The sequence below is a fragment of the Gastrolobium bilobum genome, unplaced genomic scaffold (assembly GCF_033153095.1).
Source record: "Gastrolobium bilobum isolate Gb01-03AN ecotype WA unplaced genomic scaffold, APGP_CSIRO_Gbil_v1 utg889, whole genome shotgun sequence".
Taxonomy (NCBI): Eukaryota; Viridiplantae; Streptophyta; class Magnoliopsida; order Fabales; family Fabaceae; genus Gastrolobium; species Gastrolobium bilobum.
In genome coordinates, this window is record NW_026898706.1 from 48,399 (window position 1) to 192,577 (window position 144,179).

Genomic DNA, 144,179 nt, shown 5'->3' on the forward strand with positions numbered 1-144,179 from the left:
AAAATTTAAATAAAATTTCGTGAAAAATCATTCAATAAAAAGCTAAGTTAAAAGTCAATATTTCGAGTCCCTTGAGACACCTACACATAAGCCAAATTGGTCATCCCTCTTCTCCCTCTCCCACGACCTGTTCTGCTCCCTCAAGGAGACCGTGACTCCATTGTTGCATTGTGAAGCTTTTTTGCATGAATTTCTAGCCACTTTTAGGTTAGACACTTAACACAAAAGAGAAAGCTTAGTGTCTTTTGATCATAACCTAGGTCTTGGGTCATCTTGAGAGGCTGCATTTTGTGAGATCTTCCCTCCCATAGGCAGCGAACTACATACCAGAAATGAGGCAAAAGTGGACTTCTTCATTAGTTCAAAGGTTGGAGAATCATCTTGAGCCTGTGGAGAAGTTTTTGGAGGTAAGAAGACTCACTTTAGATGGATGCATTCCGAGTTTTAAAATTGGGTTTTCTTGCTATATTTGGACTGAATGTTGATGGTTTTTATCATGATGTTTTGATGTGTTTGTTGATGGATATTGGTTGTTGGATGCTTGGGAGCTGAATGTAATTAAAAGAATTGAAAGAAATGCATGAAGGATTGTTGAAAATTCAAGGAACCTATTCTGCCATATAGAGAAGAATTATGTAGACCAAATGTTTGATTATTTGGGTATGTGAAATCATGATTTTTAGATGAATTAATGATGAAAGATTTGATAGATAATTAGTTGAATTTGCAAAGTTCATGGTTTTTCCTAATACCTTATGAATTCGGCCATGAAGGAACAAAAACATGAGGAAGTGTTTTCAATGAAATTAGATGATGTTTTATACTCCTAATATGTGAGATGTTTAATGTAATATGAATTAGTTACGTGTAAGTTTTAAAGAAAATTTATGAACCTTGGTTATGTGCATTTCGGCCATCACATTATTTTGGCCTTGGAAATGTGTTTTGGTTGATTTGTTTTGTATTTGATATGTCTTGTATACGATGGAGTTGGATATATCATGAAATAATTATTTGACAGCATGAAATATGTCATTGATGCATTAAATGGCCATTTAGGCCAAGTGTAGCGAAAATTTTGTGGAAAGTTAACTTGTGTAATCTTGATAACGGAAAATGATCATGATGTTAAGTAACGCAAGATGGATTCATTAGTTGCCAACAAAAAGCTTGAAAGGTTGATGAATCAAATGTGTTATGTTTATGCCATGATGGGATAAATGGCTTGGAAGCTTTGTTAAATTGTAATGAATGATTGGAAATTGTCTTGAGTATGTTTAAGTAAGTTTGAGGTGGACCAACCTTATTTTGAATAAAGTTTCTTTGATGAATCCCTTTGGTCATGTAATCGGCCATTATGGGGTTTAATTGGTTGGAATCATGTTAGATGTTGGGGTATATTTTGTAGGCCATTTTGGTGACATAATAAGCCATGGCAAAGGGTTAAATACCTACCTTGACTTAGTGATTTAGACTGACTAGGTTTTTGCTTTGGGTCCATTCTTTAATGTGTGGTTTAATTAGTATGACTTGTGTCTTTGGCATGAATTAACTTATCTAATTTGATAAGAAAGTATTTGGTATGAAAGCTTTGTTAGAACCAACTTAACCATAATTTGTACAAGCTTGTGAGTAGGTCAAGTGTTAGGCCTTGATGCTTACCACTTGTAAAAGAACCTTAATTTGTATTGATTATTGTTGGATGGTGAACTAGGTTGGAGGAAAGCGACCTAGTGCCTGAGGATCAGTTTCTTGTAATTTTGGAGTAATTGCTTGGAAGTCAAGTAAGTCTTGGATTTGAGCTACGAGAGGTAAGCTCCCGGTTTAGGAGGATTCTCCTCTTTGTTTGTTCCACCAAGGTCCAATGGGATCATGGTTTGATATTTGTATGTCAGTATATCTGTTTCTGTTAGATACGTAATATAGTTGCATTCATATAGGTTATGATATGATCTGATATAATATGTTCTGCTCTGATATGATCTGGTATGTTATGAGTAAGTATAATATGATATATTTGTTTTAGTTCTTAGCCAATGAACATATCTGTTATATACCATGAGTGCATCCGGTCCTCGATTGGCTCTGGTTTACTCCATAAGAACTTACGTTCTAGGAGATATCTGTTATTTACCATGAGTGCATCCGGTCCTCGGTTGGCTCTGGTTGCTCCGTAAGAACTTATATTCTAGGAGTTTCAGTTTGGACTATTCGAGTAGAGATTTTAACTACTGGATGTCGTATTTTAGTTATGCTTATATGATATTTGTTATGCTATGTATCTGACCTTTCATGCAGGAAGTAAACTCATGGGTAGAGACTAATCCATAAACCCTGAGTTTACTGAGATAATTTTATCTCACCCCATTTGGGGATATGTTTCAGGTACTTCGGTAGTAGCTAGAGAGCCCACACTGAACTAGGGGGCTGTATAGGGTGGCTAGTGGACTGGTTGGAGTAAGGGGCCTGTATAGGGTGGCTAGTGGACTGGTGGGAGTAATTAGTTATATATATATATATATATATATATATATATATATATATGGGTTCGTCTTTTCTACATTCAATGTAGATAACTTATCTATATTGAGCCCAAAACGACGTCGTTTTAGGACGGAAATCAAGGTATTTTTGTAATTATAATTTATTTCAGGGTTATAATAGTCTTTCTCATTATAATTTTTTAATCCTTCAACCCAAAACGACGTCGTTTTGGGAGTGAATGTAGATAACTTATCTACGTTCACTGTAGAAACACTAAAGCTTATATATATACAGGGTTCGTTTTTTTTGCAGTTACTGCAGATAAGTTATCTGCAATAAGCTCAATACGACGTCGTTTCGGGCGGAAATCATGGTGTTTTTGTAATTTTAATTTATTTCAGGGTTATTATAGTTTTTATAATTATAATTTTCTAATCTTTCAATCCCAAAACAACGTCGTTTTGGAAGTAAATTCAGATAACTTATCTGCATTAACTGCAGAAATATTTTTCTGATATATATATATATATATATATTGGATGACTGTACATGTACATTCTTTTGTAGCATGACGAGTGACATGCCTATGTATAGTCTAGTTTCTGTATCTGAAGTATGTCTATATATGTTTTGAGATATATTTGTTTATGAGGTATTTCAGTTATCTATTCTGATTCTGTATGTATAAGTATGATAGAATTGGCACAGAGTCAAATTCTGTCTGAATCCATGGATGGATCCTAGGTCTGTTAGTATGAATTATTATTTGTTTGGACTTTTCTGATTTTCAGGAATTGAATTAAGATGTGGAATTTTTCCCTGGATTGTCCTGATTTGAGCTGTTATGTTGTACGTGAGATTCTATCTGGAATAGTATGAGTTATCATATTCGGATAGTCATTGATTGTTAATTATGGTCTCTGGTTTAATAAAAAAAAGTTATGTACAGGTATGAGACTGTATATTTTAAGTTAATGTGAGAAATTATTATGCATGACAATACGTAAAGAAAAGTAAAAGAAAAAAGTTAAGTCACATGTTTATAGAGTGTAACGGTGATACTTTTATGTAAGTCTTTCGCTTAATCATTTAGTTATGCTACGTTTCTGTACTATATGCATGTTAACTAATTGGTCCGGAATGCGGTGTTACGGAATGAAAAAACAAAAAAAATTATTTCTCATTTTGTATAATTTTTGTTTATTGGCGTGGAATAGGAAAATAAATCAATTTTATCAAATATCATTCCTAGCAAAAGATTTCCTTTTTTGTGGATCTGATTTCTAACGATGGCCGACTACAGCCATCTCTCTCTCTCTCTCTCTCTCTCATTATTGTAAATTCGTGTTTTTACCCCCAAATTGTTGCGATGATGGAATCGGATTTTACGCCTTTACTCAATCCTAGTTGAATTGAGAGGAGAGTGATCTCATTTGCGATTCAAATCGCTTGAAGAGAAAAAAATCGTCGCAATTTTAATAACAATGGTACCTGATGAACATAAATTAGGGTTAAAACATACGCCCATTAGACCATGATAGTATAATTAATCAAGTGCTTATGGGATGTTACATCATTCATGATGTTTCTCTTTAATTTTATTCGAAATTAAATCAAAAATTAATTTTAATCAATTAAAATTGATCTTAATAAATTTTTTTAAAAATTTACTTAAATGTATATTTTTTTTATTAAATGGATATCTTTAAATTGAATGCTTGCTAATATGTTATATTAATATTTTTTAAGCAACTAATGGCTAGTCCTCTTAAAATGTTAACTACGTGTTTGTTGTCATAAACTGCGAAAATCATGTTCCCTGATGATTAAACATTTAAGTGCCTAGGAAGGTGTGTATTTCACATCTTCATTCAGGTACATGATTAACACTTACCAGACGTTTGGTAGAGGAGAAATTTTTTTTTGTTCGGGAATCTCAATTTTCAGAAATATGATTTTTACATTCAGTTTACGATAATATTTAAAAATTAAAAATTTAAAAAAAATCAGTTTCTCGGGAATCTCCAAGAAATCCACGTACCAAACGGGCCCTTAATACCTCCGTCACAAGGGAGTTTCGTATAGTAAAGTGGTCACTAGGTTATATTAAGGACATTTTTGAATTCTCATTCTAATACATAAAGAGTATCTCACTTAACAATTGAAGAATTTTTCTCACTTAGTAGTTCACTAATTTGACTTCATTCATAAAATCAATTGCTATAATATTTTTAAGGCCTTCAATATTGCAGAACAGGACAACTGCTATATTGGTAAGGCAGTCACAAAACAGTTCAATATTGTAGTGAGTAGTAATATGATACAGACCAACCACTAATTAACAGAGCTAAAAGGGAATTAACACAGGAACTGAGATCTGAATATTCAACCTTCGTATATTTAATAGCAATTGATTACAAATAGAGACTTAATAACAGAAATACTTGCAGGAAATCAGAAATTACAATGACTCTAAATGAAATCACAATGCAAAAAATGTAAGATATTGTTGAACACATATGAGAGGTTCCACTCTCTCCCAATCCCAAAAAAGGCCCAAGCAATTTCCAAAGATTCCATATACCCTCACTCTTCTCATTCATTGCTATTTAACCATAGGGGTGGCAATTCGTGTTCATGGGTCTGGTTCGGGTCGACCTGTGTCTGACACGAACACGAATAGACTCAACCCGAACACGACACGATTAACAAATCGTGTTATAAAATTCAACCCGTACACGACCCATGTATAAACGGATTGACACGATACAACCCGAATTTGAGGGCAATCTGTATTTTACACGGCACGACACGACCCGACCCGACACGAGTAAACAGAAAGTGATATTAATTCAAATCATATTAAAACTGTTCAATCTAATTCAAATCAAAATAACTTACTACATTTAACTCGATCAATCCAACATCAAAACATAATTAAATGCAACCTACAACAAATGTCTCATTCTTACAGCAACTTCTTCCACCAAAATACAAATTAAGATCACAAATTCAAGATCATTTAACTGATTAAAAATTTGAAATATAAAAGTCATTAAGCAACTGAGTAATTTTTAGCGCCATGATCAGCTATTGAATGTAGATTCATGTCCATGATATCTTCTGTCAATTCTTCCAAAGCTATTGCTAATTGCTCTATAAAAATAAAAATCAAATGAGTTAATTAAAATCCTTAAAATAAACAGTTAATGAATAAGTGATTGATAATGTATATTACCTTGCTCTCCATATAACCAATCTCAAGTGCAAATCAATGCTTCAACTATGTCAGGTTTGAGTGAACTTCGGTATTGATCAAGTACTCTTCCTCCAACACTAAAAGCACTTTCCGAAGCAACACTAGAAATAGGTATCCCAAAAATATCTCTTGTCATTGCAGCAACTTCTGGATACCTAAATTGATTAGCCTTCCAATATGATAACACATCCAAGCTAATATTTCTTCTGTCAATCCTTGGATACTCTAAATATAATTCAAGCTGAGTCTTTTGTGGCACAACCACTTCATGAAAAGTATCAAATTCCTAACAATATTATAAAATAAATGATATCAATAAATATACAAAAGAATATAAACAATTACAAGACAAATAATTATGTTAACTTACACTCAAAACATCTCTAGATGTAGTAGAAATTGAGGTTTCATCAATTGTCTCACTCCCACCATCTCCAGCCCTCCTTGTTGAAGAAATAGATGAATAGTTTCTGATTCCATCATTTGCATACTCATTAAACAAGGAAACCAATTTGTCTTTCACCTTTGTTGATTCGTTCACCCCATCATCACCATACAACTTATTGTAGCACCATTCAACAAAACTCATCTTATATCTAGGATCCAAAATGACAGCTATGGCTAAAATCATACAAAATTCAGACCAATATTTGTCAAATTTAGTGAACATCTTTTCAGCCATATTCACAATATAAGCATCATCACTTTTCAATCCTTTTTGTAATGTCAGATGTGCAGTAAAAACATAAGGAAAGTAAAGATTTGCAGTTGGATGCTTGGTTTTAGAGAAGACGCAAGTAATATCATAAAATACATGCAAGAACTCATTGATCTTTTCTAACTTGTCTCATTCATCTCTAGATGGACAATATTTGTAGTTGGAATCACTTAACTCAAGGTGCATGAAGGCACATTTATAGAAGAGTGCACTATCAAGCATGAGAAAAGTAGAATTCCATCTTGTTGGAACATCTTGCCTGCAACCTCTTCTATATGCAAGAGAACTTTGAGCAACACAATGCAAAAAATTTTGTTTCCTTGCTTGTGACCCATTCACATACTTAACACTTTCCCTAACTTTCACAATAGATGCATCAACCTCTTTCAATCCTTCTTGAACTATCAAATTTAACATGTGAGCACAACATCTCACATGAAAAACTCACCATTGCATAAAAGTCCACCTCCAATCAACAGTTGATCTCTCAAAAATTGAACACAAACATCATTTGCAGAAGCATTATTCAATGTAATTGAAAAAAAATTCCCATCTAACCCCCAATCCTTCAAAAAGGTGTGAATTTTTTCAGCCAATGAGATTCCAGTATGTGGAGGTGGCATAAACCCAAAATTTAGAACTCTTTTATGCAGATGCCAACTCTTGTCAACAAAATGTGCAGTCAAACATATAAATCCATCAGTGTTTAAAGAAGTCCATAAATCAGATGTTCAACTAACTCTACTAGTATTCTCCTTTAACATATTCAAGCATCTATCTTTCTCCTTTTTATGCAACTTAACACAATCAGCCTTCACTGTGTTTCTAGTTATAATATTCAAATCCGCACGCAAATATAGAAGAAGAGCTCTAATGCCTTGCCATTCAGTAAATTGAAATGGCAAATCATGCATAATAATGGCAGCTATCAATAACTCCCTAAATTTCTCATGGTCAAATTTAGGCTCTAAACTGAAGGAGCTATTTTGAGTTGAAAGCATCATCCGCCCAACATCCCTAGTATCTCTTCTCACACATCCATCCAAATGTCGCTTTAAATTACCAGTGCCATATTTACTATCAGCCATATATAATTGATCACAATACTTACATTTGGCTTGAATTTTACATCCATCCTTATTTATTGGAATGCGCTCGAAGTGTTGCCAAACCTTGGATACTAACTTTCTCGGTTTCTTTGTTGGCACCTTTGTGCCTGCTGACCCAGCTGTATTATCACCCTCAACATTTGCATCTTGAACATCAACCTCGTGATCCATCATATTCTCTCCACTGCTGTTGTGTGATTCAAAGTCCATCTACATGTAAAAAGGAGAAGTTAGAATATCTATTATATAAATGAGAAAGCAAAATTCAGAATTTACATATATTATATATGGATCACAAACTTAAAAAGTTTCATGCACAAACTATTCCAATGCAGTTCCAAAGACTAGTGTAAGCAATAGCAACTTTAAAAATACATGGCAATGCAATAGGAAATGTCCAAGTGCTAATGCAGATTGCCAAGTCTCTAAAAAAAAGACATGTTTGTAAGAACACATGAAAAACAAAGACCAAAAAAAGACATGTTTGTAAGAACTACTGCCAACTATAGCAAGTAATTTATGGAACCAGGATTATGGAAACTTGCAGCGAAGACCAAAAAATTAAGAAATAGCTCAAAAAAAAATTCACAGCAGTGAAGCATGTATGTATGCCTCCATGTGTGATGTATATTTAAGAGTAATATAAAAGGAAAATTAAATTTCACCAAAATTAAAAAAATTAAAAAAAGGGAAAAAAAAAAAAAAACTATCAAACTTGAAAAACCATTTCAGATCAGCAAGAATAAGTAGCAGATCCATGATCAAAATTACCATTTCAATTTGGATATAAACAAGGGCATTTCCATGATCAACCAAACAACAACAACAACAACCACGAAATTCATAGAGAAAAAAATTAACCAGTTTTTCACACCAACCTTAACAAACATCATTCATGTGATAAGTTATAAGTAGTAGATCAATTCCAAATAACCAAAAAGTCAGAATAATCACTTAACACAGAATCAAATACCCAAAAAAAAATGGAAGGGGAAGAAACAGAGACAACAAGAACAACATATCTAATCTGATAATCATATACCAGAATAATTCCTTGTCAAAAACTTTCATGCCCATAAAAACATGAACTTTGATAAATTAAAAATAAAAACAAAAATAAAAAACAAATAAAACATGTTTTTTTAACACAGATAGAAAAAAAACAAAGAGGACAAGATCGACGAGCTTTTTCAGAAAAATTATAATATTTTAATGCAAAACTTGAAAGCAAAGAACCCCAGAAGCAGCTAAACTTTATAGGTACCTTTTTCCAGTCGCGGGTTTCTAAGGAACAGGCGAACAACCCTGTTGAGCTTCTGCTGGTTTGTGTCGAAACCCCTGGAGGCGAGAGCAAAGAGACAACACGAGACGGGGCAAAGAGGCGAGAGAGAGCTGCGCTGTTAAATGGAAACCCTAAAGGGCTAAGGCGTATTTGATACCACGGAATAATTAGTATAATAAGTAATAACTTTAAATTGAACCAAATTTTTTACGGGTCAAAGTGGGTTCACAGGTTGACCCGTGACCCGACACGATTTTTTTCGTGTCACTATTTTCCAACCCTAACACGACCCGTTTACTAAACGGGTTGACCCATACACGAAATTTTCGTGTCGGGTCCGGGTCGGGTTCGCGGGTCGTGTCACAAATTGCCACCCCTATTTAACCATCTCAACTCGAGCCGGCAAAACGGGCTCGGCTCGACAGGCCAACCCGCCCAACCCACCAAACGGGGCGGGGCAGGCTGAGTTTTTCAACCCATCTCAAAAGTGGGGCGGGGCGGGGTGGGCTCATTTTTTGGCGGGTTGATGGCGGGGCGGGCCACCCACTTTGCCACCTCTAATCTCAACCTCCCTTTCCATGCCATTCTGTTGAAACTGATTGCTGAGTCAGCAAAGGCTGGGCCCACATTATTTTAATACTTCCTATACATACCTGATCTTGGGCCAGATCGTATCAATACTTCCCCTTTTTAAGCACCTTGTCCTCAAGGTGCAGAGCAGCTCTTGAGAACTTTATTCCGGGGTCCCATTGCTTGAATTGTAACGATTCACCCACATAATAATTTCCACCTGGATCCCAACGTGTAGAAGCCCCTACATCCAGGAGTTTTGTTTGAGCATACAACTTAGCAGCAATTAATACCTTTGTACGGTTCTCTTCGATAGTTGCGTAGTTGTTTCTTGCGTTATTGCAAACATAGCTAGCTTGAAGAGAATTGTTAATCTTTTTGACAATTTGCCCAATTATATCAGTATTGACTTGTTGAAGAGTATAAGAGCTACATAATCTTTGTACAGTATGACAAATTCCATCATAATCTATCCCATGGCTGAGAAATGTCACATCGATAAGTTCCTTATGAAGTTTTTTCTCAAAATTAATCATAACTCCTTTTTTAATATCAAAAGGTATATTTGTCTGAAATGTTACCTGAACAGAGGCATATGAACTTAAGAAAAATTTCTTCAATTGAAAGTCTGGAACTGTAATTGCCTTCTTAAGGACATCTCCTCTCCAATATGCGTCAACAAAACCTATTGCGTCGACAGGTACAACCCATAAAAATCCTTCTCCTGGATCCCACTGTTTGAATTGTAGGACCCAAATATGCAAAAAATATGGTAATTTGCACCGGGATCCCACTGCTCTTGAGCTTCCCACCAAGTGGATCCCCTCAATTCTGTTTGCTCTTTTTCAGCCTTGGAAATCTTTTCTTCCTTCCTCTTTTGCTCCTTTTCTTCGTTCTCCTTGTTCCATGACTCAACGAAGATCTTCACATTCCTCAATTTCTGATTTAATTCAGAAATTTTGTCTTTCGAGCCAAACCTTGATTTATGCGTTTGATTGGAGATGGCAGCAACATCGCATCTGGCTTGGACATTCTGTTGTGCTCCGTTCTGTTTTTGGGGGCAGTCCTCAGCGCTAATCAAGGTGATTAGGGTGTGTGGTTGGGTGAAATAATGTATCAACGGATCCCAAATTAACCTAGTGGGCTCACTTAATTCAAAATGATTTATGGGCTCACAAGCCCATTCCTTTAACAAAACAAAAAATGGTACAACATCATTGAGCTGATCTGTAAATTTCAGCACCATCATTTGGGCCGGATCTAAAAGCTGATCCAACTCCAACTTTAACCTAGCCTCATTTTTTTTCTATGTCACGTTCCACCCGTTAGCTTCGTCTTCTTCTTCTAGCTTTGTTTCTCTTCGCCACGCACCTCTTCTCAGATCCGATTCTTGTAGCTCTGGCGGCGGGGGTGGGTCGACCATCAATGCAGGTGGAAGAGGCAACACTTTCTCTTGCAATATTCTCTCACATGGTTGATGCTGCTTTGAAATTTTATTAAACTCATGCGTCAATGGCTCCATCGCTGCAAGTGGATTTTCTAGCAGTGGTGTTGTGATCCTTCTCCCTCAAATATTATGTTGATTTTCTCCTCTCTTTCCTTGGGATTTTGCTGCGATTTTTTCTCATCTGTGGGCAGATTTACAACCACAGTTTGTTTCTCCTTTGGATTTTTTATTATCTCATTCTCCTCTACTTCTTCCATGATCTCCTCCTTATTCCCTTTTACTGTGTTTATGCCATCAACCTTATTATGTTCTATGCTCGTTCCTTTGTGCATGGTCTCCATCTCCTCCCACACAAATTTTTGCTTTGATTGGGATTTTGATTTTTGACATTCTGAATCTGCATCATCTACCAAAATAATTTCTGGTAGATATTTTTCTATTAATTCCTTCTCAAAGTCACTCCAGCTTGGATTAGGATTGTATCATTTCCAACCTTGATACTAGCTGAAAGCACTCCCTCTAAGCCCTCTCACAGCTTCCTTCAACTTCTCATCTTCATTGATTCTTTCTATCTGGAAAAATTGTTGCAAATAGATCAACCACCCCCAAGCTTCATCATCTTCTCTATCTCCATAGAACTTGGGAACTTCCCTTCTCATGAGATTTCTTCTTCTCCCAGCCATCTCATCCAACCTTCTGATGATCTCAGCCACCTTCACCCCATTAGCTTCTAGCCTTCGACACACCTCGTCGTGACGAGCATTTTTCCTGCGCAGCCTTTCTTCCACAACCTTCATTTTGGTTTCCATGCTTCTTGTCGCTACCATGCCCACAGAGCTCCTAGATCGGAGCTCTGATACCAATTGATATAGACCAACCACTAATTAACAGAGCTAAAAGGGAATTAACACAGGAACTGAGATCTGAATATTCAACCTTCGTATATTTAATAGCAATTGATTACAAACAGAGACTTAATAACAGAAATACTTGCAGGAAATCAGAAATTACAATTACTCTAAATGAAATCACAATGCAGAAAATGTAAGATAGTGTGGAACACATATGAGAGGTTCTACTCTCTCCCAATCCCAAAAAAGGCCCAAGCAATTCCCAAAGATTCCAAATGCCCTCACTCCTCTCCTTCCTTGCTATTTAACCATCTCAACCTCCCTTCCCACGCCATTCTGTTGAAACTGATTGCTGAGTCAGTAAAGGCTAGGCCCACATTATTTTAATACTTCCTATACATACTTGATCTTGGGCCAGATCGTATCATAATACCTTAGATCTGCTTATATTGGGGTGGAAAAAGGACAACCGCTATTCTATTTAGATCAGTATATGGTTTTCTTATTTACATCAGCTATATCTGTGGATTTTGGTAGGTTGTGCTTCTCTGTGAACTCTTAATCTCATGCTACCATCTTGATGTTTATCATCAAATGTGTAAAGCTCTCGTATTATAATCAAGCAGACTTTCCACCTCCCTTGTGCTAAAGCCTTTGACATTTTGCTGAATAGTAATATCTTGTATTTGAACCTTTAGAAATATGATGGGATCCAATTTAGGTTTCAATTGAAAGACCTGCTGCTTATGAATGTAAAATGCTGCTACCAATATGCGAAAAAGTCAGGAAGGTGGAATTGTGAATAGTACTGATGCTATGTTCCCTAGAGATGGTGTTGGCGCTGGAGGTAGCCCATTTACAGTACCATTGAAGATAGGAGGTGCAACACATGATGTTAGACAAGATTGAAGAGAGAGGCCTCCAACTAGACAATATTAATAATATTCAATTAGAAACACCAATAATGTCCTAGTCTTTACTCCAGAGATCAAAATGATCTAGATTTTTAATACCAATAAAGTATTTATGCAATCAAATTTGGGATTAAACAGAATTTACTCACATTCACAATAAATTGCAGAAGGGGCAGAGACTTTGCAAGCATTAGGAAGAGTGGTATCCTTGGTGACATTCAAGACCACACCGAACTGAGCACTGCTCTTGAAGGCTTCATAGAGGCAAGATTGAACAGTCTTGAGTACAGACTTCAAGCCAGAACAACAGTTACCCTCAGGTTTGGTTGTGGTGCTACCATTGGTAACATAGGACAAGCAATCAGCCATGCTCAAGACCAGGGCATGATGGGACGAAACATAGTAAGCTACATCAACGGTCCAGATGGCTAGAACACAGAGAATGAGTGAGAATTTTAATGCCATTTATGCGTAAAGAGAAAAGAGAATGAGAAAAGTGAGGGTTGCAAGATTGAAGAGGAATATGTCAGAATTGGAGTGTGAAAGATCCTGGAGCTTGATTAGCTTTATATATTTACTAGACGTGTAAATGAATGTGAAAATCTAAGCACTAGAAAATGAGTAGCAACAAAAAGCATTAGCACATTGCATGGTATGAGCTGGATTTCTTGCTTGTCACTCGGATTTATCCCCAAGAGAACAATAAATGAATCTTGTGTTAATCACTTATAAATGACTTTTTAACCAAATATATAACTTCTTGAAATGAAATAACTTAATGGAGAAACAAATGTGCTTAAATTAGGGAATCCACACAAGAATGGAAGGATGGTCACCTACCACATCACAGAAAGAAAAAAATATCTATGTGGATGAGAACACGACCAATGATTCATTGGCCATCTCAAACTACCAAAAAACCAGATGCAAGGTTGGTTTTTGTCATAAATGAATAGAAATGGAAAACATACAACCAGATATAGTACATCCAAATAAGGGGAAATCCAAGAAAAAGTATAAAGTAAAAGGAAAAAAATAAAAACCATTTAATGCATGGAAGTTAACTTGAAGCAGATAGCAATGTTTTTTCAAATAACAAACAGAAGAATTTGGTTTACATAGCCTAACACTTAGGAGCAAGAACCAAGAAATAATAGCATATAAGCACAGGTTTGTTGTCCAGCTAAAATTTAAAAGGTACATTAGAAAAAAGAAGACTAAGGAACCCAGAATATAGAGAGATACATCGTGCATAAATGTTCCAACACTTCAACAGCAAATGAAGGAAAAAAATTAAAAATATGATATACATTTTTCTGTTGATTTACAGGTCACGACATATGAGAGTAGTTACCTTAGGTATCATATCAACATTGAATTCTCTGCTCGAGCCCAAGTGCTCTGGCTGCTTGTAATCTCCCCTAAGTCGCCTCCATAGCTGTATAGCAGAAAATGAGTTTTTAACGTGAAAAGAAAACTAATATGTAATAAAAAGAAGATATTTCCCAAGCTTATATTATAAATCTGCATCAGAAGAGAGTGACCCGTGTAAGATTAAGAGATGTAGAAGCCCCTCCATAGTAGTCATTTCTATCCATTTGCTGTTGGAAATCGACAATCACACAAATCGAAAACGAAAAAGAAAAAAAAAAGAGAGAATAGACACAACGATTTACCCTAGTTCACCCAATATAAGCTACGTCCAGCTTGTCTATACTATATTCACATCACTGCCACTCGTTATAAGTCACTCAGTTTACAAGGAAAAAGAGCGGGACCCCAGTTGCCTTTCTGCTGACCCCGATATCTAGGGTCTTCATCAGCATGCGAAGTATGAGCTATACCCAACATTCTCCCACTTGGTGAATGCTTCGCATGTTTCTTCAATCCCAATGCAGCTGTACACCATTCAAACTTCTCTTAAGTCACTGCCTTGGTCAGAAAATCAGCATTGTTGACCTTTGTGTCAACCTTCTCCAGCAATACAACCTTGTCTTCAATCTTCTCTCTGATGAAGTGGTACTGTATGCTGATATGCTTGGTCCTCGCATGGAAACTTGGGTTCTTAGCCAAGAAAATGGCGCTCTGACGGTCACACCCAACGATCATCTTTCCTTGTGCAAAGCCAAGTTCTTTGCACAACCTTCGTAACCAAATAGCTTCCTTAACAGCCTGTGTCAAGGCCATGTACTCAGCCTCTGTAGTAGATAAAGCAACAGTGCTTTGCCTCTTACTCATCCAACTGATAGCTCCGCCGAATGATGAAACAACATATCCACTTGTAGACCTTCTACTATCAATGTCACCTCCCCAATCTCGCGGAACTTATCGAACACTTCATCCTTACTGCGTAAGAAATATAACCACACATGTCTTGAAAAATCATCAGTAATAGAAACATAATACCTTGATTTTCCATGTGATGCTACAGGTGTGGGGCTAACAACGTCGCTGTGTATCAGGTCCTGAATCCCCTCAGCTCTTCCTCCTATGGAATCAAAAAATACCCGATTTTGCTTCCCTTGCAGGCAATGCTCGCAAAATCCAAACCCCATAGAGCAGCTCGGAATTCCATCCACCAGCTTCTTTGATGTCAGAGTCTCCAGACCTTTTCCTCCAATATGCCCCAGCCTCCTATGCCACAACATAGTAGTGTCCTCCTCCGCCTGTTCTGAAATATAGCTTTCACCACTGAATACTATGCTACCCAACAATTTCCACAATTTACCATGACGCTCTCCTCTTGCAATAACCAAAGTTCCTCAACTCAGCTTGCAAGAATACTTGTCACTGCTAAAATTAATACCAACATCTTCCATACTACCAACGGAGATCAGATTTCTGGTAAGCCCTGGAATATGCATCACACCCGGCAAATTCTTGACTGTCCTGTCACTCATCTTCAGCTTTACCTTCCCACGCCCCACAATTGCATGAGTCGTGTCATCTCCCATTCTAACTGTACCGCCAGAATATGATTCATAGGTGCAGAACCATTCCCTATATGGTGTCATATCAAACGATGCTCCAGTGTCAATAATCCAGTCATTAAAGTCACTATGACTGTCAAACGCCATGTACAAGTCCCCTGTACTATCATCATCATCCTTCTTTGTACCCGAAGCAGAAGGTTGTGAATCATCCCGCTTCTCAGGACCTACGCTTTTACTTCTGCAATTCCTTCTCAGATGTCCAAACTGTTTGCACCTCCAGCACCTCATTTCAGATTTATCAGATTTATCACGGGACTTTGACCGTCCCCTCGATCTTCCTCTATGACCAGACTTTGATTTGTCACCACTCCTCCCTCTAGCAACCAAAGCCTCATTGCTGGTACCTTCAGAACCTACCCTTCTCATCTCCTCAGACAATAAGGCAGCAACAACCGTCTCAAACTACAGTTTATTAACACCAGTACCAATTGACACAATGATGTGCTCCCAAGAGTTGGGCAGTGAACACCAACAAGGTGCAAGCTTTGTCTTCCTCGTCCAGGTTAATGTCTATAGACGAAAGTTGTGCACAAATAGTATTAAATTCATTTAAATGAGCAGAGAAAGAATCATCTTCGCTCATCCGCAGATTATACAGCCTCCTTCGCAGGAACAACTTGTTCACGAGTGACTTGCTCTGATAGAGACCTCCCAGCTTCGTCCAGAGATCCTTCGCGGTCTTCTCAGAAGTTACGTTCACCAGAACGTTATCTGCCAGTCATAACCAGATCAGGCTTCGCGCCTTTCGATCGTCTCTGGTCCACGCCTTCAACTCCTTCGACTCGCCTTCACCTGATGTTTCATCACCGACAGGTTTTGTAATGTCCCACATCGGTTGGAAAGGGGAACGAAGCATGCCTTATAAGGGTGTGGATACCTCTTCTAGGGTGAGGCCTTTTGTGGGGTGTCCCAAGAAACAAAACCGTGAGCTCGACGGTGCTTGTGCGCGGGGCAAAGCGGACAATATCATGCTACAGGGTTTGGGGCTGTTACAGGTTTCGTTGGTACCGATGGCTTATCATCTTAGATCACGTACCACACGTCCCTGTCAACGAGCAGAGCCTCCATCTTCAGCTTCCATAACTCGAGCCCTTTTCCTCCGAACTTTTCAACCTCGATCCGTGATTGGCCAGTCGACATCCTCTACAAATCAATTTCGCAGTTTTCTCTATGCCAAGAAAAAATCCCAAATCGCAAAACCCCAATCTGTCACAGGAACCCCGGTCGCAGAACCAAAGCTCTTGATACCAAATGTTGGAAATCGACAATCACAAATCGAAAACGAAAAAGAAAAAAGAGAGAGAGAGAGAATAGACACAACAATTTACCCTGGTTTACCCAATATAGGCTACATCCAGCTTGTCTGTACTATATTCACCTCACCGCCACTCGTTACAAGTCACTCGGTTTACAAGGAAAATATAAATAGGATTAGAAAAATCTAACAGCAGCTATTCATGGGCCCAAGCCCAAACAACGGGACCCCAGTTGCCTTTCTGCTGACCCCGATAACTAAGGCCCTTATCAGCATGCGAAGTATGAGCCATACCCAACATTTGCAACACGTGATTCAAGTGGATAGGGATAAAAGGAATAAGACCACATGGTCATGGACAAGAAGCACGAAAACTATGAAATTAATTGACGTATGCAAACAACATTCTATGTCACTATACATCTTGAAATACACAAACAAATGTCCTTTTAGTAATAGTTTTAGCAATATGGTTGTCAGAACTAATAATGAGTAAAATGCATTTTCATCAAAATATAAAGAGAAAACTACTTAGCGGTCAAAGTTAGGGAGAGTGACCATTTTGTCACGTTTGGACAAAAAAATTATCAGACTGCCACGCCAACAGTAAATTTTGCCAAAATGCCACGCGGCATAATTCGCTACACAGTGTAGCGAAATATGCCACGTCAGAGCCAAAAATGCCACATGTCAAATTCAAAAATTTGACATGGCATATTTGGCTCTGACGTGGCATATTTCGCTACACTGTGTAGCGAATTACTTGCATACATAATTCGCTACACTGTGTAGCGAATTATGCCGCGTGGCATTTTGGCAAAATTTACTGTTGACGTGACAGTCTGGTAATTTTTTGTCAAAACGTGGCACTTTGATCACTGTTCCTCAAAGTTAACTATTTGTCCATATAGACATTGTGACAGAGCAATATCAATTAAGGAAGAAAGGCAGGAAAAGGGGGGAGAAGAGAATTTGGTTCTTTTTTTACTAACTTCAAATAGAAAAAATGATGAAATTACAGTTGAAAATTTTCTGATCAGTGATTGCCTAAGAACAGAGATTTGAGATATTCTCTAAGGGTGTGTTTGGTACAGGAGAAATTTTTTGGTGACCGGGAATCATGATTAATGGGAATTCAGTAGAAATTGAGTTTACTTGGAATCTTACGAAAGATGTGTTTGGTTCGCCAAAATATTACCGGGAATACTGGGTAAAAATTACTGATTCCATATTTGGTTTAGAACGAAATATGACTTGGAATATGAGGTTATTTTACAAAAATAACCCCAAACTATTTTTACTTTTGTAATTGATAGATTGAGTCTAGATTTTTATGTGTATTGGGGTATTTTTGTCTCAAAATTTATTGTTGTGCTTTCCCTTTACTTGGTATTCTGATTGGTATTCCGAATTACCATATTATTTTTGGTAATCTGAATAGTGACTTTTCTTTATAAATCAAATTACCGGTAATCCTTGGATATCCGGGAATCGTAATTTATTCCTTCTACCAAACGTGGTAATTACATTTACCAAAGAAGGATTACCGGTAATCTTCTCCAAAAACTTGAACCAAACACCCCCTAAAAACATTTTTGGTTTAAACTGCATTCACAAATAGTTTTGCGGACGGCCATGTGCTGTATTAAACGAGGAAAAAACTATTTAACATTTGGACAAAACAGGCGGTGCAAATATATCTTGTTTGAGTTTGTTTTTCAATTATTTGAGTAGTGTTAACTTTCAAGGTTGAGAAATTGAACATGACCTATTAATCAGATAAATTAATGCTCACATGGGTTCAAGTTCATGATTAAGATGTTTTAATATGCAAAACAACTGTCCTAAGTAAGCATTGTTATGTGAGAGTGTAAGTCATTACAGGAATAAATATGTTATATTCGAAATTTGTAATTACTGATAAGCATCCTATTAAATATGTTGTAGACTTGCTGTTTACAACTGCACTTTTTATCATGTTCCCTAAATTTATGTCAGGTGTGCTACTGGAAAATCAAATATCCACCAAAAAGATACAGCTGACCCTCAGTTAAGGGATATACAGATAAATTAATGCTCTTTGCAACTTCACTTTTTATCATGTTCCCTAAATTTATTTTTGAGAAATGTGTAATTTATTTTTATATATATATACAGATCAATTTTAAATTATAATTATTAAGGGATATAGCTACATTGTTCACAAAATTGATAAATTTGTTTTCACTTATGAATGATACAATTTATCAGTCTAAAAGCAACTTAATTATATCCCAAAACAAATATGCTTATAAAATGATTGAGAAAAGTGATAATTGAAAATTCATTAGCCTTTAGACCCTTAGCTACCTGGGTAAGATATAAGCTAGATATATAGCTTACCAAAAAAAAAAAAAAAAAAGATATAAGCTAGATATATAGAAAACTGGATTTACGTGTAGTACCAAACAACAATACTCAAAAAACAATGATAACTGGGTAGTTAGCCTAGATCACATTCTGTATCGGATGGTTTTGGTGTGAATGGGGTATATCATCCAAGAGATTCAGAAAAAAGATAACTTAGAGAGGGAGATGCATGAGCCATAAAATAAATCAGTATTTTTTCTTTATGGACTAGTCAATCAGACAAGCATAATAATTACTTCGGTGCAAAAATGGTGTATCTCTCGGCAGAAACTGATAGGTTTCCGTACCAAAAAATATATATTTTGTTTTAATCGTATTACATGACAGTGGTATGATCTTAAGAAAAAAAAATAAAAGATTTCTGATTTAGATCATCACTTTATTTAGAAAATGATAATGTCATTTTATAAAAGAAAAAACAAATAATTTCTGTACAGGACTGGACTAGTGAATCCATGCATAAATTATAATAAAAAAGTATGTTTGCGCAGTGTTTTTTAAATAATATTTTCCTTTCATAACATGGCGCTATCATATTATGAAGAAAATGATTGCATTATAAATTCAAATGAATAACTCTTTAATAAGAAAAATAATAATAAAATTGAGTATTTTTTTTTTTTTGTTGGAGGAGGGAGGTCAGATTTATTTTAGTGAAAAATGGTTTTTTTATTCTTCTTTTTTTGGTATAACTTGTTCTCAGTGAATAGTAAGGGCCCACTCTTATTCTAATTAGCTTACCAGTTCGGTTGTAGAGTGCATAGTTGCAAGTTGCCATATGTTCTTGCTTATTCATTTCCCAGTCATCACTCATGGCATTCGCGTGGTCTTGAGATTCGTCAGTTTTCGGGTTCAGCACAGGTGATTTTCTCATCAATTCTAATACCATGATAATCCTTACCTAGCATTAACAAACTTGTAACATTTTGCCTACCATTCTTTTCACCCCCAACTGTTTGATAAAATGTCTCTTAAAATATACAATACGGAATATGGTTAATGTCTTTTCTATTTAAGGAATTCTGAATTTTAAGATAGGTCTCCAAAGAGTCCAGGAACAGAATTGCCTAAATTCAAATGTTGTTGCCCCAATTTTCTGAAATTGCCTTTATTTGTATCCGAAGATGTAAACGTACTTGAGGATATATTATAATTTAATATCATATATTTCCAAACCGTGGAAGATTCATTCAAAAAGTTTAACACATGGTTAAATTCCATGTTCCATAATTATTATATAACAACAGATCATAATACAGCATAGACTGATGACACCCTTGAATTAACGAGGAAAGAAATTAGTCAGAGAAATTCCGTTGATGGAATCACAGAGATTATCCAATTCCTTGTTGGTCGTCAGGTTGTCCTCTTTTCTACTACGCTTAAAATATGCTGGTTCATGAGGTGATGGCAAGTTGATTGAAGGGCTGTTGAGGTAGAAAACAATTGTTGCCATTGTAGGTCTATCATTTGGATCTTCTTGAACACATAACAAACCAATGTGGATGCATTTGATGACTTCTTCTTGTGAATAAGGTCCTTCTATATTAGGATCCAATAGTTCTAGTGGGGTTTGCTCTGTCCATTTTGTCCAAGCCTACAATCTCCATTTGTGAACTAATCAAATTCATTCTCTCAACTCGATAGTTTCTACTTTGGAAAAGAAAAATCTAAGAAATTTTGTACTCACGTGTCTCCGGATGTCATCAACACATTCCGGTTCAGAAGAACAGCCTTTCCTCTTCCCATTAATAATCTCTAGAACCATGACTCCGAAACTAAAAACATCGGATTTCACAGAAAAGTGTCCGTGCATTGCATATTCTGGAGACATGTAACCACTGTATATAAAACATGTTTGCTTAGTGAGCGACAATGACAATGATTGCCAGGTAAAACAGCACATATGAGAATGTGCAGAAGAGTAGGAAAGAGAAACTTACTATGTCCCTACAATTCTGCCCGTATTGTCCTCAATTTGATCTGCAGCAACAATTCTAGCCATACCAAAATCTGATATTTTTGGATTCATATTACTATCTAACAAAATATTACTAGGTTTTAAATCACGATGTATTATTTTGAGGCAAGAATCCTCATGAAGATACAGAATTCCTCGAGTAACTCCTATGATGATTTTATGACGTTCAGACCAAGATAATATTCCTTGCTTCCGGGTATCTACAAAATAAGTCAAGTTATTCCTAATGGTCGTTTATTCAGTTCAAATCAGGATGGATTTATATAAAGTCATTCATTTTTTGCTTAATGTTTAATATAGTTTACTTTAGAAGGACTATACCAAATAAAAAATAATCAAGGCTCTTGTTTGACATGTACTCATAAATGAGTATCTTTTCTTCACCTTCCAAGCAAAATCCTAGTAACCTCACTAGATTTCTGTGTTGAAGCTGGGCTATAACTTGAACCTCATTTTTAAACTCTACTGCACCTTGCCCGGACCTTCCTGTAAGCCTCTTCACAGCTATTTCTTGTCCATCTGGAAGAATACCCTGAAAAATATATTGAAGTAGTTAATATGGTAAATAAGTAGAAAGCAGGTGATACTCTCTTTTAGTATGGTACTAGTTAACATATTTACCTTATAGACTTCTCCAAATCCGCCTTTGCCTATCCAGTTTTCTTTAGCAAATCTGTTAGTTGCAGCTTCAATTTTGGCTAATTCAAATTGCAAGGACTCCAAAGCAGTAATGTCATTCCCAACTGCAGCAAACAAATTTGAATTCTTTTAAGTTATTTGGCCAAAGGAAATGCTTCATTGAGGTTGCAAAAAAAAGTGCAAGTTTTTCCGCATTACAGCTTTCTTTGAGAATATCATGTTGATTCTTTCTTTCTTTTCTGTATAAAAAGCAGCAGCAGCCCAAAGCTAAAAGCACCAGCGAAACAACAATTGGAACAACGATCACAATTATTGTTATTGTCTTCTGTTTTCCTTTTCCTGCATGAATATCAGTGCCCTGTGTCATTTCTACTTTTCAGCAAGAAGTATTAGACAATAATTATGCAGCTAAACAATAGATTTCTCTGAACTTGTAGACAATTTATCTTAACGGTAACATGCACAATGAATATAGACAACACGTATGATCTCTCTCATAGGTTATGAATTCTTTTTCCACCCTCCTTACTTTCATTCTAAAAAAGTCAAAGATTACCTTCTATTCTTGCAGAAGATATATCTTTTGCCAGATAATAGTCATGGGTTGATAGTAACATATGGTATGGGAATAACTTCATCAAAATAATCTCATTGGACATTACTGTTCTTCCAAAACCACTGGTGCGTGCTATCTCTCATTGTGTAAGAAATGGTAATGAAATTAAGAAAAATTAAAAGAGGGATAATCATAGTTATGAAACCTGGTGGAGCCAAACGGTGTGGCGGGGGCATCCAAGAACCTATCTTGTGTGCCTTGTGGAATGGATATAATTCGTATCTAACACCACAACTGGGATATAATATATTTCCTCCAGATTTTCCTCTGCAGCAACTGGTTGGAATTTCTGCTATGGCATCGCTAAGACACCAGCTGCAATTCTCCATGGATAGGTATAGGACGCACCAAGCGTAGCCATATACCTTTTGGTTGTCTGAGATGTTCACTGACATGTCAGCCAATTTATTAGAAGCATTTGCTGCCACAATTCTCAAATCGTTCATCATATCCCACAGAATATTGTTGAAACGCCCAACCTCACCCACATAATCCTGATCGTTCATAAAGGTCATTTTAGGACTCTCCTCTACGGTGGAGAAGAAAAGACGATCAGAGTAGCGGACAAAGCACACTTGGTACCAAACTATGGCTTCTTTTGCCATCGTGCAGAGTGATAATATAAGTTTGGCTGCTTCTATCACGCACTCTTGGCAGCTTTTTGGGTCGATGTCTTCTGTACAAAGGAAGAAACCATGGACAGTGTCAACAGTGTTTTTGCTAGCAACTGTGGCGTTGTAGGATCTGGCATGGCTAGTGGCATTGGAGGAGAGCCAATCTAGTAGTGTTTTGATGTTGGAACGGTAATAGCTAAGGGCAGCAAAAGTGGTGTTACTTGTGCAGTTATAGTAAGCTTTGGGACCTTGATGGATAGCAGCTTGGATGATGGGAGAGGCAGAGCAAAGAACAGAGAAGGAAAACAAAGTTAGAAGAAGAAGGAACAAATGGAAGGAACCCATGCTTGGAAAGGGGAACCAGTAGCTCAGACAAAGTGCAAACAAAGCATAACAATGTGGGTTTGCAGAATATATCTTCTTTCTTTATAATCTTTAAGGTTAGTGTTAGAACGGTATTAGTCATTACAATGTAATTATCATGCTTTTTTTTTTTTTTTTTGAAAAATAGATATAATGATGATTAGCCCAACGCACTAGTACTTATTTTCCTCCCTTAATTAATTCCTAAGCTCAACCTTTTTTTTGATAGACATGTTGTTACGTCCACTGAATCATTTTATATCAAGACCGACTTCAAGTATCCATTATGAATAATATTATAGCAATTATAATAAGAGTTCGCTTTTTCTATCGTTAATGTAGATAACTTATTTATATTGAGTCTAAAATGATGTCGTTTTGAGACAGAAATCAAGGTATTTTTGTAATTATAATTTATTTCAGAGTTATAATAGTCTTTTTCATTATAATTTTTTAACCCAAAATAATGTCATTTTGAAAGCGAATGTAGATAATTCATCTACATTCACTTTAGAAACATTAAAGTCTTATGACAAGTAACAACCCACTTAAACCAATCCTTGCTACTTTTATTCGACATTCCCACCGGAGTAGGAATGGTAAACAATCCTAAGGTAGTGTTTGGTTTGGGAGAAATTTTTTTTTTACTAGGGAAATGTAATTGATAGGAAAATGGTTGGAAAGTGAGTTTGGTAGGAAAATGTAAAAAAAGTTGTTTGGTTGACCCAAATATTACCAGGGAAATTTATTTAAATATGCAAAATCTATGTTCGGGAGAAACTTTGCATCTGTTTTCTTCACTTCCCCAGTTATCTCAAAATACCACATCTCAAGTGGTATTCTGTAACAGTGAATTTCATCCAAAAATCAACACAAAAGTCATTTTCCCATCTATCTTATTTGTCTGGTATTTTTTGAAAAAACCTGAACCAAACGTGGTATTTTCCAATATCCACTTACACTTTCCCCTCAATCCCAAAATAAACCTTCAACCAAACACTACCTAAACGAATAAGGGGATTTTCAAGGATCTTTGGCCCAATTGGTGAAGGGAGAGCTTACATATCTATAATTAGTTATTAGAATTAGGTTTTAATTTGTATAAAAATTTCTTTAATAAAAAGGGTTAGACTACAATTCAAAAGTCTAGCCTTAAAGCCTCCCAGGTTGGTCTAATATACTAATTTTTATTTTTATTTTATATTTTTTATACTACTCATAATAGCACTCTCTCTCCTCAACCAATTTCACCCTGTTTAATTGGTTAAACATAATTTTTGAATGATTTCGTTCTATATCATGTTGTTTGGATATACATTAAATTTATAAATTTTTATGGAATTATTAGAGCTGTTGATCATATATTCTATTTTGATAAATTTTTGTTGTGTTATTTTTTTTAACAGGTCAAATCAAACTTTTATATTTTGTAAATAAGTCAGGCCAAAGACCGATAATTATATTCATAACAAGTAACAGGTTAAACCATACTGACATATTTAAACACAGACTTAACCCCTACACCCACCGAAGCTTACTTATCCATCCAAAAAAAACCATCATTATTATATTTAATGGAATACTAATTAATTTATACTCGTGTATTAAAATTAAATATTTACATTTATTAATTATTTATTTAATAAATAAATTTTAATATATATTTAATTATTTTATTTTATTTTAAGAACATTTTATAGTTAAAAAATTTTAAAAATAATTTTTGGTATGTATACTTATGATCTCAAAAAATAATATAAAGTTACTAATATTTACAATATAATAATATATAATTTGTTTTTATTTTATTTATATGTAGCAATATTCAGATGCACTTTTTTAACTTTAAATGCATAATTTAAATGGAATTTATTATATTTTTTCGTAATTTTTTTTATTATAGTTATTTTGACATGTTAATTAATTCTTTAAGGAAATGAAAAATATTTAATTATTTATAATAATTTTTTTCATTTTATAAAATAATTTTATAACTCATTTTTAAATACATTTTCATAATTTTTCTTTAAACACATGACAAACTAATCAAAATCCTTATTTATTATTTATGTTTTATGTAATATGTATAAATTTATTTACCAAAAAAAATATGTATAAATTTTTTTAAAGTATCTTACGTTAATATTATTAGTATAAAAAAATAAAAATATATCATGAACAAAATATCAATAGATTAAATAACATTATTTAAATAATTTTTTGGTAAAGTCTAAAGTCTATTAAAAGAGAAAGAGAGAGGTTTACACAGAGAGAGAGAGAGGTTTACACACACAGAGAGTGAGAGAGAGAATGGGACCATGTACAAAAAAAAGATAACGGGACATAGTGTGATTTGAAATATCTCCTTCCTTGTCTAAATCAACCAAACATTGTATCTGGCTTGCCATTTGTTACAGTTTTTTATTTTTATTGTTTTATTATTATTTTATGAATTGTTGGTTTGTTTAAAGAAAAAAGTGTTTATCTTTTTAAATGACACAACTTATATCCTTTCACTCTCATAAAGAGGTGAGACCCACGCCTTTATTTTTTTGTCAACTCTCTCTCCTCCTTTATCTATCTTTTTCTCTCTCTTAAAATGACACAACTTTACATCTTTTAAAATGACACACACTTTACCCTTGTTTAAATAATAGGTTGTCTGTTATCAAAAAAAAAAAAAAATAATAGGTTGTGGATAATTATTTTGTTTGTTTTGTTATTTATCAGGGAAATGGATCTCATGTGAAAAAAAACATGACATGGTCATGTGAGAAGATCACAACCATACAAAGGTAAATCAACGGTTATGATTTTGTAACTATCTATTTTAATATTTTCTCTCTCTCCTCCTTTATTACCATTGATCTACCTTTGTATGGTTATGATTTCTTACATGACATGGTCATGTGAATTTTCACGAATCCAGATCCAACTATCAGTGAAGCCTATAAGAAGAATTATTTGGAAAAAAATACTTTGTGTAATAGGTTAGGCTTCCTTAGTAAAGCCATTTGATGTCAGACCTCCTCGATAAAATCAAATTCCCATTTTAATATTTTTATTCGTAACAATTGGTATTAGAACCAGGCACAAACACCACGCATGGAGAAACAATTGGAAAGATTAAGATTTTGGCAGATCAATTCAAGGAGATGCTTATCAAACTCTCCAATCGGCTAAATGCTCTAATACCAACAACCAAACCATCCCAATTCTATTGTTCTCATTTCATACGTGAGACTTCCACATCCAAACATTTATCTCTTTCTCTCTCCACCAAAAGAGCAACTCACCTCAACATTACCATTAAAAATTTAAATAGTGTCGAAGTATCTCTATCAAATAAGGCCCCTCAACCAAGATCTCACTTTCATTTAGACATGGGATATCCAATAAGAAATTCAATTCTAAAATTCTTTGAGAAGAAGAAAGAAAGAGTTGAGGCGAGAGGACGTTTTCCAATTAACAGCAAAGGAAAGATGGACATGGATATTGAAGATGATTCATTTACTTGATCTTGATTTTATTCTTGAGGACAAAAGTAATTTTTAGGGGAGGGAATGTTACAATTTTTTTTATTATTTTATGAATTGTTGGTTTGTTTAAATAGTGGGTTGTGGGTAGTTATTTTGTTTGTTTTATTATTTGAATTTCAACTTTAGACATTAGCTATTAGTGGAGCCTATTTAGTGTTAGTGAGTAGTTACTTTGTTGACTTATATTATCTATTTAAACCTTGAAATATTTGAATAAAGATCGTCAGAAGAATTATTTGAAAAAAAACATTTTGTTGTAAGAGGTCAGATTTTCTTAGTAAAGTCATTTGAGTTGATGCTTCCTTAATAAAGTCAAATTCTTGTTTTAATTTTTTTGTTCGTAACAATTCTTGTATCATTATCGGGGTAGGATATTGTAACAATTAATTAGTGTTACTATCAATATTACTACCAATCAATTTCACCGTTAGATCGATTATGTTGATCCAACGGTTATATTTATTTTTATCTTTGTACGGTTATGATTATTCATATTTAATGTGAAAGCATTAAATTTAGGAAATCATAACCATACAAAGGTAAAAATAAATATAAAGCATTAAATATAGAGAATCATAACTATACAAAGATGAAAATAAATATAACTGTTGAATCAACCTAATCGATCTAACGGTGAAATTGTTTGATAATAACACTAATTGGTTGTTACAATATCATATCTCATCATTCTATTCACATGTGGGCTGATGTATCTCCAACCGTCCAACGTCAACCTTTTCTTATACATTTTTTTTTTCTGCACCCCACATTTTATTGCTGCATTCATTTCTCCAAATGCATAACACATAAATCATAAAATAACAATAAAATGCACGTTATTCCGGTGTGTGTATAATTTATACATCATAATAACCCCCAGTGTTCAGATATTGCGATTGTGGGGACATTATTGTCTGCTTGTGTTTGAGATTTTCAATCATTACATGTAAAAAGAACTCACGTATACTCCAGGCGGCTATATTTAAAAACCAAACACATCATATTGAATAAGTCACAGTCGAAGGCGATGTATATGTCCATTGAATTAGACACTACAAAGGACTAATGGAGATGAATCACTTAGCATTTGTTTGAGAGATATCATTTGGAGCGGAAGGAAATCTCGTGTCTTGTGAGTTTAAAAAAATAGGAAAAGAGAATTAGGGTTTTTTATAAAACTCTTTAAAACCCTTCACACAAGTTCTCCTAATTTGAGGGCGGAAATATTAAAAATTACTTATTTACCATTAGCATTAAATCGTAAAAATTACATAAGTGTGAATCATTTTTTAAATGTGACACTACCAAAAAAGTTTCAACTACCGACAGAATTTAATACGAAAAATATTTCATCAAAATTACTGTTAAATTTTCAATGAAATTTATATATCAACGAAAATAAAGTCGATGTATATATTAAGGAGTTTGGAAGGAAAGGGAAGAAAGAGAATTCAGGGGAGAGGGGAAAGAAGAGAAGGAAATTGAAGGGTAGTCTCTTTCCTTGTTTAAGAGTTAAAAAAATGGTAAAGAAAAAATAGAAGGTTAATGAGATATTTTTATTATTTTACAAATTTTTTCAAAAATTAATATAATTATTATATTTTACAAAGTAAATTAAATTTAAATTTAAAAGAATTTATTTATGTACTTTTCCTACAACTAAAAAATATCGTATTTTCAATGGACGTTTCGAATTACGAAAAATATGTTTTCGATGGAATTTTTTCGTCGAAAGGGGAAAAAAAAAATTATCTGTCAAAATATATTTGCGTCAAATTTTTTGACATGACATAATTTCGTCAAATTTTTTTTATAGGATTTAGTTTCCGTTAAAAGTTTTGACGAACATGATTTTTTAAATATTTTCAACAGAAAAAATTTCATCGAAAGTTTCGACAGAAAAAATAATTCCGTCCAAATTTCTGACATAAATGTTTTTCGTCAATTTTTTACGGTAATGCTTTCAATAAAAAAAAAAATTATGAAAATGTGTTTCGTCAAAAATTTCGACGAAAATATTTTTTTATCAAAAATTCGGACAAAAAATATTTTCGACAAAACTTTGGACGAAATTTAGATTCTGTCAAGAATTTTGAAGGAATTTTTTTCTTCAAAATGTTTTCTTTCGAAAAAATTTCGTTGGAAATGTTTTCCGTTGAAAATTTTGACTGAAATATTTTTCGTCAAAAATTTTGACATAAATATTTCCGTCGAAAGTTTCGACAAAAATTAGATTCCATACAAAATTTTGATGGAATTTTTTGCATCAAATTTTTGGACGAAAATATTTTCCGTCAAAATTTTTGACGAAAATGTTTTCTATTGAAATTTTCATAGAAATGTGCTTCGCCTACAATTTTGACATAAATATTTCCCTCAAAACTTTCGATGAAATTTTGACGAAAATATTTTCTGTCAAAATTATCAAAGAAAATGTATTCCGGTAAAAATTTTCAACGAAAATATGTTCCATCGAAAATTTGGACGAAAATATTGTTCGTCGAAAATTTTCATTATGCAAGTCTCCTTTAATTAAATGCTTTCTTCTTTCTTTTTTATTAATTTAACACATTACAACATTTTTTGAGAATAGTCTCGTGATTCTTCCTCTGTCTACTGCGTAGAAAACCCAAAGAGAATAGCACCTCAGATACAACTAATACTACAACCACAACGATCACTGATATGAAATGTTTTCTTTTTCCTGCATGAACATCAATACGTTGTGTCATTGACATAGATTCCTGTAAGAATATTACATTGATGCTTACTTGAAGAGAAAAATTGTAAAAGGCTTTGTTAATAGTTATGTCAAACCAAACCTGGTGGTGCTAAAGCGCGAAAAGGACCCACTGTAGAATTTAGTTACGAGTGTTTTGCTGAAGCCATTGAATGGTAAAATGGATATAATTCATATCTAACACCGCAAGTGGGGTAAATAACTCTTCCTCCAATTTTAGCTCTACAACAAGAGGTTGGAATTTCTGCTATGGCATCGCTGAGACACCAACAACAGTTGTCATAGGAAAGGTATAGGATACAATATCCCATTGCATATAGCATTTGTTTAGCTGTGATGTTCTCTAACTTGTAACCATACTTCATAATGCCAGAAGGAGCATTCGCTGTTATAAAAATCACATAGTCCATGGTTTCCCAGAGTATGCTGTTGAACTGGCCAACCTGTCCCCCGTAGTCTTGTTCATTCATGAAGATAAGTTTAGGAATCTCTTCGACTGTGGTGAAGAAATAATGATTGGAGTAACGCATGAAGCAATTATCAGCCCAAAGCATGGCTTCCTTTGCCATGGGATACAGTTTTTTTATCACCTTGGCTGAGTTTATCACGCAATCTTTACAATTAGGATCCCCATCTCCTATTGTGCACATGAAAAGACCATAGATGGTGTCTGAAGAAGTGCTGCCTTCTACAATGCTGGTGCTGTAGATTTGGGAGGTGTTTGTGGCATCAGAGGAAAGCCATGACAGAAGAGTCTCAAGGTTGGTATTGTAGGTGCTATTGGGTTCGTAAGTGTTGTTGATTGAACAGTTATAGTAAGGTGGTGGCAGGTAAGAAGATATACTTGTAGCAGCTGGAGTATGGTTGAAGAATGCAAGGGAAAAGATAATTGAGCGTAGCATGTCCTGCAACGGGGGACAAGGGAGTTTCCACAAACTCTCAGAGAAATTAATAGAATTAGGAGGCATAAAGAATAAAACTAGAATTAGGCCGAACTTTGAAACATCGACCAAAGTGTCACTTTTTGGCAATTTTTTTATCCAAATGTTACACAAACGGTACTTTTTACTAGCTGTCACACATCGAAGTTTGCTACGACTGGTAGCGAACTTCGTCGCCTATGATTTCGTGATACGTGGCCATATTACGTACCAAAATCGCTACCAATAGCAAACTTAGTTCAGTTAGCTTTTTCTTGCGAAAGTATGTCATATGTTACAAAATCATTGGCGAACAAAGTTTGCTATTAGTCGTAGCGAATTACATCGCGTGAGGATAAAAAATTTGCCAAAAAGTCGATGATCCTTAATGGACATAGTCAATAGCATTAATTAATGGAATGAACCTTGTTAAAATACAAAGCCCACATACAATTTTGAAAATAGTTGATATTTAATGCATAGCCTCACAACAATCTGTTTGGTGGGTATAGCAACGCTTATCAACTGTGCCACCTGTAGGATTAAAATAAGGGAAAAACTATCAACTGTGCCACCTGTAGGATTAAAATAAGGGAAAAACATTTTTATACTGCAGATAAGTTATCTACATTTATTACTAAAACGATGTCGTTTTGATATTGAAATTTTAAAAAATTATAAATATAAAGATTATTATAACCCTGAAATAAATTAAAATTACAAAAATACTATGATTTCCGCTCCAAAATAACGTCGTATTGGACTTACTGCAGATAACTTATCTGTAATAACTGCAAAAAAACAAACCCTTAAAATAAATGATTTTTTAATTCCCCCAAAAATATCAAGGGGAGATGATTTTCTCCTCCTATGCTCTCATATCATTTTTTTAAGTATGATGGGACCCATCATGTAAATGTATGTGTGGTAGGAGATTAAAATTTAAATGTTCTTTCTATTCCCCCAAAAAAATCAAGGGGAGATGGAGAAAATCATCTCTTGTTGCTCTCACGTCATTTTTTTAAGTATGATGGGGCCCACCGTGTAAATATTAGTATGATAGGAGATTAAAATTTTGCAGCAACATAAATTTTTTGTTGTTGCCAAAAACGAATGTTTTCTTTGTGATAATATTTAAGGTTCAAAATCAAATAAATACTAATATTCAATATTATTAAACCTGAATCGATTATTGACTTAGGTGGTGTATTGAGTCAATAATTCAACTGATTAAATTAAAATTATATAATAAATATTAAATTATAAATATTATAACCAACAAATAAAATTGATCTAATGATAAGCCTTTCAATTATTAAATATCTTGACTCAAGTTCAAATCCTTGTCTTTCTGGATTAACCGGTCCGATTCGATTTTCATACAATTGCTATTATTAAAGATTCTCATCGTATCAAATTTTTGTACAATTCATCAATAAATAAATCCTGTATTATTATACTAAATTAAATGTAATCATTGTTTCTAACTGTTTGTGATATTTTTATGGGTTTGATATTTGTCATTTTAAATGACATAAGTTATGTTATTTTAGGAAAAAGATAGACACAAAAAATGAAAATCATAGAGGAGAAAGTGGATGGTTTTTTTTTTAATTTAAATTTTAAATAAAAAATTTTATTTTGTGTCTATCTCTCTCTTAAAATGACATAATTTTGTGTCATTTAAAATGACAAACATTTTTCCTGATTTTATACCACTTATATTTATGTAGTAATAAAGGACAAGTGCCACGTAATGGAACTCTAAAAATAGTTTTTATTTGTAATGTAATAAATCCCAATACAAATATCTGAAAATTATGAAGACAACACAGCAGAACAGAGTGATCATAAATCTAAAACAGAAATGCACTATTTTAAAGAATGAAAAAAATGAAAAAGGTGAATGAAGAAACAAAAAATAAATAAATAAGAATTTTTTTATTTTTTGAGAATCGATTAAAAACAAAATAGTGAAATTACAAGGCCATGTCCATGTGACGTGCCAAGCAGCGTTCTCAAGAGAAGTAGACGGGGCACCTCTTGTCCTTGTAATTGGATAAGAGGGAGCCATCGGGTCCCACGCCCACTTCACAGTTGGCGTGCATCGTGTGACGCCTGCTGTTCCACGTGGAAATCTTGAATCTGATCACGGACGTCAATTCCAACCGGAACACCACGCTACCATCAGCCCTATCGCTCTGGAACTCTGCCCAACTCTGGCTACTAACGGTCAACGTGGCACCACCGAGAACGCCATCCACCTCTTTCGTGTTCTTGGGCCCCTGGTAAAACGGAAAAGGTAACGGCGTCGACCCGATTTTCTGGTCATGGTAATAAACCGACCCGCCCATGGACTCGTAGTAAACCCCGATGTTCTGGTTGGAGTTTCGGGCGGTCACGTTGAAGGTGATCTGGGCATTTTCGAAACCGGATTCTTGGGCCAGACCCGGGATGGTGAACTGGTGGATAAAGAACCTGGGCCGGTGGGGCCTGAGGCTGAGCCAGAGGATGAAAGTGATGAGCCCAATAATGGCTAGGAGGCCCAAGAAGGTGGCGCAGATGACCTTGGAGACCCGGGTGGTGAGGCTGTCACGGACACGATGGACGTAGTACCGGGCGGTGTGGTGGCGCTTCATGGGTCTCGGGTTCGGACCTGGGACATGGTGAACGGGTACGTGGTCGTGGCTGTACATTTTGGTTTTGTGTTCGATATAGGAGATGGTGAATGATGCGCTTGAGAAATGAACAACGCTTGTTGTTGTGGTTTTGTAGTGAAGTTGCAGAGAGTAGAAAAGGAAGGAACGGAACTTGGAACTTGGAACTTTGAGTATGGTGCGTGGACAAAGAAAAGAATAAGCTTTTCTGTAGTAGTTTTAACAATTTTTTTATCAACTACCAGCAGCTCTATATATATATATATATATAGCGAAGGAATAAAGAAGAAATAAGAAGTGTTTTCAATTTTTCATCAAGATCATGCTTGTTATATATATATATATATATATATATATATATATATATATATATATATATATATATATATATATATATAGCAATGAATATAATTAAAGAATGATGGGTAATTAATTATTTAGACGGGAATAAGGTATAAATTAAGGTTTCGTATAATGTTGCATAAAGTATATATACGAATTCCAGTTAAGGAGATCAAGGCATGTGTATTTGGGGACCCATCTGCATATTACTTTAGGCTCCCACATGCATATATTTCTTCAATTTCATTTCATTGCCTAATTCCCAAGTCACCAAGGAACGGTTTTACAGCATTAGACAGTTTGCAAATCTGGAACTATGTACTCTCACTGTGATTTACAAATCTAGAATAACTCTCAATACTCACTGAAGATAAAAATAGAAAAGAAAACACATGATACGATTTAACAGGAAAATATCTGATATATGCGAACGACTTTTGTAAAGCAAACAATCAAGCATACAACCCTGTAAAAAGGAAGTGTGAAAAGGAAAAAGATTAAGGTAGAATTAAAAATATACGAGGTTCATGTTCAACTGTTAAACTAATCTATTATTCAACGGAATACAAATACAATAATTAATATCAAACTCCATCAAATGGAGGTTGATAGCCCAATCTTCTATCAGTTATAGTATGGACCAGCTAGCATAGTGAAAAACTCCGTTGCTCTACCTAGCCCCAAATTGAGAATAAGACTGCAATTGAAAGGGCTTGCAGGCTTGACAAATGGCCCAGCAAATATTGGAAAATTTTCTTTGGAGAGGGGTTCGATATTTATTTTAATATAGCATAGACTTAATGATTTAATTTTGATGCATTAATAATTTTAAAAAGTAACCTATGATGATAATTATCTTTAAAAAATATAGCTAAAAATATTAATTATTAAAATGGTTTAATAATTTTTATTTTCTAACAGTAAATGTTTTTAATAATAATACATCGAATTTAAACTTTTGGTTCTAAACCAACTAAAAAAAAAGCAGTAGATATAAAGCGAGAGAAAATATATAACTCTAAATAACCATTTCAACCCAAAAGTTTAATTTGATCGGTAATAAACTTTTTAATATTTTATATTATTCTCTAACATGTCTCCTTAAACAAGAGCCCACAGAACTTATAAGGTGAATAACGCACAAGTTCAATTGTTTTTACATATCCAAATGGGTAAACAAAAAAACAAAACATTTTTTTGCAAGATATAAATTATTAATATTTTTTAAATCAATAATTCTGCTTACTTAGTAATCAACAAGAGAGAACCATAATTGTGATTTTTTTTTTCACATAATGGGTATGGATCAAGTTTATGATCAATGCGTTATTATTAAAAAAAAGTCAGGTCTAAAAATGATCCAAATAAAAGTGGGTCAGTATTTAAACTCAGTTCAAAAAAATAAGTATTTATTGGTCAGATCAAAGACAGCAAATCAGTTTTTTGCACACCCCTAATCTGAGATAGTATCTGTCGATGATAACAATTAAAGACCAAATTGATCCTCACAAGTTCACCGCCACACGAGGTTAAAGGAAGCAATCTATGCCGTTAGAAGACCAAAAAAAAACCTCAAGGCTTGGCTGGCGTACAGTTGATAAGCGAGTTGTGACTAAGGAACGGAGGATTGTGATTGAAAGATCGTTGGTTACATTTCTAGCACCTTGGAACTAGTGGTGAAAGCCTTCACGCTCTACTCCACAAAGGTGATTAATCTCATTCAAATGGATAGGGACACACCTGAAAAAAAAAAACTAAAAACTAAAAAGAGGAGGAATACAACTCTTATTAGGGGTGTTCACCAACTGATCCAAACCGATTCAAATTGTGGTGATCGAACTGAAAAAACCGATAACCAAATAAATCGAAAACTGAAAAAACGAAAATCGAAAAAAAATCGCAAAATTTAATTGGATTGGATCGGTTTTCGGATTGGTTGATGAAAATCGATCCAATATATTAATTCCCCTCTATCAATTTAGGCATTTCCCTAATCATAGCCCAAAATTTTTTAAACTCAAGACTCATTAACCCATCAACTAAACCCAAGAAAAAATTTAGTCACATCTCATCAACAAATTTTCATCTGTGTAGAGTTTCATATCTTATTGCCAATTTTTATTTTTTTACAAAAGATGTTATTTGCACAATAATCATGAAATAAATTTTAGAATTCTCAAAAAACCGAAAACCGATCCAATCCGAACCGAAAAAAATTGGATTGGATTGGATCGGATCGGATTTGAAAAAAAATTAAAACCAAATGGATGATTACATGATCAAGCCGAAGGAATTGAATCAGATGATTTTTGCTTCCAAAACCTATCCAATCCAGACCGCGAACACCCCTAACTCCTGTAGTTACGATAATTCTACAGTTCTTTCAACATATAATTTAGGGTCTCTCTCTTTTTCTGCTACTGTAAAAAAATTATTTTTTTGTTTTTCTCTTTCTCTCCACGTTAGCTGATAACTTTTGAAGAGAGAAAAAAAAATAGTTTTAATGTTATAATTATATAATTTCTGGAGTATATAATTATATTCGGTGGTAGAAGAAGATTTCTTTTGCAACAACATAATAAGTAAATTTCCCTATAATATATCATTGAATAAAAAAACAAACCATTTTAGCTTCTACCCTTTTGTTAGTATGTGCAATATACTATACTACATACAAATACATTCCTTTCAATCCAGTATTGAGAACTTGTCGCATGCAAAGTGACCACATACTTTGAATGTACTCAACGGGTATGGGTTTGAATTTAAAGGCCACCAAGATTATTTTAGTGAGGATAGGCAACGAGTGGTTGGAGTAAGAATGGTGTAAACCATGAGGATTCTATTCTCTCTCGAAAAAATTTCAGAGTAAGATTTGTTTAACTCTTTATCATTCGGTGTCTGTTTGGATCTTCTCCTTTTTAAGTTAGAAGCTACTTGTAAGCATAAGCTAGGCCAAACAGATTTTGGGAAAAACTCTTATAATGAAAAACTCTTTTTTTATAATGAAGAAAAAAATTGAAAACTAAAAGCTACTAGGAGGAGCTTTTTTAAGCTCTTATATGTTTTTCTTGAATTGTGTGTTTTTTTTTAAAATGAAGAGTGATAAAGATAAAGAGAGATAATTTTCTTGAAATATGTGCTTTTAAGTAATTTTTAAGCTAAAATTTTTATTTAATTTTCAAACAGCTTTTATCTTCTTTTTTTTAGCTTTAGCTTATAAGTAACTTCTAGCTTAAAAATAAGAGGATCCAAACAGGCTCTCAATGTGTATTGCCTTAGTGATGATATTAAAATATTATTAAAATTGAGGTAATTATAAAGCGCAATTCAACTTAAAATTTTAAGTGGTCAGTGAAGATCATTTTCTAATGTTATATTTTTTTTAATATGCTTCTTCACATAAGAGTATATTGGACTTTAAGAGTGGACAATAGATAGATCTATTTACTTATAATAAAAATCTTCATAATATTTAATTATTTATTAATAGAATGTGGACTTTGAAGATCGAACATGTTACTACTTGGTTACAAATACTTTAATACCATGTTATGAACCAATTTAACAAAAAAAAACTTAAGGTATTAAATAAATATAAAATTAATAGTTTCATATTATATTTTTTTAACGATAAATATGGTAAGAATTTAATTTTGCTCTTGAAGTCACTTAGGGGACATTTGGTATCCGGAATATTTTTCATTCCCCGGGAAACCAGCCTTGGCTACATAACAATCTCGCGTTTGGTAACAAAAAATGCATAACTTTCCAGACTAAATATTTTCCCCGGGGATGGCTGTTGTGTGTAAGTTTTTGTACAGTCCCCAGCTCCAAAGTTCCATGGATTATATGGAAATGTTTCTTGACCGGGGAAGTGGAAAATAAGCCGTGAAGATGCTGACCAAATTAACCTTCTGATCTGTGTGAGACCATTAGCTGGCTCACTACCATTTCGATCAATGAAAAGTCAAGTGTTTTTTTATCATTTTCATACAAGTTTTTGTAAAGCTGTAGTAGCAGCATCAGCACATACTCGCTGTAGATCTGGATTATAGGGAATGATTGTTTTCAACTTGACCAATATCATGTCTTCATGCACTTGGTTGTTATGCTTTGGTGCAGAAGCTTGAACAATATCTACATCTTTTTAGTTGAAAAATGCTATGAAGGAGAAGGTAAATGAGACTTTAGCAACATTGTCAAATCTGATATCTTGAACGATGAGTATGAGTAAGGTTATTAAATTTTTTAAATGAAAAGTAAAGGTGGGGTTATTTTGGTAAAATAACCTCACATTCCCACTAATATTTCATAACCAACCAAACATAAACTCAGTAAAATTAACTTAATTTTTTCAGGAAAATATAAGTCTACCAAACAACTTTTTAGTAATATTCTAATAAAATATATTTTCCACTATATTTCGGTAATAATTATTTTCCGGATAAAAAAAAATTCTCCTGTACCAAACGCCTTTTTAAGATTTTCTCTATACTCTAGTAGAGAATTTGTTCTCTGGCACGGCTTTTATACAGAAAAGGAGGATGAGAGGATTAGCAAACAACTTAGGCACTGTAGCGATCTTATTTAATTGCCCGCATGCATAGTATATATGTTGAGAATCCAATTGTGAGGAGTGAAATCCTACATTAGTTATAGATAAAATGGACAAAATGGGTATGTAAGGGATATGACGCGTAAATCTAAATTAAATTTTTTAAATGAAAAGTAAAGGTGGGGTTATTTTGGTAAAATAACCTCACATTCCCACTAATATTTCATAACCAACCAAACATAAACTCAGTAAAATTAACTTAATTTTTTCAGGAAAATATAAGTCTACCAAACAACTTTTTAGTAATATTCTAATAAAATATATTTTCCACTATATTTCGGTAATAATTATTTTCCGGATAAAAAAAAATTCTCCTGTACCAAACGCCTTTTTAAGATTTTCTCTATACTCTAGTAGAGAATTTGTTCTCTGGCACGGCTTTTATATAGAAAAGGAGGATGAGAGGATTAGCAAACAACTTAGGCACTGTAGCGATCTTATTTAATTGCCCGCATGCATAGTATATATGTTGAGAATCCAATTGTGAGGAGTGAAATCCTACATTAGTTATAGATAAAATGGACAAAATGGGTATGTAAGGGATATGACGCGTAAATCTAACGTCTTAAGGTTTTAGGTTAAGATGTGATGTTGAACTTACTTATTGTTGATTTGTCATTTAAGTCTATTGATGTGTGAATGGAGATCTTCCCTATCTTGGACTCTCTTGATAGTGTAAGAGTTTCAATAGTTGATCGACTTGTATAAATCAAGTATTTGGAGATTGTGGTTGGTATTCGGGTTTGTAACGCTTCCAAACACGTTAGCCAATAACTTGATGAGTGTAGACAAATTTTGATATAATTCCATGAATACTTGAATTGAATTTTTGCTTTAAAGAGGGAGAACGTTGAAAATTTAAGTGTGAATAGTGAAGTTGTACATTAGTTAAAAGTAAATTAAGTGAGTATTATATAAATGGAATGACTCATCTTAAAAAATTTGATTAAAATGCGGTGTGTTGAACCACCCTATTTTGGGTTATCTAACAGCGTATATAACTCCTCAATTGCTCCACTAACCACTAGTATATAATCTTAATCCTTTCCCCTTGTAAGCAAACGTCATGTTATTAAGTGCCTGTTTGGATCCTCTTTTTTTAAAGCTAGAAGCTCCTTATAAGCATAAGCTAGGCCAAACAGGTTTTGGGAAAAACTCTTATAACGAAAAGCTCTTTTTTTTATAATGAAGAAAAAAGCTGAAAACTAAAAGCTCCTAGGAGGAGCTTTTTTTAATCTCTTATCTGTTTTTCTTGAATTGTGTGCTTTTTTTTTAAAATGAAGAGTGATAAAGATAGAGAGAGATAATTTTCTTGAAATATGTGATTTTAAGTCATTTTTAAGCTAAAACTTTTATATAATTTCCAAACAGCTTCTAGCTTCTTTTTTTAAGCTCTTTTTTTTAGCTTTAGCTTATAAGTAGCTTCTAGCTTAAAAATAAGAGGATCCAAACAGACTCTAAAGTACGGCGAAAAAATTATCTGTCTCTATTAATTTGAAAGGCATATCGAGATCCTCAAGTGTAAATATTCCAGTCCTTTTGCTTTCAATATAGGAAGACGATACTACTATATATCTTGCTAGATCCTCAAGTGTAAATATTTTTGCTTTCAATATAAGAAGACGAATAGTCGAATACTACTATATATCTTTCTTTTTTTAATTTTTAATTTCTATTTTGTCTCGTATGTAACATCAAAACCTCATATCAATTCTTAGCCACGTTGCTCATTATGGTGCAACGTAGACCATTACTTATAAGAGAAGGACGTCTCAAATGTTCAACAAAAGAGATAACGTAATCAAGATAAGGAATCGGTCTTGGGTTGGGAAGCTTGGCTGCTTGAGACTACACTCTCTTTGCTGATATTATATCTACCGCACACAAATCTTAATTATGCGACTTAGACAACAATATTAGTGCCTTTTTTTTTTTTATAACCAACAAGCACGTCTTGGTATCGTCCCTTCCTATTTAATCTACTATGTAGACATTTGGTGGTGGGGTGATGAATATGTTATTATTCTATAGTGTGTTTAAAATAAGGGATGCGGCATTATTAGCCGCACCAAACTTGTTCTGTTTGTGGTTATGGTCCTTCTGTTTGTATAATCACAAACCATAGGAGGTTTTTTATATGGTTTTCCCTGGTATCAGGGCCAAGGTATTGGAAAATTAATAAAAGAAATATATATTGTGGAAAGGAAAAATGTTAGAATATGACCACAATAACTTTTTGTGACTTGAACGACCAAATTACAGAGCAAGATAATGTATAATCTTATATCTGTCCTTACCGTTTCCGAAGTATCAAATGGAAAGTGATACTGTTGTATGTGGAGTTCACATGGAAAGCTTAAGGCAAAGAAAATTAAATGGATGGAGGAAGTTGTGGATATGCAGTAGAAAAGATGCACTACGGAAAGTGGGTTATTAACGTGTAAAGTGTTAACCATTTTCATGTGCAAGTATATCCTTCATATTACTTTTCCATTATAAATATAGGTCTAGACAACCCAAGCTAAACAAAGGGAGGCTAAAATATTGACTCTTTCTTTAAGTTGGGAGGTGTTTGATATATAAAATAAAAACAAAAAGAAACAGAAGTTTGCGTTGCTTGATTAGAATCAGCAAAAGGGTGACAAGTTGCGGAGACAAGGCAGTGGAGGATAGAAGGCTCCAGAAAGGATTTCTCTGATTAAACTAATCTACTCACCTTGATATTTTTTCTATCGGATCGATCGTACAAATATTCCAATTGATAAGGGAATTACCAGAACTTGTTTTATTTTCAATTTTTATATATGATGGTTTTTTCGTATTAGGATGTTTTGATATAAAAAATTATCTCTTGAAATAACTTTTGTTTATGCTTCAATGAATTGTTTTTTGTTTGCCTTAATGTAACGAATATTTATTTGATCATCTTAAAATTAAACAATTTAACAAGTTAAAATTATATCATATTAGAAAAAAAAAATTGCAGTTTCATAAGCTTTTCTGATTGTGAATTTTTTATTTTTTATTTTATTTTTTTGGAGAATGATTGTGAATTTTTAATACAATAATAGAACAACTTTCCTCATCAATTGGTGAAAATTATTCTTGTGATAATTAATACATGCAATACTACATTTTTTTATAATCAAGCAGTCAGAAATGAAATCCTAATTAATCTTATTATCTCTTTACATTTAGATTCTAAAACAAAATATGGTAGTCCTGTAATTTGTCCAAGTTTTGAGTAACGGGTCAAGTCAAGATAGAATATTAATTAAAAATCATATTTGGAAATTTTCTCAGATTTAATTTTTCATAATAATAATAAATATACAATTGTGCTTCGATCTTACCGCCGCACTAAAAATATAGTTTTATTTCATTTATTTTGAACTTGATTAAATCTTTGAATGGAGTAAGCGGTTGATTATTAATGTTTAATACTGCAAAAATTCAACAAAACCGCGTGTTAACTAAGTACTATACCCTACTTACACGATATTTTACTCATAAAACACAATTATGTATAGAAGTGATTCCGTTCGGGGTTAATTTGAAAAGGTTGAAACGGGAAGTAATATTATTCAACAGCATACTCTGATTAGACTAAATATCCAACATATACCACAATAGAGTGATTTTCCTAGTAAGTAGTAAGTACCTTAGATAAAGAATCGACTTGGCTAAAGGACAAAACAGAAAAATAGGACCATCGTATCATTTTTCATCACGTGTTCCCGTTATTATTCTCCTCTTCGTTAGTATTCGAAGTAGTGCTTTTGTCTTACTCAATCGACCATTAATTCCTTACACGTTGCAATAAAAATCAAACAATTTCGTGTTCAAGGGACAAGTTATGAAAGTGCCAATCTACCTACTTTTTACACCACTCTTTCAGGCAAACAAACGCTCTGCCTCTTCAACTACTATATCAAAATTGCTCTGTTATTGCTTTCAAGTTTATATTGCTTTTTTTTTTCTTGGAAGGTTATATATATCTTGTAAAGTTATAACATCAGATCTAATTAATTATAATCATCATCATTAATTAGTACTTGCTTACTTAAACACCCTTTGACCTTATAAAAATGGGAGGTTGAGAAACATAACTTAGTTAATTAATCTCTAAATAACCTTTCTATCGAACCTCTCCCCTCTCTGTTCTTTAATTCTCTCCCGTTGTGCTCCCCTGCATTTGATACTCCATTTTGGGGGCTACAACCCCAGTTGCTCGGGTAAGTTTTTCTAAAAGTTTGATTTTGTTCCTATCGGGACAAATTTTTATTTTTTGGTACATTTTCCTTGTATATAGGCGATGTGTACTCTTTTATAATGAGACTAATGAATCTACTATTGCATGTGCCTTCTTTCAATATAATTTTTTTTTTATGTGAAGCTATTATGTTGTTGTTATTTATATCTATACACTTTTAATCATGTGCGTTCTAAACAGTAAAAACTCATGGTACTAGTGACTTTTTTATGTGAATAAATTTTCTTTAAAAAATTGGCGGTAAACATGATATGGCAATTTGTACTGTTGAATCAAGAGGACACCAAACATTCTTGCTGCTATTAAGAACGGCCTAAATATACAAAACTAAAGCCAAAAATACTTACTATAATGATAACTGTTCTGAAGGCGGTGCCGGTAGGCAACGTCAACAGTTGGTGCTTTTTATTCATGATAAAAATTAATTAACAATTTTAATAGTGAATAACGGAGACGAGGAAAAACATACAAAGGCAACGGTGGAAGATGGGATAGGAGTTCGAGCTGGTAGCCTTTCTGCTTAAGCTCTAACATAGCCAGTTGCCAGTAGCGCATGCAGTAGCTAACTGAATGAGTCAATGACATCCACCAAACCAACCCCTCTCAGCATGTGCCTTTAATTTTGTCTAATGCTAAAAATTCAGTTAAAAAAAAATACCTTTCATTCCACCACACCCTTCCCCTTCCCCGCTTTATATATATATATATATATATATATATATATATATATATGGCTTAACATTTCTGCAGCTGCCGTAGATAATGTTATCTACAGCTCATACAAAAAAGTGGGTCCCACGGCTTTAAAAAAAAACTCAGGATCCGGTGCCGTATCCTAGGATCCGAACGCGGATCCTTGCTTATTGTAGGTACAGCAGCTGCAGAAATCATTTTGCCATATATATATATATATATATATATATGAGGTAAGATCCTTTGACACCAGTGTCAAATTTAAAGTTTGACACCTCATCTGAGAGCTATTAGATCAAAAAAGATCAACGACAATGATTTATAAGCATGTGACACCATTGATCTTTTTTGATCTAACGGTTCTCGGATGAGGTGTCAAATTTTAAATTTAACATCGGTGTCAAAGGATCATACCTCGATCCTTTGACACCTCGTTAGATCAAAAAAGATCAATGGTGTCACATGCTTACAAATCATTGTCGTTGATCTTTTTTGATCTAATAGCTCTCAGATGAGGTGTCAAACTTTAAATTTGACACTGGTGTCAAAGGATCCTGTCTATATATATAGTGGCGGACCCACTTGCGGGCAAATGTCCTCAAGTGCGGTCATAAAAAAATTTATTTCAGTTTTTTTTTGGTTGCAGGTCCTTATTTGTCTCTTAGTTCAATATATATATTAGGAGTAAATACTCTTTTAAGTCCTTAGCAAAAAACATGATTCCCATTTTAATCCCATACAAAAAAAAAATTAATCTTGAGGTCCCTAAAAAATTTAAAGTGAATCAATTTAGTTAAAATCGTGGTCCCTCACAAATTCAAAAAAGACCTACATTAGTCTCTCAAAAAGACCAAAATTGATCCACTTTGAATTTCATAGGGACCATGTGACTAATTTTTTTTTTATAATGGACTAAAGTAGGGATAAAATTTTTTGTTAGGGACGAAAAAAGATATTTATTCTTATATTAGTTAGCAACGTACGGAGATGATTAAAACAACGTAGCAGCGCAAATTGATTAGAGAGAAAACTTATTCTTCCTCCCCTGTCACGTACACATTCACATGCTCTCTTCATCCTTTGTTTCCTTTTTCATTTTTATAAAAAAAGAGGATTGATTGCAGGTCTGACATTCTCAAATAAGTTAATATCTAGAGGCGATGCCTTCACTCTGATTTTGCTTGCCTTATGTACTAGTAGTGTTGACTTTTTTATTCCCCACTATGAAATAGAATGATGATGTATGGTAAGATTTAGGGGGGAATAATTGGTCAAACTATTGCATGCAGCTTGTTATGGAAGCAACTAGATTATGAACGGGTTTAAGAGCGTTGATTTAAACTTTCTTTACAAAAAAAAATTTCGGGGGCAGCGCAGACATAAATTTTTTTTCTTGGGTCCGCCACTGTATATATATATATGGGTTTTATAAGAGTTATGTTGTAGAAAAAGTGATTGTGTAATGTTATAGAGATTCGTTTTGCGTGCCGTAGTTTTTTTTTTCTTCAAAAAGTGTGGGCCCCACAAAATATATATATGGGTTTGATTTTCTCATGTTAAATGACAAATACAAATCCCATATATATATATATGGGTTTGATTTTCTCATGTTGCAAGAGATTGAATTATCATGCTGTGACTCAACTAGTTGTGGCTCCCACATTTATTAAAAAAAGAAAAAGAAAAGAAAAGAAAAGATTTGCACGCAAATCGAAGGGTCACAACATGAGAATTAAATTCTTATGTAACATGAGAAAATATTTTCCCACATATATATATATAAAACATGGGTTTTATAATTCTCATTTAACATGAGAATTATAACTTTCCTACACACTCTTCGATTTCCGTGCTGACATGGGTCCTACATATAATTTTTTCTAACACATGGGTCTCACATGTTTTTTATCTCTACAACATGAGATTTCAATTCTCCTTCAACATAAGAATTATAAAACCCATAAAACATTTCTCAAGAAGCTTGAGATAAGTTTATATCCGACTATCTCAAAATTACATCGTTTTATTTATTTATTTCCTCATATTAATTGATTCACCTTTGAATGGTTATTATTTCATGTTACTCTCTCTTCCTTTATCACCATTCATCTTTGTATTGTTATGATTTTGTGGCCGGAGATAAAATTATTTCAAGCTACTTGAGAAACGATAAGCCCTAAGCCCTATATGAGCTTATCATTTCTTAAGCTGCCGGAGAAAACTTTATATCCGGCTACTAAATCATAATCATACAAAGATGGATCAATGGTGATAAAGGAAAAGAGAGAAAAAGAGAATCCTAACCATTCAAAAGTGAATCAATTAATATAAGGAAATAAATAAACAAAACGATGTCGTTTTGGTGTGGCCGGAGATAAACTTATATTGCCGGAGAAATATCTTTATATATATATATATATATATATATATATATATAGGATTTTATAAGAGTAATGTTGTAGGAAAAGTGATTGTGTTATGTTATAGAGATTCGTTTTGCGTGCCGATTTTTTTTTTTTTGCTGCGGGTCCCACAAAATATTGTGTGTGTAGGAAACTTTTTGTGGTCATGTTAAATAATAGATGATAAACCCATATATATATATATATATGATTTCTCATGTATTAATGCTCTTGAAGTGTTTGATTATTACAATTTAATATCAGTGACTCAATTTTCATAAGCTGGCGGATTCTGTAGTTTCTGAAAAGCCAGAGGCATTAATTAATTCACACACATTCTGCTGTTTATCTGTCAGCACTCAAATGTGTCATACACTTACAAAAAGTATGTGAATTTTTTTTTTTTTTTTGAAAGATAAAGGAAATGAAAAACACAGCAAAAAGGCCTAAGTACAGAACCTAGCCTAGCGAACACCTACAGTGTCGCTGTATAAACTTTGAAGACAGCCAGGAGGAGGGTCATCAAAGACTTGCACATCCCATGGAAAGCTATACGCATGTGAAGCTAAGAAATCAGCTACTTTGTTTCCTTCACGATGGACATGAGAAATCTGGACCTGCCAGCATCTTTGCAACATTCCTCTAATACGTTGCACCAAGCTCGACGAAGGGTGATCCTGATGACACCCATTAGAAATAATCTGTTGGGCTGAGAGGGAATCTCCTTCCAGCCACACTTTTCTAAATCCTTTTTCCCAAGCTAAACGCAAACCTTCCAAACAAGCCCATAATTCTGCATGCAAAACAGTACCTGGCCCCAAGTTCTTGCAGAAACCGATAATCCAAGCTCCGGACGGGTCACGAATAACACCACCACATCCTGATCTGTTCCCATTACCAGCTCTAGCCCCATCAACATTAAGTTTAACCCATCCTAACGGAGGACAAGACCAAGCTATCATCTTCTCTACACTTTTTCTCGGTTGAAGACCTGCTGCATGGAGAGTGGTAGCTGTATGCTTGACACAATTGCTATACCCCAAGGCTGAGTGGGCAATTGTGTAAGCATTATTGATTTTTCCTTCAAAAACCCAAGTGTTTCTGCTCCTCCAAATGCTCCACGCTAATATCCCAAAAGTCAAAGGCCAATCATCGTCCATTGCCAAGCTTCTACAATTTTTTAAGTTAGAGAAGATCCAGTCATGCAGATTAAGCGAGAAGAATACCTGCCAACTGGTTTGATGAACCACCAACCTCCAAACCTCTTTTGACTGAGGGCAATCCCGGATAGCGTGGAGATTAGTTTCACAAGAGATATTACATCTAGGGCAAACACCCGAAGAGGTCATGTGACGTTGAAGCCTCCGACTATTAGTCAACAACTTTTCTCCAACCAACAACCAAAGGAACATACGTATTCGTTCCGGTCCCATCCACCTCCAGATATTGTCCCATTGATAAGCTAGAGTTGTAGCTATGTTGTTATTTAGCAAATCATAAGCTGACTTTAGAGTGAAAATCCCATCTGATGTCTTGCTCCAAATGATGTGGTCCTTACCATCTTGATCAGAGGGGGGAAGAAAATTCATGAGCCGCTGGATGATGCAAGCAGGAAACAGATGATGCAAAGAATCCCATTTCCAATAACCCGACACATCCACATAGTCTGTCACATAATGCAATCGATCAGCATCAGAAACATGAGATTGAGCATAGGTAATCAGAGGGCCACATTCAGGAAGCCAGTTATCAAACCAAAACATAGTGGATCTACCATCACCAATTAAGACTCGACTGTGGTCTAAGATAATGTCCCAATGACGCTTGATTCCCTTCCACAACTGAGAACTGTTGTTTGGCGTATTAATATGGGGCGTCATACCTTCCTCAACTTTATACTTTGCACGAAGAACCCTGGACCATAAAGTATCAGGATGAGCGAGAAGATTAAATCCAACCTTAATGATAAAAGCCGAATTCATCTTTCTCATATTGCGCAATCCCAGCCCACCATGACTTTTATCCAAGCAAACTTGATTCCAATCAACAAGATGAGGATGCCTAGTCGTGGAAGAAGAACCCCAAACAAAGCTTCGGATCTTCGCATCAATCTCATCACAAGTGGAATGAGGAAATATACTAACCTGCATCGGGTAGGATGGAATAACAGTCAACACTGCTTTGGATAATGTTACTCGACCAGCAAGGGACAAACTGGCATGACTCCAAGTACTCATTTTAGAATGAAGGCGATCCAACACATAGGAAAATGATGATCTGCCCACCCTCTTGTGATGTAGGGGGATACCCAAATATCGGCAAAGATCTGCAGTAAGAGAGAATCCTAGATGATGACTAAGCTCTCTTGCTTTAGTGTGCCCCACATTACGAGAAAAATAGACTCTAGTTTTTCCCTGGTTAACTTTCTGCCCTGAGGAACTGCAAAAAGTATGAAGAATATGTTGTATTACAGTGACTTGCTCCTGAGTAGTTTCTGCAAACAAAAGAAGATCATCAGCAAAAAATAAATGGGAGATTGGCGGGCCTCCCTTTTTTATCACCACCGGCTTCCAACTTTTTTGCTCCACAGCCTGGTTGATAAGATGAGCCAATCTTTCTATACAGAGGACAAAGAGATAGGGAGATAATGGGTCTCCTTGCCTCAAACCTCTTTTGGGACGAAACTCTTGAGTGCAAGATCCATTCCAAAGAACGTTCATTGTGCACGAAGAAACACACCACATAATAAGACGTATCAAGCTAGCAGGGATCCCTATGTCATATAGGGTATCTTCAAGGAAATCCCAGTTGATTCTATCGTAGGCCTTCTCGAGATCCACCTTTATAGCCATCCACCCTTTAAATCCCCTTTTGGTCCGCATTGAGTGAATCAGCTCCTGGGCAATTATGACATTATCAATGCCCTGTCTCCCTTTGATAAAGCTGCATTGGTTAGGCATCACCAGATTGTTCATCTACAATTTTAAACGGTTAGCAATAATTTTTGTTACTGTTTTATAAATAACATTACATAAACTAATCGGGCGAAAGTCCTTAAATGTTTGGGGTATCCCTATTTTAGGGATCAAACAGAGAAGAGTCTGATTCACTACTTCAATTTGCTGGGGATTTTTGAAGACATCTTGGATAAAATTACACACAGAATTTCCCACTAAATCCCATTGACTTTGAAAGAATATACTATGAAGGCCATCAACACCCGGCGCCTTATAAGGCCCCATAGAGAAAATGACACCTTTGATCTCCTCATTACTAGGATGCTTTTCTAACACTTGAAGAACCCTCCAGTCCAGCAAAGGAAATTTGTTCCTTATGGGAAATAAAGGACGAGAGTAGTTGTCATCTGTGAACAATTTGTTGTAGTATTCCACTGCCATGTTCATGAGAAGAGATGGGTCACCAATCCATTCACCCACATCGTTCTGCAGAGCATCAATCCTATTTCTTCTTCGCCTAATAATTGTTGTCGAGTGGAAGAATTTAGAATTGCGGTCTCCAAAACGAATCCAGTCAGCTCTAGCACGTTGGTACCAAGTAATCTCCTCTCTGAGGTAGATAGTGTTTAGTTGCTGCCAGATTTCCTGTTGAAGAATTTCTAAAGCATGGCAATGCTGCTGACTAAGACTACGGTCAATCCCTCGAAGACGAGCATGGAGCTTATTCTTTTTCCTCTCCTCTTCCTTGAAGCAATTCGTGTGCCAAGTGATGGCTTTTTCACGAAAATGTTTGCTCGCTAAGTGCCAATTATGATCTCTAGTCCAACTCTCTTTAACTAGATCAGAGAAGGATATATGAGTCAACCAAGCCGCCAAGAATCTGAAAGGCTTTTCTCCACCGGTGTTAAAAGATTGTTGTCCCTCCCAGAGCAAAATTGGGCGATGATCTGAACTATAATAAGGAAGATGAGACAAAAATCTATTTGGAAAGGTCAAGTTCCAGCATTCATTAACACAAGCGCGATCAAGTCGTTCCAAAAGAGACCCCCTCCTCCAGGTGAATTTGGGACCCTGATGACCAAGATCAGCAAGATGACAAACTGTTAGGCACTCCTGAAAATCCTGCATACTACGCCAGGTAGGATCTCCCCCTCCTTTTTTGTAACACCCCAAATTTCTAACAATTTATAATAGCATAAATAAATTGAATAATTTTATAAATAACAGCGGAAGTTCAAAATAATCAAATTTGGGAAGTGTTACCGCCGCACTTGTACAGGGACAAGTGCAAGGCTAACTCTATTACATTCAAATAAAAATCTAAGACTACAGTTTTTTTTTTATACATAATATTTATGACAGCTAGAAATATCCGAGTCGTGATCCTCACTGCCCACATCTAGCCCCATCCTTTGCAACATGCTTCACTGAAAATCTGCTCCCCCGCAGCCGCAGGATCATTGCAGTCAAACAAACACAAAAGTCAGCAAAGCTGGTAATCTCAATCAAAATACGATTAATGTAATTAATAACAAATTAAATCAAATATCAAATAGTGTTCAAATCGATTCCACATTAATCAAATCAAATATGAATATAATAATCAAAATTCCATTATATAATATTTATCTTTATTAAGTTCATTTGATGTATTTGGTAATTATCAACTAACATATTTAGCACAACATTAGTCATAATATGATAATATTCACAACTCAATGACATTCTTCATAATCAAATCAAATAACAAATTTCATTATTAATAATGTTTAAGTTCATTATATTTAGTGGGAAGAGAACCATGGTAGACCCGGGAAACCCTGCTAGTCTACCCCGTGACCCGGGAAAAAACCACTGTTACCAGCCACGTATAATCAAAATTGGCCATAATCAATTCACATCTTCCTAGTGTGCACACCTCTTCCCAAAGTTGCTACTAGTATCCCGGGAAAAAACCACTGTTACCAGATACCACTTTGGGAAGAACGGATACAATCTTTTTCACATCAATTTCACATCGGAGGCATAAAGCCCAAAAGTTGTGTTCATCACTTTGGAAGGTACCATCCCAAAGCTATCCTCCCACCATTAATTTATTACAAACACACACAATCAGGAAAGATTCAATCATAATTATTTATTCTTTAAGTATTATCATCTCTAAATGAGTTACTAAAGGGCATTATAATTTTCCAAAGTATCATAATTCAAACAACTATTATCATAAATTCTCGAATTTATATAACAATTCAAATCTTCAACATTCATCATAGTAAAATCCAAATCCGATCATCATCATAACTTTCCAATTTATTCAAGGATATGATAATTCAAATCTTCAACATTCATAACAGTAAAATCCAAATCCGATCCTCATCATAACTTTCCAATTTGTTCAAGGATATAATAATTCAAATCTTCAACATTCATCACAGTAAAATCCAAATCTGATCCTCATCATAACTTTCCAATTTATTCAAGGATATAATAATTCAAATCTTCAACATTCATCATAGAAAAATTCAAATCCAATCATCGTCATTCAAATAATCCCATCACATCAATTATCATAGTTATAAATATTCAAATTCAATCATTAAAACACATATTTGGAAAGTTTTTCTTAAAGAGTATTATAATTCCATAATTTTCATAATTATTCAATAAGATCCATATATTGCACCTGAATTAAGTCTTATACCATACATTGCACATAATTATAATTTCTAAAATAATAACATTTTATATCATATATTGCACATAATCATAATTTCTAAAATAAAAGTTTATATCATATATTGCAAGCTGATTCGGAATTCTCTTTCATTCCAACTTGTATCCATATTCTAATTATCATATGTAGTAATTTAAATTTAAAAAAAACAAATACCTATATATATAGAAATGTTCATACCAAACTATTAAGAACATATACGGATTACATATAAGGATCATGCCCAAATTTCATATAATACAGATAACCTACAAACATCTGGGGATTAGGATTACTATTAATAAACTTCAAACAAAATTATAACCTAAGGATTAGGGTTACACATACCAAATTTCACATAAAATAAATATAATCTAAAAATACCTGAGGATTAGGATTACCTAGTCTCCGTTTTTGCTAACTTCTAGAAGAGAATAAATTGGGGCAGAGAACCGGTTGGTAACCAAAAGAATATAGAAAATAAAACAAATAAACTTTTGAAGTAAGGAGAGAGAGTAGTAGAGGAGAAATGTTGAAGAGTGAATTAGTTTGTTTAGGCTAGGCCTCTATTTATAGTTGAAGTTTTGGGCTTGGATATGGGTTTCGTGCATTTATTTCCTTTTTCTTTATTGATGTATTTGGCTCAGATATGGGCTTCATACACTATTTTATTATTAATTTCTTATGGCTCAGATTACAGCTAACTTATTTGCTGACTCATTATTGACTCATCATATCTAATCAAATTACCAATCGAACATTATCAATCGAACATTACCAATCAATCATTATTAATCAATCATTATCAATCAAACATTACCAATCAAACATAAATGCTTAAATCATCAATCAATTAATAAATCAATTATCATAATTTATCATCTATATATATATATATATATATATATATATATATATATATAATTATATATTATCACATAAATCAAATAATATTACTATTATTATCTTACCTCTTATTATTTTAACTATTATTAACTCATTAATTAAAAATATTAAATACCAATATTATTAATTACAAAAATACTAAATATCATTATTATCCAAAAATATTTATTATTATATTATTATTATTATTATTATTATTATTATTTTATTAAAAGAAAATATGGGGTATTACATTTTTTCTCATTTGCATGAATATAAGAATTAAAATCTCCCAAGATGCACCAAGCTTCGTTATCTGGTGGTTTAATGTTCTCCAAAGACTCCTAGAGAGATATACGTTCCTGGCGGCGGGGGCTAGCATAAACAAAAGTTAGATATTCCAGCTTTTTGTTACATAGCCAGACTAACTTAGAATGAACAAACTGATGATCAGAATGTAAAATTTCAATCTTCACCTCTAATGGATCCCAAAGAATCCATATATCACCTGAAAAACCAATAGGGTCAGAAAGAAAATACTTCGAAAACCCCAAATTTTTTGCAACTCTTGTTGCTCTAGCACCACTAATGCGAGTTTCCAACAATGCTAAAACACCAATATGAAATCTTCTGGTTAAATCCTTAATAAGGGGGGAAAACTCTTTTTTCCCAGCCCCTCTACAATTCCATGAAACAATATTCATAAAAAAAAAAAAATACATAAAAAATGGGAAAAAAGCCAAAGACAAACTTACATAAAAAATGGGAAAAAAGTATGTGAATCTGAATACGCATAAATAGTGCGCGGAAGCAAACTTACAAAAAGACTTTTTAAATGCCTTGATTGACCAAAGGGTTCGATTCTTGAATCTCGTAAGATCCAGTTTCAATTGCTCAACCCCCTCCCCCACAAAAAAAAAAAAAAGCATCTTAAAAAACTACTGTTCATGTGTAAAATGATTCTAAAATATGATTAATTATATTAATCATATAAGTTACTGTAAACTCACCGCAAGAAACTTAAGTGAGCTAATTAATGGAGATTAAATAACAATTTATATCTATAACTAAATAGAAAATGTTGCTTGACTTTTTTTTTTTTTTTTTTTGATAACAAAATGTTGCTTGACTTTACACACAAGAGTCCGTGATATTAGAAAACCGAACCAAGGTTAATATCATTGTTTAAAAAAAATATAATATGATTAAAATTATTTTTTTACATTATAGCCTTTGTGATTAAGTGATGAATTTTTTTTTTATTCTATTTTATTAATAAATAATTAAATAATATAAAATTTCTTAGCATAAGTAAATAAGTTTATATATTAGACACTTTTCAAGTCTTATGAAATTTTATGTGAGGAATGATATTAAAAAAATATAATAAAATTAGTAATAAATTACGCATAAAAATAATTCTTTAGAACCTCACTACAATAATAACATGGTTGGACTTAGGTCTAGTTAAAAACAATTCCTTTTAAAGTTTTTTCAAAACATTGTTAAAAAAAGTTTTTTTTAATAAACTGATGCATTACAAGTTTACAGGCTTTTTCATCTTTTTGCCCCTTATTAATTAATTAATAACTATTTTGCCCCTGATTCGAAATTATCTACCAATCTGCTCCTCTTTAATCGACTACCTTGTATTTTTAATCGACTAAATGGCCAAAACAGGCAAAAATGGCTATTGCGAGATTTAATCGACTAAATCTCCCTATTTAGTCGACTAAATCTCCCAACAGACAACAAAAGAAAACAAGTCAGTATGATTTTTTAATCGATTAAGTAGGGAGATTTAGTCGATTAAATCTCCCAACAACCATTTAGTCGATTAAAAATGCAAAGTAGTCGATTAAAGAGGAGCAGATTGATAGATAATTTCGAATCAGGGGCAAAATGGTTATTAATTAATTAATGGGGGGTAAAATGGTCAAATAGCCCAAGTTTACAACATGTCAAGGTTTGCATTGTTTCCGTGTTTCTATTTTCTTTGGCATATTGCTTTCATTAGCAGGACTTAACAAGTATCAATACATTAGAAGAAAGAAAAGAATAGTTTTAATTATCAAATTATAATTTTTGAGTAAACAACTGCCTTGTTTTTAATAAGAAGTAATATCTTTTACGGTTTTCCTATCTATTATGATCATTTTCCATGGTGTAATCATTATTCTTTTAGGTCCTTTGCTCTACAAAATGTCAAAACATATATGATTCATATAGAGAGAAAGGCCGCTGAATCATACAGATAAGATCGTAAGTAGACTCTTAAAAGTTAATTATTTGCTTAGTTGGGAAAAAATCTATCCTCCGGATATTTGCTTGTGGCCTTGTCTAAAGCTATTTTACGATTTATACCAAATTTACCTAAAAAAAAAGGCGTAAGTTCGTAACAACCACCCACCTTCAAAAAAAGGGAAAAGGAAAAAGGAAAAAGATAGAGAGGGTTCGTAGTTATCTGCTATTTCGGATAGAAAATTGTGTAGAGGAATTGAACATAATTTAGAAAAATATGAAACGTAAATAAAAGGATGATCTAGTGTACCATTATTTTCTAAAATTAATAATAACATCAACTCATTTTAATCAAAATTCTGATAAAATTTCTTTTTGATTATTTGGTATTTTCTTGAAGATACTGTGTGTTAAAGATATTGGAGAATGTATATGATTCATTAGAAAAATTATTAAAGTCAACAGAGTAAATAATTAATTTATTGACAGAAAATTGATTAATCAATTGTCAATATTTTACAAATTATAAATACATATTTATGTTAGTACTTAGTAGTATTATTAATTTCAGGATTTTAGTACACTAACACCGAATTAGATAATTATTTATTAATTATAAAGAGCCTTTATTGATAATAAATGATAGATTAGCTTCAGATATGTTGTGGGGCATATTTTAAACAAATTGATTACGCCAGTAAATTACATGATCTTGGCTTTGGGCTAAGTGAGAGACTATTGAACTTATACTCATATTAAAATAAAGGTAAGAAAGACCTAACTAATATGAGAAGAGCTCAAAGAGAATTAGGGTTCTCTTGTCTCATATATAAATAATATTTAACTCCAAGGTGTTGAGTTGGTAAGCGGATTGCAACTCAAGGGTCGGACTCTGGTGGTTGATGAAGTCATGGATTCGATTCATACGAGAAGCACTTTGAGATCGATGGTGAAAACTTTCTCACTTCAAGCCATGAATTAAAAGGAAAAAAAATTACCAAAATAATAATAATATTTACTAGTAGTGCTAGCAATTCAAGTTGACACGACACAAATACAAATATATTCAACACGAGTCGAACATAACACAATTTGAAATTAGGTTAAAATCTTCAACACGAATACGACTCATTTATTTTGCGTGTTGACGCAACTCGGCATGAATAATCCACAAACTCATAGTGTGTTGTTTATTGTACGGGTTGACACGACACTGTACGACACGAATAACCTATCAACTTCAAACTGTGTTATTTCTTATGTGGGTCAATATGATACGATAATATACAAATAACTTGTTTACAACATAACAACATTAATAACTTGTAACGTGTCAATTTTGGGTTCGTGCAGTGGCGGAGCCACGTTGTGGCCTGCAGTTGCTTTGGCACTGGCTTATTTAGCCACATTCATTTAGCTACACTTGAAACGTAGCAAATTCTGTTTCATTTTTAAAAAAAATTAGCCACGTCTTGGTCGTAGCCAAAGAACCGTAGCTATTTGGGCACTGACTAAATTTTTTGGCACTTACTAACATGTTATATTGGCTCCGCCACTGGGTTCATGGGTTTTTTTTCTAAGACGAACGATATGAATTTGAAAACGAATCGACTGGAATACGAATTTTGTCATATAATATTGTATCAGGTCAGCTGTTCATGTTAAAAATTGTTATCCTTAATATTAATTTTCCGTCAATTGCTTGGAAGACCCACATATCTTAGAAGCGGACTTCGACTTCTAAAGATATTCCTCCTAACTTATCAAAATTTAAAGTTAATTATTAATTAAATTAAAATGATAAAAAATTGTTATTTATCTAAAATTAATAATAACACCGATTCATTTTGATCAAAATTCTGATAAAATTTCTTTTTAATTATGGGAAAAACTACTCTTATACAACATAAGAGTAGTTTATCTCCTATAGACCCATCGAAAACTGTGACATTTTTTTTTTTTTTCCTTTTTTTGTAAATAGTGGGCCCCACCATATGTGTCTCTACAACATAAGATATCTTCTCTCATGTAACATGAGATTAGATGAACCCTTTAATTATTTAGCATATTCTCATTCATAATTTTAAGTTAGTGGCGCAAATTAACGTGGCCCCACTTCAAACCATAAATATTTTAGCTGGTAGTCTACATTCAACCACATAATTTGAGGAATAATGTCATGCGTATAAAAAAAAGCATTAAAAAATATATTTCATATGTGATAAAGCTAATTCCAAAGTAAGTCATCAGGAGTGCTTCAATGGTGAGGAATTTGATGGTTTGTATGAGATTATAAATTTGAAGCTAATGTCTTCATTATATCCAAAAAAATTAATCCCAACGGCAATCTTGACTTTGAAGCATTTCAATTTTCTAAGTTCATGACCTTAATTACATGAAATCGAAAATGTCAAGTTTTAACTGTTTTGAGTCTTTTGACTATATAAATTATGAATTTTAAGTTATTTTAGTTTTCAAATCTCCTTGATATTACATATGTTAAATTACAATAGGTAATTTATGATTGCAGATTTGTACTTATCAGCTACACGTCACAGTAAAGTAACATAAAATAGCTTACCCAAAAAAAAAAGAAGGTAACATAAAATATACTCTTAAAAAAATCAAAACGCACACACACACAAAAAAAAGAAAAAAAGAAAGAAAAAAATATGGTATAGAAATGAAGTCTAGAATCATGTCCAATTTGAAATCAAACCCATTCCTACAGTGCTCTATTCAGTTGATGTATATATCTTTGTTTATAGGGCAAACTCCACATGATGACGATTACCCTTTAAGCTCTCTGTTTCTTCCTCTTACACTCTTTCCGTCCATTCCCTCATCATTTCCTCTTTCCTTCCTTCCAATAAAAATCACACACCTCTAATCAGACAAAAACAGAGTAGTTATAAGTCCATTCGTCTCTTCCATTTCTATTATTATTTTCACCAGAAGAAACTAACAACTTCCATAACCGAGTTTTTTTCCTGTGTCCTTTGCAACCCTTTGCTGATTTTTCACTGGGACCAGATTTATGAAGACCAAACAGAGCCGTTTTTTGGAGAGGACTTAAGCATCTGCGAGTCAGTTTTTCGTTATTAGTTTTCCTAACTAATCCGGTAATTGAAAAAAAGGAAGGAAGAAGAAATTTTCACGGGTAGGTTCCATTTGGTTTTTGTTTATTATTGTTATCTTTATTATATAAGGTTGAGTCTTTTGACTTTTGGGGTCTATGTTCATGTTCAATCAGGTGCTGTATAGGTATAGCCTGAGCTGTGCCCCATTCCATACGCAATTTTTGACGCTGAGCCTGAAACCTGAAAGTATACACCTCCTTTTCCTCCTCCATTTCCCCTTCTTCTTCTTTTTTTCTCTTAGAAAAGTGATGGAAATGGCAGGAATTCCAGAATTGGTAAGAATTCCTTTTCCGGTTTTTCTCTCTTATAACTGTTCCATTGAAATCTGGGTCTTTATTCGGGTACTTCAATTTTCAGTCATTTTAGGCACTCGCAGGTTCTTTCATAATTCATAATCTTTGTGGCTCTGTGCTGTGGGTTGTTGGGTTTGGTTTTTTAGGATACGGGTTTTTCTTCCTGCGAGGCTTTGGAATCGGAGCAGAAGAACATAGACACCCAGAAAATCACAGTTTCAGATCACATAAACGCATATCAGTACTCGGCTGAGAAAACTGATAGCTTTGTGATTGATATGGATTCCTTCTCTCCCATCATCAATAAAGATAGCACCAATGCTAATTCCAGAATTACAGTGAGATCCTTTTTTTCCCCTAATTTAAATTATATTTTACTTTACGATAATTATTTTATTCTGATTTTGTTTGGCCCATCTTACAAGCAAAACTGGGTTAGTGTTATGTTCTGTTCTTGCAATTTTTTCTGTATACTTAAGTAAAATAGAAATTTTAAAATTCTAAGATTTTTTTTTTTAATGATGAGACACTAATAAATTAATCGGAATGATAGACCTTCACCATGAGTGGAGACCTTCACCATGAGTGGCGGCATTATTATAAATAGAAATGAGAGGGAAAACATACACGTTATCAACTTTCGTTAAACCTTTGCGGCCATTGGAATCGGATGTCTTTCTCAAGCATTATTTTTCTCCCACCCCCTCTTCTGTCACCCTTATCTATAAATTTAAATTATACAAACGTTGAAAATTAGAGGATAGCAATTTAAATTTAATCTAACCTTTTTTGAGTTTTAGCTTTGTGTATCTCTTACTTAACCAAACCACCCCCAATCCTCTTTCAAAGTTGCCTTGTTCAGTTCAGTTGTTCTCTTGGCTTCTATACTTTATTTTTATATTTTTAATTAGATTTTTTAAAATTATTTTTCTTAACGATATAGTTGCAGCGGAGCCTCTCTAGGAAAGGATCTCAGCGTGGGGGCGACAGGAAGGCAAATGGCAATGTCACACTACATGATAGGGATACTTTCCCTCTTACATGCTCGCCGAAAGGTACCATTGCCCTCACAAAAAAATTGCAAACTCATTCACTGTATTATTGTAATATAATATATAATAAAGTCTGTTTTGTTTTATATGGGATTTGGATCTTATTGAGTTTTTCATGTGACATGGTAATTGAAGATAAGTGTAAACAAAAATTTGTGGACAACATAGAAAACACATGAGAAGATCCAAATAGTTTTTTTTTTTCCTTATTCACATAGATCGTATGATTCGCCTACTCAGGGATTTGTTTTTCTTTCATTTTCCTGCATCTCTTTAGTTGAAGAGTAAGTTTAATATAATTATCAACAGGTGTGTTTGTTTCCATCGTGTGACAATTATGGAACTTAGGTTTATTGATATGTATATGTGGACACCGGTGACAAAAATGGTGTCATAAAATATTTCATCACCAACCTGTACCGATGTCAGGCCAAGGTGGTTGTCCCCTGATTCTTAGGCCTCCATTGCTGGATAACGATACGTGTTATTATTATAATTGTCATTATCATCGTCTCAGATCCAATGTATATAGGATTTGGAATAACATTCAAACATGATTATAGTCACACTGGGATTACGTCAATTGAAAATTATGCGGGCGGTGAAATTTATTTGGCCTGGTCCCTGGTGGTTGAATATTAGTTAGGGTGAAAACTAAAGGATACCTACTATGTGAACACGTGTACTTGAGCTCTCTGAAATAGAGTTCTGGGTCAACCATATATACAAGGCAAATTGAGTTACCAGTTTAGTACAGGACTACAGGTAGAGATAGATTATGAGATTACAGAAATATATTGATAGCTTTGGGGTCCACACCTACTTTCATTAACATAAATTTGGACAATATTGTGAACTAGTAGACTCTTATATTCATATTGATATGGGTTTCATTGAACTGCAGCTGCTCTTGTAGGGTCCAGCACGCCTGAAAAGTCATCGGTGGTGGCGGTAGGGTCCACGCATCATCCCACAAACCCACAGGTCCATCATCAGATTACTATCACGGCCAGTAACATCTGTACCACCCCCACCGAAAGCAAATGTTTAACTCGGAGAAGTAGTTTCAGAAGACCTTCTTCATGGCTCCTTGACCCCAAAAGAGTTCTTCTTTTCTTTGCTAGCTTGTAAGATTCAGCTTTCAGCTCCATTACTTGCCTACTGCTTTTAACTTGTCTTCAGTCCTTCACGCTATGTCATGTGCCTTAATTTCTCTGTTCTGAAACAGGTCAAGCTTGGGAACAATGTTGCTGATATACTTCACTCTTACTATCAGCAAGCAAAATGCAGATTAATATGGGGGTGACTGGCAACAGTGACTGATGCCACCCTCCACTTATACAATGCGATAATGGGACGTGTAGAACATAAGTTAGAATCCCAGAAATGGAGCAAATTTCATAAACAAGAAATTGGAAGCAGACAAAATTGCAGAAGTTGCAAAAGCTAACTAAAACTTCCCCCACCTTGACGTCAGAAACAGTTACCTCTTCGGGAGCTACAAGAGGAAAATACAATGACATACTGCACTGCCATACAGGGGGAAGGAATATTTCTTTTATACAAATGGAAGACAATAAAGATCACGCGGGAGAGAGTGCTCTTTAGTGTAATTGATGTGTTGTTTCAGGGCATTATGGAGTTGGAGGATCAGAAAGTCACATTTTTTCTCTTTCTACTCCTTAGTGCTTATTTTCCTCATTATCCTCCCTTATATTTATCCGTTCTGTTTTGCTCGTACATGCAATCCTAGTAGCAAGTGAACCTCTTTTAATGTGTTTAACTTTAATATGAACAGAAGGAAAACACGGAGGAGAAAGGAAACCAATACCATGAGAGCTACGTACAAGCTACAAAAGTACTTGAGTGGTAGTAGGCACACAAAGCACGCATGCTCAAAGACTTTTTCCTTTCTGAAAGAAACTCAAATCCACGAGTGCTTTTTCCCCGGACAAAGAATGTTTATATATATTGAAAAACCATTCGGAATAAACTAGGTGTGTGCAAGAATTAGGTTAATTTGGCAAATTTCGTATATTGTGCACTTTGGTCCAAATAACAAGAAGCAAATTTCCTACACATTATGATTGATGTTTGACACTCGCAGAAGTTAAACAGCCATGCGAGTTTCCGATTGCGGGCTTAAGGACTACCTCCAATTAACGTAAGCTTTAATTTTGTCCTCAAACATAATAAGAAATCAAGTTCAATCCTGTAGGGGATGAGCACACACCTAGAAGGTAGCGGCAAAACTTGTAATCCATAAGTCCCAGTTAGGTGAACAAAATATCAGCAACTAAACCTACAAAATTTGTGACAGTGATTGAACTAGTCAATGGGAAAGAAAAACAAAGAAACACTTCTCCGTCCCCCTGCTCATGTCTTTTGTGCCTATAGGCATGTTTGGTGCACAAACAATTTTACATAAATACGTTAAATGCCTATATTTATAATGCTACTAGCATAGCATTATAGATATATATATATATATATATATATATATATATATATATATATATATATATATGTATAGGTTGCTTGGAATTTAAGATTTCAACAATTTTAGCATGTCACGTATTTTTCCAACAAGTGTTTGCAACCAACACAGCATCAATATTCAATCCCATCAGATATTTGGTAAGAAAATAGACGATGTACATACCAATAAACAATGACGCCATAACAGTAAGAATTACTGGGATCCGAAAAGATTACTAGAGTCAAATAGGAGAGCAATAAAAAAAGGTTTCCTAGGACACATTTTCTATACCTTGAAAGTTATGATGTGTTGTATCACTTTGAATACCAAACCACGGAGGAATACTTCACTAGTTTGGCGGAAACAGAGCTTCCTTTCCCTTGAAGGAAAGAAAAAAACTTTTCTACTTATTCATTGTACTCCATGAGAATTTTCACAAAAGAGAAGTCACCAGCACCCACCAAATCTATTGATAACAGTTTTCCAGTAGATAAGTAGGTTCACCAGAGCAAAACACCTTTTCCGCAGCCGGGCCTAGTAAGATACTGTTCAACTTTTGTTGTGGTAGATTAACAAGCATTATTCTTTCTTAGAATCGAATTACTTATAATACAAGTTTTGGAATTGATAGTACCATTTCACCATGTTACATAGCGTTAATGATATATGACATAAAAAAAAGGCATACCTGTTTACTAAAATATACCTCAACAAGTAGTGGTATAAGAAAGTAAGCCGTCTGCTCATGATTATAATTTATGAGTAGTCCGCGAACTCTGCATCGTATTAGTATAAAATTTTGATGCTTTACAATCTGTAGTTCAACAAGAGAAAAAGTTGTCATCCCTAATAGCGTTTTGAGATCCCTGGCATCATGCACTTATGCTTCCGGTCATGGTACAGCCTCAATACAACTGCTGCTGTTTCTTCTACCGCTTTTGCAGTCACATCTGTAATTAGATAATAAATTAATACTTCATTAGCATTAATTTGAAGCTAATAGTTTCCAATTCACTTTCATGAATTAATATAAATCAAAATTTGCATTTTTTTGAAAAGTGACAGAAATGTGAATTTGGGTAGAATTTAAACTTTGTTACCAATGACTGGCCAGACAGGGTTCTGAGCAAAGAGCCTTCCCGCAAATTCAAGTTCCTGTCTAACATGATCCATCTCTGCGTAATTACTCATTGCATCCGAACTCAATCCCAAAGTTTTAGCCCTTGCTTTCCTAATGTTGTGCAAGACAACAGGATTTATAATCAAGCCAAAAACCTTCTTTGGATCAACCTGAAAAAGAGTCCTTGGCATTTCCACACCCATGACAATGGGTACATTGGCGACCTTGTAACCCTTCTGAGCCAGATAAATAGACAAGGGGGTCTTCCCAGTGCGGGAAACCCCAGTGAGAACAATGTCAGCCTTGGCCAGATTATGGGGCGATGCACCATCATCTTGCTTGATTGTAAATTCAACAGCTTCAATCCTACGAAAGTAATCATCAGAGAGGGGAAGACCAGAAGCCCCACGAGGAAGACCAGAAGGAGAGACACCCAAATGAGAAGAAATGGCCTCCGTAATGGGTCCCAATACGTCAGTGGAAGGCACACCCCATAACTTGCATGCCTGCTTAGCAGATGAAGCCAATGAAGTATCAGCTAAAGTATACACAAGCAAAGCACCTTCCTTCGCTGCTTGCTTTATGATCTCCAATAACTTCTCTGCATCATCAATCTGATCAACAAAATTACCATAAATAAATTATAACAAAGTTTATTTTCTTTTCTTTTCTTTTCTTTTCTTTTATATATATATATGAAAAAGGGATATTTTACTATATTTCCTTACCGCAGAAAACAAATGGGTACTAACGGGGCACCCATGGTCGACCAAGCAGTAATCGAACTGACCCAAAGCGGCGTTAACGCAGTGCTCGGCGGTCCAACCGGTTCCGTCGGAGACTATATAGATGGACTTGACAGCTGCGCCGTCCAAACTGACGGCGTCGTCTGGGTCGACCGGGAGAGAAAGTGTAGGTGGAGGGTGGTTGGGTTCAGGCGTCTGGGTTCGGAGACTCGACCGGTCCAATTTGCGACCGTAGCGTACGGCCCGAGCCCTGGACCACCGGTTCAGCTGTGGACTGACCTTGGGTCTACCTGAAACTGCTTTCGATCTGGTTTGGTTGTTGTCGGTGCAAGCTCCGATTTGGGGAACGGAATGGATGTTTGGACATAACTGCGAAATTGGCATGGCTAGCTACCAGCTTCAGAATTTCTCTCTTCTCTTGGCCACAACGGGAAGATTACAAATGAAATGAAACAAAACCAACAATATTTTCGCGACAAAGACGATTATTGAGTTCAATTTGTCATTTAGTATTTTACTTTGATTAATTGACCACATGTTATCAAAACAATTCATTGATTTATTTTTATAATTAATAATAATAATCATATATCAATATTTCTATCAACTTGTTACTTCTTAAAATTAATCCTCTTTTTTTTTTTTTTGTAAATAAATTAAATTAATCCTCTTTAATCTTTGAAGCATTGTATAGCTTGATTCGCTTTGTCGTTAGAAGTTAGAACAAGGATGAGAAGAAAACTTGTGGGACTTCGCATTCTTTGATGATGACGAGGGTCTAGCGCACGAATTTGAGATGTCGTAGTATTAGCTACTGTTAAGAAGAAGAAAAAATCTATATAGGATAAATAACATAATGTCAGATATTATTGTAAATGGACTAAGAAGGCTAGAATAACTTAACTGCAAGAATATTCTTGTAAGTGAACTAAGCCGAATTACCAAAATTAGAAAATTATTGTCAGGAAGTGAGATTTGTGAGCCGTGAACCAAAAGGGAGTACTGCATAAGACCGACTATGAAAAAAAGTTTAATGACTTTGGGCTTGTTTTGGGCCAAATCATATGCTAATTTATTTTTAAATTAATTTATTTAAGTTAAAAAAAGTCATAACTCATACCAGTCCTCGGAGTAAAAGACAGAATTTGAATTAATTTATTTTAAATAAAAAATGACAGCTTTTTAAAAAAAAGAATAATTATACTTTTAATAGAAACTATCACTCCTCATGCACCAAAATAAAAAATGCACTCCTTAATTATGTATTGTCCATTAATTATCATTGATTTGAATAATAAGAAATTTGGGTCAAAAAGAGCTCAAGTTGGATTAAATAGACGAACTTATAGAGGAGGAGGGGGGAGGATATGTATTCCCTTGTCTACTAGGACTGGGAAGGTGCCATCCAGGCCGATTTCAAACTCTTCATGTTCGAACCCTAGGAACAGTATACACTAATAAAACACTAGAACATTTTTGAGACAGGATACTTTGACACCGGTGTCAAAGAAAAAGTTTGACACCTCATCTGAGAGCCGTTAGATTAAAAAAGATCAACGATTCTGATTTGTAAGCATGTGACACCATTGTTTTTTTTAATCTAACGGCTCTCAGATGAGGTGTCAAACTTTTTTTGTTGACACCGGTGTCAAAGGATCCTGCCTCAACATTTTTTATTTTTTATTGTTATGTTCACAAATTTTTTATTTTTTTAATTATATCATAGGGGCAAGGCCCAACAGAAAACTACAAAGCAACAGAATCAGAGTCCAAAAACAGATTCAGCTCCTAAGGAGCATCAGACAACAAAATGAACTCCTCACTTGCAGAAAAGGCTAGATTCGCAAGAAGATTTGCGCAAGCATTGCTATCCCTTCTAACATGTAAGAACATGACATGCCAATTCTTGTTACACCAGCTCCTAATGTTCTTCACAAGCTGGTGGTGACAGCAATCATCAGAAACACTAACAATAGCTTGAATAGCTAGACCACAGTCACTTTCAACCATTAATTGATTCACTTTTCTATCCCATGCAACTCAAATCCCAATATAGATAAGCCCAAAGTTCAGCAATGAGAGGGGAGTAAATACCAATATTATACATAAATCCAGAAATCCAAGTACATTGCTCATCTCTGAAAATAGATGATATTTGGCGGTCCGAGCGCATAAGAGATTAGGTGGGATAGAAGAGAGAGAATGAAAGAGAGATTGAGGAGAGAGAAGATAGAAAAAAAAATCAATGTGTCACTTCCTTAACGAAAGGACCAGGAGCATGTTAAAATTTTCTCTCTGAAAAGACCTCCACTCGCTTCTCTCGACGGATTTTAAACATAGAGTAAATACCCCTTTTCGTCCCTATCAATTTTCACGAGACACATTTTAGTCCCGAACAATAAAAAATGCTCATTTTAGTCTCTAATATTTGAAAAAATGGCCACGTTCGTCCTTCCATTAGTTGGCATCTGACGGCCCAACTAACGGAGCACACATGGACCGTTACTTTGCTGAGTCACCGTTAAATATGCCAGCGTGGAAGTAATACGACGTCGTTTTATGTCTTCTTGGAGTTTTGGACAACTGACCCTAGCATCGAAGGCCCTATTTGGTCCCTGACAAATTTATCGAGGCCATATTTAGTCCTTAACACCACAAACCTTTCTAATCTTTAGACACTATCACATGTTGCTTTTTTGTTTTTTCCGTCTCATGGTTTGATATCAGAATCATCCCAGGGATCTTTCAGATCAGTTGAGACCAAAGAATCAATGTCCTCCCAATTCCAATAGTTTGAAGTTTCCATGCCAGCACTTGTTGTTGGTATCTCCCATGGCTCTGTGTTACTGCCACTTGTGCTGGGCATTATGTTGTTGATGGTTGGTTCCTCCATTGTTTTAAACTCCTCCCCATAGTTATAAACATTGGAGGATCGCAGAGAAGTTGTACTGCACAAGGGTTTGTGTCAAAAGAGCTTGTGGTTGAGAAGGGAAAGTGTAGGCTTTAGTTTTGAGGAAGAGGCAAAGTTGAACTCAGAAAGATGCTATTACCAATACCAAAATCTTTGCTTTCTAAGTCTCCAGTATTCATCAGATTCTGTTGTAGCAGCAAAGATGATGAACAAATCAAAGCTTGAACTTGATAGAATGAGGAAGGGATGCTTTTCTGATTACTCACTGCAAGAGGAGTTGGATTCATTGTCATGTGGCTACTTGACCAGCCACCCATGTTGCCAATTGAGGTGGAGACAGTGGTGGTGCAAGTAGAGGAGGTGGTGGCTTTGGTGGTGGAGAAAGATGTTGGGGTGGTTGATTTTTTTACCCTCTTATTCTTTCTACCACCAGCAGCAGGAACATTGCGTAAAGTTCCGCCTTTAATCCAGTGCCTCTTACAAGCTCTGCAGAAATGGCGAGGCTGAGACTTGTTGTCGTAACAAATTTTGGTGTTTGTAGAGTCACATCTTGGGCAGTTCAAAGACTCTGATTGCTGAGTTTGTTGCTGTTGTTTCCTTATCAGATGAGGCTTTGGTAGCTCCAAGTTTATCGAAGGCCCTATTTATGGGTGTAGATTCAATATAAAAATATAGCACTAAGCACAAAAGTGCTGATATAAATAGAGCCTCATTGAGGTCATGTTTGTCATAGAGAAAGGTTTGTCTAAATAGGGCCTCGATAAATTTGTAAGAGACTAATTAGGGCCTCGATAAATTTGTCATGAACCAAATAGGGTCTTTGATGCTAGGGTCAATTGTCCAAAACTCCAAGAAGACATAAAATAACGTCGTATTACTTCCACGCTGGCATACTTAACGGTGACTCAGCAAAGTAACGGTCCACGTGTGCTCCGTTAGTTGGGCTGTCAGATGCCAACTAACGGAAGGACGAACGTGACCCTTTTTTTTCAAATATTAGGGACTAAAATGAGCATTTTTTATTGTTCGGGACTAAATGTGCCTCGTGAAAATTGCCAAGGATGAAAAGGGATATTTACTCTTAAACATAAGAAACATAACAAGAATAATGTAATATTTTATTATTGATAAAAATAGATGAACTAGTGTCGCTAAAGTTAAAACAAAAAATGAAACCCAAAAATTGTTAATACAGTGACAACCTAATTAGATACCAGAAATTGAAGTGTCTAAAGATATATAGTAAATGAGTTTTATAATTCACAAGTTATACGAGAATTAAAATCTTATATTATAGAGACAAAAAGTATGTGAGACTCGTAGGTGTAGGACCTATGTTAGTATAAAAATTAAAGGATGCATAAGAAGATTTTTTATTTTTTTTTAGTACATAATATAGGAAGATTTTAATTCTCATATTGAATTAGAATTATAAAACCCATACTAAATTCAATTTTTGAGAATTGCAAAATCAAGAGGATGGTGGAGATCCAAAAAAGAACTTCGGAGGTTAGTTGACCTGCCCAAGTACTATATACTCACGATATTTTTGCACACTATGTACTGCCTTCACAATTTTTTTATTTTTTATAACAGTAGTAAACTAAAAACAACTACAACTACACTACAGAACTAAACTCCCCCTAAATCACCCTGAACAAAAGGCCTGCATTTCAGAGGAGGATTTATCAATAATTTTAAATCTCAGCAACGCTTAAAAAACATGAGCGGAACCGATCTGTCACTTAATTATTCCTCTTTGTAGCAGTGTGAGATTCAAACCCTGCAGGGTCTCCTAAATAACTGCTGAATGTGATTAAGCAGGGGATACAATAGGTGACTCTTTTGACATTGATTTCTCGTGAAATCTCGAACTGACCTGGAGTCCCCTTTTAGTTAAATAAGACGAAACCCTATATTTCATTCTAGCTCAAAGCCTAAACAAGGTCTCCAAAGTTCAGCCATAATTAAGATTATTGTATGAGAAATATAATTATCATGTTACATGACACAAGTTACATCATATTATAGAGATAAAGTTGATGGGATCCCTGTTTAATTTGATTTTTATTTTTTATTTAAACAGTGGACCCGATTAACTTTATCTCTATAACATGATGTAACTTATATTATGTAACATGACCAAAGACAATCCCTTATTTTATATAGATTTGATGTTATAATATTAATTTGTATAAAATCAATAACTTTAAGCCCGGCTTAGTGCATATTTTTTTATATGAGTAAAAGTTATAAAAAAAATTTACAATTTATCTTAAAATAATCATGTCCTGGGTTCAATTATGAGGTTTCCCTGTTATATAATTCTACTATAAATCCCTAATGAGGTTAGTAATTTCCTCTGAACTTAAAAGGAATACATATTACCCTAATCTAAATTTAATGCTGAATATTTTATCATTATCATAATCAAAATTTAGAATATTTTTTTTATTTACCTCATTTTTTTATGCGTTAAAAATTATACTCATTCAATTATAATTTTTCTTTATATCATAGTCTATTCTTATCCTTTTCTATCTCATTATATTTATTATGGGATCTATGAATATTATGTTACAAGAGGAAATTTATATCATGTGAATCAAATATCCTGTAAAAATGATATTTGATTTCCCCATTTGTTATGCAAAAAAAATATTTCTGCAGTTACTGCAGATAAGTTATCTGCATTTATTCTCAAAACGACGTTATTTTGGGATTGAAATATTAAAAATTTTAATTATAAAGACTATAATAACCCTGAAATTACAAAAACACCATGATTTCCACCACAAAACGACATCGTATTGGCTTACTGCAGATAACTTATCTCCAGTAACTACAGAAAAACGAACCCTTTGTTTTATATCACCTTATGTAACTACTCGCGAAATTTTGTAAGCATAATCCAAAACAATCACGGTAAGTAGACAAAAATAAGAAAATAATTTATATATTAAGGGCGTGTATTAGATTGAGATTTCAAAGGATTTTAATGGATTCTTTTTAGGCAAAAAAATCTATTTGTATTTAATTAGGACTTTAAAGGATTGAAAAAAAGTCACATGATATTCGATTAAGATTTTAAAAGATTATTTCAGAGTCCGTCCACATCCGTTTGTTGAATAAATAAACTTGATTTGGTTTGTTGGTCCATTGGGCTTAGTATACATTTAGCCCAACGTCTAGAAATATCCAAGAGTTATCTAGCCCAAATTCTAGAATAATCAACTCTAGATGTCTCATCAAAATATCTAGAGAATAGTTGTATCTAGAAACCACCATCATAAAAATCTAGGCTATGAGATTATAGAAAATTCTAGAGAATAATTTGTAGCCCTTAGATGAGAATTGTGTTGGCACAATCCTAGCCATTGGTTAAGGAGGTGCTACTAGTATAAATAGGTGTGTCCTCCATCATTTTGCAAGAAGAAAAAACAAGCCAAAAAAAAAAAAAGAGTTGTGTAGTAATAAAAATGTTCTCTTCCTCCATATCTTTCTATAACATTTACTTTTCTCAAATATCCTCCTCCCAACAAAGTGGTATCAGAGCCTTAAGATCCTTCCTGGAGAAATGGCAAGTAGCAACATGGTTCCTTTCCAAGTCCCTAGCTCACAAGAGCAACTACGATAATTGGAGCATCAAGATGAGGCCCTCCTTGGATCACAAGATGTGTGGGAAGTGGTAGAGAAATGCTACAATGAGCCAAAAGAAGAAGTTCCTCTATCCCAAGCTCAAAGGCATATCTTGAAGGATTCAAGAAAGAGAGACAAGAAAACTCTCTATCTCATCTATCAAGGATTGGATGAAGATGCTTTTGAGAAGATTTCGGAGGCAGCCACTGCAAAGGAAGCATGAGAGAAGCTACAAACCTCTTGCAAGGGTGCTGAGCCAGTCAAGAAGGTACGTCTCCAAACTCTAAGAAGTGAGTTTGAAACTTTACACATGAAAGATGCCAAAAGTATCTCCGATTATTTTTCTAGAGTCTTGACGGTGACTAATCAATTAAAAAGAAATGGTGAAAAGATAGATGATGTAAAAATTATGGAGAAAATTTTGCGATCTTTGGATTCGAAATTCGATCATATTGTCACTGTCATAGAAGAAACAAAAGATTTGGAAGCTATGACAATAGAGCAAATCTTGGGCTCTTTACAAGACTATGAGGAGAAGAAAAAGAAGAAGCAAGGGGTTGGTGAACAATTACTCAAGACACAACTCAACTTCAAAGAAAAGGAAGAAGATTTTGGCAACACAAGAGGACGAGGAAGATATTGTGGTCGAGGAAAAGGTCGTGGACGTGGAAGAGTAGGCTTCAACAACAACTATGCCAATGAAGATCGAAGAGAGAGCTCAATAAGAGGTCGTGGAAGAGGTGGCTCGCAACCAAGACGTGACAAGTCTCAAATCAAATGCTACAGCTGTTAAAGGTTCGGCCATTATGCTTATGAATGTAGAACTCTTACAAGAAAAATTGAGGAGAAGGCGAACTATGTGGAGGAAAAGAGTCAAGAAGATGGCACTTTGTTGATGGTACGCAATGGAAATGTAGGAGAACAAGAGAATACATGGTATCTAGACACAGAATCAAGCAATCCAGAATCAGAATTCGATATCCAAATTGAATTGGAGTCAGATAAATCAGAGACTATGGAAGAAGAAGAAGAACATCAAGAATAAACTGAAGTTGAAGCTGATAATATTGATGATATTGAAGAAGATACAGAAGCTGTTGAGTGGATAAATAAATCTGATTTGATGAAAGAAGATGAAGAAAAAAGAGGAGGAGAAGGTTACAGCGAGTGTAGTAGTGATCCTGACGACGTCGATGTTGATGATGAGGAACGTGAGGAAGAAGAGGAAAATGAAGCAGTACTAACACTGCCAGAATCAAAGATAAAACCCCAAAGAAATTTCATATTGGATGAAACAATGACAACCTAGAAAAAGCATATAGCAACTGAAGAAATGAAAGTTGAAGGTGTATTCTTTAGAAATGTTGATGACTCATAAGGGCAGACAGTTCAAGATGGAAATGATCAAACTCCTCCACCAAGTCCTACTCCAACAACTCTTGCATCTACACCATCAACAGGAAGAAGCAACAGCAACAAAGAAATTAAACAGAAAGTGTAGCCAAGGAGCAGTAGCAACAAGTTAGGGGGAGTACCAACAAAGAAGACAAACAAATGAGAAATAATTTCAATAAAAGAAAAACAAACTCTCGTTGATGTGCCATAAAAGCAAAAGAAAAAAGATATTTCAGAGAATGAGCAAAGGGAAAAACCAAGGATTACTTGGTCAAATTTAGCAGAGATCGTGTATGTACCGGAGACGCCACAAATACCGATAAAGATTGTTTATCTTCCACCAATCTCAAAGCCATCGGACAAATGTGTTCCACAAAATATGATTGTTTTACAAAATCAAGTTTAAGGGGGGTGTTGAATAAATAAACTTGATTTAGTTTTTTGATCCATTGGACTTAGTATACATTTTGCCCAACATCTAGAAATATCCAAGAGTTATCTAGCCCAAATTCTAGAATAATCAACTCTAGATGTCTCTATCAAAATATCTAGAGAATAGTTGTATCTAGAAACCACCATCATAAATATCTAGGCTAGGAGATTATAGAAAATTCTAGAGAATAATTTGTAGCCCTTAGATGAGAATTGTGTTGGCATAATCCTAGCCATTGGTTAAAGAGGTGCCACTAGTATAAATAGGTGTGTTCTCTATCATTTTGTAACAAGCCAAAAGAAGCCAAAAAAAGAAAAAGAAAAAGAGTTGTATAGTTATAAGAGTGTTCTCTTCCTCCATATCTTTCTATAACCTTTACTTTTATCAAATATCTTCCTCCCAACACCGTTGGTATTCTATCTAGATTATAAATAAAAGAAAAATAATATTGTAGTATTCAAAAATCTAACGATTTTAATAGATTTTATATTTGTTTGGATTTTGTGAGACTTTTTTATTGAGAAATATAAATAGGATGCCTCTCTCACAATCCCACCTTAAGCCTTAAGATTTCTTGAGATTTCTCTATTGCATTGTCTTTTTCTTCCTTTGGCGGGTCGACCCGCTTGAAATCGAGTTCCGTCGTAGGAACTTCGTCAAAGCTCAAAAACAGCATATATTTGAACGATTTTTTAGAGCTTTTAGAAGTTTAAATCTTTTTTTCAAGCTATGGGTCGCGATTCATTCGGCACAAAAGGTGTGACTTTTGTAGTAAAAACACCATAAAATAGTGGAAAAAATAACATGGGAACTAAAACCCTAAAATCAATTTTCATTTTACATCAATAAAACAATATCAATTTAAAGAAAGATTGAAACTTTCATAATATGAACCATATATTTTGGAACAATACATTCATGAACGAAATTCTTTTGCTATAGGAAACAATTTCAAACAATTTTTGTGTCAATAGATAACTAAAAACTTATTTTTCAAAAGCCCTAAAGCAATTTAAGGTTTCAATGTATCGATTGAAAATAATTTGAATTTTTTTTCTAAACTTTCATGTAATAAAACTCAGAAATTTAGATTGAAATTTTTCTTATAATACTCAATGAAAAAATACATATGATATATGGTTAGAAAACTCTCATCACATAGAATAAAAATCTCAACGTTTTCAAGATCAACTGTGAAAAATTCCAAATGAAATTTTCTCATAAACTTTAGGTTCTATATGCAAATTTTGAATTATTTTGATAAATAAAGAAAAAAGGGTCTTATAATCATATAACTATGATACTAAATGAAGAAGATAATTTTCAACCCATTGGTCAAACCCAAAAGCTGAAAAATGTTAATACGTAGAGGACTAGTATATCTTTAGCTACGTGAAGAGCTATTGCTTAATAATTTTGAATGTTTGTTAAAAATTATATTATGTTTTATTGATTGAGAAAATTATATTAGGTTTTACTTCTTTTTATTAATATCATTGCATTTCTTTTATTTTTTATTGACTCTTGTAATTTTAAATATTTGTTAAAAATTATATTCTGTTTTACTGATTGAGAAAATTATATTAGGTTTTACTTTTTTTATTAATATCATTGCATTTCTTAATTTTTTTTATTGACCATTGTGATTTTGAATATTTGTTAAAAATTCATATGATTTTTTAAAATCTTATAAATTCATATTGTCTCCTCAAATCTTATAAATTCTATTAAAATCCAATCTTATGAAATATTGATTTTAAAAAAAGTCTTTAAAATTTTTTCAATTCTAAATAGTCTTTTAAAATCTATAAGATTTTTTATTTCATAAATATTTTAAAATCTTAATCCAATACAATCTAAGAATACAACTAAACTGAATTCATCACTTAAACTCGATTAAAAAAATATGAACAAACATGTACACAAAAAACATAGGATAAATGTGCATACAAAAAATAAATAAAAATACATTCAGAGAGTTTACCAAAAAAAAAAAAACATTCAGAGAAAAAGAAAAAAGTGAATTAATTGAGTACCAAAAAAAAAAGTGAATTAATTAGAAAAGCAACTAAAACACAATTGTTCGATGAAAAGAAGAGAATAAAACGTCGTCGTTAGTTGTCCAATTCAAGTCGGACTCTCTGAGCAGCGGACCCGAAATAAATTGGATTTGTAGAGCGAGAGAGAAAGGGCAATTCCTGTTGGAGTTTGGGGGAAGAGAAAGAAAGTAGAGAAGCCACACCAACTTCCGGCGAAACACAGTCAGCAAAATGGATCCGCCGCCGGTACCGATCCGGTGGCGCACAACCGCAATCCTATTCCTCGTCGTGGTTCTCTTTCTAAACATCATCTCTCCTTCGCTCGCAATCTACTGTGACGAAGATGATTGCTACGATCTGCTTGGGTCAGCTAACCTTCCTTCTCCTAATTCCATTTTTCGTTGTATCAGCTTGATTTGTTCTTCTAACCCTCCCTCGTCTTCTTTTATTTATTTATTTGTAGGGTTTCTCAAAGTGCTAATGCTTCCGAAATCAAGAAAGCTTACTACAAGCTCTCCTTGAAATAGTATGTGTTTCTCTTTCTCTTCAAGTTCTCCTTAACTTAATTAGCTTGGCTTTCCTTTAAATAATTCCTTTCTTTTTGGTTTTCTGTTTAATTCAGTCACCCAGATAAAAACCCTGATCCAGAATCACGAAAGCTGTTTGTTAAAATTGCCAACGCTTACGAGGTGCCTTGGATGTTCCTCTAGTTAAAGCTTCTTCTTCTTTTTCTCAATGATTTTGGAAAAAACCTAAATGTCTCATGGAATTATTGATTCGGGATTTTAATGCAATGTTAAGTAAATTGAAAACTAATCATATTGTTCTTTTTTTGGGTGAGGAATTGCTTTTGTTGCGAATGACATAAATATAACTTCTTTTACAGATTTTGAAGGATGAGGCCACGCGTGGACAATACGATTATGCAATTGCGCATCCGGAGGAGGTATTTAGATTTTCTTACGAATCGGTTTGGTTTACTCTTAAAATTGGGGTCAATAACCTTGAAAAGTTCACCCTTATCTTTTTAATGTTTATTGAAGTACAACTGAATCTTCATGTCTTGATTCCAGGTGTTTTATAATGCTGCACGTTACTATCAGGCATACTATGGACACAAGACGGTGAGATTTGTTCCATTTTGTATTGGCGACCAGTAATAAATTTTGGTTAAAGTTAGTCGATTCCAAATGTTGATTGATTGATTTTTACACTTGAATCTGACTTGATAGTATTTGTACACTTTTGTCTGCCAGGATACTCGTGCTGTGTTGGTCGGCCTTCTGCTTATTCTTTCAGGTTTTCAATATCTAAATCAATCGACAAGGTATAATCAGGTACTGTGATATGTTAAATATAATTTTGATTTATTATAACACTTCACCGATGAGAAACTGTGCTATGAGTTTGTTGACTGCTGATACAAATAAAAAGATTAGAACTTTTTTTATGTGGAAAATAGCTTTGGTACTCCTGTAGTATTAAAAAGACTCAGTACATCATTGCTAACATTAGAAAAAAGTAACACCTAAGTTTACTTATTTCACCCCCCCTTTTACAGTTAATGACACCTGAGCCCTAATTTTTTCCTATTGTTAGTAAAGGAGTTCCCACTCCTGTAGCACTGAAAATATGCTCATTTATGTGAATTGTGCATTTTTCGTACTGTGTGCTCTAAATGGTTAGCTGAAGGCTGAAGGGCTGTACCTATGGTGTTAAATATTGTAATCAGCCTACTTATGCCCAGCAGTTCAGCACAATGGTGTAAGGGGTTTTGGATTTGTTTTGAACCATTTCATCTGGATTCAAGGTCTTGAAGTTGAGGGTTGCCACAACCCAAGTTTGGTTGTGAGAATTTTCTGTATCATACATGTCCAATGAATGCAGGTGTCATTTCCAGCTAAAATGTTTTACCATAATCTGTAGTATTAGCTGCATGGTAAAGATTTGAAATAGCCTCTAAGCTGTGCAAATTGCTTTATTTGTTATTTGTAAAAACGTTCTTGAAGCATGCAAATAAATTGTACTGTATTTTGTTGTGTTTAGGCTATAGCTATGGTCAAGAAGACGCCCGCGTATAAAAATAGACTAAAGGCATTGGAACTTGAACGCAGTGGAGGGATTACAAACAAGAAGAAGAATCAAAAGAATATGGACAAGTATGATATCATCCTGATTCTGTACAGTTCTTGTATGTAATTTTCTATATTTACTGACCTTCTCTTGCAAACTCTTATTTCCTCCGTTAAATCAGTTTATCTTTCATTCATAAGATTGGGTTTTATTGACTGTAATTTCTTTACTTTTAACACACAATGACCCAATGTGTGGAATCTGTATATGCAGGAAAACGGAGGAAGACCTCAGCAATGAACTTGAGCTGCAGATAACGGGAACTGAAAGGCCCTCTGTATGGAAACTTGTTGGTGTCCGCTTTGTACTTTTACCTTATACTTTTGGCAAGGTTAGAGCTCAGGTCTTTTATTTGGAAACTGCAAGTACTACAGTGAATCTCTCATTGCTCTATTTTAAATTTTAATTTGAAGTTACATATATGAAATTCTTTCCCACAAGTAGTGCTGAACCTTGAAAATTAATATTGTTTTATGTGCAAGTACTAATTACTTCTGTCTTCCATCCAGCTGCTGTTGTGGTCTGGCTGTTGGTTTTGGAGATACAAGGTGAAAAAGTACCCTTATTCTTGGGATGATGCTTCTTATCTGACACAAAGGTCCCTTGGTATTCCTCACGATAGATGGAGAAATATAGGTGACTACAATTTATCCACGATAAACTTTCTCCTTTTAGGCACTATTGAAATTGAGGAATTATTTGTGTTCCAGAAGTAGAATCATCCTGCTCTATGATGTGGTTACTTGTTCTGGATTCTACATTGCATAGCCTAACCTAATAGCTTATTTCATAATGATTCTGAACCTATAAAATTTTACTGATTTGGTGCCGGTTATTAATAGATAAAGCAACAAAGGAAGATCTTGTGCTAAGACGCTTATGGGAGAAATCAAATCTGGAGAGCTACACGGCAGAGATGCGGAAAGAATCAAAGCGCAGAAGATAGCGGCTTTAGTTGCTTCATCTGCTGCTTTTAAAGTACTAAATTTTATTTTACTTCTGAAATTGAACTGGACTACTACGCTATAGTATAAAATCCAAATGGTGCAAATTGATTTTTTCCGGGTGACTTCTCTTTTTTGTTGGGGCGGGGGGATAGAGCATAATTATTCATGACAACCACAAAATCGTGGATTTATAAACAAATGTAGTAAGTTTGTTTACACATGCCATTTAAATGGGTTGCTCTCTAACAGTCTGTAAACACCAAAGAATACTGGTTTAGCTATTGCTTTATTCTTTCAATGAATTGGGTTCTTACATGTTTAGTAGTGGTTTTGTACGCCTCTAGTTCAGTAATTTTGATGAGATTTTATGAAAACGGCATGGTATAAAAGAGCTATGCCTTGCGTGTAGATTTATCTGAAAACCTTGCTCGATCCACTCTTCATACAGTGTCATGGTTCGTGCTGCTTACTTAGGCCTAAGGAAGGTAACCAGGAAACAAGTGGTTGCCAAGGATCTTGTGGAAATAACGAAAGAAGATTGAAAGAAGGGAAGAGAATGGATCGTATGTAGTAAGATTATTTTTCTTTGTTGGATGTTGTTATGCACTGATCACACAGGCTTGGTTCGTAGGGCTGGTCACTGACTCCCATATTTGATGCAGTAGAACCTTCACAAGACTCTTCTAATCACCACGTAACAATAATGTTGCCGTCATTCCTGGCCACTCACCAAAAATGAAAACGATCACTTTATTCATTAGTCTTCATCGCTGTGATTTTATTCCAATTTTTTTTTTCAATCAGTCCCCAAGCAACATTCATGATGCTTGTACGTTTCTTACTAGTTAGTGGAGAAGACATACCATGGCACCAGCATGCATCCATAAATCTGAGCTAGGGAGCTAGAACTATATTATTGATAATGTACATTGATTAAAACTTACAATTCTTTACATTTTCAAATTCTAAAGATGTACGTTGGATACATTTTTCATCATTAATTAAATGAATTTTTACATAATGAAGCAATGCATACTCGTAATGCAACATATTTTTACAAAATATGTTATACAGATTAAAAAATTTAATATTGTACCAAAAGTAAAATTTAACTAATAAGTATTGTTGTTTCACCCCCAAAAAAATTATAAATTATAAATTATTTTGTGTTAGTATACTCTACAAAATGAGAAAAAGAGATGGACAATCAGTGCCATTTTACACTAGAAAAACTTAGACAAGTGATTTTCTATTTCTCTCCAAGTTTATATGGAATTACACAACGGAGAAAACCCGCTAGAAAGTAACACAGATATCCCTTTTCGTCCACTGGAGGCCCAAAGGCTTGAACTTTCCAAAAACTATAGAGCATGAGTGCTCTTCCCTTTCAGTCCCTTAGATTCAGTTACAAATTAACCGTCCACTTCTCACACTCACTTTATAAATATATAGGCCATTTCACTCGCTGGATCAAGTTACTTTGTCTTGCTCAATTTGTTGTTACTCAATATAGTGATTGACATGGATGTTATTTTTGAGCTCCTGGGAGGAGGCTCATTTTCTGTTACAGTTGATTTCTTTGACACTATTAGCGAAATCAAATACAAGATACAACTGTATCACGGCATTCCCGTTTCAGAACAAATCTTCATCTGCGATGGCCAAGTTCTTGAAGATCGTCTTGACATCTGGACAAGCCAATTAATCTATCCGGGCTCAACCATTCTCCTCCTAACCTCTGATCAAGTTGCAAATCTTGCGGCGGCGGGGTTACCCATGTCAAATGTGCCGGCGGAGGCTGTAAACCTTATGGCCGCAGAGTTTCCGCCGCCAACAGAGGTGTTGTCGATGCCAAACATGCCAGAAGGGGCTGATTTTCTTGGGATGCAGGAGTTGCACAGCTTGCCGCCACTACCGAGACTCCAAGGGTATGATTATCTTGGGATGCCGATAACGCAGGTGCCACAGACGCCGACGGCAATCCCAGGGTATGCGCTGCCGTCTATGCCGGAATTTCCACGGCCACCGCATCCAAGAAGAGTCGAAATCCCGATGCCATATATGCCACCACAACGGAGGCCGCCGTCGCCGACGTTAAATAGTAAAGAGTTAGAAGATTTGGCGTCGAGAAAGGACTCGCCACTGCAGCTGCCATCGAAGAAAATCCTGCTGGACGTGAAAATTCCTGCCTCTGAAGGTCGTGTCCATGTATTGATGGACGTCAATGACACCGTCTCGAAGCTGAAGGAGGAGATTCAGCGTAAGGTAATGGACAGAATTCTGTTGCAGTTGCATACAACACGTGTTGAATTGCTCGACAATATGTTACTGAAAGATTGTGGGGTTTCGACAGATAATCGTGAGATTGACATGTTCATAAAACCATCACTACTGCCGGTGGCGGCTGATGTTGGCTGTAGTAGTGGTGGTGGTGGAGGGTGTGATAAGTTGAAGGTGATGGTGTTGATCGCGAAAACAAAAGTGAATATAGCAATGGAAGTGAATGCTAGTGATAATGTGGAAGTGCTGAGGGAGGAGCTGGAGAAGTTGAAACAGAAGCTTAAGTTTCCTCTTCCAAATAATGGTCGTTATTTTTTCGTTCACAACCGGGAAAAGATGGATGAAGATAAGTCGTTTCAGTGGTACCGAGTTAAGCAGGGTGATACCATTGAAACCTTCGATGGATAAGTTGATGTACCAAGTAGCATTGCAAAGTCTTGCATATTTCTGTTGCTAACTAATAACTGTTAGCTTATCTTTTTTGGTTAGTTTGTTAAGCATTTGTGATTTGGCAGGAAAGTTAGTTACTGTATCAGTTACTACAAGAGCCTGGCTGTGTATAAATAAACAAAGCATCTTGTACGACCCTCTTCACGCGTAACACGTTTACATTAAAAATAGAATGAAATAAATCTCATTTTGGAAATTTATTTTTTTATATTATTTTGATCAAAAAAATTATTTACGTCATTATCAGGAGCTTCAAAATACTATACATTTTGTTACAAAAAAGAAATTATTAATATATTATCAAAACTACATTTAAACAACTAAAGACTACAATCAGGTCCACCATCAGCATCTTGTTCAGATGAGCAACAGTTTAGGCCTTTTGACCCTATCAAGGTCATTATTTAAACATTTGAAGTTTTTTTTTTATATAAATTGATGTTATAAAATAAAATTGCAACATATTCCCCATTTTTTCTTATTATTTTTCCAAAATAAACTATAAAATTAAAATTTCTGTCTTGATTGACACTCTAAAAACTATATATGGTTCAGTTAATGATGTAAAAATTGTTAATTCATTGGTAGTTACAGTTAATTAAATTGTAATTGGTTGGTCCACCAAAAAAAATTGTAATTGGTCAAGGTTAATCATAACATAAATTAGTTAAATAATTATGTATTTTATTAAATTATGCAATAGTTATATGGCTCAGTTTCTGCCATAATTGAAGATCCCTTATATTTTTCCTCATATACTTTACTCCTCTATATTCCAATAATTTATATGCATTATTTTAGTTAAAAGAATATAAAAGTATTGAAATTTGTAACTTTTTATTTCAGATATGATAAAAAAAAATTATTTTATCACAAAGGAAAAAATATTTTTCCTTTTAAGGAATGGTCATTAAAACTAGTATTTTTATTGTAAATTTAAATTAAAAAAAAAATCTCTCACTTTCTCTCCCATGATTTTCATTATATATACATATCTCTTTCTCTCACCTGAAATAACACAATTATATGTCTTTTAAAAGAATAAATATTAATTCCTATTACAAAATATAAATATAAATCTATAAACATGACCTTAAAATTGTTTTCTCTTTTAATTATAAATAAAATATTAATTCATTAATGTCATTTAATGTAGTTGACAACATGCATATGTATATATTTATTTATTTATCTGGTAGTGAAGTAATAGTATTTGTTTTTTCGACCTTCTCCCCATTAAATTAGATTATATGGTATTCATTAAGAGCTTTTCCGATATTACAGTAATACCTATATTATTTTTTAAATTAATAAACTATCAAAACGTAAAGAAAAATATATAAAAGACAGGAATTTAAATGATATGAAATTTTTTAATTTGAGGAAAATAAAACAAATTTGATGCTCCGGCTGTAGTTAAAAAAAAAAAAATTAAAAAAAATTCGTGCTCGTCAGTTATCTATTTTCCACATTGCTTTATTTCAAGTTAGACTTTGAAGTCGATTCGAACTTTTATTCTCATACATCTATTCGTCTTTGTGGGTGGTGGCTAGGGATGAAAGTGAGTTGGACTGGGCCAAATTTTGCCTAGAAAAGTCTAAGCCTACGTCAAAAAATTTCAATTTGGCCTGATCCAAATATAGTACAAGTCTAATTGTTAGCCTGATTTGGCCTGTTTATAAAAAAACAAATGGCCTGGCTTAGCCCGTTAATTTTTAACTTCCAAGCAGAATCATAAATCAACTTTACAAAATACTCAAATTCTGTTGCTAAACAAAAAATCACAATTTTAACGTCCAAACAGAATCACGAATCATAACAAAACTCATGCAATCTGCATTTAAGTCATTTTTAAAAGCAAAAATGCTCAAACTAAATAACATATATTTCATAAGATCCAACAAACAAATCCATACTATGTAAATTAGAATAACTACATGAATCCAACAAACACACATCATGATGCTTGTAGTAAGTATAACCTCTCCCAAAAACCTTTTAATATATTCATATACACAATCTAACATGTTGAGATGTTGGTTCCTCCTATATAAGAAATAAAGTCATACTTCTATTAAAATATAATCGAATATAATTAAGTTATAAATAATTATAATTGATTAAATTTATATATGTTGTTTTTTCTTCAAGGCATACTTACTCTATTTTATTTTATTTAAAATAAATAGTATAATATAGGCCGACCTATAGGCTTATAGGCCAAGCCTTGTGAAAGTGGGCCTACGACCTTTTTTATTAAACAAGCTTTTTCAAGGCCCAAATTCGGCCTATTTTACGAAATATACTAGGTCAGGTCTGACCTGACGTGGGCCGAGCCATAGACCCCTGTAGGCCGGGCCAGCCCGGTTTCACCCCTAGTGGTGGCTCCTTCGTCTTCGAGTTGTATCATCCATTTAAAAAATAATGCAATGGATGTCTATACCAAAGTTCCTCATTAGAAAAAAAAAATTAAGAAAATTTAGTCTTCACTAAAATGTTAGTACTAAATTTAAGAGAAATTGTTTTCTTTAAGTTATATAAGATAAAATAAGTTTCCTACACACATATGTAGAGAAGAGAGGAGACAGGAGATAGAATATATAAGAGAAAAAATGTATAAATGAGTTTCATTTCTTTATATCTGAGTATAGAAAACTATTTTTAACTTGTATAACATAAGAAATCAATTTTCCTAAATTTAATCCAATAACTAAACATGAAAATTTACAGAAACCAAAAATATGTGATTTCGTTTAAAAAAGAAAATAGTGTACCGAGAAAATAGAAGCCTTAAAAATTCACAGTTACACTTGTGATTTCATTTCAAGAATGGGAAAATCATTTTGTTTGAAAACTTAAGAATAATTAAAAAACCAAAATCACATTTTTCAAAAGGAGAAAAGTTGTATTTATTATCTTTTTTCTTATTATTTTTTTATTAAATCTTTACTGTTAATTTTCGTCAATCTAACAATTATAATTTATTGATTCATACTTATTACTTAATTATTAATTTTTAATAAATTATAATCATTAGATTAATAAAATTAATAATTAAAATAAATAAATATAATCCCCTCTTAAAAAATATGATTTCATTTCAAATCGGTGTCAAATCTAACTCTTTTAGCATAACAGCGTGCCCAAATCATGACGTGGGGCCGAACATAGGTAACGCCGTTGTAACGATTAATCCAGTGGTGAAGGTGATTTTGACTCCGTCAACATTATGTAACCGCCACCAACCTCACCAACTTGCAATTTTTAATTGAAAAAATATATGTAATTCTAAATGACATAAAGTTATGTCTTTTAGAAAGAAAGATAAACATAAAATATTTTTTTATTTAAAATTTAAATTAAAAAAAAACCCATTTTTTATCCCATAATTTTCATTCTTTATGTATCTCTCTTAAAATGACATAATCATTTAAAATCACAAACACCAAATTCTTCTCAATTACCGAAAAGGACCTCCCCGAAACTCATAAATTTTTTGTGCTACTGTTGCACCAAGATTTAATGCATCTCATCAATGAGAGCGTTACACATCATAGGAGAGAAAAAAAAAATTTCAGAGAAAATAAAATTTTAGCTGACATGCAATATTTTTATTGATGAGATGTACTGAATCTTTGGTGCTACAGTAGCAGCAAAGATTTGTTTCCCCGAAACGCCTCAGATACCAAAAATCGTCGTGTCACAAGCAACAAATGACACATCAAATGGACACGCGTCACAACATGACTGGCGAAAGGTTCCACCACTTTTGCTATAAATTTCCCCCAAACCCACTGCATATCCTCGCAATTCATCTTCTAACGAATCTAGTCCATTGTGCATTTCTTTACGTTTCAAGGTATGTTTGATTCAATTTCTTTTTCTTCTTGATCTGTTCTTTAAATTATTTTTATTAGTGAATATAGTTTCTTTCGTTTTGTTCGTGAAGATTCTTTCAATAGTGTTTTTGCTTGAAAGTTTAGATCTGCTTGAACCTGTATAGTTCCATCGATTCAAATTATTGGTCACATCGAAATTTTTGTCTGTATCTTGCCTTGGTTGTTGATTTATAGTCATGGATGTGTTTTTATTTAGATCTGGTATAAAAAATAGTAGTTACGAACCAAATAGGGTTTTCACATGAAATTCTACAGATCCGTGCTTGATATTTATTTGTATATAATTGGAATTCATTTTTGCAGTGGTTGTTTGAATCTGATTTTGATTTATCTGTTGACTTTATAGATGCAAATCTTCGTCAAGACCCTCACCGGCAAGACCATCACTCTCGAGGTCGAGAGTTCGGACACCATTGACAACGTCAAGGCCAAGATCCAGGACAAGGAAGGAATTCCCCCTGACCAACAGCGTCTCATCTTCGCCGGCAAGCAACTCGAGGATGGTCGCACGCTCGCCGACTACAACATCCAGAAGGAATCCACCCTCCATCTCGTCCTTCGTCTCCGCGGTGGCATGCAGATCTTCGTCAAGACCCTAACAGGCAAGACCATAACTCTTGAGGTTGAAAGCTCAGACACCATTGACAACGTCAAGGCCAAGATCCAGGACAAGGAGGGGATCCCACCGGACCAGCAGAGGCTGATCTTCGCTGGTAAGCAGCTCGAAGATGGGCGTACCTTGGCCGATTATAACATTCAGAAGGAGTCAACTCTCCACCTCGTCTTGCGTCTTCGTGGTGGTATGCAGATCTTCGTAAAGACCCTTACCGGTAAGACTATTACCCTTGAGGTAGAGAGTTCAGACACCATCGATAACGTTAAGGCCAAGATCCAGGATAAGGAGGGTATTCCCCCGGACCAGCAGAGGTTGATTTTTGCTGGGAAGCAGCTCGAGGATGGGCGTACCTTAGCTGACTACAATATCCAGAAGGAGTCCACACTTCACCTTGTCCTTCGTCTCAGGGGAGGTATGCAGATTTTTGTTAAGACCTTGACTGGGAAAACCATTACCCTTGAGGTTGAGAGCTCGGACACCATTGACAATGTGAAGGCAAAAATTCAGGATAAGGAAGGTATCCCACCGGATCAGCAGAGGTTGATCTTTGCAGGGAAGCAGTTGGAGGATGGAAGGACCCTTGCTGACTACAATATTCAGAAGGAGTCCACCCTTCACCTTGTGCTGCGTCTTCGTGGTGGATTTTAAGTTGGATGTTTATCGTTGTGATGTTGGATGGTTTGGATGTTATAAACTTGTGATGTTGGATGGTTTCGATGTTATAAACTTGTGGTTGTGGGTGTTTAATGGGTCTGTGTTTACCCTTTGAAATAAATTTGGTTTGAATTTGTCCATTACGATCTTTTAAAAATTTAGTACTTTCTATTACTACCTGCTAAGTTGCTTTGCAACTTTGTTGTCCCGCTGTTTGAGTTGTTATATATTAAGTTTACAGGTAAATGTTGCTCTGTATTTGTTGAATTAATAAATCGAATTGTGTAAGGAGCGACATGTTCTTATTGTTACGGGGTGGTTTGTAGTATTAACACTAGGGAGATTGATATCATAATTGGGTAAATTGCATAGGATTGATATCGGATGTTAGCGGAGATCATGTGTGGATAACAAAGCAATGAAAAATGAAAGAATAAAATATGCCAGTTCTACACAAACAGTAGAATTGTGCCTGTTCATGGTGAAAATATGCCTGTCCGTATTTGACAATTCGATGGTGAAAAGTTATGCCTGTTCGTGTTTGACAATGAATAGGACATTGTTAGTTATGCAATTGTAATGTCTATTTCATGTGAAAGATGTCTCTTAGTTATGCAAACTAAGAGCATAGGATAGAACTCTATATTGGAAGAAAGGCGAGATTTATACGCGCATAATAAGTAATATTTCTGCGTTACAGTTCTCACGGTACTTGTCAAAATTGGTGTTAACAGTTCTCACGGTACAAGTCAAAATTGGATTGCGAAGAAAAAAACTAAAAAAGTCGTTCACATGTTTTGTAAAAAAATGTTTTGAAAACTATAACTGTTTTTTTGTTTTGTTTTTAAAATCAAATTTAGAGAACATGTCTTATTTTTGTGAAAAATAACTGTTTTTATAACTATTTTTGAAAACAATTCTAAGAACAAAAAAATCAGAACACAATCAAATAAGGCATTTTCTGCGTTACAGTTCTCACGTCAAAAATTGGATTGCAAACAAGTTATATTTCTGCGTTATTCTGTTTGACCCATCCAATATATTTTAAGTACATTTTAAGTTTGCTTTGGACTTGTTAATAGTTCAGGCCAGGATATATTTATCACTTCACAATTAATGAGCCTTCACAATTAATGATCTGTATCAATTTAACAGTTATAATTTAACTCTTATGATATCGGGTCACTTGAGAAAGGAAAATTTAATGTCAATGTTCAGGCACGCAAGTCTGTTGATTATTTTGTTAAAAAAAAACTAGGGAGATAAAAATATATAATCGGTCGGCGACTCGGCGCAAACTGGAAAATATGATCAGAGATAAGGACTGGGATAAAGGAACAAGAGGGTCAATATAAATTTTCATTTTTGGCTTGCCGTACTGAGAAGATGTCAATTTTATCTTGTTGCCCTAAACCATGAGGCTATTATGTAATCTTCTCATGTCAAAGAAGATATTATATAGTCATATAAGTGATTATAATCATATAAAAAAGAAGGGTTTAAGTTTACTTACGTTGTAGGATAATAGGAGAGAAAAAAAGTAGAGAGAAGTTGAACGTGGGTCTCATATTTTATATTAAAAAAAAAAATTAATTGACAGGGAAAACGAATTTGTGTAGGAAAAAAGTTTACTCTCATGTAACATGAGAGTATTATTTCCCAAAAAAAAATCAATGATAAAAGAAAAAATATTAAAATAAATTGTTAATAAATTATAACTATTAATTTGTTTTTGTAGGACTATAATTATATCATCTCATATTTTTTTTTTTAAAATGAAAGAATTCATTTCGATGTAAAAAGTACCATTCAAGAAAAATTAATTCCCTGCTCCTCTCTCTCCTCTTTCTTCTCCTTCTCCCTCTCTCTCTCTCCATTATATTTGCTCCCATTCAAGGGGAAACTTCTAAGGTACAACCATGGTACCCTTTTTTTGGTGAGGAGCACCAATCAAAAAATGGAGAGAATGTGAAAATGAGAAAAAAAAATCCAAATAGCAAAATTTGAATGGAAGTTGTACCTAGAACCGTGGTACCAAAAGTTTGCTCCATTCAAGGAAGGAGATTATTTAGAAAAAAAAAAATATAATCCAAATGGCAAAATTTGAATGGAAGTTGTACCTACAACCGTGGTACCAAAAGTTTGCTCCATTCAAGGTAGGAGATTATTTAGAGTGATTCGGGACCATCATTTTTTAGGTGGTCCTTAGTGTAAATAGGAGGGTAAAATCAGAAAAGAAGAAAAATAACAGAGATAAACAAGAAAAGAAAAAAATTAATGATGTGAGAGAAAGTACCTAAAGATTCAGTGGTTCCGGACCATATTAAATATGAGTTCGCTTATTCTGGAGTTACTGCAGATAAGTTATCTGCAGTAAGCCAATACGACGTCGTTTTAGGACAGAAATCATGGTGTTTTTGTAATTTTAATTTATTTTAGGGTTATAATAGTCTTTATATTTATAATTTTTTAAGATTTCAATACCAAAACGACGTCATTTTGGAAATAAATGCAGATAACTTCTCTGCATTAACTGCGAAAACATTTTTCCCATTAAATATTTGCTTAAGAAAGAGCATAATGACGGACACATTTACAGGAAGAAACACGAGATTTATTTCATATCAATTTTTACCACACATGCATACACATGTAAGGACATAAGTCATTAGGAGAGGGAAAAATCTTCAATACATCCGATGTATGATGCATCTGCCCAAAAGAATAAAGTTTTTGAAAACTTACATGAAAATAAAAATAAAAAAATAGAATAGGATTCAAAATTGGAAAAAATAGTAGCCAGTAAGATACAACGGATGTATTCAAGTTTCTCTCGTAGGAGAGATACTATTGCAAAATCGAGTTGTATATCGGTCCCACCAAAAAGTCAACCAAACAAAAAAGGAGTAAAAAATACGACTTTTATCCAGAATCTCGAAAAATGATAGGATTTAGTCCCATTTTTACCGGATAAAACGAATTTAAGGTTTTATTTGAAAGTTTGGAGGGAAAGAAAAGAAAGAAGATTCATGGAGGAAGGAGAAGAAGGAAGGGATAAAAATTGAAGGATATTTTCTTCCCTTATTGACGATGAAAAAATGATAAGGAAAAAAATTGAGAGTTAATTAGATATTTTTACCATTTTATTCCTTTTTTAAAATAATACAATTATTATATTTTACAAATTAAATTAAATTTAAAATTTCTATAAAAAATATTTATGTACTTTTCATTATACTAAAAAACAGGAGTGTTCAAAAAAACTGATTCACTTGCCTGCTCTTGATCCGGTCTTAACCTCACCCATAAACAACAACTTTTTTTGAACTAGGTTTAAATACTGACCCACTTTTATTTGGGTCAGTTTTATACCTGACTTGTTATAATAATGACGCAATGACTCAAAACTTGATCCACACCCATTACGTGAAAAAAATCACAATTACGTTAAAAGAAAAATTTTAACATAAAATAATTACGTCAAAATTTTTTACAGAAAATATTTTCATCAAAATTTTTTGTAAAAGTTTGTGAAGAAAAATATTTTCACCAAAATTTGTGACTAAAAACATTTTTGCAAAAAAATGTACGGAAAAATTTTTTTGTCAAATTTTTTTACGGAATCTAAATTTCGTCAAAATATTTCACAAAAAAATATATTCATAAATTTTTTTGACGAAACACATTTTCATCCAAATTTTTTGACGGAAAAAAATTTCAACAAAATACTATTCAAAATTCAAATTTCGGCGAAAGTTTTCGATGGAAACATTTTCGTTAAACTTTTTGACAAAAAAAAATTTTGGACTAAATATTTTCGTCCAGTTTTTTGATACAAAAATATTTCCATCAAAATTTTCAATGGAACACATTTCTGTCAAAACATTTCGTAAAAATTTTTGACAAAAAAAATTCCGATAAAAAATTTTTGACTGAAAAAATATTATGTTAAAATTCTTCAGAGAATCTAAATTTCGTCGAAAGTTTCGATTGAAACTTTTCCCTCAAAATAATTTTCGTCAAAACACATTCTCATCGAAATTTTGAACGAAAAATATTTCGTCCCTATTTTTTACAGAATTCTTTTTTCGTTTAGAACATATGATGGGGGAAATCATTTTCGTCAAAACTTTTGACAGAAACTAAATTCCGTCGAAAATTTATTTTTGTAAAAGTTTTCATTAGAGAAAAATTTCGTCGCTCTTCGACAAAAAATAATCCGACGCAAAAAAAAAAAAAATTGTGACGAAATTTTCGTCGTTTGTAATGTAAAAATTTCATCGAAAATAAGATATTTTTTAGTATTGTTAAAATTAGTGCTTTGTCCTCTTAAGATGGGAAGAGCGTTCTCTCATCCTTTACTTTTCATTAATTTTCACTAATTTTGCTTCACATGTGCAGGGGCTTAAAATTACATTCCCTTATTTATTCAAACAATATGAAATTTATTATAAAATTTATATATTTAAAAACAAATAAATAATTAAATTGCATGAGTTTAAAAAATAAATCAGTAACTATAAAAAAAAATCAAATTAAAAAAATGTTTTGAAAGCAAGTCAAAAACGGGTCAGGTCAGATATGACCCACTTCGGAAACCAAGTCGGACCCACTTCAGAAACTAAGTTAGGTCAGATCCGACCCGATTCAGAACTAGTTCAAAAAAAATCCAAACCAAGTCAGACCTGACTTGGATCAAATTAAAGCGGGTCGGGTCAATATACCTGACTTATAAAAATCAAGTTGGGTCGAGTCGGCACAAAAACCTGACCTAGCCCCATGCACACCCCTACTAAAAAAAGATCATATTTTTACATTGCAAACAACGAAAATTTCGTCACAAAATTATTTTTTGGTTAGAATACATTTCGAGAAAAGTGACGAAATTTTTTCTCCGTTTAAATTTTTACAAAAATAAATTTTCTATCAAAATTTTCGACGAAATTTAGTTTCCATCAAAAGTTTTGACGGAAATGATTTCCTCAATCAAATGTTTTAAACAAAAAAAGAATTCCTCAAAAAATTTGACGGAATATTTTTTGTCAAAAATTTCGACGGAAATTGTTTTATCAAAAAATTTGAGGTAAATGTTTCATTCGAAACTTTCAATGAAATTTAGATTTTGTAAAGAATTTTGACACAATATTTCTTCTATCAAAATTTTTTTATCGAAATATTTTTCGTCAAAAACATTTACTAAAATATTTTCTTTCAAAAATCTTTGACAGAAATGTGTTTCGTTAAAAATTTTGATGGAAATATTTTTTGTCAAAAGTTTTCGATGAAAATGTATTTCGTTAAAAATTTTGACAGAAATTTTTTTTATCAAAAAGTTTAACGAAAATGATTCCATAGAAACTTTCGAAGGAATTTAAATTTTGTACAGAATTTTGATGAAATTTTTTTCCGTAAAATTTTTCCGATGGAAATGTGTTTCGTGGAAAATTTTGATGGAAATATTTTTCGTGAAAAATTTCGATGAATATGTTTTTTGTGAAATATTTTGAAAAAATTTAGATTGCGTAAAGAATTTTGGCAAAAAAAAAAAAATTCAGTCAAAATATTTTAGTCAAAAATTTTGATGGAAATGTTTTTCGTGTTACGTCGAAACATTTTGATGGAAATGTGTTTCATTAAAATTTTGGACGAAAATATTTGTGTTGAAAGTTTCAACGGAATTTAGATTTTATCAATAAATTTGACGGAATTTTTTTTTCGTAAAAAATTTATGTGAATGATTAATTTTGACGAAAATTTATTGACGTATGTGATTTTCATCAAAAATTTCATCACTATTTTTTATGAAATATTTTTTGTCGATAAATTCTGTCGATATCTGATACTTTTCTAATATTGTCACATTTAAAAATGATTAACATGTATATAGTTTTCACATTTTAATGGTAAGGGTAGATAAGTAATTTTCAATATTTTTCCCTCAAACTCCCCAAATTGGGGGAACTCTAATTTTAAGAAGAAGGAGGGTTTTGAAGTATTTAGTAAAAATCTTCAATTTTTTCCCCTCATTTTTTTAAACTCACAAACAAGGGAATAAGTTACTAAAATCCTCCCTTTCTTTTCTTTTTCCTCCTAAAATCAACTTTCAAACAAATCTTAAAGAGATTGAGGAAGGAAGAAGAAGAAGATTTGACCATTGTCAGTTTCAAAAAGGTGTTAAGCATCTATAATGTTCATGTAGGTATAAGTTGGGCTTAAAAATAAATTGGCCCATTGTCATAATACATACATACATACGCCCTCTCCTATCCCTTTTTTTTTTTTTAATAACATCATAGCCCATTATATAGAACCTTCAAGTGTACACTAAAGTTAGACTAAAAAAAAAAATTAATGGATCAAAAAGGTGTTATGTATCTATATAGTGTACAGGTAGGTACAAGTTGGGCTTGAAAATAAATTGGTCCATTGTTATAATACATAGATAGGCCCTCTATACATTTTTTTTTATTATATCGTCACAGCCCATTATATAAAACTTTCGAGTGTACATGTGAGCTGGGTTTAAGACAAAAATTAAATTGATCAAAACAAAATTGGTCGAGAGAGTCAGAAAATTTTATGTAAATGATTCTTTTTGATTTGTCTACCTGAAAGTTGTAATTTTCTTTCGTGTTATCAAATCCATGTATTATCAAATAAACACAAACACGGATACTTAACATACATGTATTGAAATATGGAAATGACATTTATTTAAGTATGATTGTTAGAAAGTATGTCAAATATTTGACAATTACATTCTAAAGTATAGTTGGGGTAATAGGCTAAGGTAAAAGCCAAACAACGCAATAGACTTCTTGCAATACACTTTGAAATTTAATTTTTTTGAAATTCTTTGAAGTCTTATGTAATCATTTCATTGGTGAGAGGCTTCTTGAAGCAGTGATTCATCCAGCTCCTAAAAATTCTTCTTTTTTCTTGTCTTCACCTTCACCACCATGGATAGTTATTTCCACAATTACACTCTGCACACCCATAGCACGCAGTTGTCCTGTTGCCTGTTAAGAGAATTCATTTTATTAGTAATCAAATAAGTAATATTGAACAACGTACTTCACTTCTTGATTAATTACCTAAACTAATTAATATAAGATGGACATAGTACCTCTACACCATCCATGATAGGCAGCGGTGGAGCGAGGATTTAATTTTAGCCGGATCCAAAAAATTTGACATATCGAATTATCAAAATATTTTTGTAATTACACAAATCTATTATGAAAAAAATTTATTTAAATTTTTTAAAGTAATAGGATTGATATTATTTTAATAAATAATAAATATTTATTTAAAATTTAAAATATAATATAAAATTAAATTAATAAAGAAAGTGCACATGTATATAAACATATATGAAATTTTCATATGACTTTTATGAACATTTTCATGTGATCTTTATGAACATTATTTCATGTGATGTTAATGAAAATTTATTTCATGTGATCTTTGTGAATAAATTTTTTTATCTTTTATATTTTAATTTGATTTGGTTCACTAAACTTTAGTTTGCAACTTGGTAGCCTTATAGGAAGTATTAGGTTTTTTAGTTTTTTATAATAGGTCAGACCAGACCTATAAATCAAGCCTTCAATAGGCTATTATAGACTCTAAATATTTTACATAGGCTTAGCTAATCAAAGTCAAAGTCTGACCTAACTTGACCCATTTATACACCTAGTCGTGATATGTTAAGAACATCAACGTAGAGGGACAACAAAACTTCACAATTTTAAAAAAAAACGTGGAACAATCAGCAATAAAAGTTTAAAATCATTTAAATGACACTGAATCCACGTAAATCATTTAATCAATGTTTAGATATTTTAAAAATACAAAAAAAAAACAAAGAAGTTGTTGATGAATATGTACAAGAAAATTTCATACTCCATATATATACATATATCTTCATTTATTTTTCTCTTTAACAGTTTTCACTGATTAATCGCCAAAATTTTCATTCCTATTGTGAAATCAAATACAAATAACACCAGAAACATTTCAATTTCATTACAATAGCAAGTGTAGCTCTACATTAAATATTTTTTTTAAAAAAATAACAAGGTAAACGTAAAACAATACTCCATTTTTCAAAAGAAATAAAATCAATAACTACGACCACACAAAAAAAAAGTTGTTAATAAAAAAAAGGAAAAATATTTCTGCAGTTACTGCAGATAAGTTATCTGTATTTATTCCTACAATGACGTCGTTTTGGTATTTAAATCTTAAAAAATTATAATTATAAAGACTATTATAACACTGAAATAAATTAAAAGTATAAAAACACCATGATTTTTGCCCCAAAACGACGTCGTATTGGGCTTACTGCAGATAATTTATCTGCATTAGCTGTAGAAAAAGTGAACCCATAAAAAAGGGCATGAATTTCACTAATGTTAGAAACACCCAATAAACAATTATGGTCAACGAAGACAAAGAATTTCTCTTTTATAAAGTTCAAAAATGTAAATCATTTTTTCCCCTAGCAGACAATATAATTACCAATGCATGTTCCAAATAAAATATTGAGAAAGGAACGAAACATCGTAGTGTGTGTGTACAATGGCAAACCCAAGTGGTTGACAAAGTTGGGTGAGAATTTTTTTTACATGCGGTGTGTTATTCAAGTCAAGTAAAAAGAAAAGAAAAAAAGAGAGAAAATTGAAAGAAAAAAGGTAAAGATAGGCTCAACCCAACCAACCCCAACAATTAAAAGCTTAAAGCTTATAAATCCTAGCTCATTGCTTTGTCTCTTATTTTTTTTTTATTTTTTTACATAAATTTTATTAGCTCCAAATCTTAATAGACATCAACGATTCCTGAAATTCAATTTTTATCAAGTGGATGAGAATCGTACGGAATTTTTCACCTTTTTTGTGAAACAAAAGTGGCCAAATATGAATCAAATAGACATCGACAAAGATGAGTTTTTGATCAATTAAACCCTACAACTACACTATATTTTACAAATATCTTTTTGTGATGTTTAATTTTTTTTAATTATCATTATCGATTATTTCCTTAAAACTTTGGTTGATTCACTAAAGCTTTACTTTTGAAGTAGAAACAAAAATTGGATCATGATCATGATCGTTAAAAAAAAAATCAGGGGCAGCGCCCCATACCCAAGAACTTTTTTTGGGTCCGCCACTATTTATTATATTTTAATATGTACATATTTGAAATTTTGAAAATCTATATGCATATTAAAATATATTTTTTACAACTCCCTCCTTTCTTATGGTATTTTCTCAAATTTGTTTTTTGAAAAAATTAACGACAAACCCGTTAATTTTTGAAAAGTTAAAATTATACTCGCGGTCAAGATACCATAAATGTTGACTAACTTTTAATGTGACCAACATTCATAATTTCTTAGGAACCTCGAAACAACTTAATTTTTCAAAAACTAACGTATCTTCCGCCATGTTATTGAAGACTAATTTTATTTTATATTTGCTAAGTCTTATAACTGTTAGGAGAAGTCAATGTTTATAGGCCCATATTTAATATAAGAGTTTTATAAGAGTTATGTTGTAGGAAGAGTGATTGTGTAATGTTATAGAAATTTGTTTTGCGTGCCAAATTTTTTTTTCTTTGAAACATGCGGGTCCCACAAAATGTTGTGTGTGTAAGAAAGTTGTTATGGTCATGTTAAATGATAAATGTAAATCCCTTAATATAAATATATTGTTAATTAGTGGTCAAAATAATTTCCCGGTAATAAATGCCTTCCCTTTACATTGCAATAAAACCAGCTTATCTAAAATCTTTTTTTGGGTGAAAATCTAATCGAAAATGCTTGAGTATGATAAAAACAAAATGGGAAAAATGTTTCTGCAGTTAATGCAGATAAGTTATCTGCATTTATTCTCAAAATGACGTCGTTTTGGTATTGAAATTTTAAAAAATTATAAATATAAAGACTATTATATCCCTGAAATAAATTAAAATTACAAAAATACCATGATTTCCGTCCCAAAACGACGTCATATTGGCTTACTGCAGATAACTTATCTGCAGTAACTGCATAAAAAGCGAACCCAAACAAAATTATTTGAGTGCCACGCTCCTTGCAAAAATACTGCCAGTATTTTCTCGATTTTTATTCAAATCTTTAAAAATATATTAATGTATAACATGGCCAATGAATTTAAATTGTGACACCCTCCCCTGATATGCATCCAAGGAAGAAGTCTGCTAAACTTTATTAGAGTCGCAACGTTACGTATTACAATCTGAAAGTGCACTTTTTAGTCACAATTAAAAACTTGTATTGATGTTATCAAAAAAAAAAAAAAAAAAACTTGTATTGAAATCAGGTTTCATAGGAAAACGGTGAAAAGTTTCATAAAACGTTGATGCTAAAACAGTGAATTCTTTCATGTAAAACAGTCTGTCGTGGAAAAATCATTTAAAATTGAACTTTCGAGCTATCAAAAATTTTCTTTGACACAAAGAAAGTAGACACCTGGAGCTTCACGTACATATAAAATATAGTTCATTCGGAGTTCTGTAGCCCCGAAAACAGAACTCGCAAGCTACATGTTAAATCAGTGCAATTTTTCCAAAAACCTACCTGACTTGAAAAAATCATATAAAATCGTGCTTACAAGCTTTTGATATAAACTTTATATAATTTGAAAATAGACATCTAGGGCTTTACGTACATATAAATTATATCTCAATCGGAGATCTGTAACCCCAGAAACAGAACTCGCCAAATGCTTGAAAAATTAGTAAAATCCGAATTTCATACTGGCTGTATTTATTCTTGAAAATCTTATTATCATGAGCTAATTGAACTCAGAATGCTTCTAATGAAAGACAATCATACAAGATCTAATTATCACTAACAATTGACTCTTATTATGATATCTATTTTTAGCCAATTAAATCATGCCTTACACATAAAATACATAACTTGGTTAGTAGCTATGTTTATACCTCTTAATAGCATGGTGCACGATCAGATAGTTTCCTTACACACCTGAAGTACATATTACTTTACAGTATCACAACAAAATTTAATCTGAATTCAGAACACACTTATCACAGAATATTACATGTAATCCAACTACTCAGCACCCAAACCAAACAGAATATTGCACACACAGTAGGGTTTCCAACAGCAGAACTTAGATAGAATATTTCCATGTAATCACGTCATCAAATATTTCTACGTTCCCCTGCAATTTTATAAAAATTGAGCCCCAAAAGGGGTGAGAAAAATCCCAGTAGTGTGGCAGAAAATCCAGCAATGCAACAATGTTAACTTAGACACCAAATTTCCAAAATTATCACATCATCAAAAAAATTCCGAACAGATACTAAAATATAATCAAAATGCGTATATAACGCCAGAATACTAATCAGAATGCGTATATAACGCCAGAATACTGTATGTTCATAGCACTACGGTGCACATATTAGCTAACACAGTGGAGATTCCATTTGGCCCAACAGAGGAGAATTCCAACTGCGACCTATGCGAACTGAGCCACGGTTCCTTCTCCCCGGTACCTGAGGGATGCCTACATGTTGCATGCTCAAACATATGCTTACTTTTATCAAATAATTCGGTTTCCAAAACTGAATGCATAATGCTGTATGCTATGATATGTTTTGCTTCACACACACATGAAAATGCAATTTTATGATGTTCATGAGCATGACTAAATATCAGAATCAGAGAGTCATAGTTTACATGACTATGACAACAAAAATTCGAAGCATAGTGTATATCCAAACAGAATTTCCAATAATTCATATTCCAAGTCAGTTATCATTACCTTCAAACAGAATCAGATTAGGACACGAGAGCAACAAATAAAAAATCCAAGCACTAAATTAACAGTCACAAAGGGGTAATCCACCGAGCATTTACCTTGAGTCTTTAACTTTTTTTTTTTAATCAAAACATCACCAAATCAGTCCCCTTTGGTTAGAGTCTTGTGCACCTAATTCAGCAAATACCAAATCAGAATTTCGTTTTATTTTTCCTATACGTCAAACGTAATTTCTATGCTTCCAATCCTAAGATCTTAGCCGAATTTCATGGTTCTCTTCCTAAATAATTTTTCTGCCGTGATATTAATTTTACCAAACGTTACCAAATGATAAAAAATCAAGATTTCTAAGACATGCATATACGGTTTTGGACATCAACCAGGTGCTACAAATTAATCATTTACATATCATTACCTACAAGGTTAGGGACGCGCTAAGGATGCATAAAACATGCTGCCTACATAGGCTATAAGCACATGCAGGGCCTGATTCAAATCGGATACCGAGGTTCTTATACTACTTTAATTTTTCGAACATAGTGTTTATTTTACCCATTGCTAGCAAATGACAAAATCCCAAGGTTCTTATGCATACAGATTCGGTTTTCATCATCAACTAGGTACTTATAACTTTATTTTAACGAAACTCTACCAATATCACTTAGTCACGACTAATTAAATTATAACATGCTGTCTTTAAGGATTCAAAACATGCAAGGCTAGATTATTATACTGATTCAAAAGGACAGCCCCAACGCCTAACAAGGAGTTCTATTTCGGCTTGCCTGTACCAAAAATCCAAGGCTGTTCGAATGGGCAGAAGCAAGGGAATGTGAATGACAAAAATTCAATCTTCCTAGGTCACACATGTAGGCCGAAACAGAGATGGTAAGAGGAGTTTGAAGTTTGGTCCTTACCTTCTAGCATGTACATCAAAAGCTCGCCATTCAGCTAAGGGACCGTCACCGATTTTCTGTTCTAAAATCCTCACACTCCTACTCTCCAAGATTCATGCTTTCAGCTACATGCAACACACTCCTACTCTCCAAGATTCAATTTTCAGCTGCATGCGAAAAGGAAATTCCTTTCAAAACCGAAATGAGTATGAAGAAACAAGGATGTAGAGGAAACACCACACCTCCATGAATATAGGTGCTTGGCCGAACGAAAGAGAGGAAGAAGAGAATGCTAAGGTATTTCATTATTTTCTTTTGGTATTCACGATTCGTGGAAGAGATGATGTGGAAGAGGATGCAAGCATGGATTATGGTGTTTGTCTTGTAGGCTTACGGTTGTGAAGGAGAACTTGAGAGGAGCTAAGAGTGATGCTGAATCAATGATGAACAATCCGTTTTCTTGGGGGTGGTCCTTTGTTATGCGCATGGAAAGTAAGAGAATAAAGTAGGGCTGAGTTTCTTTAAAATAAAATAAGGAGAGGAGGTCAGCTTGTTACTCCTTCAATTTGCGCATAGGGTGGGATAAGTTGGTCATAATTCTGACCCAAAAGTACAAGAAAAAAAAATATATAAGATAGCTTTTGCCCTCATTGGGCGCTAGGGGTGGTGAGGGCTGACTAGCATTTGGACACAATGACAAGCATGCAGTTTGCTTTCTCTCTTCATAAGGTGCATGGAATGGGAAGATAAAGATGGATAGATATTCCACTTCTTCGCCAATAAAGAATAACCATGCAGATTTTGTTTTGGGATAAGCTAAGGATCATGAGTAGGAAAAATATAGGGCTGCCTTAACCCCAAATTAAAGGCTTGGGCCGTCGCCCATGGAAGAAATTGGACTCAATAATTTATCTAAGTCATATTGTTTCATGTAGCTACTAAGTTGTAACTAGAGTTTTCATAAAGAATGCTTAAGGGGGCGTTTGGTTGAAGATAAATTTTAAGAATACTAGAGAAATGTAATTACTAGATATCCATAGAGAAAGTTGAATAGATGGAGAAGTTAAAAAAAAGTAGTTTGATAAAAAGTGTGTCAACAGTGCTTTACCCAGGTTTTCTCAAAAAATCACTCTCAAATCGGGTTTCTAAACAGTGCAAATTACTATCTTTCTCAAAAAGCCAGGCATTTCACATAGGTGGGTTTTGGTCAAAACCTGTTGAACCAAACATGGATTTTCTAAAAATCAAACTTCATTTACCTAGGAAAATCTCAAAAAGCCTTCAACCAAACGCCCCTTCCTATCCTACACATACTTAGATTTTTAATTCAAGGCATGCATTCACATCCACCATGGCATTTTAAATAACTTCCTAATGGGTCACCTATCTTATGTAATACGCTATTAATTAACATTTCATTCTCCCACTAGGTAGTAACTAGGGTTCCTACCTATATTGTAATTAAACGTAATACTATCCCTTTTTAACTAGAGTTTTGAATACTTAAAATATACATATATACTCACTTATAATTGCTATTAAAAACAATTTTCCTAAATTAAATTAAGTCCACCCTTTAAGTATATATATTTTGAATTCAAGACATGCTTCCATGTTCCTAACTGAAATTTATATACTTCCTAAATTCGTGGGATGTTACATAAATTGTGTTTATTTTGTTTAGAAAACATTTTATTCAATAAAATAACTTAATTATATAAAATTATGATCAAATTTTCATAGGGTTTATTACATTATAAAGTTCAGTAGTAATATACGATTCAAGTGAGTTGTTCATATGCTACTGGCACGCACGGTATACATTAGCACAGTAATAATTTCCAGACCGTCTCCGTTTTAAAATTATATTGTAGTTCTTTAATGGTGTATTTCATGAGTAGATATATAATCTAAAATTGTTATTTCTACTACTTTGGTTCCTAAAAATTTTCATTTGTACAAATAAATCGTTGAATATATAAACTTGTTAGCGTTTAGCAAGACAAATCCGTTAACAAGTTGATAACTTCACAAATCATTTTATACAGACAAAAACTTTTGGAGAATGAAGTAACTAAATCATCATCTTTTCATCCTCCGAATTATAGATTTATTCAGAATTTCAATTTTTATAGTCTCCCCGAATTATCTGGGAAAGTGTCCTAACATGATGCAGAATCTCACCCACGTTCTCCATCTACGATGTAGATAGTCTCTACATTGGTGATTTGTGAGCCCATTTCTTCTAGCATGCACCCAGCATACAAGTAAACAGCCAGTCCTAATCCAATTTTGGGCCCATATCTCCAACCTTCTAAGCAAATCTCGACTACTGTTATGACGTACAAAATATTCACGTAAAACGTTATTAAATCTAATTCTTTAGTTGTATATCATCAAACCTTCTAATGAAAGAAAATAAGTGTTTAATTCTTGATAAACGATCAATGAACCGCCTCTGTGAAGAGTAGCACATAAAATTGAGCTCCTAATCATCAAAGTTTGCCATCTTTATATTAAGAAAGGTATTAACCTGTTTGGCATAATCCAAGCTGAAATAAGGATTTCAGTAAGACAATCAACCTAAAAGCATCACAAAAGCTCAATAGAACAGGAATTGAACAGTATATGTTTTAGATCAGGAATCAACATTTCTATAAGTAAATTACAACAGGAAAATAATAGAAAAAACCCCTCACAGTAGTTGTTTTTTACAGCTTCAGTTACAGAGTTAGCAATACAATCAACTAGACAATTAGATAGAAAGACAATGCTGTTATGCACCTAAAAGAAGATGCAGCATACAGCAGAGGCCCAGTATCCACTACACATTGCTTTGTTTGTAAAACTTGGTGTCAAGAACTTGCTTGCCACACATTGCACAAACTCCTGTAATACAAAACACATCAGGATTTGAGTAACGTACTTTAATGAAGGACCACATTTAACTAGAGTGCCAAAATGCAAAATGTATGGTTGCAAATACAAAACATCTCAAGATGGAATAGCACCTTTAGTGTAAGCACAGGTGTGACAGTACTTGCCATCCTGGTGCACTTGCTGCTTGCAAATCATGCACTTAGTGTTTCCGTAAGGGGTCCATCTGCAAGCAATCAATTTAAAAATAAGTTTACTCTTCACAGAATATCCATGACTGAAACATACATGGTGGAATAAATAATGCAGCTACAAAGGGAGAAAAGGGAACATATAACACACACGGTGAAGGTGCAATAGATTATTGGATAAAAACTTGCTGATGGTATTGAGAATCATTTATAAATGCAAGACTAAATGCATACACATTTACAAAAAGGAACGTTACAGCCCTTTGGTTGGCTCCGTTCCAGATGGTCATTCATTCTAAACCCAATACATTGATAGTGTTTGGACAACAATTAAGCCATGCAAAAGCAAGAAGAGTGCTTATAGTCATCATTAATTCATATAAGTGCAAGACCAATAAACTGTGCTTATGGTTTTGAGTATGATTCGTAAGTCGAGATATAGAATATAAGAAGCTAAAATAGATCAGTCTATGTGTCCTAGCAGTTTTGAACCACTTAGCTATATTAAAAATATTTTCCAAGAGACACATCAATCAAAATACATGTATCGGTTTTAAATGTATAGAAATCAATAACTAAAAACAGAATTTTTTTACTTAAAAAAAAAAAACAGAAGTTTGAAACGAAAACAAAATCGTAGGGCATAACTGTGAAGAGGGAAAGTGACCAGGGTGAACTATGGGAGAGATACCAATACTCCTTCCACAAAAAAAGGCATGAAATAGAATGCATTGTAATAACAGATATAACTGTTTCAAAATTCAAAGCTGTTTGAGCATACAGCAAATTTACTTACACAATCAAGTCCTAGTGACAGTCAATAATCAATTCACTTGTTATAAATAAAACTTGAACGAAATAGTCAACTAGTTCTCCATCACTAACTACCACCTGAAAACATGAGGCTTCTTTCTCAACTTTTACACAGCCATAGCAAACCTATATATAAAAATGAATTTCCCCAAAAGAAAAAGAAGAAATAAAATTATATTCAAACCATCAAACCAAGCATGCGGTGCCATAAGCCCATAACAAAAGTATGCATAGCACCTCAATAAGTGATGCATAAAAACATCAAAGTCTATTGGTCCAAGGGTGAATCTCGTCCCAACAAGTCCAACTTTGCCAACATCATAGAAAATCCCCCCCCCCCCCCCCCCCCCCCAAAAAAAAAGGAGACTATTTCAACAACATAAATGAAATATAGTAGCACATGTAGCATTGAGGTTCAAAGGTGAAAAGAGAGAATAGCTTGAAAATAATTTTCATTCCAAAATTTCCACCTCAAATTTTTGTTATATCAAGCAAGTGAAAAATAATTTGCACTCCAAGGTTTCCACTAGGAAACTAAAAATGCTTACTATCAGTTAACATTACACACGAGTGACAGAGCCTAATTATGCTTCTTATACCCAATTTTAAAATTACAAAACAAAGTATGCAAAAAAGAAATAAATAAAATATATATAATTTAAAGGTTAAAGGAAACCTGTTCTTCTTGGAGAGGAGCTTGTTCTCGTTAATCTTACGACCACCACCCTCAGTAGTATTGCTGGCCCCTTCTTTCCACTTGTCCGGTACTATCACCTTCGATAATTTCTTCTCACCTGCAACCCCAAATTCAGATTACCAAAAACAAAAAAAGAAATTAAAAATTGAAATTTTGACGGGGATATACAGTGCGAAAACCGTGGATTGCAGAGAAAGTTGAAAAACTCACACTTTTCGCAGACCATTGCAAACGTTAATGGCTAAGGTTACAGATTTGATTATATGAATGTTCCGATTAGAAAATCAAAATTCGGATACCTAATCGGAACAGAACCCTCTATGCCTTTCCCCGTATTCGTTCCAGAGTCTTGCTGAAAGTTTAAGCATTTTCAAACCCGAACTGACAAAATTACCCTTGCGTACACTGACAATTTTACAAAATCATTACAAAACAAGGGAAATTACACCAAAAAAGTTTACTACCGGTACAACTAACTTAATCACCGTTAATTTTTGTCAATCTAACAGTTATATTTTATTAGAAATTATTGGATTTTATTTATTAATTAATTATTAATTCTCATAAATTATAACCGTTAGATTAATAAAAATTAACGGTGATTAGATTGATCGTAAAAGTGATAAAATAAGCATATGCCGTCGCATAAAACAATGTTTCCCAAGACACGAATTCATAAGAAAGGTTCCTTTTTTTCTTTAAAATTAATTTTTTATAATTAGATACGCATATTGAAAATGCATAATGATAATGCTAACAAATAATCAATTTAAATATTATTCTAATATTTTTAACTTACTTATTAATTCTCGATGAATTAAAATATAAGGACTAATGTCAAATAAAATAAGGAAAAACATTTTCTCATGTTGCATGAGATTTCAATTTTTATGTTGTGATCCTTCGATTTGCGTGCAAAACTTTTCTTTTTCTTTTTTTAATAAATGTGAGACCCACCACTAGTTGAGTCACAACATGAGAATTCAATTCTCATGCAACATGAGAAAATCAAATCCCATAAAATAATTATAATAACTAAAAATCAGAAAAATTAAAATCTTATTTTATATTACTTAAGTATTGTAAAGGGCAATGATACATCGACGCTTCAAAATACTTACTGTGTGTGTTCGATACTTCGCGACACTCTTTGATATTCTAACACTTCCCGACACTTTAACACGCATTTCAGATACTGAAAAAAAAGTTCGAAGGTTGCGTTACATTGCGTCTTTAATTTCAACTATTAAATTCGTTAGATTACGATTACCATTATATTAAGTTTAACATAAATATTAACTGGTTAAGTGAATAAAACGGGAATAAATAGCACTTACTCCATTATATAGTTTAAAATCCAATAGCACTGGTTATAGTTGTAAACATTTTGTAAAATTTCAAAATAATTTATAGATATTATATTTGATAATTTTATTTTTAATTGCTCAATATATATATAGACGGAAAAAAAGGACAATATGCTTAAGTGAACAAAAACCAAATACTTGGATACTTTAATATATTTATGAAATTAAATAAAGACATCAAGGACAGTTTGGCCGAGTGGTCTAAGGCGCCAGATTTAGGCTCTGGTCCGCAAGGGCGTGGGTTCAAATCCCACAGCTGTCATTTGAGTTTTTTTTTTTTAACCTTTTTTTCAACAAACTGCTATCTTATTAAAATGCTTGGTTATTATAAATCATGAATTTTGATATCGAAGATATGTCAATAAATTCAGGTGAAAATATCCTAAAAGGACGCCTCTCTGAACCGTACAAATGCTATCTTCACTACTCAAAAGGCATACACTTTCTAGATTTTTCATTCAGATATTTTCACCCATGCATCTCTAACCTCATGTGACCTCATCATCTCCCCCTTTTGATTATAAAACCTCATTCAACTACACTGACAAATATCAAGTTTCATTTAACCATTCTCTTCTTTCCATTCCATAACAGATAACACAATCCAAATATCCCAAAACCCTTTCACATAGTTATAACACTCCTCTAATGGCAGCCATGGCCACCACAACCCTCACCCCCTCTCTCTCTTCAAACCTGAAATCCTCATCCTTCCAAGGAACACCCCTTTCTTCACGCATCGCACCCATCAAATCCACCAACTCCCAACATAACTCAACCACAATCTCCATGTCCCTAAACTCACCCCCTTACGACCTCCAATCCTTCAAGTTCCAACCCATCAAAGAGTCCATCGTCTCACGCGAAATGACACGCCGTTACATGACAGACATGATAACCTACGCCGACACAGACGTCGTCATCGTCGGAGCTGGCTCCGCCGGTCTCTCTTGCGCTTACGAGCTCAGCAAGAACCCTTCTGTCAACATAGCCATCATCGAACAATCCGTTAGCCCCGGTGGCGGCGCATGGCTCGGTGGCCAACTCTTCTCCGCCATGGTGGTTCGCAAACCAGCTCACAGGTTCCTCGACGAGCTCGAGATCGAGTATGACGAACAAGAAGACTACGTTGTTATAAAGCATGCAGCTTTGTTCACATCCACAATCATGAGCAAGCTTCTTGCGAGGCCTAATGTGAAGTTGTTCAATGCTGTGGCTGCTGAGGATTTGATTGTGAAGGAAGGGAGGGTTGCTGGTGTTGTGACAAATTGGGCTTTGGTTTCAATGAACCATGACACACAGTCATGCATGGATCCCAATGTGATGGAGGCTAAAATTGTGGTGAGTTCTTGTGGACACGATGGTCCTTTTGGTGCTACTGGGGTTAAGAGGTTGAGGAGTATTGGCATGATTGATAGTGTCCCTGGAATGAAGGCACTTGATATGAATGCTGCTGAGGATGCTATTGTTCGTCTTACTAGGGAGATTGTGCCTGGCATGATTGTTACTGGCATGGAAGTTGCAGAAATCGATGGATCCCCAAGAATGGTACCTTTTATTTTTCCTTTTTTAAACCTTAATTAGACATATTATATCATATCATATCTTTCTTAGTTTTGTTTCATTAGATATTAACGATGTTGTTGATTATTTGTGCAGGGTCCAACATTTGGGGCAATGATGATATCAGGACAGAAGGCAGCACATTTGGCATTGAAGGCATTAGGGAAGAACAATGCTATTGATGGAACATGTGAAGTTGGAAGTGAAGAACCAGAACTTGTTTTGGCTTCTGTTGATAGTGAGATTGTTGATGCTTAAAGTTTAAAATTAGATGGCTTTTGTTTTTTGTTTTTTTTAGTTTTTTCTGCTTTTCTTCTGTTTTGCCCCTGTCTATGATTTGGATATTGAAATAAATAAAGAAAAATGTGAATGAATAAGGGGCGATACCTGTTGTTTCATCCTTTGTACTTAGACTAACAAATTGGCAGCCTGTGCAATACTTGTGTAGCAGATGTAATCGAATTACCATGGATAAGAGAGATAGATACCACTTTTTAAATTAAAATCTGACTAGACAAGATAATTATAATGATGCCAAGTGACTTTAAAACGAAATCAAATCATAGATAACAAGCAAACTATCCAAAAAATGGGCAAAACCATGTCCTGCAGAACACAGGACAGACAGTAGTATCATTACATGATAAAATTTTTTAATACATCTGATGAATCCACTTGGTACAATTTTTTAACAATTGGGGAATTTTTTTTTTCCATTTCTATCCTTGTATTTTTTTTTCTTTTCATATTCCAAGATTTTATCTCTTTTTGGCAAGGATGTATATACATATGCTACAGAGAAGGTTTTCTCCATTACATGGCAGGGCAAAATTATTATTTTTCCTAGCGTTGTTTACCAGTTCTCCTGTTTTAATTACAGCAATTACTATTGAACTCTTGAAGTACTCTTCAGTCTTCACTTCTTTTCAATCGTTACACAGGGATTAGTATATTTTCTTGTATAAAGAATCCGCTTGTCTAAGGCTCCCACTGAATCATGGCGTAAGAAAGTAATGTTAAAAAACATTTCTTATTCCAGGATTTTTTGGTCTAGTAATCATCTAACTAAATTTTCAAAAAAAAAAGTAATCATCTAGTTTAAAAAGTAATCATCTAACTAGATTCCTAAATTTGACTTGTATAGTGTAAATTCGATTTATGAGAGGCCTACTTTTTGAGGAGGGTAGAGAAGCATAAATTTGAAATCAGATTAATTAGATTCGTTAGGATTTTGGATAATAATATCTACCGAAAAAAAAAAATTGGGATGGATTTTTTGAGCAAATAACAGTTCTTTTATAGGTTACAATTACTTATTTTTCTGTGTAAGCTTTGGAACTATATCATTGTATGAACAAGTCTCCGTTTGAAAATAGCCGTCTAAATGAAGGATCATCAACCTCATTTGGGAGCTTTACAAGTAATTTACCAACATGGATTTCTCTGAATTCATACTTAAACCATGTATTTATTTATCAAACACGCACGAAATAAGCCAACTTCTATGAATCTATTGACTTGAAATGGAAGAAAAACAAAGTAATGATTTTCACTTATAAGAAAATAAAAGACAAATATCTCCAAAAAAAGAAAGAAAAAAAATTAAAAGTCAAGTCAAGTCCAAAAAATAAAAATAAAGGACACGTAAGAAAAATACTCAAAATATGAAGATTATAGATAAATAACTTATATACAAATATAATGAAACAACTCTCTCTCTCTCTATGGAACATATGCTTTAAGCAAAATAATGTTCAGCAACCAATCCAAATCAATTCAAATGTAACCGAACTGAAAAATCAAAAATCGAAAACCCAAAAAAAAAACCTCATATTTTAATTTTAATTTGAATTTGATCAATTTTCGGTTTGGTGGGTGAAAATCGATTCAATCTAAACTTATCCAATGTATTATGTATTTATTACGGGATTAACATTTCTCTAGCCACTTGAGACTTGAGATAAGCTTATCTTAAGCTACCCTTTTTAATTATGTACTATCGGTAGTACATATTTATAACGTTAAAATTGCTCTCTCCTTTTTCTCTCTTCAGTCACTTTTTAGAACCAGTCTGCTGACGTGGAGAAAGAATTTTTTTTTTAACATTATAACAATGTACTACAGTTAATACATAGTTAAAAAGCATAGCTTGAGATAAGGTTAACTCAAGTTACTAGAGAAATATTTTTTTCATTTATTATTTTCGAAAGATGGTGATTTTGAATCTTGTTGTTTTGTAGACTTGGAGTCTTGAATGTTATTGATAGCAAGCTATCTTATTTTAATTTTTTATTGTCTATTAATCTATTTTAACTCTTCATTAAGACTTGAGTTTTTCGGTGATCTGTAACTGTGAATGATTTTATTTTGATATAACTAGTAATTTGTATGACTGAAACTTTCAGTTTTTCGAAAAAATGAAAACATCTAATCCAAATGAATAAAATTGGATTGAATTAGATTAGATTAAAAAAAAAAAATCAAACTGAATAAATAATTAAATGATCAAATTAAAAGAATTAAATGAGATAATTTTTACTTTAAAACCGATAAAGCATATCAAATTAAACAAAATATACACAAAAATTAAATTATTTTGGTTAAATTAATTCTATAATAACATTTGTGTGTCTCAGATGGGAAACGGAGTGGAGTCAAAGTCTTTGCACTAATTCCACACAGCTTAAGTTCTGCGTGCTTGTTGCTCACGATAAAAAAACAAAACCCTTGTGTTGTGTTCTCTGGGTGAAACATCCCTTCCCATCAAAAGCAATGGCATTCAATTCAAGCATGGCTCCCTCTCCCAAGGTCCCATTGTTGATACTCATCATCGCTCTCTCATGGGTGATGCTAATGGCCACCTCCGAATCGAACGATGAAAGAGTGAGCGAGCTATTATCCCTCCAATCCAGATCCAAATCAGGTGTAATCCGTCTCAACGACCAATCCCTCTCTCGCTTTCTCACATCCGTCAAAACCCCAAGACCTTATTCAATTCTCCTCTTCTTCGACGCCGTTCAGCTCCACGACAAAGCGGAGCTCCGCCTCACCGACCTCCGCAACGAATTCTCCATCGTCTCTTCCTCCTTCATCGCCAACAACATCGACAACCCTTCTCACACCAAGTTGTTCTTCTGCGACATCGAATTCAAAGAATCTCAGCTCTCCTTCTCTCAATTCAGCGTCAACGCTCTCCCCCACATTCGCCTCGTGGGTCCCAACCATGGCTTCAAGGATTCAGAACCCATGGACCAGAGTGATTTCTCCAGGCTCGCCGAATCCATGGCTGATTTCGTCGAAGCCAAGACCAAACTCTCCGTGGGACCCATCCATCGACCACCCGTTCTCTCCAGGAACCACTTGATCATCATCGGGTTAGCCATCTTGATTTGGTTACCCTTTTTCATCAAGAAGGTCTTATCGGGTCAAACCCTGCTCCATGACCCGAGGGTTTGGTTGGCGGGTTCTGTCTTTGTATACTTCTTCAGCGTTTCCGGTGCCATGCACAACATCATTAGGAAGATGCCCATGTTTCTCGTCGATCGCAATGATCCTTCCAAGCTCGTGTTTTTCTACCAGGGTTCGGGGATGCAGCTTGGTGCTGAGGGTTTTACTGTGGGGTTCTTGTATACAGTTGTGGGTTTGCTCTTGGCGTTTATGACTCACGGTCTCGTGAAGGTGAGCAATGTGACCGTGCAGAGGGTGATCATGATTTTTGCTCTGTTGGTTTCCTTCTTGGCTGTGAAGCAGGTTGTCCACTTGGATAATTGGAAGACCGGTTATGGGATTCATGGCTTTTGGCCCTCTAGCTGGAATTGAGGTTTGGCACGATACAATTTCCTTTATTTCCTCTTCAAGTTGATAATTATGGATCAGGAAAGATGTCTTATGTTAGAACTTTGCAAGAATTAATGTGCAACTTGTTACTGCCCTTTTGTAGCACAACTTTGAGCTTGAATTTGAGTATTAGAAAAATTTTATAATCTGGGGATGACATTTTGTTTGGACTTGTTATATATTTAGTGGCAATTGCATAATGTTGCATTGCATCTTTCTAAACTTATGCTGCTAAATTGATTGTTCTATCCGTCTTAAGTTGTGCCTTTACTTTCTTAAAACTGAATATGTAGACTTATACTGTTGTGCAAGTGCGTGACAGATGTGGCCATTAGTCTCTAGGATTTGGCTCATCTGAAGTGCAGGGTGTATCCATGGATGATAAAATTATGGGAATTGGTTTGTCATAAATCCATATATTCCTATCAGGTTGCTTTACTTTACAAAAATTTGATCCACGTAGCACCTCAGACTTGAATTTACAACTTGCTTTTTAGAGGATCCTATTTGTGTTCTCCCTAATATAGATTTGACAGAACAAGCAGTTTGAGTAAAAGTATGGTCTTACCCTTTTACTATTATTTCTCATATTTTTGTTATACCAAGCAAGTGTAAAATGATTTTTATTCTAAGATTTTTACCTTGCCACTTTGGATCCATCTTTTGTTCAATTTCAATACCTGTAAGGCATCTACACATCGGACTTGGTTGTGAGGTAAAAAAAGGAGCAGGTAGCATCATTTCGGTGGTTAGGTCTACTGGGCTGGGATATTCAGGAGCTCACTTTTGATCGCTTAATAGAGAATTAAAAGCCATAGCAATAGATAACCATTTACGAAACATACTGTGTTTTTGGGTATGAAAATATATTCTGTTCAGAATCTTCTAATTGTCTGATATAAAGACCTAGCCAAGCTTGTGTTAAATAGTCAACCTGATGGTAGTGTAAGCCGTAAGGTGTGATGTTCTACAATAATGGAATTGTGTAGTTTTGGATTCTTGTTTTGTAATCCGAAGTTTTTATGCATCTTCATGTCTACCTGGTTTATGGCTGCTTATCGAACTTCCCTTTCAACACGCATATGTTATATTTACACTGCATTTGACTACGATATCTTAATTAATCTGTGGGAACACAAGTTAAATCTGAAAATGGAAAATAAAAGGTATACTTATTCAAGTTTTTATAGCAAATGGTTTGACATTGGGAAAGAAAGGCATACTTAGTGCTGAATTCCAGTGTGTAGTTGGCAAACTCAATTATCGCTGGAAGATCCACCAATTTCTACACGCTGCAGATCATGTGATTTATTTGTTGATTCAATTAAACCCCAAATGTCTAGTGTTAAAGGGCCTATTTTAGAGCACTTCGCCTTCGGTTTGCACTCTAATCTCTGTAGCTATCATTTGCTTTTCATTTGATTGCTTTCTCGTCTTTTGCCTTTTCCCAGCAAGTTTAATATTATGTTGCGCTGTGCCTTTAATGAGTAAAATTGCTTTAACACTGAACAGTACTAATCAAGCGGGTGAGTAGCCCGTAAAATGCATGACATCGCCAATCTCTCACTTTTACTGCTTTTAAAGTGGCCTCATAGTTCCTCTCGGCAAGAATGTTCTTTCAAAATGGAATATTATCCCTTACTTTTCATTGAGCATAGCAGCTCCACTACTGTGTGAACCAGGGCTGTGCTAAAAAACCTAAAAGATCTAAACCAAACTGAAAACTGAATTACACCATATTAAAAAAAAACTGATTTTTTTAAAAGAGTTTGGTTCTAATAATGTAAAAAAGGTCCGGATATAATAGTTAGCCGAACCACTTTTGACCATGACTATCCTTGATTCCTTGGAGTTAATTGAATGGGAATTGCGAGGGATGGAAAGAAAGATGGAGAGAGAAGAAGGTGGGAAGGGGACTCTTCCGAGGGTGAGAATTTGATATACAATTATGACAGTAGAAACGAGTTTTTCAAGCAGTGTGTGCATCGTCATCAAGAGTAGAAGTTATGATACGAGAATTCCGTGTTCTTCTGTGGCCTTTGGTTGGCACGATTTAATCGGTTTGGTTCAGCATAAGAAATCGAACTAAACTAAAAGATACACTTTCCTAGCAAGAACCAGCATTTTTGGTAACGAGAACACGACTCAATGACAAGGTGTGTTAAAAGCGTCAGCGGGGAAGACGTTAAGAATGACACCATGAGAACAGGCTTGAATTGAAGTATCTTATGGAATGACATCTCAGACGTCGTTAGCTGGACAGGTTAACATGATCATTACACAAATGAAGTTCATACCCAAACCAAATCAAGGTACCTCAATTCAGCTATGTCACATAAATACTAAGTCCTCATCTTAAGCCCTTCATTGGCTCAGTCCATGTCTCCATGATTACTCTAGCTCTGTAGTTACTAATATTGAACCAACTGGGAGGTCCGATTGGGCTGGTAATAAAGACCATATGTTGAAGACGAGACGAGAACCTTAATACTATGGAGAGTACAAGAACCGGGGACCTGGTGCAGTAGTCAGCGAGAGGGAAGTGGATTGGTTACTATCATCAAAACTGCAGAGGTCGAGAAGTTCACAGTTGCTGAGTTCATTCGATGGGGCTTTTGGTTGACGAACACTCTCAAGAGGGGCTCTATCCAGATCTGGGTTTCATTTTATTTGCGTTGTTGCTATCTTGGGAATTGGGATTCTTTGATGAAGTAATTCCGATGGCTTGGTTTGTTTGTGTTTTGGTGGTCCATATAGCCTATTCTAAACTAAAGAAAATGACACTGTCTCATAATAGGTTTCTAAATTAGTAAACAAAATCGAATTCCTATAAGAGTACCAGCAAAAATTCTTGTGTAGACTGGTAAAGGAAAGAAAGCACCCAAAAAAAATGGCAAACCCTTGCCTTAAATGTCTGACAATTGAGGGAAAAAATATTCCCTACCATTAAAATATCTCGATAAAGTCCCAATTTCCCTGTAATTTATATAATGTCTCCTATCCCCTATATTCCTTCAAAACAAGCATATATCCATATCAGATTTAGAGAAGATGGGAAGTGGAACTTATTGACTGCCAGATTTCAACTACAGAGGATATGTGTAGAAGTTATGATTTGTCAATACAAAGTGCAAATTGCAAAGAGTTACATCCAGATTTCGGATTGATTTCATCATGAAGGACACAGATGGGGTATACTTAACGTTTATTGTTCACAACTAAACTAATCAAATTTACGGTGGTAAAGTTGAAGAATTTGAAGTATGGTTCCTAAACAAGAGCATCTATCACGGTTATATATGTTTTGAAGAGGGAAACACCCGTGACAGCTTGGTTATCACTCAAAATAAGCATACTTGGGTGGGTCTACTGAATCAAAGTTGATGTTACAACTTAAATGACTATTCTAGATGGTTTGAAAGGGAAAACAAAACAATAGGAACTTAAGTAGGAAAATAGAGAAATTTCTGAAAATTGGATATGATACAGAGTGACCAAGAGACTATACACAGATATACAGGCGCCAAAGTTAGCTGTCAATTAGTAAGCTTGTTACAAATAAGTTGTTGGTTTCAATTTTGATAATAACAGGAGGAGGTAGTTAAGGTATAAGAAGATTAGTTCAGATGTTTGTTACATGTGCAAAAAGGAAGAAGTTAGTAAGGTGAGGATTAATAACTGAAAATGTATAACTAAGATGAGCAACAAAGATCAAGACATACATGATTCAATTGTCTATCTGTATTTGGTTAACTAAGACAATAATATTCCATGACAAGCAAGAGCATATGAAAATGTACTTTCATAGTTTCATCGAACTTTGCAGCATATTTTTCTAATAAGCATCAAACTATAACTAGACATATTAAGTATTTTCTTGGCTGTAACAAACTTCCCATCTAGAACACACAAAACAACAATGAACAATCTATTTGACGGTACCATATCAATCATCACGCTTTCTTAAATCAATCTAATTTCTTTGGCAGCCACCATGGGTAGAAGTCCATTGTTGTCCGCACGCATAGCAAAACTGAAATTTGCACCTGCAAACATAACCCTTATTCAACAAGTATTTCAAGTCTAAAAACAAACTACCCTTATTCACCTGCAAACATAACCCTTATTCAGGAAGAATGCCAATGAAAAAAAAAAATTGTACAAGAAAACTAAACTAACCTGCAGGTGATATGCAAACACCCTTCAGTCTTTTCCACATAGAACTTGCATTGAGGACACCTACTCCATTTCTTTTGATTAGCAAGCTCTCTAACAAGAAGATCTTCCCTTGCTCTCTCATCTTCATTCAGTGTCAGGAACACCTCACACAGAACCCCAGGATGCCAAGGAACATAACACCTTGCACAGAAGAGTCTATGGCAAAAAGGGCACTCAGACTCCCTAATACCTTCCCCTTCATTGTCATCGAGCAGCATAGCAGAACAATCTTTAAAAGGGCAATAGAATTTTGGAACTGTGAGCAAAAGAGCCTCACACAGTGCGTCATCCCACCTATCAAGAACGTCTTTTGGAAGCATTGACCTGCAATCATCAAGCTCCAACAAACCCTTGCAGTTCAAACCAGGGCAAGAAACAACAGTTATGCCCTCTTGAATCTTTGTGGCCACTTGTTTAGTGACACAATCAGAACAGAAAGAATGGTCACATATCTTGTTCCTGAACATCTCGATTTTCCCTTTGGCTTCTGCACAAATCTCACAGATTATGAGTGAGGATTCCCCTGCTTCTTCAGTCACGAACTCTATCTGCTCTGTCTTGGGGTCTATGTTAACTTCAACGGCCTTTGATGAAGATGGTAATGATGACGATGGTGATATGAAGCGGAGCATGGGTGATGGCGACGACGACGACGACGAACCTTTGATGTCGTTTTGGGTAGTGTTGTTGACAGAGGCCATTAGGGTCTCCTGAAACTGCAACTGTTGAGCATATTTTTCATCAGAGATGGGAACAAGGTCAGTTACACCATCATCGTCGTCGTCATCATTATTCAACAGAGCTGAGAAGTAAAAGTCGTCTACACTGTGAAGACCAATGGTCACGTCTTCTTGTTGTGCCATTGTTGTGATTGTGAGAATGGAAACTCCTTCGTGAAGGGGTTGTTAACCACTATAAAAAGCACCACATTCATTTTCATTTTAAAATTTAAAAGTGGTTTTTATTGTTTTTGGATTCAAATTCGCCTTTTAGATTTCCCTTTTTTATTTGCTATTTTCTCGTAATTAATAATAATAATAATAATAGTTATAATTTATTAAAAATTAATAATTAATTAACAAATATTATATAATAAATTATAATTATCAAATTGATGAAAATTAATTATTAAAATTTAATAATAAAAAATGATAAATTCAATTAATTAGTTGTAAGTGATCTCTCGCAAATGAGAAAGAGATAAAGATGAAACAATTATTATCACAATGTGAGCAAGGATCGCGGACATAATTACCAAAAAGAATTGACTCGTTGCGGTTACGACGAAGGAGCCAATGTGAGCAAGGATCGCGGACACGAATTGTTCTAAGACGTTAACCAAATTGAAACAGCTTCCCCTCTACGCAACAACATCAATCGAGGCCCACATTTTCAAGTGTGCTGGTCTACTGGATTCGGTTAAATGGAAAATAAGAAAATATTTATGAAAAAAGTGTTTCTCATCACATAATTTTATATTATTTTAAATAAAATTATTATAATTTGATGTATATTTAGTAATTTTTTATATTCTGATCTTTCACAAAATCATACATGAAGAAAATAGAAGATAAAAATTTAACAATTCACCGTAATTTCACTTAGAATGATATAAAATTATATCATTTAAAATTATAAGTATATTTTTTCAATATTTATTAATAAAAAAGAAATAGAATTGACTTTGAGTCTGGTTGATTGGGTTTTGAATTAATTACCTCGAAACCTAACCCAATATCAATTTATTACATTTATTTTATTTTATTTTATTTACGTTTTAAAGCCAGTTTAATTTTTTGACAAAATATTTCGTTAAGCGAATTCATCCGAATCCGTGATCACCCCTAGGAAATATAAATTTTTTTGAAAGCAAATATGGATAGAATTACCGAAAATAGCAATTTTACATTATCAATTCATCCAAGTCTCAAAAATCACGAACACTAATAACACTTACAAGACTAAAGTAACCTTTGACTAAGGTAGAGCATCTAACCAAAAGAAATTGGGATTACACAACACTAGAATATTAATTTTAATTAAAAACTTCATTTTGGGATCTTAAAGAACTGTTGCACTTGATTGATAAAATTTGAAATTACATGATTTCCTCTCCAATCGACTCTTCATATTCGCAACATAGGACAAGTTATGGTGCAAATGTGTACTGAAAATCTAATCAATTATATTCGCCTTAATCCCTTTTTATCATGGCTTATGGATTAAGTTTATGATATGAATCACGGTTCATTAGTGTTTTTTTTTTGAAAATATTTTAATCGGTTCATCGTTAGTGTTACATATATGTTATGACACACACAAATTAATATTATATATATTCAAAATTAAATATTAGAATTAATTAATTAAATGAGGCCATAGAATGCACCCTCATCATATGAATATAATTTATTTAGTCCATTTTTATTAAAATAAAAATAATTTTAACATGACTATTATTTTATTTTTTTATTTTTTTTGTAATAACATGACTATTATTTTTGGTACGGAAGTTTTTCTGTTTTTGTAATCGGGAAATAATTTATTTTATTTTATTTTTTAATACGGGGAAATAATTTTAAATCCCACCTTATTATAGGACAAGTTTTAAATCCGTTCAATGCGGGGTGGGACGGGTAAAAACACAACAGTGGGGACGAGATTCTCAAGCCCAATGTAAATTCAGTTTCGGGTCATAGCCCAAGTTCCAAGACATCGAGTCCAAAAAAAAAAGTAGGCTTCGGAAAGCACTAATCAATAACTCCATCTGGGGTCCAGCTAAAGCCATTTGAACTTGCATTGAGAATATAGTTGGAATTTGGTCCAATTAAAGAACGCTGGTATTTGTTTCGAAAAAATAGTGAATTCTTTCGTATTAAAATTTTATATGATTTCATCGTATAAAATAGGTGAGAGTTGAATTATTATTAATTGAAAAAAAAAAGGTAGACCGGTCACCTAAAACTTTAGGATGAGAGGATCATTAGGTATGCTTTTGATTGTTCATGACTTGCAGTCTAGCGGGAAAATGTTTTATGATTACAGTGAACCCAAAAGGAGTATATACTCCACTATAAAAGAATATAACACGTACTGAAAATTTACTCCTCATTCGAATCCTAAAAAAAGCATCTATCAATCAAAATAAATTGGAACTTCAGTTGAAAATCAAAGGAGAAATATCAATGAGTTTGGATATGATACAAAGAGCGACCAATATAAATACCCTGATACACAGGCGCCCAAGTAAGCTACCAATTACAAGTAAGCTTATTAAAAATTTGTTAATAACGAGGATTAATAAATGAAAATGTATAAATAAGACGAGCAAGTAAGATAATATTCAAGTCTTTAAATAACCAATTCAACCCAAAAGCTTACGTTGTTGGGTGAGGCTACATTAATGATTTTATATATCTCAACACGCCTCCTCACACGAGAGCTCATTGGGCTTGAAGGGTGGATAATGCACAGGCACACCTACCTATGCGAAGACAGAAATTCTACTACAAATAAAGTGGAGGGCGGAGAGGTTCGAACCCGGGATACGAGGCTATGATACCATGTAAATAACCAATTTAACCCAAAACTTAAGCTGTTAGGTAAGACTACATTAATGATTTTATATATCTGAACAAAAGTCAGGGCAATTGTTTATCTGGATTTAATCTAGTCAGACGCTGATCATGGCAAGCATGGGCATATGAAAATAAACTTTCAAAAGAATTTTGCAGCATATTTTTCTTAAAAGCATCAACAAACATTACATTTTTCTTGGCTGCAACAAATTTCATCACTAGATTACACACAAAATGATGACATCATATAGATTATCATTGGCAGCCACCGTGAGTAGAAGTCCATTGTTTTCCGCATGCGTAGCAAAACTCAAATTGGCACCTGTAAAAATAAACTTCACAAAGATTTCAAGTCTAAGAAAAAATTACCCTTGTGATGAGAAAATCAACAGCTGCACTATCATACCTTCAACAGAGAAGCGAATAGTTATTAAAGAAAAAAAAAAGTTGTGAAAGAGAATTGACCTGCAGGTGATGTGCAAACACCCTTCAGTCTTTTCCACATAGAACTTGCATTGAGGGCACCTACTCCATTTCTTTTCATTGGCAAGCTCTATAAGAAGTAGATCATCCCTCGCTCTTTTATCTTCATTCAGTGTCTGAAACTCCTCACACTCAAACCCAGGATGCCAAGGAACATGACACCTTGCACAGAAGAGTCTATGGCAAAAAGGGCATTCAGACTCTCTAATGCATCCCTCTTCTTTGTCATCAAGCAGCATAGCAGAACAGTCTTTAAAGGGACAATAGAATTTTGGAACTGTAAGTAAAAAAGCCTCACACAGTGCGTCATTCCACTTGTCAAGCACGTTTTTTGGAAGCATTGACCTGCAAGCATCAATCTCCAAGACACCCTTGCAGTTCAAACCCGGGCACGAAACAACTGTTATGCTCTCTTGAATCTTTGTGGCCACATGTTTGGTGACACAGTCAGAACAGAAGGAATGGTCACATGTCTGGTTCATGAACATCTCATCAGTCTCTTTTGCTTCTACACAGATCTCGCAAATGATGAGTGAGGACTCCCCTAGTGAGTCTTCTTGTTGTGCCATAGGTGTGTAACTCACTCAGCTCTTCTTACTTTTCTTTGGGCAAATGGGGAACAAGTTTATATTGGATTGGTTTGCGTTGGTAAGTGTACGGGCAGAGAAACCAAACAGACATTTTTTCAAAAAAAATAACTTATTACCAAAAATAAATAAAATATATAAATAAAAAATTTACCTAATGGGACTATGCATCAAAATGTCTTTAAACACTCACCAATTAATGTTTTTTTTTTTTTTTTAAAAAGTGATCCATCTAATATTGCATTTATTCTATCCATTAGTCCCAATTATTGTAATTGCCATTGGTTCTGGTTCCTCTCCTTTATTGTTATTAATTTGACCTTCAAAATTCTCAATTAAGGCATTAACATACAAAAAATGGCGTTCACCTTCTCCAAGTTATTGACTCTTTCAGTTACAATGATTCATGCATAGACCAAGAAGTGGTGTTAACTAACCCAAAAAAAAAAAAAGTGGTGTTAATTAATGACCTTGTAGGAAGTATGTGTCAGGCAGGTTCATGGGAAGTCTGTGGCGGAGGCCACCATTAATGAGCTGAATTACTCCAAATACATCAAGTGGATCTGACAACATGTCTCAACCCAAAACCTTAAGGTATTGGGTTCATGGGTCCCTTCCACTTATATACTCTTCACTTAGTTCATTACCAACCAATGTGAGACTCATCGCACTTGAATATCTCAACAATCTCCCTCTCAAGTGTGAAACTCACCATTGGTATGCTCCCCCTCAACCGAGTACCCGAAGCGCAAAGTACTCGACCCGCTTCCTAGCCAATCACCAGGCTAGCTCGAGCCCAACTCGGCTCTAATACCACTGTCAGGCAGGTCCAGGGGAAGCCCGTGACGGGGAGCTACCACCAATGAGCTAAGCTACACCGAGTACATCAAGTGGATCTGACATCATGTCTCAACCTAAGAATGTTGGGTATGACTCATACTTCGCATGCTGATGAGAGCCCTAATTATCGAGGTCAGCAGAAAGTCAACTGGGTTTCGGCTCATACTGAAGTAACCTTTGGGCTTTGACTAAGGTAACATCTAACCAAAAGAAATTGGGATTACACAATACTATAATATCAATTTTAGGGTTATTTATTAAAAACCTGATTTTAGGATCTTAAAAAACTGTTACACTTAATTGATAAAATTTGAAATTACATGATTTCCTCTTCATTCGACTCTTCATATTCGCAAGTCACAATTAGGACAAGTGGTGGTGCAAATTTGTACTGGTAATTGCAAGAGATCTAATCAATTATATTAACCTTAATTCCTTCTTATCATGGCTTATGTATTAGGTTTATGATATATGACCCACGGTTAATTAGTGTTACATATATGTTATGGTATGATTATTATTTTTTATACTGAATTTTTTTTTTAATAGGAAAATAATTTTAAATCCCACCTTATTGTAATCCGTGCAATCCGTGGTGGGACGGGTAAATACCCAAGAGTGGGGACAAGATTCTCAAGCCCAATGTTAATTTTATTTCGGGTTATAGCCCAAGTTCCAAGACGTTGAGTCCAGAACAAAAAATTAGGCTCGAAAAGAACCAAGCAATAACTCTTCATGTCGGCTCCAGCTGAAGCCTCTTTTGGACTTGCATTGTGAATATGGCTTTTACATAACATGAACAATGGATCGCATGTTGGTACCAGCAATAGCCCATATAATTACAATTCCACGTTGGAATTTGGTCGAATTAAAGAACGTTAGGCTTCTATAGTATCACTTTTGAAAAGAGTTTAAAGTCTTAATCTTAGACTTGTTTTAAATAACATTATCTCCCGTAAAGAATACATATTATTTATCAAAAAAAAAACAAAGAAAAAAGAGAACGCTAGGCCATTCTTATGTCTTTGATTGTTTATGACTTGGGGTTTAGGGGAAAAAGGTTTATGCTTATAGAGAACACAAAAAGACTATATGACTACACTTATGTTGCACAGATATCGATACGAGATACGTTAAAAAATGTTAAATTCAACATGTTAGAAAATATTTTAATATTATATAATATTTTTAATTTATATAGTGTATATTATATTTAGTATTTAATAATTTTTCAAAAAAATAAATCTAAACTTATAATACCCATCAATTTTGCAAAGAAACATAAGATATCTCAAATGTTTATATTAAATTCAATAAGATCGTAATCGTAATCTAACGAATCTAATAGTTGGAACTCAAAATGCAACGCAACATAACCTTTGAACCTTTTTTGAGTCTTTGCAATGAGTATTGGAGTGTCGTCAGGATTTTTGAAGTGTCAGTGCTTCATAGTACTACAATATAAAGGAATATATATTACACAAATACTGAAAATTTACTCCTCGTTATGACATTTTTGTTTTGTTTTGTTAATCGCATATTGTGGGAGAGTAATTCTCTCCTATTATAGACACAATTATAGGTAAGAGTGTTCATCAACCGATCCAAACCGATTCAAACCGCGAAAACCGAACCAAAAAATCGATAACCGAATAAATTGAAAACAGAAAAATCAAAAACCGAAAAAAATCGCAAATTTTAATTGGATTGGATCCGTTTTCGGATGGGTTGATGAAAACCGATACAATATATTAATTATCCTCTACCTACTTGTCCTTTCTCCAATTATAGAGAAAAATTTCTAAACTCAAGACCCATTAACTCATCAATTAAACCCAAGAAAAAACTTAGTCACGTCTCATCAACTATAGTATTATTTACTGATATTTTTGTATTTAAAAAAAATAAATTTTCAAAGCCAATATATACAACAGATGTTATTTGCACAATAATCATAAAACTAATCTTAGGATATTCAAAAAACCGAAAACCGATCCAATCCAAACCGAAAAAAATTAGATTGGATTGGATCGGATTTGAAAAAAAAATTAAACCGAATGGATGATTACATGATCAAATCGAAGGGATTGGATCGGATGAGTTTTGCTTCCAAAACCGATCCAATCCAGAGCGCGAACACCCCTAATTATAGGTCACTTATAAAAAATAAAAAATAAAAAATTAGATTACACAAAAACCGATAAATATATAGGAAAGATGGCTACTCTCAAACAAAATGATAGTAGTTTTTCCCTTTTTTTGGTAAGATTTTTTTTAATAGTTTGATTTTTTACCCAAAAAAAAAACTTTCGTTCTGCTAATTTCGATCATAAATTTCAGATATCCAAGTTCTTCCATACACTGGAAAAAGATATGGATAATTTCAATAATTAATTTCAAATATAAAAAGGAGAGAGAAAAATTAATGGTCAACATTGATCTTTTGAAAAGGAGGGCAATTATTTATCTGGATTTAGTCTAGTCAGACGCTGATCATGACAAGCATAAGCATATGAAATTCAAAGGATTTGCAGAACGTTTTTATTCTAAGCATCAACAAACATTACATTTTTCTTGGCTGCAACAAATTTCACCACTAGATTATACACAAATTCATGACAACATATAAATTATTGTTGGCAGCCACTGTGAGCAGACATCCATTCTCTTTTGCTACATTGTTTTCCGCATGCGTAGCAAAACCCAAATTGGCACCTGTAAACATAAACTTCACACAAAGATTTCAAGTCTAGAAAAATATTACCCTTGTGATGAGAAAATCAGCAGCTGCACTATCATACCTTCAGCAGAGAAGCGAATATTTATTAAGGAAAAAAAAAATTGTGAAAGAGAATTGACCTGCAGATGATGTGCATACACCCTTCAGTCTTTTCCACATAGAACTTGCATTGAGGGCACCTACTCCATTTCTTTTCATTAACAAGCTCTCTAACTAGGAGATCTTCCTTTGCTCTCTCATCTTCATTCAGTGTCTGGAACACCTCACACTCAACCCCAGGATGCCAAGGAACATGACACCTTGCACAGAAGAGTCTATGGCAAAAAGGGCACTCAGACTCCCTAATACCTTCCCCTTCATTGTCATCAAGCAGCATAGCAGAACAATCTTTAAAAGGGCAATAGAATTTTGGAACTGTGAGCAAAAGAGCCTCACACAGTGCGTCATCCCACTTGTCAAGCACGTTTTTTGGAAGCATTGACCTGCAAGCATCAATCTCCAACACACCCTTGCAATTCAAACCAGGGCACGGAACAACTGCTATGCTCTGTTCGATCTTTGTGGCCACATGTTTGGTGACACAGTCAGAACAGAAGGAATGGTCACATGTCTGGTTCCCGAACATCTCGTCAGTCTCTTTTGCTTCTACACAAATATCGCAAATGATGAGTGAGGACTCCCCTGGTGAGTCTTCTTCTTGTGCCATAGGTGTGTGACTCACTCAGCTCTTACTTGCTTTGTTTTGGGCAAATGGTGAACAAGTTTATATTGGATTGGTTTGCGTTGGTAAGTGTAACGGCAGAGAAACTGTTAGAGATTTCCGAGGAGATAAATTAGGAGATTTGATTCATCGTAATCATGTATCAAATACATAAAGAAGAAAACAAATCATGTGATTTTTTTGACCGTGGACAAAATAATTTGGCCCAATTATTGTATCATCTATTAATTATATTGAAGAAAACCTCACTCCATAAATATATCTGATAGGGGGAGAAATGTCATTACTATGGATGTAGGTAATAGCTGAATGTCAATCGTGATAAATCTTTGTGTTCTTTAATTTTACAGAAACCAAACAGGCATTTTTAAAAAAAAAAACTTATTTAACAAAAACATATAAAATAAGGGCAATAATTTATGGAGAATGATATTGTAACAACCAAGTTGTGTTACTACCAATCAATCTTAGATCGATTATGTTGATCCAACGGTTATATTTATTTCCATCTTTGTATGGTCATAATTTTTCAAATTTAATACTTTTTATTTATTTTCACCTTTGTATGATTATGATTTTTCATATTTAATGCTTTCACTTTAAATATGGGAAATCATAATCATACAAAGATGAAAATAAATATAATTGTTGGATCAACATAATCGATCTAACGGTGAGATTGATTGTAGTAATATGATAGTAACACAACTTAATTGTTACAATATCATTTCCCATAATTTATAAGACACAAATTTCAAAGGGTGTGATTGAGAAAAAATGTCTCTCCCAACATTTTTCCCATAAAATATATAAATAAAAAATTTACCGAATGAGAGTATGTATGAAAATATATATCTTTGAACATTCACCTATATATTATTGTTTTTTTTTTTTTTTTAAAGTGACCCATCTAATATTGCATTTATTCTATCCACGAGTCTCAATTATTGTAATTGCCTTTGGTTTCCCCTCTTTTATTGTAATTAATTTGATCTTTGAAGTCTGAATTAAGGCATTAACACACGAAAAATGACGTTTATTTTCTCCAAGTTGTTGACTCTTTTAACTTACGAGGAGTGAATCTTTTTATGTTAAAATTTTATTAAAATTTTTGTATTTATCTCTCACTTCATATGCATTAAATAGGTGAGATTCAATTATCATTATTGAATACAGAAATAGATACAAAAATTTTCATCCCCAAGTTACAATGATTCATGCATAGACTAAGAAGTGGTTTTATGTAAGGGATGAATCCTCTCATGTGCTATTTATGACATGGAAGAATCATAACTATTTAAGGATGAATCAAGGATGATAAAGAAATATATATATATATATATATATATATATATATATATATATATATATATATAAATAGGTAATTATAAAATTACCACCGTTGACTTATCTTTTTATGATTAGGATCCTCTTGTCTAAATAAGCTATATTTATTACAAAATTACCACTGTTGATTCATCTTTTTATTGAGTTATATTTATTAATTAATTATTAATTTTAAATAAATTATAACCGTCAGATGGACAGAAATTAACAATTGATATAAGAAGTAAAACTTATTAATCTTATACTGGAGTCAAAAAATCCTTCCTTATTTTATACTGTTTAGATAGTAATAATTTTTTAAATAGTAGTTTGATTTCTTTTTTAAGTGTATTAAGAGACAAAGCTCGGCAAGATGCCACTTTTTTATTTGATAAATCACATGTATCTTTTATGGAAGACAATTCTGTTCAAGACAAATTCAGTATTAAGATTTTAAATTCCTCTAAAAAATAATACTGAATAAAATCGAACATATATCCTTACATATTTAACTCTTTTACATCAACTGATCTACCATTGTGGCAAAGTGTCACTTTGATTGAAAAGTCGTAGGAAACTTGCTTGCTTGGCGAAGGGGTTAAAGCCTATAAAAGCACCACATTCTTTTGCATTTTAAACGTAAAGTAGTTTTGATTGTTTTAAGGTTAAACTTACTTAATAATAAAATTAAATAATAAAAAGAAAGAGATAATAAAGAACGGAAAACAATTGATTCATTGTTGTTAGTGCCTGTTTAAAAGGTTTTTTTTTATCTTTTTTTTTTTTCAAAAGTTAAAACAAACAAGTTTTTAAAAAAGCTTGTATTATATAAAAAAATTTATAAAGAAGAAAATAACTAAAAGCTAAAAAAAAGTGGTGTCAAGTAGGGGTATGTATGAGTTGAATTGAACATAATTTTTTAAAAAACCGCACCGAATTGGTTTAAACTGTTTGGTTCGGTTCAAAACCAGTTCGGTTCGATTCAAAATCGATTTGGTTCAGTTCGGAAATGATTTGGTTCGGTTAGAAACGGTTCGGAACTGGTTTGGGTCGACCCTATTCTGAAAAGAAAAAAAATTAAAAAATCAAAGAAATAAAATAATAAAAATCGATTCAGTTCGATTTGAAAACGTTTGGTTCTTGAATTGATTTTAAAAATCAATTCGGTTCATGAACTGATTTTTTAAAAATCGGTTCGTTTTATAAATCAATTTTAAAGCTCAATTATTTTAAGTGCAGTTCAGTTCGATTCATGATTCGATTTATTTTTTTGATTATTTTACACATCCCTAATATCAAGTAGGCTCGTATGATAACTACAAAGGAGTCAATGTTAACGAAACACGGACAAGAAGTGTGCTAAGACGTTAAGTACATGGGAGAACAATGTTAACGGATCACGGAGAACAAATGTGCTAAGACGTTAAGTACATGGGAGAACAATGTCATTAGAATAAGAATTCATCTTTGCATTTGACATAAGGTTGTGTTGAAAGAAGAATCATTGAGATAAACAAAATCACGATTAATTTGTATCTGAGAAATTAAAATATATTAATGATATTGTGGGCAAACTTCACACATTTTCAAATGTATTAAACAGTTAAGGGGACCGGCAGTAAATATATTATTTTTTGAAAAATATTCATAAAATAAAATATAAGGAAAAACGTTATTAGTAAATATAAGTAGGATTAGAGTTGAGTACTTGAGTCCCGTTGAATGGGTTTTAAATTAATTAACTCGAAGCTCAACAATATTATTTGTATTTTATTTAATTTTAACTGATTTAACATAAGTATTCGAGCCAATTTAATTTTTTTACCCTCTGGGGAGTCGAGAGTGGATTTACAATTTTATCAAAAACTGTTAGGCAGTGTAAAATTTAGAAAACACAAATATGGATAGAATTACATAAATATCTTTGTTTCAATCTTAAAATGATGTTGTTTTAGATTCACCGGGGATAAATTATTAATTCTATTGACTGAAAAAATATTAAATAAATTATAATTAATATTAGATAATTTTTTAATATTTTTAATTAACCATTCTTGTGATATATATATATATATATATATATATATATATATATATATATATTAATTATATTATATTTAAGCCAATAAAATTGGCCTAATGGTGATGAATTTAGGTAGCTTGCACGAAGTGTTCAAACTTCAGTATTATCATTCTTTAACTTAATTATCATTCTTTCCCATGTAGGGGTGAAAGTGAGCTGGGCTGGGCCAAGCTTTGCCCTGAAAAGTCCAAGCCTACGTCAAAAAATTTCAATTTGGCCTGGTCCAAGCTTAGTATGAGTGTAACTGTTAGCCTGACTTGGCCCATTTATAAAAAAACATATGGCCTGCCTTGGCCCGTTAGCCTGTTAATTTTTAACTTCCAAGCAGAACCATGAATCAACTTTACAAAGTACTCAAATTCTGTTGCTACACCAAAAATCATAATTTCAACGTCCAAACAGAATAATGAATCATAACAAAAACTCATACAATATGCATTTAAGTCATTTTCAAAAGCAAAATGCTCAAACTAAATAACATATATTTCATCAGATCCAACAAACAAATCAATACTATGTAAATTAAAATAACTACATGAATCGAACAAACGCATCATGATGCTTGTAGTAAGCATAACCTCTACCAATTTTTTTTTAATATATTCATATACACAATCTAGCATGTTGAGATGTTGGTTCCTCCTATATAAGAAATAAAGTAAGATTTCTATTAAAATATAATCAAATATAATTAAATTATAAATAATCGTAATTGATTAAATTTATATCTTTTATTTTTTCTTCAAGGCATACTTACTCTTTTATTTTATTTAAAATAAATAGTACAATATAGGCCGACCTGTAGGCTTATAGGCCCGGCCTTTTGAAAGTGGGCCTATGGCCTTTTTATTAAACAGGCTTTTTTAAGGCCCAAGCCCGACCTATTATACAAAATATACTTAGTCAGGTATGGCCTGATGTAGGCCGAGCCGTAGGCCACTGTAGGTCGGCCCGGCCCAGTTTCACCCCTATTCCCATGCAATAACATTAACCCGCCTTGGCTCATTTATGTCCGTTATTAACCTGTCAAAAAATAAATCTATCTCGCTTTTGAGATGGGTTGAAAAACTCAACCCGCTGAATCGAGCCCGTTTTATCACCTCTAAATGGAGGTAGTTAAAACTTGTACCTGCCTTGTAAGAAAAATTATCAAAGTTTTGCATTATCCTATATTTTTAATATTTTAAAATAAATTTATTCAATTATTGTCATTATTTGAAATTCAATAAATTTATTTCATATCTACTAAGAAAATGAAAATAATTATTAAACTAACGAAAATAATTAGTATACTTAATTTTATTAATAATTAATATAATATTTACATAAATGTGAATGTGGTACATGACAAACTGAATTTATTCCAAACTCGAATTTATCCCACCTTATTGTAAGACAAGTTTTTTTTTTTTTTGAACAACTTTGTAAGACAAGTTTTAAATGCGTGGTTGGACGGGTAAATACCCAAGAGTGGTGACGAGATTCTTAAGCCCAATGTTAACAGCGCTAACTCATAATCTGGGTAATGATTCTGCTTTCGGTTTCGGGTTATTAGCCTTTTGGACTTGCATTGAATACAAGGCTTTACACATAAATCTGTAAATCATAAATATCAAAATTTATATTATAACTCAGAAATCTTAAACACATAATTCTCATGTATCATTATTTAACGTACTCGATATGTTAATTTATGCACTTTCCTAACCCCATTATTTGTCATTTGTGGATGTAAATTAATCAATTTAAATATTTCTTATTATATTTAAATTTATTAGTATTATGTTAGTGGAGAGTTACTTCTAAACTTTGTCATTATTTAAGTTATTTTAAGTTTTGAATGGAGATATCAGATAATATTTATCTTTAAGCAGAATGATGTGAGGCCAGACTTCCTTAATAAATCCAATTCTCATCCCACTGCTGTAGTTAAATTATCAAAATAGGATTACCAAAAAAAAAAAAAAAAAATTTTTTTTTATCAAAAATAGGTAGAAAGAGACAAGGTAAACCCCTGAATATACAAGCTTGATATCAGAGCTCAGGCATGGAGGAAATGGTGGAGAGATTAGAGACTTATGTTCAATCCTTGTCTAGCCAATTCCAGGAACTGTTTGACCAATTAACCAGCCGTCTAGAAGCGTTGGCAACATCATTCACTCGTCATAGAGGAGATAGTTTTGTCAATAACCAGACCAATGATCCAGGACGTTCAAATACTGCGACAGGTTCACATATCTCCTATGCACCAAAGGTAGTCAAATTGGATAAGAAAAATAATTAATATAGTTTATCATCAACGAAATCTAATTAAGTTATCAGTGGTAAGAAAATCTTGTGTCCTTGTTGCATGCATGCAAGAATAATTGCGTGTTAAGAGTCTTCTTTCTCTGATTTAATTTTCTACTATAATTCTAGCAATTCTAATACAGTAATACATTAGGAAATGTGTAAGGAAAATACCAGATAGTCTGAGAGTACCCTTAATAAGTTTTATTTTTAAAAAAAGGTAACAAGAAAGATACAAGGTCCCTATCTACTTCCAAGAAACAACTGGAGCTGCTCCAACGTGCCTCCAACCATTCTGAGATATGCCAACAAATCAAAGGAAATTGAATATAAGAGGTTGCTACGTATACGCATTGAGAGGTTTTTTTTTTTTTTTTTTTTCTGATTTAAAATGAAAACACGTACAAAATATGACAATCGTACAAAATGTCAACAAACATCACCATTTGTGTGACCTTCACAAAAGGCATACATGACTTCTTAAGTAATTGGGTGAGAAAGTTTTCTTTCTTCACCACCTTCTAGTTTCTTCTTTTTATTCTTTATATTTTTAATAATACTGGGATACTTTTATGCAATTCTGGCTGGAATAGTGATAGCACACCGGTCTTATATAGAAAGAAGACCGCATCTTGTATGGAACTTGTGGGTTAAAGATCATTGATGGTGCTTAAAAAACAGCCGTTGATATAGCATAAAATAACATCAACGTACGGCAGAAACCAAGCACAGTTTACTCGGTGAGGGTTAATGTTAAGAACCTTGAGGTCACTATCCCAAAATCTAGCTCAAATGGTGAAAGTGCTCAAGACCTTATAAACTTTACATTAGTTGCACATACAACCAATGTGAGACTATATATCTCAACGCACCCCCTCACACGAGAGCCCATTGGGCTTGAAGAGTGGACAATGCAACAGACCCAGCTTACCTGTGCTAAGAAACGCCACAAGAGAAAGTGGGAGGCGGCGAGACTTTGATACCATGTTAAGAACCTTGAGGTCACCACCTCAAAAGCTAGCTCAAAGGGTGGGAGTGCCCAAGACCTTATAAACTGTTAGAATTGAATATCCACACAGATGCAAGAGACAACCAGACTTGTGTATCTACAAAAAAACTTTTCTTTTCTATTCTTGCTTTCTTGCTCTTTCTCTTTTTCTCCTGATCTCTTGATCTACATTTCATATAAACTATCAAAGGCTATTTATAAGCTATAAAACTGACCAACATAACTCCACATATAACACTCTCATTACTTTATAACTGACATAACTGACTCATTAATATTCTAACTGACATAACTGACTCATTAATATTCTAACTGACATAACTTCAAACTCATGAATGTCCACTAACACAAACTTAAGGACATGACTCTTCACCAGAAAACTCTTCACATTTCTATTTTCTATTTTCTATTTTTATCTCATTAAATTTTAACCCAACAAAACTCCCCCTTAAATTTTAATTCTTCTTTTTTGAATTTTCCATCGGTTGATTTTTTTCCGCGCTGCTTCCATGTTGCACTCCTTTCTTCAAATTTTTTTTTATCCGGCGGTTCCTTCGTTGGTGGAAGATAGACAGTCTTGAATTTTTCTCCGTCGACCTCATCCTCCGATATACTTCCACATCCATTCTTACACGTATGATCATCACACAAGCCATCATACTGATCATTATCTGTATCACTATAACGTCCCATTAGTTTTACAACACCTATGCCAATTTTAATAATTTCATATTTAACATGTGCTACATTAATAGCACGTTGGGCCTCTTCAACCACAGTAACCCCATCACTCATTGAGGACCGTTGATTCCCATCATCAAGCAAATAACTCAACGCATCATTTTCTGATTCCGCCCCACGATCTTCTTCTGGTTTACGCTTCAGCCAAAATGATTCCGCCATAAAAGTAACTCTAGGCTCCTCATCGCCGGGTTCCCTATCCACAATCACACATTCCATTTTTTCGCTCTCAGTTTCTTCATCGCCGGGTTCTTCTTCATCGAGAACAGCTTCCACGCGCCTCATCAATGGAATCTCATACCACCGTCCTCCAGGGAAATTGTCTCTTTTCGGTGGTGTCGACATCTTCCACTTCCACCATAAATTCAATGCAGTCTCCGACTTCTGACTTCCAACCCGAACCGCGCCTATGCCGGTCTCCGACATCAACCTCATCATGCCGGGGTCGAGCTCTTCTCCAAAACATGAACTCGGTGATTTAGCCGGGATCTCCCTCATCCCGGTTATCAACACAGAACTCGGATTCGCGATCTCCTCCATGCCGGTCTCCATCAAGCACCTCGGCTTCTCAATCTCCTTTCCGATTTTCGACTCTGTCTCCAGACACTCAGGTTCCACGAAGTCTTCTACCTTGACAATGGACTCGTCATTCCCGTCCTTCTCCGCTTCGATCTCGGCTCCGTTCTCCTCCTCTTCTATCTCGGCTCCTTCGACCGCAGTCATCTCCATCGTCTTCTTCTCCGAGTCGTCTCTTACGCGTTCTGACACGTCAATCTCCTCCACGGATGCGTTGCCGTTGGCAACCTCGGATTCCACCATCTCGGTCTCTTCTTCATCCGCATCATTTTCCTCATCTTCATTGAATATTTCATCTTCTTCATTGATCAGATCAAAACGTCCAGGCAAGTATTTTGTTATGAAGGCCATTAGAAAATCCTTCCACATATTATTAAAGTCGCGACAGTTCCATGTACGGAACCATTTGATTGCGCTTTCTCTGAGTCTTCTCATGGCTACCTGCCATTTGTTCTCCGTCCAGATATTTTCTTTCCGAAAATGTTCCTTCAAACAGAGAAGCCAATCTAATGCTTCATCCTTATCTCCATGGAAGAGTGGCACCTCCAACTCGCTTTTTTTCTCCATAGCTCTGATACCAATTTGTTAGAATTGACTATCCACACAGATGCAAGAGACAACCAGACTTGTGTATCTACCAAAAAACTTTTCTTTTCTATTCTTGCTTTCTTTCTCTTTCTTTTTTTCTCCTGATCTCTTGATCTACATTTCATATAAACTATCAAAGGCTATCTATAAGCTATAAAACTGACCAACATAACTCCACATATAACACTCTCATTACTTTATAACTGACATAACTGACTCATTAATATTCTAACTGACATAATTGACTCATTAATATTCTAACTGACATAACTTCAAACTCATGAATGTCCACTAACACAAACTTAAGGACATGACTCTTCACCAGAAAACTCTTCACATTTCTATTTTCTATTTTCTATTTTTATCTCATTAAAATTTAACCCAACATAAACTCCACATTAATTGCACATACAATTAATGTGGGACTATATATCTCAACAGTTAAAAGGTTGATAAATTGATAATTGCAAATTTGGACCACAAGAAGGTAAAAAATGTGTTATCTTATTGACCGAATACAAATACACCATACAAAATAGTATAGAGAGAAAAAAAAATGTAGATACAAAATTTATCCCGATTTATTTAACGTGAGTTATATATATCTAACAATATCTATTAAAATTTTCTTATCGCACTTATTATAAACCACTTAATTTATAAGAGGAATATAAATAAGCTTAAAAAACATAAGCAATAGTAGTTATTCAAGAATGTAAGTCCAAACTATTAAAAAAAGATAAATAAAATAAAATGAATATGAGGTCAACAACAATACCAAGCCTTCACGATCCTGTTGATTTTCTCTGTATCTCGTCAACAAAAATTATTATCTAAATACGAAATACGAGACATACACAATATATCAATTCTTCTAATCACAACAGAATGATGGAACCAATATTTTAATATCAATAACATTTTTATTTGCTAGGGATTAAAGCGAGTTAGTTCAGAATTTAATGTCCTTATGCTAGGAACCAATTCTTCTATATAATTTTAGTCCTTTACGATGTCCTTTTCAGTATTTAATGTTTCTGCAGACTAATTATTCTGAGTTGGTCGTCTGTGATTAACCGTGTTACCGTGTTAGGTCAGAACATTCACTAAGGTGGTGTTTGGTTGATGATTTTTAAATATTTACCTATGCATCTGACTTTGGCAAATTGTGAGATCCACATTTGGTAGAGAGTTTTATAATATTTGCCTAGCTATTGTATTTGCATAGCATTTGAGAAATGTGTGTAAAATATAAGTATAAATCACTGTTCAGAAAGACAAGTTGGTGATGGTATTTTATAGTTACCCAGCTAAATGGCAAGAAAGGAAACCATACGCAAACAAAAATACCCTCGTCTGGAGCGCGAAGAAGTGCTGCTGTCATTGGAAGTTTGGAACCACTTCTGCCTCAAAGCGTGCTACACTCTGGAATACATCCATCAGAAAGGGATTGGTATGTGAAAACCTGAAAGTCCATCAACTTCAATTACTAGATACATGCAACAAATGTATATGGCAACATCAGCAGCCCAGATAATAAGCATGGAAATGACTTATGAGATGTATCTATCTAAACTGTAAATTATTTGAATGCCTCAACATCATCAATGAATTTGATATCAAAACCTAATTCTGAAACAGTTCCATTAGAGTCGGAAACCTGTTTGTAGCATGCCACCGTCAAAAAATTTTAAAATCAGGGTTATTTTCGTAATGACAACTTGTTTTCCCATCTATATTTTATCTCCAACCAAACATAGATTTCATAAAAGTTACCTAATTTCTCCAGTAAAAATTTTCCCCACCAAACAACTTTTTTTTACATTTTCCTACCTATCTCACTTTATCTCACTTTCCAACTATTTTTCTATCAATTACATTTCTCTAGTATTCAAAAAATTTCTCCTCAACCAAACGTCCCCTAAGGGATGACTAAAAAATAATTAAAAAGTTTTGGTTTTGAAATTAAATCACGATAAAATGTTACAAACCGCACCCAACTTGTAATACTTCGTCACTTACAAGGACCAATGTTGATCCTAATAAAACAAGGAAGAACCCGCCATTGCAAGAAATTGAGATTTTTCGTTAAAAATACAAGAATATTGAGAAAAACTGAGACTTTTCGTCAGCAAAATAAGAATATCTAAATGCCAACAACTTAACTTTTTATTTTTTTTATTATTGTTTTTTTCATTTTTTGGTAATAAAAAATTATTAAATTAATTTTGAAATTATACCTAACTGCTATATATATTCAAAGAATATTTCACTTTGTTCATTTTGTAGAATAAAAGTATCTGATCGGACCGGATACTGTTGGGATGGCCCAATGCGTATTAAGCCCAAATCACACACGGTTGAGACTCCTCGGGAGGTTACTGGCCTGGGCCTGGTATTGCTGTTGGAGGATGAGCCTGAGCTCTTTGTCCTTCGTCCTTCACGTTGCTCCAGATGAGGGGTACCTGCGAAGACACTCCGATGCTTAAGTCAGTATCAGAGGCAGGTGTTTATATTGTTAAAGTAAATGATGATCGTACCTTGGTGGTACAACGTATGTTTATATAGTAATCGAGATGTATGCTTGTAGGATGTTTTTCTTCATGGTGAAGGCAAAGGTTCCTTGGCACCAACGTAGTGTGGCTGTCATTGTTTAAATGTTGAGGAGCTTGCCGCTATGGTGTCTAGTAGTAGAGTCATAGCGAGCTGGAGCTGTCCGTAGTTTACTGGTGTGAGGGCGCGGTGGTGTTGCCTTGGCCCTTAAGTTTACTGTCTGTAGAAGGTATCCTGTTGCGTGGGGAACAAGTACATCCTGCATGTCGTGAGGAGGTATTAGGGGTGTTCATCAATCGATTCAAACCGTGGAAACCTAACCGAATAAACCGAAAACTGAAAAATTGAAAACCGAAAAAAAAACTGCAAATTTTAATTGGATTGGATCGATTTTTGGATGGGTTGATGAAAACCGATCTAATCCAAACCGATCCAATATATTAATTTCCCTCTATATACTTGGGTATTTTCCTAATCATAGCCTAAAAATTTTTAAACCCAAAATCCATTAACCCATCAATTAGACCTAAGAAAAAATCTAATCACATCATCAACAAAATTTTATCTTTGTAGAGCTTCATATCTCATTGCTAAAAAAAAAACAAATATTATAGTTTACTAATACTTTCGTATTTAAAAAAAAATGTACAAAGCCAATATATACAAAAGATGTTATTTGCACAATAATCATGAAATAAATTTTAAAATTTTCAAAAAACCGAAAACCGATCCAATCCAAACCGAAAAAAATTGGATTGGATCGGGTCGGATTTAAAAAAATAAATAAACTGAATGGATGATTATATGATCAAACCGAAGGGATCAGATCAGATGAATTTTGCATCCAAAATCGATCCAATCCAGACCGCGAACACCCCTAGGCCGTGTAGAAAGCGATAGGGTCTTCGTGCTGGTGTGCCGCGATAGGGTTATCGCGCTGGTGTACCGCGACAGGGTTATCGCGTCTGTGTCTGCCCTTTATGCCTTTATTCTGGGTCCTATATGGGCTTGGACTTTCATGTGTTTATTGGCCCTGGTTAGGCCTATATTATATCCGGATCAGTATCTAATAAACATTAAATTAATAAATTTAAAAATACTTGATGGAGAAGAGATTTAATAAAGGAAAAGAAAATTATCAATTTATAACAAGTAAAACAAGCCAGCTCAAATTTAATATTTTCAAAAAGCAAACTCAAAAATTTAAATCAGTTCGTTTGAATAAGTGAGCAAAGCTTATTATTATGGTTGGAATAACAATTACAATAAATAAATAATTCTTGATTTGGCAGTAGATACCATAATTAAGAATGCACCAATCTATAAAGAGTGCATTTATATATGATCCATTTCGATTCATAAATATGGTGTCTTCAAGAAGTGATAAACATTGTCTATCATGTAATCCAAAAATAAAAAAGTTGTCTATGATCAATAATTTCTCCAACAAACGAAACGACATGATTCGTGATATTAAAAAAGTACTAACTTTTATAAAAAAAAACAAATATATCATAGAATTTAATTCTGGTGCATTATAAGTGAATTAAAATTTCTTATAATATAATTACTCAGTTATGTATCACTATTAAAAGTTGTTATTTTTGAAATAGTTGTGTGAATAAAATTTATTTGTTTTAATATCATATTAATACATGATTAAATGGCTCTTTCACCCTTTTGCCCCTTATTAATTAATTAATAATCATTTTGCTTCTGATTCGAATCTATCTACCAATCTGCCACTCTTTAATCGACTACCTTGCATTTTTAGTCGATTAAATGGTCAAAACAGGCAAAAATGACTGTTGGGAGATTTAATCGACTAAATCTCCCAACAGACAACAAAGGAAAACAAGTCAGTATGATTTTTTAATAGATTAAGTAGGGAGATTTAGTCGATTAAATCTCTCAACAACCATTTAGTCGATTAAAAATTCAAGTTAGTCGATTAAAGAGGGGCAGATTGGTAGATAATTTCGAATCAGGGACAAAATGATTATTAATTAATTAATGAGGGACAAAATGGTCAAATAGCCATGATTAAATGGTAATAAAAATACATTAAAAGTTAAATTCTTTATTAATATTAATCGTTAATCTCACAAAAATGTGAATAAATAATTTTGTTTTCGTGTTTTTTTTTTCTTCTCATAATATCTTCTCATGAGTTATGTGAGAAACTGTTTCTTACGTTAAAGACACTTAAGTTAGTGAGAATCCTTTCTAATAATAAAGTTTTTTCATACACATAAATTTTGATATTGAATCCAATATGACATGTTTGAAAATTTTAATTTTTTTTTCACTTAAATTAACACATTGATTAATCTGGGGTAACACAATTGGTAAGCGTGCTGTATCCCACGAGAAATTTACGTGAAACAACTTGAAATTAATAATAAAAACTTTGGCACTTTAACCAAAAACAAAAAAAAACTTTGTCACTTCAGGTTCAGAAATGGGTTAATCTCATTTAAATAGATGAGAATTACACACGCACAAAAAAAAAAAAAACACATGTTGATAAATTGTGTTTGCACTTGTGTGTACCCACCAAATCACAAAAGATAATCAGCTTCAAAGCCGGCGTTAATTTTAAATGTGCATATTTAGCAATAAATGATCCTCTAATTCAATACAAAGCCAAAAAGGAAGCTGTTACGTGACTCTCTTTCTCTCTCTCTATGTATTCTTGGTGAAAGGGAAACCCTCCCTATGTATTCTCTTGGAATAGTGATTAAAATGTCACGTTTTGTCAATTTTTTTATCCCAATGTCACGCGAACAATATTTTTTACTAGACTGTCACGTGTCATAATTCGGTACCACTGATAGAGAATTTCGTGGCCAATAATTTTGTGACACGTGGTCATATTGCAGACCTAATTCGCTACCAGTGGTAGCGAATTATGACACGTTAGCTTTTTCCTGCGAAAGTGTGCCACGTGTCAAAAAATCATTCGCAGACATAATATGCTACACAGGGTAGCGAATTACTACCTGCTTGACACGTGTCATTCTTGCTGATTGTGCATTCTGACGTGACATAATTCGCTACACAGTGTAGCGAAATATGCCGCGTGACATTTTGAAAAAATTTACTGTTGGTGTGACAGTCTGGTAAATTTTTTTGCCAGATATGACAAAATGGTCACTCTCCCTATTCTTTTTAGGTATCAAGATTTTAATAAATTTTTAAAGGGTTTATGTTTTCTTATGTTAAATAAGAGAACACTTTTTTTCGATCGGATACATGAACAGTTCCAAATCAACTTTTTACTTCTTCTTTTTTCAATTACAAGTGGATTCCACATTGATAATTATATCTATGGTTAGAGATATGTTTTCTTATGTGACATAAGAAAACATACAACTTTTTTTAATCTAGATTTTGGTAATCTTTCAAATACTGTTGGTGTGGCAGTCTGGTAAATTTTTTTGCCAGATGTGGCAAAATGGTCACTCTCCCTATTCTTTTTAGGTATCAAGATTTTAATAAATTTTTAAAAGGTTTATGTTTTCTTATGTTAAATAAGAGAGCACTTTTTCCGACAGATACATGAACAGTTCCAAATCAACTTTTTACTTCTTCTTTTTTTAATCTAGATTTTGGTAATCTTTCAAATATTTATTAATTATTAATTATTGATTATAGAGAAAGGATATACTTACAACCTATTTTCGTTTACAACATCTTACAATCATATCTTAATCATTAATTTTTGTCAATTTGACAGTTATAATTATTGAGAATTAATAATTAATTAATAAATATGACCTAATAAATTATAATTGTTAAATGAATTCGCTTTTTCTACCGTCAATGTAGATAATTTATCTACATTGAGACCAAAATGATGTCGTTTTGAGGCAAAAATCAAAGTATTTTTGTAATTATAATTTATTTCAGGGTTATAATAATCTTTTTCATTATAATTTTTTAATTTTCAACTCAAAATGACATCGTTTTGGGAGCGAATGTAGATAACTTATCTACATTCACTGAAGAAATATTAAAGACTTGTTAAATTGACAAAAATCAACGATTAAGATATAATTGTAAGAGATTATGAACGAAAATAGATTGTAACTTGTAAGTATAATCTTCCTCTTCATTATAATCAATAAATCGTAAACATATATTATGATTGCACTATTTACCCTAAAGGCAAGGATTACATTTTTAAACATACATTTATTGATTATTAATTGTTGTTAAACTGAGTTTATGACTAATTTATTATAATTCGGATAAAAAATCAATTATTTACAATTAATAATAAATGAAATAACCAATTTATGGAATTAAATTAATTATTTGTTAAACTGATAAAATTAATGACTTATAAATATGAATCAATTAGTTTACCAAAAAAATATATATATATGAATCAATTATTTCACATGACATTATTCCTACTAAGTTAGGATAGAATCTCCCAAACAATAAATATTCTACTAGTAATCAAAATAATAAAGAAAAGCATCTTACAGTAGTTATTAGGAACTCATTACTCACTACACTGGAATTAATATCCTATGTTCATGGTTTTGTAGCCTGTGTTGTGTGCTCGCAATTCAAGACAACTAATTTCAGAGAACCACAACATTTACAATTACATTGGAAGGGAGAAGTGAGCCCGATAACAAGATTAAAAGTTCCGTGCTTTACCCTCTCTCTCAACAACCATCGCAGCAACAGTAACATATGAGACATACCATAATGGACACTCTTAATAAACAAACCCATTAAACCATTATTAAATTGCTTTCCATTCTCGAATCTATGTCCTTTTTTTTTTTTTTTTTATTTATTAAACCAACCCTTCCTCTTCTCTCTCGTTCTCATCATTCAATTCACAAGGTTTCAAATTTTCATTCATGGAGGCCCACCTTCTATTCGCCTCCTCTTAGAAACAAACCCTTTATCCTCTCTTTTCCATCCTTCTCCTCCTTCCCCTTTTTCATTTCAACCTTCATTCCATACCCCATCAATCAAAATCTCTACTTTTCAGAACCCCATTTGGTCTTCTCTTCATTCTATTTGCTATGCAGAGCTCTGTCTGGAAATAAGACAAACACGGAGACTTTGCATGTGTCAGTACTCTGTCCACATCGGTTTCAAAATGATGGCGAATGGAGTCAAGATATTAGCACCTGCATCATAAGCCTCCTGGGGTACTGTATTTTTCTTTTCCCCCTTGAAATTATCATCTAAGTTTTCTACTTAAAACAATTTGAATGTTAAATCTTCACATTAATGAGCATAACTTCTTCTTTTTAGTCAATATTCAGATGCCAATCTTCATTCACACGAAAACAAAAAGAGGTTCTTGAATCACATCACATGTAACGAAACCTTAGCTGATACTCCACATGGATTTTGAGCTTGAGCAATGTATATAACAAAGCTACATTTTGTTGGTAGGCAAAAGCATTTCCTGCTCAGAAATTTTCGGTCTCTACTTCCCATCGTGTCATCCTTATACGGCATTATTGTGATTGTCATCTCAACCATGGCAACCACGATTAAAGGAATCTACAAGAGTTTCAAATACATCACCCGAATATTTGGTAATCTTTGTATCTATTGTACATCATCCTATGAATTTACTTTCCTGTGCTTTTTGTGTTTTGTTATTGTTCAGACTAAGATGGTAAGTGGGTCTTGTTCCAGTTGTGAAGGAGCGTGAGATGGAAATTGGGTACCCGACAGATGTTAAGCATGTGGCTCACATTGGATGGGATGGCCCTCAAGGGACTGGACCCAGTTGGGTATGGAGCATATGGTTCCTGTGCACTTTATCTCTCCATTTATGTTAAACTTTCTAGGATGAAATGTTTCATCATTTTGTCTGTTCTTTTATTGATTTTTTTTTTTCCTCTTTTATGCAGATGAATGATTTTAAAACATCGCCTGATTTTTCAACGTCGCTAGGTAACTTGGATGAACTAAGGGACCCCAATCCTATGGCTCTCACTACATCATGGTCCTCCCAAGGTATGCTTTACTTCTCACTTCTCATATGGCAACATTGATGCCATTAAATATTGATATCATGTATTATTGTGGAAGGGTGCATTCTCCCTAACCTGAATAAAACAAACAGTTAGCCCTTCACGGGTCAACTAGTAAAAAGGGGAATGTGTATTTAATTGTTATTATGTCTCTTGAATATCTTCTAGATAAAATATTGAGGCTTGCAAAAGCTATCTAGATTATTTGCCTCCATACAAAGAGTTTGGCTGTTCTGTCACGAGCAAACTAATCTCCAACAAGGGGAATCTAATGGCTCTTGGCTTTACAATTAACACTGTTTTAAGTGGTCCACACTAGAATTTCTTGAACGAAGTGGTTTAATTGTATCAAATTTAGTGTACCACTGTGCTTGATAAGAAGATGGTTTGTTAGTCTTTAGGTTTTCCATGTGGTAAGCTTCCTCAATGTGATCAAATTAAACCTTAAACAAGAAGAAGATGACAAAACACCACCTAATTCATATTGATTTTAGAGAAAATTAAATGAAGTTGCAAAATCACCATTGATTGTAACTCATAAGAATTATTAAAAAAATTTAACAACTAGGCCTTTCTTGAAGGGGAAAGTATCCACCCCCATGTCATCCCAAGGGTACTACTATATGATGCACTGTGTTCTTGCAAAAAAATATGTTCAATGGTGAGTCTAGTGCCGAGTTTGGAGTATCTGACTCCTGTCACTGCTCACAGTTAAGAAGTGAACTGGAATCAAGGTTGTGATATCCTCTGTTTGAAAGCTGGAACTCTATGCATGGAAGTGGTAGTTGCATTTTCTAAGAATTTAGTTTAAATACAAAATTGTGTTTATAATTGGCAGTTTGTCTTCATGGTCTGAGAGTTCTAATTTTTTCCCTCGTGTTACCTTTGGCTGTAGTCACTGTACAACACCGATTCGCTCTCATGATTATCATAAGTGCAATTATGCAGTTATATGCGAGAATTTAATTGTTTGTGAATTGTGATTATATTTCCTGCCATTTCCAGGGTGAGAATCATGAGCAATAGACACATCATATTTCACATTCTTCAAAATTGTTTGCTGCATGTTGGAATTGTCTGAATGTATATCATATCTTGCTGGGTTACTTAGTGCTATCAATTTATTTATTGTTTGCTTCTATGTTACTTCTTATCTTTCTTAATGACAATTATTCCTTACTTGAAACCTTTGAACAGATTTTGAAGAGTCAACTGGAAGCCAAATGACATCAAGCATTTACAAAGGCATCCCATCTGCAGGGGTTCCTCATGTTCCTAAGAAGCCCAAGCGGAAAAAGACTAAGTCAACTTCCTCTTCTGAGTTGCTATCTGCTTCATCAAGACAGTCAAGAGCAGCAAAGTCAAAGGCTACGTATAGTGAGAGAGACGCAACGCCAATTGCTGAAGTGTAGCAGGTTCCAGATTATAATTTAGTGAGAGAAGAAGATTTGGCATTGTGAATAGAAAAAACCATGCTCTTATCCTAAAACACATTAGGGAAAAACCAAACTACTTGTCTACAGGCTGAGAATAAAACAATGAAAAACCAAAGGTGGTGGTTATTCTGGAGTGATGGAATATGTGATGAGTGTTGGTTTTCTCCGAATTATATGCATTTGTATTGTCAGATTAAAATGAATGGACATGGAAACATGATATACTAATAGATGCCCATTAATTTAACCAGATCACTATGCTAGTAATAGATGATTCTTGAATTATAATGTTATCAGCGCTCTTTTATATAGCTGCAGATTGAAATGCTAGTGGCCAGAGAGTGGAATTTGCAAGTTGTTGGTTTTTATTTTGGCATTTGGAAAAAAAATATGCAATGACCCTGGGCATCCTCTTTGCTCAATGAGATTCATGACTGCACTGGTTGTGATTAATTGTTGAATGAATGAATGTGCATTTCGTTGTATATTCTAGCTTGTTTAGAGCAATCCATTCATAGAACTGAGTCTTTGAACATGCACATAAATCGCCAAAATATGGAATTGCCGTGGCTTTTGCTGTATAACCGAGAAACTATGAGGAACCTGGTAGATTTCATTTGTGCAATCCGGTGTGTTCATGAGGAAAACTGATTAGAATTGCTAATTTCCCCTGTCAAATCTTTGAAAAATACTGATATATTCACTGGCTGATTTATCTACTGAGTTGATATATGATTTTATTTTGGGTTTAGATATATAGGAGATAACTTATCTGAACCTAAAATGATGTTATTTTGAATGGAGAAAAAGATATTTTTATAATTTTAAGTTATTTTAGAGTTATATTAGTTTATATTATTTTAATTTTTTAACTCAAAATAATATTATTTTAAGCTCACTCGAAATAATTTTATTTCCAGTAAATGCGTCTTACTCTAATTTTTTAAAGTACAATAAGATCATGTCTACAGCTACTCGTGCATTCCTCCATAAATTCATTTTGAAATTTGATGTTAGTTAATAATTAGTTCAGACAACGCTTTCTTTCTTTCTTTTGCCGTCATAAATAAAATTTTTTGGAGAAAAAAGTTAAGAGTTGGGTAAGTTCTTTTATTACGAGATGAATGTGTTGCAGCAAGATCAAGCTGCGTTATCTTTAAGACAGCTGGATGCATGAAACCGCGCAGAACCTCGAAATTTTTAAGGCGAAGTTAGTTTTGTTTTTGAGAATTATTTTTTTTATGTTACATAAAAAAAATTATTATTTCCTACGCTCACAGTTTTCAAATGGGTCTTACAAATTTTTTTTTCTCTCACCTTCAATTTTTTTCTTTCTCTTAACTATTGTTTGAGTATGAGATAATACTTCTCTCATGCAACATAAGACAAGTATTACCCTTTGTTTTTACCCTTTTCTTTAAAGAAAGTTATTTCAAAGGATCATTCCCTCTTTGCCTCAGCCCAAAGAAGCAGAAGAAACAGAATATACATATTATTTAAAAGATTCCTAAGACATCTAAAAGGAAGAAGTTGAATATCTTGGCACTAATTTAAAAAGTAAATTCAATTTTTCTTGAAAGAAATCTGGGAAATAATAATAAAAAAGGTAGCCTATTTTGTTTGTTAAAATTTGAGCTACTTATACTATATATCCAAAGGCGTTAATAGCTCTCTGGTTACTTGCAGATCAGAAAATTTGCAGTAACACTTACTTTTATCAGGATCCGATTCCGTATCCTTTTTTTTTTTTTAAATTTCAGGATCCGACTCCGTATCCTACTATAAAATATTTGCCACAAATTTTTTTATCAGCAACACTGACAGCAGAAATGAGAAACCCATATGCAAAAGGGTTATCATGGAGTTCAAAAAACATGTCAAACTCTAATGATGATGAGTTTTTGATAATTTGTATTCGGTTATAGGTTGATACTTTATTTTTATTATTGTATAAAAGAAATGTATTGTCATCCATTTATTTACTAATAAATTTGTATAGAAAAATTATACAAATTTACTGAGTCGTTGATCAAATATTTTTCTGCGCCAGATTTATTTCTTGCTAATCACAGTAATTTTTGTTCCATCTTACTCAAAAGAGTATGCGCAAATAGAAGCCGATGGGAGGGTGTAGGTGTATCACCCTAAGGAAAATTTAAATGGCCATTAGTGGTATATCCCTCCAATTCCATAGCCGACTTAGAGGATGGTGGTTTCATCTTCACTAATTTCATCACTAACATTCTCACTCTCATTTCCTATTATGGAAACCTAGTTTGAGGTTCGGCCTTCTACCATTCACATGCATATATTGTAGGCCAGCTTTTGGGAGTGGATGCTTTCACAATTTCTGGACGCCATCTAACGAATAGGGACACTCGTTGAAGTGTCACTTTCCTTGCTTATTATAATGATTCTATTGTACCTGCATGTGGTTGCGATCTAACATAGAAATTGTAATCTCCCTCCTCATGCTCTAGTTGTACAACATATTAAGTTTCTTTGTACTTAACTTATTTGAATCTTTATTGTAGTTAATTGAATGGTATTGACAAAAATTTGGAAAATTTTTGTGTCATGTCAAAATTTATTGTTTAATTTAATAAAAATTTAAAAAAAAATTATATAACTTAAATTTAATGTTAATATGATTTTTGTCTAGTAAAAAAATTAAGAGGAAGAACTAAAATTTTCAGAAAGAAATGCTTAAGATAATATTATCGAGAATTTAGAAGTGAAGGTTTCTAACTACTTCGGAGAGGAGGAGGAGGTCTTGAAGATTGACGAATCCTTCCACTTGTAAAAGGAGTTTTGTTTCTGTTACTATTATGGGTGCAATTATGATTTTTATATGGAGTTTTCATTTTAATTCTCGAATGAATAGCTAAACCCTATAGCTAAAACTATGGTGGATTGTGTAATTGATTATTGATATTTATATAATTTCAATAGAACTCGGTAGTTTTTTTGTTTTTTGTTTATGTTGGTTTGTTTTATTATGCTAATTGCATGTTAAGATTTGATCTTCCTTAAAATGTGTTGGTTGTATTAAGAATTCAAGTATGAGTGGTAAAAAAATCCTACGTCAAGAAGAAATGGACTAAGCAGGGAACAACATATAAGTAAAAAGATCCATAAACTTAATGTCTTAAGGTTTTTGGTTAATATATGGTGTCGAAGTCTCTTGTTGTAATTTTGTTGCTTAGATTCATTTGATGTGTGAATGAAAGTCTCCCCTAATTAGGACCTCCATAACTGTTGCCCAACAATGGAGTCAATTGTAGGACTCATCCTTGTGGAGAAGATTATTGAAAATTTAAGTATAAGTGATAAAAAAAATTCATATTGGGGGAGGAATGAGCTTAAACATAGTACATATAAATGAAAGAATCCATAAAATCAATGACTTAATTTTTTTGGTTGAGATATAATATTGGATCTGTTATCGTGGGTTTGTTGTGTAGGCTCATCAATTATAATTGTTGAATGACCAAATCTGAATTTTTTCGGTCAATTGGATTAACTAATCAGGTTAATATTAACTTGTTTGATCTCAATATTTTTCTAAACTAATTTCTTATAATTGACCATATAGGAGATTTTGATTAGGGGATATATTATAAGTAAACG

At 33.7% G+C, this 144,179-nt stretch overlaps 13 protein-coding genes, 1 non-coding gene and 2 pseudogenes across 17 annotated transcripts; 7 read left to right on the plus strand and 9 right to left on the minus strand.

The window, feature by feature from the left end:
• Nucleotides 1-20,573: 20,573 nt before the first annotated feature.
• Nucleotides 20,574-23,596, minus strand: LOC133318552 (cysteine-rich receptor-like protein kinase 10). Its single transcript, XM_061520558.1, has 7 exons — nt 22,673-23,596; nt 22,110-22,250; nt 21,894-22,015; nt 21,594-21,804; nt 21,235-21,472; nt 20,982-21,132; nt 20,574-20,888 (listed from the first exon to the last, which is right to left on the minus strand). The coding sequence occupies exons 1-7, from the start codon at nt 23,484-23,486 to the stop codon at nt 20,574-20,576; spliced, it is 1,992 nt and encodes a 663-aa protein (XP_061376542.1). The 5' UTR covers nt 23,487-23,596.
• A 6,312-nt stretch (nt 23,597-29,908) lies between these two features.
• LOC133318522 (cysteine-rich receptor-like protein kinase 25) lies at nt 29,909-30,685 on the minus strand. The gene has a single exon (XM_061520525.1). The coding sequence runs from the start codon at nt 30,683-30,685 to the stop codon at nt 29,909-29,911; it is 777 nt and encodes a 258-aa protein (XP_061376509.1).
• A 1,981-nt stretch (nt 30,686-32,666) lies between these two features.
• On the minus strand, nt 32,667-33,515 carry LOC133318559 (NDR1/HIN1-like protein 26). Its single transcript, XM_061520571.1, has one exon. The coding sequence runs from the start codon at nt 33,397-33,399 to the stop codon at nt 32,722-32,724; it is 678 nt and encodes a 225-aa protein (XP_061376555.1). The 5' UTR covers nt 33,400-33,515; the 3' UTR covers nt 32,667-32,721.
• Nucleotides 33,516-57,246: 23,731 nt separating this feature from the next.
• LOC133318507 (uncharacterized) lies at nt 57,247-60,953 on the plus strand (annotated as a pseudogene).
• Nucleotides 60,954-61,155: 202 nt separating this feature from the next.
• LOC133318506 (pyruvate, phosphate dikinase regulatory protein 1, chloroplastic) lies at nt 61,156-63,771 on the minus strand. 2 transcript variants are annotated; one of them, XR_009752479.1, is made up of 4 exons: nt 63,297-63,771; nt 62,549-63,182; nt 61,740-62,398; nt 61,156-61,271 (listed from the first exon to the last, which is right to left on the minus strand). XR_009752479.1 is itself a non-coding variant. In XM_061520503.1 (3 exons), the coding sequence occupies exons 1-3, from the start codon at nt 63,696-63,698 to the stop codon at nt 62,295-62,297; spliced, it is 1,140 nt and encodes a 379-aa protein (XP_061376487.1). In that variant the 5' UTR covers nt 63,699-63,771; the 3' UTR covers nt 61,532-62,294. The 2 variants fall into 2 exon arrangements, 1 of the variants encoding a protein (XP_061376487.1); XM_061520503.1 differs by lacking the exon at nt 61,156-61,271 and having other exon boundaries at nt 61,532-62,398.
• Nucleotides 63,772-66,024: 2,253 nt separating this feature from the next.
• LOC133318524 (dof zinc finger protein DOF1.4-like) lies at nt 66,025-67,667 on the minus strand (annotated as a pseudogene).
• A 6,179-nt stretch (nt 67,668-73,846) lies between these two features.
• LOC133318542 (chaperone protein dnaJ 50) lies at nt 73,847-77,128 on the plus strand. Its single transcript, XM_061520541.1, has 10 exons — nt 73,847-74,096; nt 74,195-74,257; nt 74,354-74,420; nt 74,618-74,677; nt 74,805-74,855; nt 74,988-75,068; nt 75,778-75,890; nt 76,078-76,195; nt 76,374-76,500; nt 76,707-77,128. Exons 1-10 carry the CDS (start codon nt 73,963-73,965, stop codon nt 76,808-76,810), a joined length of 918 nt encoding a protein of 305 aa, XP_061376525.1. The 5' UTR covers nt 73,847-73,962; the 3' UTR covers nt 76,811-77,128.
• Nucleotides 77,129-83,359: 6,231 nt separating this feature from the next.
• LOC133318512 (polyubiquitin) lies at nt 83,360-84,881 on the plus strand. The gene is made up of 2 exons (XM_061520511.1): nt 83,360-83,400; nt 83,787-84,881. Exon 2 carries the CDS (start codon nt 83,787-83,789, stop codon nt 84,702-84,704), a length of 918 nt encoding a protein of 305 aa, XP_061376495.1. The 5' UTR covers nt 83,360-83,400; the 3' UTR covers nt 84,705-84,881.
• Nucleotides 84,882-95,620: 10,739 nt separating this feature from the next.
• LOC133318548 (uncharacterized) lies at nt 95,621-102,338 on the minus strand. Of its 3 annotated transcripts, none has more exons than XM_061520553.1 (5): nt 102,205-102,338; nt 101,974-102,091; nt 100,428-100,519; nt 100,201-100,305; nt 95,621-95,920 (listed from the first exon to the last, which is right to left on the minus strand). In XM_061520553.1, exons 1-4 carry the CDS (start codon nt 102,218-102,220, stop codon nt 100,241-100,243), a joined length of 291 nt encoding a protein of 96 aa, XP_061376537.1. In that variant the 5' UTR covers nt 102,221-102,338; the 3' UTR covers nt 95,621-95,920; nt 100,201-100,240. The 3 variants fall into 3 exon arrangements, with proteins under 3 accessions (XP_061376537.1, XP_061376538.1, XP_061376535.1); XM_061520554.1 differs by lacking the exon at nt 95,621-95,920 and adding an exon at nt 99,575-99,949; XM_061520551.1 differs by lacking the exon at nt 95,621-95,920 and having other exon boundaries at nt 100,025-100,305.
• Nucleotides 102,339-103,543: 1,205 nt separating this feature from the next.
• On the plus strand, nt 103,544-103,623 carry TRNAL-UAG (transfer RNA leucine (anticodon UAG)). The gene has a single exon. It is a non-coding gene; the product is annotated as a tRNA-Leu (tRNA).
• Nucleotides 103,624-103,934: 311 nt separating this feature from the next.
• Nucleotides 103,935-105,306, plus strand: LOC133318540 (thiamine thiazole synthase 2, chloroplastic-like). Its single transcript, XM_061520540.1, has 2 exons — nt 103,935-104,909; nt 105,021-105,306. Exons 1-2 carry the CDS (start codon nt 104,010-104,012, stop codon nt 105,180-105,182), a joined length of 1,062 nt encoding a protein of 353 aa, XP_061376524.1. The 5' UTR covers nt 103,935-104,009; the 3' UTR covers nt 105,183-105,306.
• A 2,277-nt stretch (nt 105,307-107,583) lies between these two features.
• LOC133318547 (probable dolichyl-diphosphooligosaccharide--protein glycosyltransferase subunit 3B) lies at nt 107,584-109,087 on the plus strand. The gene has a single exon (XM_061520550.1). The coding sequence runs from the start codon at nt 107,697-107,699 to the stop codon at nt 108,741-108,743; it is 1,047 nt and encodes a 348-aa protein (XP_061376534.1). The 5' UTR covers nt 107,584-107,696; the 3' UTR covers nt 108,744-109,087.
• Nucleotides 109,088-112,514: 3,427 nt separating this feature from the next.
• On the minus strand, nt 112,515-113,856 carry LOC133318560 (E3 ubiquitin-protein ligase RSL1-like). The gene is made up of 2 exons (XM_061520572.1): nt 112,941-113,856; nt 112,515-112,807 (listed from the first exon to the last, which is right to left on the minus strand). The coding sequence occupies exons 1-2, from the start codon at nt 113,840-113,842 to the stop codon at nt 112,735-112,737; spliced, it is 975 nt and encodes a 324-aa protein (XP_061376556.1). The 5' UTR covers nt 113,843-113,856; the 3' UTR covers nt 112,515-112,734.
• A 2,956-nt stretch (nt 113,857-116,812) lies between these two features.
• Nucleotides 116,813-117,609, minus strand: LOC133318525 (E3 ubiquitin-protein ligase RSL1-like). Its single transcript, XM_061520526.1, has 2 exons — nt 117,023-117,609; nt 116,813-116,879 (listed from the first exon to the last, which is right to left on the minus strand). Exons 1-2 carry the CDS (start codon nt 117,607-117,609, stop codon nt 116,813-116,815), a joined length of 654 nt encoding a protein of 217 aa, XP_061376510.1.
• Nucleotides 117,610-121,097: 3,488 nt separating this feature from the next.
• On the minus strand, nt 121,098-121,913 carry LOC133318526 (E3 ubiquitin-protein ligase RSL1-like). The gene is made up of 2 exons (XM_061520528.1): nt 121,327-121,913; nt 121,098-121,182 (listed from the first exon to the last, which is right to left on the minus strand). The coding sequence occupies exons 1-2, from the start codon at nt 121,911-121,913 to the stop codon at nt 121,098-121,100; spliced, it is 672 nt and encodes a 223-aa protein (XP_061376512.1).
• A 16,651-nt stretch (nt 121,914-138,564) lies between these two features.
• On the plus strand, nt 138,565-140,672 carry LOC133318564 (CRIB domain-containing protein RIC10). Its single transcript, XM_061520575.1, has 4 exons — nt 138,565-138,669; nt 138,773-138,870; nt 138,991-139,096; nt 140,311-140,672. The coding sequence occupies exons 1-4, from the start codon at nt 138,612-138,614 to the stop codon at nt 140,523-140,525; spliced, it is 477 nt and encodes a 158-aa protein (XP_061376559.1). The 5' UTR covers nt 138,565-138,611; the 3' UTR covers nt 140,526-140,672.
• Nucleotides 140,673-144,179: the final 3,507 nt, after the last annotated feature.

What these genes read in the sequence shown, in the direction of transcription:
- LOC133318552 (XM_061520558.1), bottom strand. Translation starts at nt 23,486, where the DNA reads ATGGGTTCCTTCCATTTGTTCCTTCTTCTTCTAACTTTGTTTTCCTTC. An exon ending in CCTTGATTATTTTTTATTTG is followed by an intron (nt 21,473 to 21,593) that starts GTATAGTCCTTC and finishes CTTATTTTGTAG; the next exon opens with ATACCCGGAAGCAAGGAATA. An exon ending in GGCAGAATTGTAGGGACATA is followed by an intron (nt 21,133 to 21,234) that starts GTAAGTTTCTCT and finishes TTTTATATACAG; the next exon opens with TGGTTACATGTCTCCAGAAT.
- LOC133318522 (XM_061520525.1), bottom strand. Translation starts at nt 30,685, where the DNA reads ATGCTACGCTCAATTATCTTTTCCCTTGCATTCTTCAACCATACTCCA.
- LOC133318559 (XM_061520571.1), bottom strand. Translation starts at nt 33,399, where the DNA reads ATGTACAGCCACGACCACGTACCCGTTCACCATGTCCCAGGTCCGAAC.
- LOC133318506 (XM_061520503.1), bottom strand. Translation starts at nt 63,698, where the DNA reads ATGCCAATTTCGCAGTTATGTCCAAACATCCATTCCGTTCCCCAAATC. An exon ending in GTACCCATTTGTTTTCTGCG is followed by an intron (nt 63,183 to 63,296) that starts GTAAGGAAATAT and finishes TTTGTTGATCAG; the next exon opens with ATTGATGATGCAGAGAAGTT. An exon ending in CCCTGTCTGGCCAGTCATTG is followed by an intron (nt 62,399 to 62,548) that starts GTAACAAAGTTT and finishes ATCTAATTACAG; the next exon opens with ATGTGACTGCAAAAGCGGTA.
- LOC133318542 (XM_061520541.1), top strand. Translation starts at nt 73,963, where the DNA reads ATGGATCCGCCGCCGGTACCGATCCGGTGGCGCACAACCGCAATCCTA. An exon ending in AAATTGCCAACGCTTACGAG is followed by an intron (nt 74,421 to 74,617) that starts GTGCCTTGGATG and finishes CTTCTTTTACAG; the next exon opens with ATTTTGAAGGATGAGGCCAC. An exon ending in CATACTATGGACACAAGACG is followed by an intron (nt 74,856 to 74,987) that starts GTGAGATTTGTT and finishes TTTGTCTGCCAG; the next exon opens with GATACTCGTGCTGTGTTGGT.
- LOC133318512 (XM_061520511.1), top strand. Translation starts at nt 83,787, where the DNA reads ATGCAAATCTTCGTCAAGACCCTCACCGGCAAGACCATCACTCTCGAG.
- LOC133318548 (XM_061520553.1), bottom strand. An exon ending in CTCCTCTCCAAGAAGAACAG is followed by an intron (nt 100,520 to 101,973) that starts GTTTCCTTTAAC and finishes GATTGCTTGCAG; the next exon opens with ATGGACCCCTTACGGAAACA. An exon ending in CACCTGTGCTTACACTAAAG is followed by an intron (nt 100,306 to 100,427) that starts GTGCTATTCCAT and finishes TTTGTATTACAG; the next exon opens with GAGTTTGTGCAATGTGTGGC.
- LOC133318540 (XM_061520540.1), top strand. Translation starts at nt 104,010, where the DNA reads ATGGCAGCCATGGCCACCACAACCCTCACCCCCTCTCTCTCTTCAAAC. An exon ending in TCGATGGATCCCCAAGAATG is followed by an intron (nt 104,910 to 105,020) that starts GTACCTTTTATT and finishes TTATTTGTGCAG; the next exon opens with GGTCCAACATTTGGGGCAAT.
- LOC133318547 (XM_061520550.1), top strand. Translation starts at nt 107,697, where the DNA reads ATGGCATTCAATTCAAGCATGGCTCCCTCTCCCAAGGTCCCATTGTTG.
- LOC133318560 (XM_061520572.1), bottom strand. Translation starts at nt 113,842, where the DNA reads ATGGCACAACAAGAAGACGTGACCATTGGTCTTCACAGTGTAGACGAC. An exon ending in TGTTTGCATATCACCTGCAG is followed by an intron (nt 112,808 to 112,940) that starts GTTAGTTTAGTT and finishes TTATGTTTGCAG; the next exon opens with GTGCAAATTTCAGTTTTGCT.
- LOC133318525 (XM_061520526.1), bottom strand. Translation starts at nt 117,609, where the DNA reads ATGGCACAACAAGAAGACTCACTAGGGGAGTCCTCACTCATCATTTGC. An exon ending in TGTTTGCACATCACCTGCAG is followed by an intron (nt 116,880 to 117,022) that starts GTCAATTCTCTT and finishes TTATTTTTACAG; the next exon opens with GTGCCAATTTGAGTTTTGCT.
- LOC133318526 (XM_061520528.1), bottom strand. Translation starts at nt 121,913, where the DNA reads ATGGCACAAGAAGAAGACTCACCAGGGGAGTCCTCACTCATCATTTGC. An exon ending in TGTATGCACATCATCTGCAG is followed by an intron (nt 121,183 to 121,326) that starts GTCAATTCTCTT and finishes TTATGTTTACAG; the next exon opens with GTGCCAATTTGGGTTTTGCT.
- LOC133318564 (XM_061520575.1), top strand. Translation starts at nt 138,612, where the DNA reads ATGGCAACCACGATTAAAGGAATCTACAAGAGTTTCAAATACATCACC. An exon ending in ATACATCACCCGAATATTTG is followed by an intron (nt 138,670 to 138,772) that starts GTAATCTTTGTA and finishes GTCTTGTTCCAG; the next exon opens with TTGTGAAGGAGCGTGAGATG. An exon ending in AAGGGACTGGACCCAGTTGG is followed by an intron (nt 138,871 to 138,990) that starts GTATGGAGCATA and finishes TCTTTTATGCAG; the next exon opens with ATGAATGATTTTAAAACATC.